Source organism: Mustela lutreola, chromosome 18 (assembly GCF_030435805.1).
Source record: "Mustela lutreola isolate mMusLut2 chromosome 18, mMusLut2.pri, whole genome shotgun sequence".
Taxonomy (NCBI): Eukaryota; Metazoa; Chordata; class Mammalia; order Carnivora; family Mustelidae; genus Mustela; species Mustela lutreola.
In genome coordinates, this window is record NC_081307.1 from 37,733,708 (window position 1) to 37,877,886 (window position 144,179).

The following is a 144,179-nucleotide window of genomic DNA, read 5'->3' on the forward strand; positions in this document are numbered from 1 at the left end:
GATCATGAAGCTATTTTCCTGATTGTTTTTTTTTTTCCTTCCAGAAACTTCAGACTACTCTTGCTTTCAGTTACATGGTCCATCTCAAGTTAAATTTTGTTGATTTTCTAAATAATGATTTAAGTGATCCAACACCATTCATTGAGAATACCATACTTTCTGAACTGAATTAAAGGCATAAACTGAATTTATAAAATCATGTTAACTGATGTGAGAAGATCTCTTTCTGGACCTTTTTAGTCTATCTTCTGGCCTGTTTGTTGATAGCCATTACTCTTAAATTCTGGATCTTTACAGAAAGCCTTATTATCTTAATAAGTTCTGTAGGTTTCACCTTAAGGATATTCATAGCTATTTTCGGATCTTTGTACTTCCATATAGATTTGATTTGATTTTTTAAAGATTGTATTTATTTATTCGAGAGAGAGTGCATGCGAGCATGAGCCAGGGAAGGAGCAGATGTTGACGGACAAGCAGACTCCCCACTGAGTATGGAGCCTGACTCAGGACCTCACCCTCGGAGCCTGAGATCATGAAATCAAGAGTTGGCAGCTTAACTAAATGAGCCACCCAGGCACCCCACTTCTATGTACATTTAAATTTCTCAGAATCCTTGTTGTAATTTCAATGCCATTGCATCAAATTCATAGATAAATTTGGAAGAATTTGCATGTATCAAGTTTTGGGATCTACGAGCACTACTTAGCTCTCACGATTTAGGTGTTCTTTAATCTTTTTGAAGAATATCTTACAATTTAGGGGTACCTGGGTGGCTCAGTAGGTTAAGCATCTTCCTTTGGCTCCGGTCATGATCTCAGGGTCCTGGGATCAAGACCCACATGGGGTTCCTTGCTCAGTGGGGTGCCTGCTTCTGCCTCTCTCTCTGCCCCTTCCCCCCTCCACGTGCTCATGCTCTCTCTCTCTCTCTAAAAAAATAATATCTACAATCTATAGTGTGTTAGTCTTGCACATGCTTTAGTTGATTTATTTCATAAACTGTCTTTTGTATTGCATTCCCTATCTTGCTAGTATATAAAAATATAATTGATTATTTTTGTACTGACTTTGTTTCCAGGGACCACTTTAAGATAAAATCACTTTCATTATGATTTCAGCTGGGAACTCCTGTACAGTGTTGGGTTGAGATGCTGGTAGTGCTCATCCATGTTTTATACTTAGCCATAGGGAAAAGCGTGCAAAAACGTCATTGTTAGATACGGTGCTAACAAGCTCTATGTGAGATTGAGAATATTCCCTTTTATTCCTCATTTGCTGAGAATTTAATCAAGAAAATTTTTTTTTTAATTTTTTAAAAATATTTGTTTATTCTAGAGGAGGGAGGGGCAGAGGGACAGTGAGACAAGCAGACTTCCCACTGACCAGGGAGCCGACGCCAGGCTCAACCCCAGAACACTGAAATCATGACCTGAGTGAAAAATCAAACATTAAAGCGAAAAATCAACTTAACCAACTGAGCCACCCAGGTACCCCAAGAAATATATTTTGTTAAATTTTATGAAATTGTTTTTTGTATATATTGAAATGACCATTTTACCTTCATTCTGATAATGTAATAAATTATATTCATTTATTTTCAAATATTAAATATTTTTAATTATTTAATTAAATTATTAAATAATCTCTATACTTTTGGAGTGACTCCCATTACTCAAAGCTATTTCCCCATTATTACGTATGTAAATGTATTCCATTTGTTGACATTCTGCTTAGAATTCTCATATCTGTGTGCGTGGGAAATACTGATCGCTAAATTTTTTAATTTGAATGTCCTTCTAAGGTTTTGGTATAACAGTTTCCTGGTCTTATAAAGTGTGTTTGAAAATATTCCCTGTCTTTACTCTCTTCTGCAGTTTTCATGCAAGATAGCTATTCTCTCAAAAATTTTTGAGAATTCACCAATTCTCAGGGAGAAACTACAAAAGAAGTAGTTTTTAAGGGATACCTCATTCAAAGTTGTCCCTCTCTGGGGATGTGTCTCTGTTCCTGTTTACAAATACTTTTTCTATGTCTGCTACTACCAGGTGTGCTCATAGACACTGTGGGTTCAGTCTGGACAATGGCTGTAGGAAGAATATACCATTTTTGTTCCCATTTTGCAGATGAGGGAACTGAGCTTCAATTTCTCTCTGGTCTCAAATAAGCAGAGAGAGGGACTAAATGTGCAGGCAAGGTGTCAGACTCCAAATTCACGATGCTTTCCATTTTATATATAACCTCTTACTTCCCTCCCGAATAACTACTGTTTTAAGATTTTTCTCATACTGTTGACAAAGTATCCTAGATGATTTAGGTGCATATTCTAAATCCACTGAGAGTTTAGAGGAAATTTGTTAAGAAATACAGCGAGTGATAGTGCTATTTTAATTTCATGACCCCCTTTACCCTGACATCTGTGTGGTCAAGTGTTTTGTCATTATCACTATGACGTTCAAGGTTGACTTAGCTTTTTCATGCAGTCTATATGGATTTCTGGGTTTTTGTAAGTCATTTTTAAAATTTATTTGATATTCTGTTCAGTTTGAGGTTAGATTTAGCATGAAGTTGTCTAGAAAATGTTTCCATATTTTTTTAAGTTTTTTCATTAAAGGAGAAAGTACTATAAGGAAAAGTATTCTGAGGGAGGAGTAGAAGAAAAAGCTAGAGTGTATGTAATGCTTAATTTTTTAATGCGATAAACTACTGTTAAAACATTTTTTATTAACACATAATGTATTATTTGCTTCAGAGGTACAGGGCTGTGAATTATCAGTCTTTACACAATTCACAGCAATCACCATAGCACATACCCTTGTTAAGACTAAACAAACACATGCTCTTTCTCTCTCCCTCTCCTCTTCCAGTTCTATAGTCTAAAAATTGAAATTAGTTGTGAAGAGAAAGATAATTGACAGCTAAAGACATTCATACAGAAATTCAGTTAGATACTCCTCATGCTTTTAATTTATAAGAGAGTGAGTTTGATTGAATTTTTTGTTGGTAACAGAAGGAGAGTTAAAGTGTCACTGGGACACACATTTCTCAAAGATATTTTATGTTACCTCAGTACATGAATTAAAGGCAGCATTGGATTAACATATTGCCCCTTCTTTGGACACCCGGAGAGTGAGTTTTCAGTTCTTTAAAAGATAAATGGATCCTGGGTAAAGTTAGTAACAGATTTTTTATTCATTTAACCTTGGTACAGCACAAAGTGTTGAATAGAATATAAATAACATAGAAAGTTCTGGGCTTATTTCCAACAAAATTTTGGCAATAATGGTCAATCACCATGAACACCCATTCTCCCCATCCCCAGGAAACCTGATTTTACCACAGGCTAATACGTACATATCTCTATTTTTGCAGTTGTAGCCATTGGAAAATTTCCAAAGAGGAAGGGAGATCAGACAAACATGCACTGACGAACACAATCAAGGTATTGTGCTAGTGAGTGTGATATATATCTTGGGGTTTTCCCATACTTTTATATGGGCAGTGATACCAAAATACCATGCATGCTATGTTAAACCCATTTTTGAATCACACTGTGTAGAATCATGGAGTGGGTGAGCCTTGGCTGTAGCAGGAAGCAGTAAATAATCCAATACCCCAAATGTCGCACACGGGCGCTCCCCTGAATGTTGCCTTACAAATGAGTACACAAGCAAGTCATGGCAGAAACCTGGCACACATAAACGACAAGAAAAGCTCTTGCCTGAGATTCCCCTTTTAGAAATTTGTGCACGAGTCTTCTACAGAATGCCATATATATCAGTCAGCAGGGGTGAGAATTTATATGGGAAGCAAGACAGATGGCGATGCCCAAAACAGTGTCCAACAATCGTGTGCTTCTGTATCCAGGCAGGCATTCTAAATCTTGGCACTAGAAGAAGCTGGCAAGGACTGCTACTTGGCCTACCGCTACTAAAGTCTGATACTCCTAAGCTAATGGCTGTTTCTTCAAATTGTGAGTAAATTAATGCTAATCAGGCAGTGAAATTTGGCTAGAAATATTTCTCTAATCCAGTATCCGAAGCCACTGCTGAATTGCAATACTTGTTTTTTGTGTGTCTTTTCACATATGTGCCATGCTCAGGATTTCTTCATTTGTCTGATTCAGCTCTGACATATAAAATACTTGGAAGCTGCCACTCACATCTTTAAAACAAGAAAACACCAAGCAAACTGAAAATCGATGACCATTCCTGGACACATAAGAGAACTGAGATTGCAAGGTAAAGCATTACTTTGGAGGCACAGGGGAATCCAGGAAGTTAGAGCTGAGGTCCAGTCACCCAAACCAGAAGCTTTTTTTTTTTTTTTTTTTTAAAGATTTTATTTATTTGAGAGCTTGGAGGCATGGAACAATGCGTAAATGGTAAATTTAATGACTTGTAGAGACGGATTGTGGCAGAAGCTCCCGGGGTTGGGGTCTTAGGAGCTGGCCCACACTTGTGTAGGTTTTATCTCTAGGGACCCTGCTAGGTCTCTGCAGAGAAGAGACAAGAGAAGCCTCTAACTGGCTCTGCAAGGAGGGCGGGGGAAACCTGAAACGCACCACGTGTTCGCCGGGACAAAGACTCAGTCTCTAGGGAATCGGGAAAAACATTTAAGAAGAGACAGTGCCTCTGCTCCAGCCCCGCTAAACGTCCTCCTTCAACAAAGAGGGCTGAGGAGAAAGAGAAACACGAGTGAAGGTCACAGCCCAGAGGCCCATTGTAAGACTTACATCCGGGGCGCCTGGGTGGCTCAGGCGGTTAGTTAAACATCTGCCTTAGCTCGGACCATGAGCCGCTCTTACTGCTCCCAGATCAGCAGGGAGTCTGCTTCTCCCTCTCCCACTGCCAGCCCCCCTCTCCACACTCCTCCATACTCTCCAGTAAATGAAGAATAAAATCTTTTATTTTGAAGATTTTATTTATATATTTGACACACAGAGAGAAATCACAAGTAGGCAGAGAGAGAGGGGGATGCAGGCTTCCGCTGAGCAAAGAACCCGATGCAGGACTCGATGCCAGGACCAAGACCATGACCAGAGCTGAAGGCAGAGGCTCAACCCACTGAGCTACCCAGGTGCCCTGAAAAATAAAATCTTTAAAAAAAATTAAGACTTAGATCTGATCCTAAGATTATAGAACTCTCCCATCCCTCCATCTCAAAAACTGTCCAGGAGGCATGCAGTGTAATGACAGCGGGTTACAGTGGAAAGAGCTGTACAACACGGATTCTCTCTGAGGAAAAGTATGTAGGGGCCCCCAAAGTTGACAGCATGGATAGCAACAAGAACTTTTTTTTTTTTTTTTAATTTTTTTTTTTTTATAAACATATATTTTTATCCCCAGGGGTACAGGTCTGTGAATCACCAGGTTTACACACTTCACAGCACTCACCAAATCACATACCCTCCCCAATGTCCATAATCCCACCCCCTTCTCCCAAACCCCCTCCCCCCGGCAACCCTCAGTTTGTTTTGTGAGATTAAGAGTCACTTATGGTTTGTCTCCCTCCCAATCCCATCTTGTTTCATTGATTCTTCTTCTACCCACTTAAGCCTCCATGTTGCATCACCACTTCCTCATATCAGGGAGATCATATGATAGTTGTCTTTCTCTGCTTGACTTATTTCGCTAAGCATGATACGCTCTAGTTCCATCCATGTTGAGCAACAAGAACTTTTGAGGAATTTGGTATCACTGGTGCCTGGCCCTACAGCAAATAGTAAACAAATCCCAGGTCCTAGCCAGAATGTCCAAAACTTCGTGATATAGGCTTGTTTACCTCAGTTCCGATCACCTGATGCATCATGTTCAGCTTTAAACAATAAATTACAGGACATACTGACATGAAAGACAATTTGAAGAGACAAAATAACATCAGAAGGACTTGGAGGTGGCACCTGAGTGGCTCAGGTGTTTAAACATTTGCTTTTAGCTCAGGTCATGATCTCAGATCATCTCGGGGTCATGGGATCCAGCCCCATGTTAGCTCTCTGCTCAGCAGAGGTCTGCGCCTTGCGTCTTCCTCTCACTCTACCTTTATCTTTTTCCTTTCTCTCCTTCTCTCTCTCTCAAATAAATAAAATCTTAAAAAAAAAAAAAAAGCAAACTTAGATATGACACAGATGTTGGAATTGTCAGATTGGTATTTAAAATACCCCTCATTAACATGTTAAGGATATGTAAGAGATACACAAAATTGGAATACCCAAAAGAGATAGTAGGAGAGAATGAAGCAGAGAAAAATAAATGAAGTAATCATGACTGGAAACTTTACAAATTAATGACAGACACAAAAAACAGAGTCAGGAAGCTCAGGAAACACAAAGCAGGAAAAATAAAAGGAATATACTAGGCATGTCATATGAGAAAAATGAAAATGAAAACACAAAACATCAAAGCCTATGGATTTAGCAAAAGCAGGTCCAAGGAGGCAGTGTATAGTGATGAACACCTACATTAAGAAAAAAGAAAAATTTCAAATAAGCAACTGAACATTGCATATTAAGGAAGAGTAAAAATAAGAAACTAAATCCAACATTACAGAGGAAAGAAAATAACAAAGATCAGAGTAGAAATAAATGAAATTGAGACCAGTAAACTAGGAAAAATTAAAACCAATAGCTGTTTTTGTTTTGAAAATATAAACAAAGCTGAGAAGCTGTTAGCAAGACTTAATAAGAAAAAAATAGAGAGAGGACTCAAATATATAAAATCAGAATGAAAGAGAAGCATTACAACTGATACCACAGAAATAAAAATGAAAATGCAGATAAGCAATTTTATGTCAACAAACAGAGCAACCTACAAATAATGGATAAATTCGTAGAAACATACAGCCTACCAACACTTACTTATGAATAAATATAAAATCTGAACAGCACAAAAATACGTAAGAAACTGAATCAGTAATAAACAAAGTTCCCACTCCAATGCCCTCCTTCATTTTCTCCTTCCTTCTCCTGATGTTCTCTGCGCTATTCCTTACGCTCTACAAATACGTGAAACCATGTGATAACTGACTTTCTCTGTTTGACTGATTTCTTAAGACAAACCATGAGAGACTATGGACTCTGAGAAACAGTTTTAGAGGGGAAGGGATGGGGAGATGGCTTAGCCTAGTGATGAGTATTCAGGAGGGCACATATTGCACGGAGCACTGGGTATATACACAAACAATGACTCATGGAACACTACATCAAAACTCATGATATAATGTATGGTGAGTAAAATACACACACACACACACACACACACACACACACACACACACACACATTCCCAAAGGAGCAACAAAAATATCAGGAGCAGATTAATTTATTGGTGAATTGTACCAGGTGTTTAAAGAAGAATTAATGCCAGTACTTCTCAATCTTAAAAAAAGAAAGAATATCAGGGAACACGCTCAAACTCATTTTTGAGGTCAGTATTACTCTGATACCAAAGCCAGAATATGGACAGTGCAAGAAAACTCTGGGCCAGTATCTTTGATGAATATAGATGCAAAAATTCTCAAAACAAACAAACAAACAAACAAAACTAGAAACAAAATTCAGCAGCATATTAAAAGCATCCACACCATGATCAAGTGGACTATATCCCTGGGATCTAAGGATGTTTCAACATATGTAAAGCAGTGAATGTGATAAACACATTTATAAAATGGAAGATAAGAATAATTTGGTTATCCCAATAGATGAAGAAAAACTATTTGGCAAAATACAACATCCTTTGATGGCAAAAACACTCAACAAATTTTAGTATAAAGGGAATACATCTCAACACAATAAAGCCATGTATGACAAGTCCACAGCTCTCATCATAGTCAATGATACAAATTTGAAAACTTTCCTTAAAGTCGGGAAAAAGACAGGAGTGCTCACTCTCACTCCTCCTAATCGACATAGTACTAGAAGTACTGCCCAGAACAATTAGTCAAGAAAAAGAAATAAAAGCCATCCAAAACAGAACTGAAGTAGTAAAATTATTATTCATCACAAATGATATAATCTTAGATATAGTAAGTGCTAGACTTTCATCAAAAACTGTTAGCATTGAAAAATGAATTCAGGAAAATGCAAGATGCAAAATTAACATACAGAAATTAGTTATGTTTCTAGACACTGACAATGTATAAAGAAAAATATATAAATAATCTCCTTTACAATAGTATCAAAATCGTTTTTAATTAGGAATGTATTTAACTAAAGATATGAAGATCTGTACATTGAAAACTATAATACTTTGGTGAAATAACTGGAAATAGACAAAAATAAATGGAAATATATTGCATGTTCAAGGGCTGGAAGAATTACTATAGTTAAAAAGTGCATTCTACTCAAAGCAGTCTGTAGATTCAATGCAATCCCTACCAAAATTCCAATAGTAATTTTTATGGAAATAGAAAAAGCAATCCTATAATTTCTGTAGAATCAGAAAAGACCCGGAAGAGTCACTGCAATATTTAGAAAAAAGAACAAAGTTGGAGACATCATATTTCCTGATTTCTTTTTTTTTTTTTTTAAATATTTCCTGATTTCAAACCACACTACAAACTGTAGTATTTAAAGTAGTTTGCTATTGACAAAAAAATAAATAAATAAAAGGACTGTGCTGAGAATAATATTGAGAGTTAAGAAATAATTCCATGTATATAGAGCTAAATAATATTCAACAGAAGAGCTAAGATTACTCAAAGAGGGAAGAATAGTCTCCTCAATAATTGTTGGGAAAATTTGGTAGTCACAAGAATTAAAAATTAAATACAAATAAATAAAATACAAAATTGAACTTCAACACAATTCACAAAAACTAACTCAAATTGGATTTAAAGATTGAATGTAAGTCCTGAAATCATGAAACTCCTAGGGAAAATAAACAAACAAATTAACAAAATAACAAAAAATAACAAACAAACAAAATAACAAAATAAACAAATAAAATTGAACCCCAACACAATTCACAAAAACTAACTCAAATTGGATTTTAATATTAAATATAAGGCCCGAAATCATGAAACTCCTAGGGAAAATAAAGGAAAAATCTCCTTGATGTTGATCTTGGCAAAGAGTTTTGGGATATGGAACCAAAAGTACAAGCAATGGAAGCAAAAATCAGCAAGTAAGATTACCTGAAGCTTAAAATTTTCTGCACAGCAAAACAAACAATCAACAATGAGAAAAGACAGCCTACATAATTGGGAAAAAAATGTTTACAGACCAACTATCTGATGAAATTAATATCCAAATATGTAAGGAACTCGTACAATCCAATAACAAAATAAATAATGATAACAATATGATTGAAAAATGGGCAGAGGACCAGAAAAGACATTTTTCCAAAGAAAATGTACACATGGCCAACAAATACATGATCAACATCAGTAATTTAGGAAAATAAAAATCAAAACCAGAATGAGATTTCACCTAACATGTTAAAATATGTCTTATGAAAAAAACAAGAAATTATAGTACTAAAAGCACGTATTCATAAAGAAGAAATATCTGTAAGCAATAACCTAATGTTCCACGTTGTTGAACTAGAGAAATAAAAGCAAATTAAGCCTAAGGAAAAAAAAGGATATAAATAATAATAATAATTATAGCAGAAATCAATGAAATTTAAAATAAAAAAAATGAAGAAAATCCTCAAAACCGAGGTCTTTTTTTTAAGATCAGTAAAATTGGTGAACCTTCAGCCAGCCTAACCAAGAATACAAGAGAGAAAACAGGAGCTATCAAATCTGAAATGAAGGAGGAGTCATTTTCCACTTATCCCATGGGTAGTAAATTATAATAATACTATTATTAATTCTATGTATGTAAATTTGATAAGTTTGATGAAACAGACCAGTTTACTGAAAGAGACAAACTTCCCAAACTCCCACCAAGAGAAATAGATCATTTGAATAGTCTTATATTTATTTAATAAAAGGAATCAATAATTATTAACTTTTGGAAAAAATAAAGCACAAGGCCCAGATGGTTTCATGGGCCAATTCTCCACATTTAGAAAGGATTTATATTAATGTTCTTTTTTTTAATATAAATTTTCCATTTCTCTTTCTGAAAATAGATGCAAAGGGAATACATTATTACCTAGTCTATAAGGCAAGCATTACTCTCATAACAAACCAGAAAAAGAAATTGTATCAAAGAAGCAAAGACCATGAATATGTACGTAAAAATCCTCAACAAAATATTAAAAAATTAATTCCAACAATATATAAGAAAATTATATACCATGCATGACCACTGGACATTTGTTTCATATATGTGAGTCTAGATAAGCATTTGAAAATCAATGAATTCCATCATGTCAACAGACTAAAGTAGAAGAGTCATATGATTATATCAATAGATGCAGAGAAGCATTTGACAAAATCCAACACCTTTTCATGGTAAAAATTCTCAGGAAAAGAGAGGAACTTCCTCAACTTGATATAATTAACATCTACAAAATACCTGTAGCTAATACACTTTATACTGAGAAATTGGACACGCTTCCTAAGATCAGAGAAATGTCAAGAATCTTATGTCTTACTGCTGGATTCAAGATCATATTAGAAATTATAGGCAGTATAATGAGACAAGAATAGGAAATAAAACATATTTAGATTGAGAAAGAAGAAATAAAACTATCCTTGTTTGCAGACGACATAACTCTCTCTGTAGAAAATCCCAAGGTACAAAGAGAAATAGCAAAAAAATTCTGGAACTAGTAAATGAATATAACAAGATCACAGGATACAAGGTTAATATACAAAAGTCAATTACTTTCTTAAATATCATCAGTAAACAATTGGAATTTGAAATTAATAAAACATGATTTAGAATAGCACCAAAAATAGAAGTTGCCCTTCAATGAGATAATGGTTGAATAAACTGTAGTATATCCTTATGATGGAAAATTATCCAGTGATGAAAAGAAATGAGCTCTCTGGCCATAAGAAGACATTGTGGATCCTTAAATGCATATTGCTAAGTGGGAGAGGCAGTATTTGAAAAGGCTACACATGAGAATAATTTGAGCATAATAATAATTGTAATATTGGATAAAATTTCAAGTATAAAATAAGTATCTATGAGTCTGAACTCTTATAAATTAAGGATTGAATAAATAAGCCAGTTCAGGAAAAGGGGTAGTTAGTTCTCACATGAAGATGAATTTCCAATAATTAAGGTATATATATTCTGCTCTCCAGGGGTGGAGCATAATCTCTCATTCCATAAATTTTAGATGCTTATAGTAATTTACTTCCAATGGGGACCATGGGGACAGTGGGGGAAAACAGAGTAACTTTACAGTAAAGAAATATGACTTATACCTCTTTAGTTAGGTGATCAAGTATGACATCAAAGGTGATGTCATGGTGATGTTATGTGCCCTTGACCTGATATGGCAAAGATGGCAACATACTCACATTTGAAGAACTTAGGAAAATATTTTATAGGAAAGTAAAGAACGGGTTGTTCCACAGGACTGGTAAGAAATAATGAATTCTAAAGATTTCCTGTATACAGGTTCATGTTTTATGAAATTATTCTATACTATATCTACTATATCTACTTATATTTAAAACAGAAAATTTTATTCTAATGCATAAGTATCCATCTTCAGGGAAGTAAACTGTTGTAATATATCTTATATATAATTTTATAATCACTGCATGGGGATATAGTTGACACGTCCACATTTTGAGCAATTACAGTATTATTTTTAAACTTATTTAATAAAACTGCCACAACTGGTAAGTGTATGACTAGTAACCCCATATTAATAACTTTGTATTACATTCTTTTCCTCCTTTTTTGTTTATTTTCTGGAATTTCGCCAGATGACCTCTATAAGCATTTAATTTAATAAAAGCTAGTACTGATTTAGGTATTGTCATTCATACTAATATGATTTGTTTAAATAGTACTTAGTTGAAAATAAAAGAACTATCCTATATTATAAGAGATGCAAGGACTTAGAATCAGACACATACGGAACTCACATGAGTGGTTTTTATCACAAAGCATCATGAGTCTTACTCATTTCCTTTGCTCATGTTGGGGAAAAATTTTTATTCAGCCCTTTAAGGTTCTTTTAGTGATTCTAAAAATTAAATTGGTATGAGCCAGATTAACAGGAGGTGAAAAAAATTGTGTGCTGACAGAGACCCAGTGATAAAATAAGACCCGAGGAAATAATGAAGGCAGGTAGCTTTTATACTTTTTAGTCAAAGAAGTAATAGATCTCTGAGGAATTGGTGGGACAAAGAAAACATAGGTTTCGGAGCTTCAATTAGTAAGGAATTCTAACCTGAATTTCGGGTAGGGTAGTAGAGTAGTAAAGGTAACAGACTTGTTCTTGTAGCCCTTTTCAGCTCTGAGTTCCCTATCTTTGTTGCTAAGAATGTCTCTTTTCCTCCTTATACGGGGTGGTTTATTGAATGCTTTCTGGAGACAAAGTGGAGTCTGAGTTCTCTATGTGCATTGGCTATTTCTTAAGTAACATTAACTTAAAATAATCATTATGCCCTACTGGCACATTTTGAGACACCCTGACCTTGGCTCCCACTTTCACATTGTTCATCTGCTTACAAAATATTTATTGTGCTACTTAACTTTCATAAATAACATCCACCCATCAAGGTTTTGTTCAATTTAATTTTTTCATATGAACATATGAAGAATATCCCTACTGCCATAGGCCATAGGGTTAACTAATATCTTTTAATTTTCACTGACATGGTCTTGGTCACTTATTTTGGAATTCAATCTATTTTACCATAACCAGTAATTTTTATATATATATATATATACACACACACACATACACACATGCATACATACTATATACATAATTAGAGTTCATCATTAAAGTTCATGACAAACTATATCACCAGCTTTCAGAACAGAGTTTAAACGTATTTTCCATAGAGAGAATGGTTTCAATAAACATTTTTTTAATGTTCTGATTATATGCAGTAACTATAAAGCTACAACCTCCAAGTATTGTACATTATCAGAATTTGGGGGGAAATAATTAGAACATTGATAAGATAAAGATGTCCTAAATTTGAATTAATATTTTAAATTAACATTTAATTTTAAATTAGTTCATATCATAATATTTTTTACAGAAGGAAAATGCTTGTGGTTTCATATTTTTTTTTAAAGGGTGTTATTTAGAAACACTTATTCAGAGTTATTTATTCAGATTCACAGTGTCATTCAAAAACCATTTTGACCATGCTCGGTTTCACTTACCAGATAAGAATTTATCATCCACCTACTTAAAGAAGAACACTGCTAAGCAATGTGGGAGATACAGAAATCACCCTTTCCTCCATTAGCTTATGAACTAATGTGATGAGGTAGGATAAGACTATCTGGGTGAACACTAGTCTATATAATACATACATATGCCTTAGATTTGAATAAGAAGTCTTTCCATTACTATGATAAAACCTACTAAATCATTTAATCTCATGATTTCCCCCTAAAAATTTCTGTGTCACAGAGAAAATAATTAATATGGTTTGATTATATGAACAATTACATTTTCTAAACAAAGGGCTATGCAAATGGTCAGAATTCAATTTTAGAGTCTGTTTTAGAATTCTGAAACTCTCCACAGGATTTCAAAGGAATGCACTACAGAGATTAGAGAGGAGAAGCAAAAGGTCTTTTATTCTTGGCTGTCAGTAGAGTACCAGGTCAGCAGAGAATATCATTCAAATAGTCAGAGGTCACCTTATCAAAATTTAATGAAAAAAAAAAAATGCAAGCCTGTCCATTTCAGAACTTTCTTTAACTCCGAAAATCCTGGATTATTTTTGTGAATTCATCAGAACTCACACCCATTATTCCAAGCAGTCTTCTAATGGAACATCTTTACCCCACCCTGTCATACCCAGTTAAGTTTTCCTACTTATAAAGAAGGATTTCAAGGTGAAGGAATCAAGGTCAAGGCAGTCATGATGTCTTGGTAATTTAATAAACTATGTGAATTAGGTGGCCTGATAGTCCACGATTACATTTGGAGGAAGAATTTCTAAAATACGGAGTTGTGCTTAAAATCATAATAAAATCTATGAAAGCATCACTAATAAAAACTAAACAATTAGGGTGCCTGGGTGGCTCAGTGGGTTAAAGCCTCTGCCTTCGGCCCAGGTCGTGATACCAGGGTGCTGGGATCGAGCCCCATGTCAGGCTCCTGCTCCGTGGGGAGCCTGCTTCCTGCTCTCTCTCTGCCTGCCTCTCTGTCTACTTGTGATCTCCATCTGTCAAATAAATAAATAAAATCTTAAAAAAAAAAAACCTACATAATCTATGTGTGTCTGTGTATGAATTACTGTCCTAAACATTATATATTTTGATTCTCTAATCATTAATATAACTCTGCCATATATATATATATACTATTAATATCTCTGCTTTTTGGAGGAAGACACCAAAAATGAGAAGAGTTACTTGTCCAAAGCCACAGAGCTAAATAAATGGACACCTCAGTTTTAATGTAGTTAGAGTATGGTGACGATGAAGTGATATGTAATATATTTTTCATTCCCCTAAATGCATAAAAAATATTTCTATATATATTTTTTTAATTTAAAAGTTTTGCTTTCTATGTTTAAGTTTTACTATACCTACATCAGTTTTAAATTATGGTGTAATAAAAGAATCCAGTATCTTTTTTTCCATGATGATAACCAGTTTTTCCAGGATCATTGTTAAGTAAGTGATTATTTTGCCACTGATGTACTATGTTACGACTTTCATATTTTCATTGATGATGGGTCTGTTTCTGTGATCCCTATTTTCCTCTATTGTCTTTGATAGTCTAAAAATATGCCATAATATGTCTGCAAGTGAATTTGCTTTTATTTTCCCTGATAGGGCCTTTTTGTTTCCTCTGTCTTTGGGTTCATATCTTGTAAAAAAAACATTCAGTTTTTTAGCATTTTCAATAGTAACTTTATTATTCATTTACCCCAGAATTTCTTTCCGACCTCACTTAGCCGTACAATAATCCTCATTTTATCATCCTTATCTCTTATTTATTGTCATGGTTTTTCTCTTCATTTCTCTTTATGCTAATTTCTGGATCCACCATTGAATTCACTATTTCCATTGGGCTGTGTTTAATTTGTCAATTAATTTATTCATCCAGTTTTAAATTAAAAATAGCACTTTTTAATATATGACATCAATTTGTCATTTACTTTACTCATCCAGTTTTACATTTAAAACAGCAGTTTTTAATATATGATATTAATTTGTCATTTAATTTACTCATCCAGTTTTTAAATATATGATATTATTAAGAGTAATGATTATTAAAACAGCAGTTTTTAATATATGATACTAATTTGTTTCTTTTCCTCTGTTAATGGTCACTTTTCAGAGTCCCATGCTTCCTACTCATTATTTTTAGTTCCCCTTTTTTATTTCTTTATATAGTGTCTTTATTTTTATTTTGTAGCTGTAACTGGTATCTTACACTTTAAGATCATGTCTTCAGAGTCCAAATTATTTGTTATTTCTGTCATTCATTGTATGTTAGTAATTTTTTTATTGGTCGATTATTTTTCTGCAGAAACTCTATTTGCCTAGTTTCTTTCAAAAGTCATATCTTAACTTGGATATTTCAAATCCATTTCTGCAAATCTGTAATGGGTTAATTTAATCCCATTTAATCTCATCAGTCCAGCATCAGCTTTGGTGCTTGTGGTTCCCTTTTTCACTGAGTGCTTGAGATTCTAGTACTCTTTTACTTACTGATTATAGTCCCCTATTTTTAGTTGGGTTTGTTTTTTGGTCTTGGGGACTGTGTTAGTTTCCCGTAGCTGTCATCATGAATTACCACAAACTGAACAACTTAACACAGTGGAAATTCAATCTCTCATAGAAGTTCAAAATCATTGTGTCAGCAGGGTTGCAATCTCAGAAGCCTCTCAGACAAAATTCCTTTGTGTCTCTTCTACTTTCTGGTGACTGTCTTCATTTTTTGTGACTGCATCTATCTAGCATTTGCCTCTATCTTCATGTGCCTTTCTCTTCCTCTATGACTTCTCTTCTGTTTCTTCTAATGACACTTATAATTGGATTTAAGGTCCTCCTGGGTAATTCAGAATGATCTCATTGTAAGCCCTAACTTAATTATATCTGCAATGACCCCTTTTCTAAATATGGTCACATACTCAGCTTTTAAGAGTTAGCATGTGGACATATCTTTTCTTTGGGAGGAGGGGGTCACCATTCAGTCCATACAGAGACTTCCCTTGTTTTCTGTGAAATATGTTCTGTCCTAGCTACATCTTGTTTTATGTTTTTAAGATTGCCTTTCCGAGTATATTGTTTATGTAGAGCCCTTTTCCTATATTACTTTTGAGAATATAGGGTTTGGAGTCTCTATAATTTCATGGTTCTGATTCCGATTTTGGATAAGACTATAGATACCGAAGTAGAGAGGAGATATATATGGATGGCTAGATAGAAAAATATAGATGTATTTATATATGGGGCACATCATTCATTCAATAAACATTTACTGTTTATTAAATGCTTACCTCATACAGGCTGTCCAACCAGCTGAGTATGTAATAATGGACATTAAGTCAAAGCTCCTGCATTAGGTGACATTCTGTGCTAGTGAGGTTTAAGTGGTATTATTGTTGTTGTTGTTGTCAGTTAACACTGAGTATTAAGCTCTTCACCAGGCTGCAACCCTCCTGCAATCATGTCAGTTAAGTACTGTTACTACCCAGTCAGTCAATATAGGAAAATATGTCATCATTACTCTTAAACATGATACTGTTCATAATGTAATGTCTTTGTTTTTAACATCTTCAGGCTGATAGCCAAGAGATTTATTGTTTACCACAATTTAATTTTTTTTATTTTTTTTTATTTTGTTAAAGATTTCATTTTTTTATTTGAGAGTGAGCACTCCTGCAAGCAGATAGAGGGGCATCGCCGAGGGAGAGGGACAAAGAGACTCTGCTCTTAGTGCAGACCACCACATGAAGCTAGGTCCCAAGACCCTGAGATCATGACCTGACCTGAAGTCAATAATCAGATGCTTAACCAACTGAGCCGTCCAGGTTGCCCAGATAGCCAAGAGATTTAAATTCTAATCTTCATTCTGCCACAAGCAAACTAGGCATTTTTGATCATATTGTTTAACTTTACGGGGCGTAAGATCTCACTTGTCACAAAGCAGACACTGCAAGGGATAGGGCATTTGAGATTAGGTGAAGTCGCATACCATGTCGATGTGGGGACCATGATTTCTCCTCCACTATCGGGTGTACATGTGTGTTTATGTTTAAACCTGTAACTTATCTGATGTGCCTTCTCAGTTTCTAGGTGCTGAATTTTAAGATTTTTGGATCTGAGGAAAGATTGTCTCAAGCCTCAGGAGAAGCATGTGTCATACAGGTAGACTTCCATTACAATAAGCTTAGTGGGACACAGAGATACCATCAGAGACACCTACTGAAATCTAAAGAGAGCCATTTTCCAATGTACCTTGGGTTTACACCGTTCAGGGAAACAAGACAAAGCAGGGAGTCGAACAGAGAGGAGGCACAGGTACACCAGGGTCAGTCTTACTCTATTCCTCTACAAATCTGAGATTTCCACCCTCACACACTGCAGTTGTCCTGTCAGGTCTGTGACTTCTAGGAATGAAAGCTCCAAATGGTAAAGCCTTTTAATCTAATTAATTTGATTTAATTCAGGTCACTTAACAGTTCCCCATCCTAAACTACTTCATCCCTTAGAATACTGTTTATAAATATGCCACACTGTTATCATCTTGACAGTGCAGTGGTGCAGTGTGACAACTTACCAGAAACTAAAGTACCACCCAGTATTTTACAAGGTAAATGTACTCACTGTACTTGATCCCTTGGCCCCATGAAGCTGTCAAATGCAAACCAAACCTGTGGCTGGAATCATGTGACAGTACCAGGTCATTATTGGGTGTCTTAGTGAGTTTGGGCTACATAACAAATGCCATAGACTGGATGGCTTAAACAACAGACATTTGCATCTCACAGTTCTGGAGTTGGGAAGTCTGAAATCAGGGAGTCAGCATAGTCAGGCTCTAGTAAGTGTCCTCGTCCTGGTTTTTTCACACGGTGGAGAGAGAGAGAAAGAAAGCAAGCATTCCCAAATCTCTTCTTAGAAGGGCACGGATTCCATCATGAAGTTACCATCCTCCTGACCCAAAGACTTGCCCAAAGCCTCATTTCCAAATACTAGGAATTAGGGGATTAGGGATTTAAGTATGAATTCTGGGGGACACAACCATTCAGCCCATCACAGTGATCCTCTGGGTAACCTGAAACTACAGTTAAAATAATTTATTTAAGATTGTCTTTTTTAAAACAATATTTTATTTATTCATTTGAGAGAGAGAGAGACAGAGCACAAGCAGGGGGAGCAGAAGGCAGAAGGAGAGGGAGAAGCAGGCTTCCTGTAGAGCAGGGAGCCTGACATGGGGCTTAATTCCAGGACCTAGAGATCATGACCTGAGCTGAAGGCAGACACTTAACCATCTGAGCCACCCAGGCGCCCCTATTTTAGATTATCTTTTAAATAAATATACAAATTTTCAAAATTATATAGACTACAGGTTGATAACCACTGATAAAAGTGCATGTAAATATAATTCCTACCCTTGGTCAATCAGTATAATTTCAGAAATGAATTGTGTTGTGAAGAATACTCATCATTGCTTTTTTTTTTTTTGGTAGTCATCACTGGGACTTCTCACTGGTGACCATTTGTCTCCTTCTGTCTGGCACATGAAGACTGAACCCCTTGTGTTGGATGAGCCTGTATAATAGATCTGGTGAGTCTCACATCAAACATGATGTTTTATGTGTAGGTCAAAATCCTCCAAAGCTTTCTGTTATTTCTCTATTGGCCTCAGGAGGCTTGCTTTGCATTATTCAGTTATCCAGTGTTGACTGAATACCAGCTCCTCATTCGGTCCTTTAATCAAATTACACACATACACATTCCTTCTAGGACTGTACTAAAATTATGCCATAAAATCTCTACTCTCTTTCCTTAAGGAGTTACAGTTCTAGATATATCAACAAGCATTTAAACGAAGATGATGTTGAATTACAAAGGGTGCATGACAGAGAATAGCATGGCAACCTTGTTTGATAACACTGTTGTGTTATTGAAATTTGCTAAGACAACAGAACTTAAGTATTTTCAAAATTTTAGAAAGGATACGTAGGTGAGGTAATGCATGTGTTAATTCAGGAGTGGGAATTCTTGCACAATGTATATGAAATAATATTGAGACTCTAAATAAATTGCTATTTTATTTGTCAGTTATACCTCAAGAAACCTTAACAGAAACAAAGTCAAGAGTTTACAGGTTTTAATTAGAGGGAAAAATTTTTAGAATAGAACATTTAATGAGCCTATAATGGGGGAAATATAGACATTTCTCTTATAAAACCTAATATAATTTCAAAATGCTGGGTTTTTTGTTATTTATAAAATTTACTTTCTATATGAAAAACATTCTGTGAGTTACAGTCATAGTTTATTACAAATATTAATGTTCATCCTCAATTATTTGTGTTTTATGTTTCCTATCTGACACTGCTTATTTTCTAATTTAAGAGAGTCTATTGTTTTTAACAAAGATACTTGTTTGTACGTAAAGGCAGAATGAAAAAGAAATTTGTCTCTTTAAATTCACCTCTAAAATAAATACTTAGTAGTTGTAATATTAAGGAATTTTCTAAACCTGATTGTTGTGGCTGGGATTTCCAGTACTATGTTAAATGTAAGTGGCAAGAGCGGGTGCCCTTCTCTTGTTCCTGATCTTGAAAAGCTTTCAACTTTTCTCAGTTAAATGTGATGTTAGCTGTGTGTTCCTCTCGTATATGGCCTTTATTATGTCGAAGTACATTCTTCTATACTCAGTTTGTTGAGACTTTTTATCATGAAATCATATTGATTTCTGTCAAATGATTTTTCTGCGTATGTGGAGATAATAATATTATTTTTGACCTTAATTTTTAATGTGATATATCACATTTATCGACTTGCGTATGTTGGACCATCTCTTTGCATCCAGGGATAATGCACACCTGATCCTTGTAAGGTACTGTGAATTTGGTTCTCAAATATTTTGTTAAGGATTTTTGCATCTGTGTTCATTAGAGCTATTGGCCTGTAGTTTTCATTGTGTGTGTACGTGGGTGTTCTCATATAGTTTTGGCATCAGGATAATAATGACCTCATAAAATTAGTTCGGGAATGTTATCTCCTTTCCCACTTTTAGGAAGAGTTTCAGAAGGATTGGTATTGTTTTGTCTTTAATGTTTGGTGGAATTCACCAATGAATCCATCTGTCCCTGAAATTTTCATTGGGAAGGTTTTGATTACAAATCAATCTCCTTAATTATAATTGGCCTGGTGTGTTTGTTCATGGTTCAGTCTTGGTAGGCTGTATGTTTCAAGGAATTTTTTTAAGTTCTTTTTATTTTAATTCCAGTATAATTAACACACAGCATTATATTAATTTCAGGTGTATTAGATAGTTTTTCAGTAATTTTGTACATTACTCAGTGCTCATCATGATAATTGTGCTCTTAATCCCCACCACCTATTTCACCCATTCCTATACCCACCACCCTTCTGGTAACCATCCATTTGTTCTCTACAGCTAAGAGTCTGTTTCTTATTTTGTCTCTCTGTATTTTTTTTCCTTTGCTCATTTGCTTTATTTCTTAAATTCCACATGAGTAAAATCATATGGTATTTCTCTTTTTCTGACGAGCTTATTTCACCGAGCATAATACTGTCTAACCCCATTCATGTTGTTGAAAATGGCAAAATTTCATTTTTTATGGCTGAATAATAGTCCATTGTATATACATAGCACATCTTTTGTATCCAATTCACCTAACAATGCTACCATAATTTGGCTATTGTAAATAATGCTTCCATAAATATAGGGGTGCATATCTCCTTTTAAACTAGTGTTTAATATTCTTTGGGTAAATACCCAGTAGTGGAATTACTGGATGGTAGGGTAGTTCTATTTTTAACTTTTTGATGAACCTCCACACTGTGTTCCATAGTGGCTGCACCAGTCTGCTTTCCCACCGACAGTGCAACAGGTCTCCTTTTTTCTCCACGTCCTTGCCAACACTCTTTGTTTCCTGTGGTTTTCATTTTAGCCATCCTGACAGGTGTGAGGTGATAGCTCCTTGTATTTCTTATTTGTATTTCCTTGATGATGGGTGATGTTGGACATCTCTTCATGTGCCTGTTGGTCATCTATACATCTTCTTTGGAAAGATGTCTGTTCATGTCTTCTGCCCATTTTTAAATTGGATCATTCATTTTTGTTTATTGAGTTTTACACTTCTATATATATATATTTTTTGAATACCTTTTTTGGTATTTTGGGGTATGTCATTTGCAAATATCTTCTGCCATTCTGTTGGTTGTCTTTTAATTTTGTTAGTTGTTTCCTTTACTGTGCAGAAGCTTTTTATTTTGATGTAATCCCAAAACTTTATTTTTGCTTTTTTTCCTCCCTTGCCTCAGGACACATCTAGAAAAATATTGCTACAGTCACTATGAAGGAAATTACTACCCATGTTCTTTCCTAGGAGTCTTTAGGATTTTCTCTTTCAATTATTTTGAGTTATCTAATTTGTCGGCAGATATTATTTCAGGTTATTTTCTTATGATCTTTGGTATTCCTCTGTTATCAGTTACAATATCTCCTCTTTCATTTCTGGTTTTCTTTGAGTCTTCTCTCTTTTTATCTTAGCTTGTCTATCTGAATGTTTCAATTTTATCTTTAAAATCTGGAGAATATTCAAAGGTGCTAAAGAATATGTATTCTGCTACCTTTGGATAGAATGTTCTATTTAGGACTTTTGGGTCCATTTGGTCTAAAGTACAATTCAATTCTAGTGTTTTCTTTATGATGTTTTGTCTAGATGATCTACCCATTTTTGAAATTGACGTATTGAAGTCCCCTAGTAATATTGTATTGTTGTCCACTTTCCCCTTCAGATCTTTTAATATTTGCTTTGTCTACTTAGGTGCTCTGATGTCAGGTGTATAAATATTTACAAATGTTACATCCTCTTGTTGAATTGGCTACTTTATCATCATATATGACCCTCTTTGTCTCCTATTACAGTTTTTGACTGGGGTGTTAGGTATGCAGTCCAACCCCTTGTTTCATGGGGAGAAGCTGGGAGTCAGAATTACCCCCTAATTTTATGGTGCTATGCTAGACGTGAAGTTTATGGTAACACTGTGTCTTACTTAGCCTTTCCTGCCTGCTCTTATGCGTATGTATACATACACATAAGAGTATGTATACATACACATGTATGTATATATATGTCTGTATGTATATGTGTACATATGTGTAGGAGTCACTCAGCTAGTTTCTAAGTTTCTCATAAAATAAACTAGTGAATTGCTTTGTGTGTAGCTATATGTACCAGAGTATAATGTAATTTATCTTTCAATCTGTTTTTAGGTATAATTTTTGGGAATTTCAAAGAAAATAGTACACAAAATAAGAATAACTTCCAAGAAGATTTTGCTCTGATTTTGAAAATTAACATATTGGTCATTCTTGACATCTTGCCATTAGCAATGGCATGGATGGGGTATGATGCTAAGTGAAATAAGTTAGTCAGAGAAAGACAAATACCATATGATTTCACTATATGTGGAACTTAAGAAACAAAATAAATGAGCAAGGGGGAAAAAGACATAAACCAAGAAACAGACTCTTATCTTTAGAGAACAAAGTGGTGGTGACCAGAGGGGGAGTGGGGGATGGGTTAAATAGGTGATGGCAATTAAGCGGTGCACTTGTGATGAGCTCCAGTTCAATTAAAATAAAAACTAAAATATGTATACACACACACACACACACACACACACACACACACTGATATATATAACAACATCCTTTCTCATAGTACATTATAAAGTATTTTATACAGTGGTGCTTTCTCTGTGCATAAATTTCAAAAGATAAATATTAACTAAAAAGGGTGCAATGCATCTACCCTAGTTTTAGGAGGCAGTCTAAACAGTGGTCACCTGAATGACAACAGAGCCGTTTGTTAATAGAGTTCCTTCAATTTTGGATGGATGAAAAAAAATTTTTTTTGGATGATTGAAACTGAAACCATATATATATATATATCCATATATATATATATATGTATATATATATACACACACACACACACACACACAGAGACCATGTGATTATGTACTTAACTCTCTATATTTAGACATTGCCAGAAGAATGTCAGACATTCCAAGTCCCCCAAACACTGGGAACCAAATAATGGGTCATTTATATATTGTTCTTTACACAGTTTTTAAGGACAGTTGTTATGTAAGGCATTTTAAATTTACTTTGTCCGTTCTTCATTGCAAAACAAACCAGTCGTTGTCTTTACTTATTACTTTATCATCTAAATTTAGATTTGTTAAAGTAAAATGTTGATGTTTGAACCTTGTGCACAATTTTTTGAAACTTTTATAGAAGAGAGAATTTTAACCAAAGGAATTAGGAAGATAATATCTAAAAGGCTCTTTATAACCAGCTTCTCTCTCCTGGCAACACCTTGGGCTGGCAGGGTTGAATGAAACCAGACTTCCTTGTTTGTTGATAGAAAAGGTCCCAGGCTCTCAGGCTGACTCCTAATGCATGCGTAGTTGGGCTTTGCCAGTTACTCAGAGAAACCAAAATGTACCCCACTTGATAAAGTGGAGTCAGCAAGCTGAGCTGCTGGTTGACAGGGAGGGAGGTCAGACAGGACGGCACTAGCTATGACTTCTTTCTCTTCACCCCTAGTAACTACTAAAGCTTGTTGTTGGGTAAAATCAGTGGTTTCCTGGAGTTATGGAATATCCCAGGACATTAAGAATAAGGGGATAGGAACATCAGGATGAGCTAACTTCCATTATAAACAATCTCCAAATTTTAATACAGTATATTTTGGACAGGTACTGAAGGCATTAGGAGCCAGGGCTATAAGGTATTTATGCAAAATCTGTCCACATTCCACATGTAAAACCTGTGGGTATAACTTATTAACGTGACCTCACTGATGTTCGATAGAGGCTGACTTTATGCTGAGGAGAGAGAGAATGAAACATGATAGCAGCATTTTCCATATTACAATTAGTAAAAGGAATTAACTAATAAATACATTTTACATGATATTTTCCTTAATTCCTAAAAAGAGTTCTGCATAGTACGACACAGCAAAACTGAGAACTTGGAAATAGACATGAATAGCTATGCCTCGCTGATTGTTGACCAAGATGTAGAAAGAATTCAGTGCAAGGAGAGCCTTTTCCAAATACGATACTAGAGCGATTGCACATTAATAGGCAAGATGTAAACCTCACCTTAAACCCTACACTTTATGAAAAGATTAATTCAAAATGAATCACAGGGGGCGCCTGGGTGGCTCAGTGGGTTAAGCTTCTGCCTTCAGCTTGGGTCATGATCTCAGGGTCCTGGGATCGAGCCCCGCATTGGGCTCTCTGCTCAGCAGGGAGCTTGCTTCTCTGCTTGCCTGTCTACTTGTGATCTGTCTGTCATAAATAAAACCTTTAAAAAAATTCAAATAAAGAAAATTCCTTTTCAAATCATAATATTTTTTCAAATCATAAAATTTTGCATTTCTGAGCATATTTAGCAGCTCTTTCTCTGAATAAAGTGCTTATGAACTTTATGATTGAACTGGATCAATATTATTATTTCTTCCAGAAATTAATTGGCCTGCATTTACTTTCTTCTTGTCCTTTGAATGAAACTGCTTCTGGTTTATCCCTTTTACTTAAATTTTTTACTTACATGTTTACTTATATTTCTCTCTGAAATAAGGGCAGGGAAATGAATTTTCCCAATATTAGAGAAAGGACACATTTACAATGTTATTTACATTTTGAGGGATAGCCATAAATGGAAGAAAATAAAAGAGTGCTGAGTCCTCGGATTGAAAAAAAAAAAATTGTAATAAAATTTGACTGTAACCAAATAAGATCACTTTTAAGAGAATCATATTGCTCAAGAGACCCACATCCAAGTCTCAAAAAAATGACTCTTCAGTGTGGCCAATAGAGTCTCAAACAATGACTCTCCAGTGTTCATGGGCAGTGAGCCTGCGGGGTCTGCGCAGACCCTTGTCCTCTGACGGTGAGAATCAGCCATAAGCAGACATCTTCCTTCTGATGCTGTACAAGTTCATTGGACCAGAGATAGCTGTGTGCCCCCCATCTTTCTCCTTCCCAAGGGGCTGTGTTTATCATGGTGACGTTCTTCTGTCCTATCACTGTGGATTGTGTGAGTGCAAGGGAGATTCCTTTTTCGTTAAGTTTTCTCTCCGACAAGAGCAATAGCAGGGGAATTTCATATGAGTAAAATGGTGTCATTCAGGGATCCTAGACTTTGACCTTGACGCTGTGACGTGGTGGGATTTAGATTCTCTCCCTGGGGAACAGGGTGAGTGCAGCTTATGTGAAGAGAGTGTACTGAGTCAGAGGTCGTGTTTAGAAGGACACAGACGGTTTTTGTTACTTTTTCCCATGAAAAAAATCAATTTCTCTTTCTTCTGGGTGTTTGATAGAATTGCATTCCTCAGCCTTCTTTGAAGTTAACGGAGGTAATGTCACATGTCAGCCAAAGAAATGGGAACAAAGGGGACTGAATCTTTCCTGGGCAGAAACTGTAAAGGCCGTGCACAGTTCACGCTCATACGTGCGTGTGTTCCCGGAGACGGACCCCGGCAGCTGAGCGGTGCCGACAGGTATCTCCCCCGGCCTGCATCAGCTGCGAACGGTGGAGGTCAGCAAGACCTCGCCTGTCCTGGTGAATTAACTCTAGGTACATGCAGATTGCACTCAAAGGAGACATAATGCAGTCCTTATTAACATAGATGGAAATATAGTTACATCAAACGCTAGGGAGCCCGAGAGACTGTTTTACATCAGGGAGCTGGCCCATGTGATTGTGGGGCCCTCAAGTCCACGTTCCGCAAGGCAGGCGGGCAGGCTGGAGACGCAGGGTAGAGCTGACGCTATAGTTCAGGTCTGCAAGCGGTCTGCAGGCAGAATCTCTTCCTTGGTGAGCCTCACTCTTTCCTCTGAAGACCTTCCCCTTACTGACTGAAGCCCACCCACAGTCAGGCAGATAGCCTGTACTTTCAAAGTCTACTGATTTTAATGTGAAGCACTTGTAACCAAATACCTCCACTGTAGGGCGCCTGGGTGGCTCTCTAGGTTAATCGTCACACTCTTTTTTTTTTTTTTTTTTTTTTAAATCATCAGACTCTTGATTTAGACTCAGGTCATATCTCAGGGTGGTGAGATTGAGCCCGACCTTGAGCTCTGTGCTAGGCATGGAGCCTGCTTAGGATTGTCTCTCTTTCTCTCCCTATCCCCCATGCCCTCACTCCCACTCACTCTCTCTCTTAAAAAAACTAACAAACAAAAAACAATACAAAGCAAAAAAGCTTCATAGCAATATCTTGACTGGTGTTTGACCAAATATCTGGGAATTAAAAGCTAGCCATGTTGGCACACACATTAATCATCAGAGGAGCACAGTGGGATGTATCTGGGAACGATTCAGTATTTCCTTCGCCTTCTTGCATTTTAATAAATATGTGAGGTACAGAGGTGTTCTCTCTGGGAGGTAAAATGCGTCTGTGTAGAAGGAACAAATTTTTGCAGATATGCTTCCTATCAGCTTCAGTGTGGGGGAGAGCATGAGAGAGAAGCTTAAGAAGATCCCTTCTCTGTCTCCTGAGGTAAGCGGCCCGTCCCATCAGACTAACCATGAGGAAGCATCTAGTGTCAGAATGCAGTCTCACGTTCTTCCTGTGTTAAGGCTGAATCCCTAGAGCGGACTACCTACCCAAACTGCAGTCTCGTCATCGGTGTGTGTCTGTGAGAAGACAGCTTGGTCTCTGGACTCCCAGTAGGTACGGACCTTCATAAGCACCTCTTCCTGAAGCCAAAGCCATACTCCTGAAGGAGGAAAAAACCAAAAACAAGTAAACTGAAATATGTTGTTTGTAAGTGGCTCTTCTTTTCTCATCTAAAAAGTCACAGAAGCCATGATCTTTTTTCTCTCTGCCCTTTTTGTTTAAGGCAGGGTCATCTTCACTGGAATCTACTGTAGATTTGAGATTCACTCCCTCTACCATTATTATGGGAAATATTGATAAACCCTCAGAAAAGTTAACCAGTTGGGCTTTTTGGCTGGAATTTTTTTAGTTTGAAATCCTGGTTATTTTATTCCTGTGTTTTTTATTTTGAAGATAATTCCCAGAAAAACTGATCCCGCTGAAGAAATATAAGTGAAAATTAGAACTATAATTCATTTAATCATCAATAAATGCATATAACCTTTTAAATCCAAATGATAGATGCATGTAATAAAAATATAATATAGTATTCTATTCTAGGTTATTCCTTAACCTAGAGGTGTTGATTTTGTGATAATAGCTCAAGTTACTTACTTCTGTACTGAAAAATCTAATGTTACAGAACTATTCATCCGGAAAATGACAGCCTCTCACCGTACCTCTCGTCATCCTGTTCAACTTTCTTTCTTCATTGTATCATTTCCTTGTTTTACGTGAACAATATCATCTTGATTATTTGTGAGGATGCTTACTAGAGTTCTTTTCTTTTCTTTCACTAGCTACCTCCGTTTGCTAAGTGTTGAGTTGTTCTGCTCACCTTGTCCTCTTCTGCTTTTGCTCTTTGCAGCACTGGGTTTTCTCCTGTGACTGCACATCTTGACTGTACCACTGGTTGGTTTCTCTAACCACAGCGGAGGTTCCCATATCACCAAGGCTGTGAAGTCACTGGCATACCTTAGATATTCACATTAGGATGTCTGCTGCAAGAATACAGTCACAAGTGCAAGGATTTGACCAAACTTGAGACAGAGTAATTCAGTAGGAGAGTAAGTGGACCGTGTAAGAGCACTAGTCAGGGAGCCTGGCTTGAGCCCTGGAGCCGCCATGTACGTGGGGGGTGAGGGTTGGGGGACAGGCGGCCTTCTTAACTTCTCCATGCGTCTGTTTCTGAACAAGGATAATACCTGCTAGAGGCTTTAGTCCATTTGGGCTGCTGTAACTGAACACCAAAGGCTGTTGGCTTATAAACAACACAGACTTACTTTCCACAGTCCTAGAGGCTGAAAGGTCTGCATCCAGACCCCAGCACGTGTGGTGTGTGGAGCGAGCACACTGCCTGGTTCATAGACACCTGTATTCTCTCTGTGACAGAATGGACGTGGGTGTTCTCTTATGTCCTGTTTATAAGGGGATGAATCCCCTTCATGGGGGCTCCCCTTTCAGGTGACCTATCACCGCCCAGAGACCCCCACCTCCTAACACCATCACTTTGGGGGTTGGGTTTCAACATAGTGGATTTTAGGGGGACACCCACACTCAGCCTGTGGCACAGATGTTTATTTCTTTCATTTTGCCAGGTTTGGCACTGAGTCTTTTCATTAGTCTTTGTGTAGTTTTTATTGTAATGGTGTTAAGTAAGAACTGTTAAAGATGGAGGAACTTGCAGTTAGATTCTAAAAAATTCTCCCAGGGATGTGAAGAAGAGGAGTCAGAATTTTGTGTGGCACAGAAGTTTGTCATTAACCACTAAGCTATACTGACTCTGTCCATGAGACTCCATTATGACGGCAGCAGTCCCCATGTTCCCAGCACCCAAGAATTCAGTTCTGGGTTGTTGTTGTTGTTGTTTTAATTTAATTTGATTTTTTTCATTGTTCCAAGATTCTTTGTTTATGCACCACACCCAGTGCTCCATGCAATATGTGCCTTTCTGAATACCCACCACCAGGCTCACCAACCCCCCTGCCCCTCCCCTCTGAAACCCTCAGAGTCCACAGTCTCTCATGGTTCATCTCCCCCTCTGATTTCCCGCAATTCACTTATCCTTTCTTTCTCCTAATGTCCTCCGTGTTATTCCTTATGCTTCACAAATAAGTGAAACCATGTGATAATTGACTTTCTCTGCTTGACTTATTTCACTCAGCATAATCTCCTCCAGTCCCATCCATGTTGATACAAAAGTTGGAGGCATAATACTGATGGAGGCATAATACTCCATAGTGTTTATGGACCACATCTTCCTTATCCATTTGTCTGTTGAAGGGCATCTTGGTTCTTCCACAATTTGGCGACTGTGGCCATTGCTCTTATGAACATTGGGGTACAGATGGCTGTTCTTTTCACTACATCTGTATCTTTGGGGGTAAATACCCAGTAGTGCAATGGCAGTGCCATAGGGAAGCTCTATTTTTAATTTTTTGAGGAATCTCCACACTGTTTTCCAAAGTGGCTGTACCAACTTGCATTCCCACCAACAGTGTAGGAGGGTTCCCCTTTCTCCACATCCTCTCCAACACATGTTGATTACTGTTTAGTTGATGTTGGCCATTCTAATTGGTGTGAGGTGGTATCAGTTCTGCTGAGGAGGTAAAACTTGCCCTCACCTCAGTCTTTGTGCATTTGTCCTTTATGTCTTAGCTTTCTTCCTGGCTATGCTGTCATTCATTTTCTTCGGTATGTGAACACATGGATATATCCCAGGGGAATGCTACTTGGGAGATGGACCAGTCCTCAAAATCCTGGCTCTTAAGTCCAAGAAAATCCTTCATCTGGGCTGTAAGGAGGATTCCTGATGTGATTCGGATGTTAGGAGTTTTGTAGGACAGTGAAACTGGTATGAAATATTGAATCCTACGCTTTTCAAAATCATCAGTTACTCGACAAGTAGAGTAAAACTTGATAAATATGAAAATGGATAATAAATTTTATTAACATCTCTAAAAATTTTGCAGTGGAAGAATCCTGGAAGACCATTACATAAACATTTCTATAGGTAGAATAACTTTTGAATATGGAGTAATATAAATGGTAATGCACAAAGTTAGCAAGTATGACATGATGGTTAAGTATACAATTGGGTAAAAATTTACCCCAAAATTTACCAAAAATTGTGGGTAAATTGGGGTTGTGTTAAGTGGTTATGGACAAAATTGGATGATCTGTCCCTGAGGATCAGTGGTGAAAGCAATCCCTTATGTTGTTTGCAAGGAAGTGGGTAGAGAAAATGTTCAAAGAACATAATATAGACAGATAATTCATGAAGTTAAAAAAAAGCATTAAAGTTCCTTTTTAATAATGTAAACAATCTTCAATAATATACCTTGAAGTAAATAGAAGGGAATCAGAGGCTCAGGTATTAGCATGGCAGAAAATCATAGCAAGAGACCTGCATTAGTCACTTATTTTCATGAGATTTTCTTTTATTTATTAATTTATTTTTATTTTTTTATAAACATATAATGTATTTTTATTCCCAGGGGTACAGGTTTGTGAATTGCCAGGTTTACACACTTCACAGCACTCACCATAGCACATACCCTCCCCAATGTTCATAACCCACAACCTTCAGTTTGTTTTGTGATATTAAGAGTCACTTATGGTTTGTCTCCCTCCCAATCCCATCTTACTTCATTTATTCTTTTCCTACCCCCAAACCCCCCATGTTGCATCTCCACTTCCTCATATCAGTGAGATCACATGATAATTGTCTTTCTCCGATTGATTTACTTCGCTCAGCATAATACCCTCTAGTTCCATGCACATTGTCGCAAATGGCAAGATTTCATTTCTTTTGATGGCTGCATAGTATTCCATTGTATGAATATATATATACCACATCTTCTTTATCCATTCATCTGTTGATGGACATCTAGGTTCTTTCCACAGGTTGGCTATTGTGGACATTGCTGCTATAAACATTCGGGTGCACGTGCCCCTTCAGATCACTACGTTTGTATCTTTAGGGTAAATACCCTGTAGTGCAATTGCTGGGTCATAGGGTAGCTCTATTTTTAACTTTTTGAGGAAAATCCATGCTGTTTTCCAGAGTGGTTGCACCAAGTGGCATTCCCACCAACAGTGTAGGAGGGTTCCCCTTTCTCCGCATCCTCGCCAGCGTCTGTCATTTTCTGACTTGTTAATTATAGCCATTCTGACTGGTGTGAGGTTGGATCTCATTGTGGTTTTGATTTGTATTTCCCTGATGCTGAGTGATGAGGAGCATTTTTTCATGTGTCTGTTTTCTGTTCATGTCCTTTGCCCATTTTCATGAGATTTTTTTTTTTAAAGATTTTATTTATTTATTTGACAGACAGAGATCACAAGTAGGCAGAGAGGCAGGCAGAGAGAGAGAGGAGGAAGCAGGCTCCCCGCTGAGCAGAGAGCCCGATGCGGGGCTCGATTCCAGGACCCTGAGATCATGACCTGAGCCAAAGGCAGCAGCTTAACCCACTGAGCCACCCAGGCGCCCCTTCATGAGATTTTCTTAATTCTACTTCACTGTTGCTGTAAAAGATGCCAGAACATGTATACATTACATTAGCTAATCATGGCAGGCATATGCCTGATCCTCTCTTCCTCTTTTTTTACACCTTGTTAATGAAGGTACTTGCTAGTTCACATGATTAATGGAATCTAAATCATTCTGGTGTTTTGATGGAAGGAATTCTGGGTCAAGATTAGTTTTAACATTTCAGAGTTGACTGTGAAAATGAAAGGATTTGTACTCAGAGAACTTACAGGAACTACCTATCCTCCAAAACTATCTACTGGCCACGTCTTCATGACCAGTGAACTTAAAGTGGGAGGAGGCTTGTTGCTAGGCCAGTTAAGTAAGGATGGTCTTGCAAGTGTTTTTGAATTAACCAGGTGTCTTTGCGAAGGGTATCCACAGCCAGGGTGGCACACGGGAGTAACAGGAGTCATTCCTGAAGATTTCCAGGAGATTAAATGTTTTGAAGACCGCTTTTTTTGACCCCCAAAATACCAAGGGATTAACAAAAAGTGAACGTTTATTTATAATAAAACATATTAAAATGATAGTAAGGTATCAAGAGAATCAAGATGATGAATCAAACAACGTACATGAAGCAGAAGTTGCCATACGGACACCATCAGAGTTCACAAGCTATGACAGAGACGACCTGACTAGCTCTACGTCTAACAGAAAAAGGGAATTTGTTGGTAAAAACACTCCCTTGAAAAATCTTTTCAAATATTTAAGGAAGAAGTAATACCAACTATACAAAATATTCCAGAAAACTGAAGAGAAGGGGAAATTAAGTGTATTCTATGAGGCTCCCATTACTCGAATATCAAAACCAAACATATTAACAGAAAAACAGAACAATATTCCTTATAAAATTTATACAAAAGTTTTAACAAATTTCCAGCATATCGAATACAGCAACACATAAAAAAGATAACATACAGTGAGTTGGGGGAATTTGTTCAATATTAGAAAAGTAATCAATTTACACTGAAACATACTAAGAGACAAAAATGAAAAACCATGATCACATATATGAAAAGCATATAAAAAATTCAACATTTACCCCTGCTAAAACTTTCAGAAGCGTAGTAATAAAGGGAAAATTTTTAAAACTGATAAAGAGCATAAATGAAAACATATCATTAATGTCAAAAGACAGAGTGAGGGGCTCCTGGGTGGCTTAGTGGGTTAAGCCTCTGCCTTCAGCTTGGGTCATGATCCCGGGGTCCTGGGATCAAGCCCTGCATCGGGCTCTCTGCTCAGCAGGGAGCCTGCTTCCTCTTTTCTCTGCCTACTTTTGATCTCTGTCTGTCAAATAAATAAATAAAATCTTTAAAAAAAAAAAAAAGAGTGATTTTCCCTTGATATCAGGACAGAGACAGGAATGTACACTCTCATGACATTAATTCAAAATCATGTTAATGTTCTAATGACTTCAATGAAGCATGAGATATAAATAAAATAAAAAAGGAAGTAAGGATGATTCACAAGCTAGACTACATGGAAAACCCCATGGATTCTATCAAAGCACTAGAAGAATAAAGTACTGAGCTGAACCAATTTTCAGAATACAGTATCAACATACAACTATTCAGTTGTATTTCTATATGTGAGCAATGAACAAATGGAATTTGAAATTAAAATTATAATATGGTGTTAAAATATGAAGCACTTTGTGATAAAACATGTAAAGTTTATGCAAAACTCTACAATAAAAGCTAAAAAATATTATTGAGAGTAATTAGGAAGGACATATGGAGAAATACATCATTTTTATGGATCGGAAAATTTAATACAGAATGTCAATTTTTTGCAAACTGATCTATAGATAGATGTAATGAGATTTCAGACAAAGGTGCAGCAGAATTTTCTTGTCGAAAATAACATATGAGTTTTAAAATTTAAATGGAAATATAAATAAATGTCAAATGACTTTGAAAAAAGAGGACAAATTTGGGAACATTAAACTATCTGATTTTAAGACTTATTATAGAGTTATGATGGTAAAGAGAAGGTGTGGCGTTAGCATTAATAGAGGCAGATGCATCGTTGGAACAAAAGAGTGATTCCAGATAAATAGTCGCAATGTATGATTGATTGATTTTTAACAAAAATGCAGTTGCAATTCAGTGAAAAAGAAGATAGTCTTTGTAAAATGAAAAGACAAAAACAAGCAAATAAACTTTATTCATCATGCCGTATACAAATTAAGTGTCAGCACAGCGAACCTAACTTACCAGATCTCCCAAAGAAAATAGAGAAAACCTTTGTGACTACAGGCTAAGCAAAGATTTTGTAGATGCAACGCCCAAAGAATGACCCATAAAACAACAAATTGATAAATTGGAGTTTATCAGAATTAAAACTTCACCCCGAAGAAGACACTTCGGGGTGTCTTCGGGGTTGAGGGAGAGTAGCAAGCCAAGAACTAGGAGAAAATATTTGCAAATTAGAAATCTGACAAAGGATTTTGTATGCAGAAAACACTTCAATGATGATCAAGACTCAATAAGAAGAAAAATAACCCTATAGATAAATGGGCAAAAAACACTAGAGCAGACAGTTCGCCAAAGAAGATATACACATAGCAATTTAGTAGTTGAAAGATACTTAACTCATTACTCATTTTAGGTAAATGCAGATGAAAACCACAATGAGAGGCCACTATCCACTCTTTAGAATGACTAAAGGGGAAAAAAATATTGTCTATACCTAGTCTGGGCAAGGATGTGTTGGAATTTGAACTTTCAAAGAAAAAAACGGGTGAAAATAATACTTATTAGAAAATAGTTCAACAGAGGGCGCCTGGGTGGCTCAGTGGGTTAAGCCGCTGCCTTCGGCTCAGGTCATGATCTCAGGGTCCTGGGATCGAGTCCCGCATCGGGCTCCCTGCTGGGAGCCTGCTTCCTCCTCTCTCTCTCTCTCTGCTTGCCTCTCTGCCTACTTGTGATCTCTGTCAAATAAATAAATAAAATCTTTTAAAAAAAAAAAAAAAGAAAAGAAAATAGTTCAACATTTTTTTTAAAAAGCTAAACATACACTGACTGTATATGCATTTATTCCCGTCATAGTTATTTGCCCAAACAATATGAAAGTTTATGTTCATATAAAGACTTGTCAGTGAACATGCATGTCATCATTATTTTTATTACCCCAAAGCTGGAAACAACCCACCTGTTCATCAAAAGGTGGATGTAGGGACACCTGGGGGGCTCAGTTAGTTAAGCATCTGCCTTCTGCTTGGGTCATGATCCCAGGGTCCTGGGATGGAGCCCCACGTCGGACTCCCTGCTCAGCGGGAAGTCTGCCTCTCCCTCTCCCTCTGCCCCTCCCCTGCTTGTGCTCTCTCTCTCTTGTTCTTTCTCTCATTCTCTCTTTCTCACCTTCTCTCAGATAAATAAATAAAAATCTTAAAGAAGGTGAATCTATACACTAATGGTGATGTAATTATACAATAGAATACTACTAAGGGATGAAAAAGAAGCCAACTGTTGCTATAGCAACATGGATATATGTCAAAATAGTTGTGCTGTATAAAAGAAGCCATTTTCTAGGCTTCTAGGAAGCTCCAACTGGTCAGTAGCCCCAGAGAGCAGCTCCGTGGTTGCTTATGAAGATGGTCATGGGTCAGCAGAGATGGGAGGCGGAGTCTACAGAGGGTCTGAGGGAAGTTCTTGAGATGGTAGGTATATTCATTTTTTGGTTGTGGTGATGTGTGCGTATATAAAAACATATACATTTCAAACATGGACCATTTATTTTAGGACAACTACACTTTAATAAAGCAATTAAAATAATCCGGAAAACATGTAAATTTAAAGAAATTGACATTTCCATGAACACCACACAAACACATTAGCAATATCTACATAGATTTACAATCTCTTTGAAATTTTCATATTGCCCTGATTTTGTTTCATTTTCTATAGAAAAAAAGAGAGAGGTAATTTACTCTCTACTATTTTTTTAAAGACTTACTTATTTGAGAAAGAACGTACATAAGGTGCATGAGCTGGGAGAACACAGGGAGAGAGAGAGAGCGAGAATCCACTAAGCGTGGAGCCCAGTTTGGGGCTCAATCCCATAACCCCGAGATCATGACCTTAGCCAACACCAAGAGTTGGGCACTCGACCACCTTAGCCACCCAGGCGCCTCTAATCTCTAGTGTATATTGGTCAAAATTTGTAACGGACTCTTGGATTCATAAAACATACAGCTTTTCTCTCAGTATACTGTACTTCAACTGCAGTGTTCTCAAGCCTTTCAGGGCTAACAAGTTGTATGTCATATAATTGCCATCAAAACATAGAGTGATCGTACGTATTGTAGCATTTCTCTACTGCCATAATGCTACTTACAGCATGACAAATACATACCAAACTCAGTGGTTTAGCGAAGAATTACTTTTTCTCCTGGGTCTGTGGCTTGACTAGCATTTGGCTGGTCTAGTCTGGCTCAGCTACATGGCTGACCAACGTTGCTTCTTACTAGAGTTCTGTGGGTCCTCTGGTGGTCCTAATCCATGATTTTCTCATTGTCTTAACACTGGGAGCAAGGCAGGACATATTTTGCTCATGGCAACAGCAGGGGAGAGACGGGCAAGCAGAACTGCATTCGGTCTCTAAATGCCCAGGCCAGAATTGGCACATTGACATTTTTACTGCATTCCTTTGTATGAGCAAAGAGCCAAGGTAAGTGTAATGTCCCAATAATGAGATCGTAACCAATATGGAGATGACGAGCAATGCAAAGGAACAGAGCTAATTGTTCAGTCCATCACATGCGTTTATAATTTATGTACTGAACCACTACGGATATCCCTGATAGGAGGTGACTTCTGTTTTGATTAGAACTGTGTTTTCTGCCTATGATTTTATACGTCTGATGGTTGGAAGAATTTTGCAAGTCTAACTGCTAGATACATACATTTCAAACTTTGTTTTTTGTATGCTATGCATATATTTACAATACCAAGTTTGGTTACAGGGACTCCACTCTTGGCCCTGAAAATTTGTCATAGTGTTGTATTGGTTGACAACATGGCCTAAAAAAAATGCTGCTGGAAACCATTTATAAGTTGGAAGAGTTGTTCACAGAAGTAACTGCAGACCACATCATCACATTTCCCTTGTACTGGAAAGCAGAAGCCTGTGTAGCCACTGCTGTAGCCCCAGTACAGGGGAAATCGAGGCCAAGAACATCCAGGAGTGAAAATCGAAAGCTGTTGTCATGGATTGTGATTTTACAAAATTTAGCAAAAATATATGATGATCTGGATCCCAGAGGTACATGGTTTCCAACAAAACGGGTGCACAGATTTAAGTGGATTCCCTCCAGGGCATTATGTGATGGTACATGGTCAGTGGGTTAGAACACTATCCAACCCGCAGAGGGAGGCAACCTACTCTTGGGGGGCTCGCCCTGGCCCTCTCACTTGGCTCCAGAAGGCCAAGGATCTTTGATTCCTTGATCCATTCAGCAGAGCCTTACTGCTGCCCATTCTGTGCCGGGAGCAGAGGACAGCGAGAGGAAGACCTCACAGGTCTTTGGAAACGGCTGAGCAGATGAGGGTCTCTTAACCTTAAGCAGCATTGGTTTCACAATCCGTCAGCCCAAACTTTCTATCCGTTCTTGTCTACTCAAGCTGCATGCTTCTTGAGCTCGTTTTACAGGCAATTCGGTGGGAAGTCTGATAAATGTAGCTTCTGTATTTCGAACTCAGCAGGGTCAATTTAATTCAGACATTCACTAATAAGTACGGGATGCAAAACACACTGGGTAGACAGGTGGTGCTGAGCGGGTCACAGATTTTGCCCACAGAGTATTGACATCCTGGACAGCAGGGGTGGTCTGCTCCCAGTTAGAAGACTCATCAAGTCATATACATTAGTAGGTACAGATTTTTGTATTTAAAAGAGACAGGGTTGGGGTGCCTGGGTGGCTCAGTGGGTTAAGCCTCTGCCTTTGGCTCAGGTCATGATCTCAGGGTCCTGGGATCAAGTCCCGCATCGGGCTCTCTACTCAGCAAGGAGCCTGCGTCCCCCGCTCTCTCTCTGCCTGCCTCTCTGCCTACTGGTGATCTCTGTCAAATAAATAAATAAAATATTTTTAAAAAATAAAAGAGGGTTAAAAAGAATATGTTGTTACAGTGTAGCAAAATGTTGGAAACTAGAGAAACAGAGGCAGGGAATTTCTGCGTGCTTGGCGATATGCAAGGTACCCAGTCTCCCCCATTTTATCTCTGTCTTTATGGTAGTCTTGGGAGCTAAGAACTTAAAGATCTCAGGGAGAGACTAACTTTACCATATGTGATTGCAGTAATACCAACTTTGGGATGGTATAGGTCAGTTACAAGTAAAAAGTCCAGTTATGTCATTCCTTAGAAATAAAGAGCCAAGTCTTCCGTAGGCCTCCGCTCTCGGGAGTGTCCTGCCCTCCACGTAAAGGTGAGATCTCAGCCGCCTGAGCTTCTTGCTTTAGCGCGGGCACAGCTCGCTCCCTGTGCTTGGAGAAATACAGAAGAGGTCACGCCCTCTTTAGTTCATTTTCCATCAGTTTTCAAGTTGCAATCATTCCTCCTTAGTCCACTAGAAGATATGTCTTTTATCTATTTTTTATAGAAAAATAAGAAAGCAAAACTCATGTCTAAAAAATTCTTTGAGCGGCAGGTTTGATGGTGACACCTGTTGTCAATTTTGGCCAGATTTTCTGTGAAAACGGGTGCACAGATTTAAGTGGATTCCCTCCAGGGCATTATGTGATGGTCCCAGGGTGTTGCTCTCGCCTCTTCTCAGTGAGAGGCAACAATCAGGACATGAGGAGGCGAGAGACTTCATTCAGGTCCCTCGGTGGGATTTTCCGTAGCGCCTCCCAGCTTCTGATACAAAGAATCAAGAATCCTGGGGATGATGTGATTTACCCAAAGTCGAACCTGATGCATGTGACAGGCCAAAATCCAATGTAGGCTGAACTGTCTCAGACCACTAAAAACAAGAAAATACTTCTACCTGGGAGAATTTGGGAGATGATTTTGAGAAGATGCATTTAAGTGGGACCTTGAAGAAAAAAATGAGTCATTTTAAGAGGGAGAGGTGATAGGAAAAGATGGTTTATGAACTGAGGCAGGGACCTGTAGGGTCTGCTTCAAGAGGGAGTAACGGAGTCCACTGTTAGCGAATAAGATGATTGGGGGGAAATCATGTGAGAGAAAAAGTATGACAAGGTACAGTCATAGCGGGCCTCACCCACCAGCATAAATTATTTAGGTTTTATACTGCACACAGTGAAGCTTCGGTGTAGGAACTTTTACCAGAAGTCTGCCTTCACTTTATTTGGGTAGATGGGAAGGTTCTTGTGTGCCAAGGTCCCCTCCAGATTCAAAGACGCGGAGACAGATGCAGCAGTCAGCCGAAGACGACACACAACGATCAAGCCAGAGGGAGGGAATCAGTGTGAACACACACAGTTCAGACAGACGTGAGAAAGAAGGACAGCACGATTAAGATGTGACCGAAAAAAAATGACAAACCGTTCTCACGAGAGACGGGAAGTCAGTGTGGTAAGCGCCTCCCTGGGAGCAGCGATGCCAGAGTGTAGAATACAGACCGTGGCCTCCACAGTTACCTGTCTGTCGGTGGAGCCTCTTCGTCTACCCCGGAGCCGGAGCCTCTGCTGCCTTTCCTGCTTCATCTCCTTGCCTTGTTCGGCTTATCCGTAAAACAGATCATAAAGATCGTGTTCCTCTTGGAGTTATTATACGATAATTTAAATAAAACGTTTACTCCACTGTGAACAGTACCTGGACATACATATGTGTTCTTTAAAAGCTTGTTGGAGGGGCGCTTGGGTGGCTTATTAGTTCATTAAGCGTCTCCCTTCAGCTCAGGTCATGATCCCAGGGTCGTGGGATCGAGTCCCGCCTCATCCTACCTGCTCAGTGAGGAGTCTGCTTCTCCCTCTCCCACTCCCCATGCTTGTGTTCCCTCTCTCACTTTCTCTGTTAAGTAAATAAATAAAATCTTTAAGAGAATTTTTTAAAAAGCTTGTTAGAAAAGAAACTTGCCGATAGTATGCCCTCTCCCTACTCCTCTGAATGAACCTCATTGCTGTCCCTCAGCACAAAGAAACTATTTAATCTCTGAAACAAGTTTGTCCTGTGACCGTAACATTCTGTGCAGTGTCCGTTCGAGTATTGTGACCATTGTGAGAATTGCCATCAAGTCAGTCTCAGTCCCTTTGTTCCTCACCGAAGTTACAGCATTATTTTTACATGCTAAGAAAATGACAAGGGTTTTGTGGTGGGAGAGAAGCTATTTACTGAGCATATACTAAGTCCAGAGAATTTGAATATTAATTTAATTCTCACTATTGGAGCAGAAAGATAATGATTTTATATAACTAAACAGATTAGTGATCTGAGGCATGAAAGAGTTAAGTTACCTCTCCAAAGCCATCTGTGTGGTAAGTTAGAGCCTTGGAAAGAAGCTTAGAACCCAGATCTGTCTGGTTCCGCCTGACCCATTTGCTGGCGGAGCTGGTTGGAGCTGTGTCTGTGTTCACGGCCTTTCATGGACATTCAGCTTCTCACCCACTAATCTGCTGATCCTAAAAGAGATATATGATGTTGTGGAGTTTTTTAAAATATTATTTTTCTGTCTTCTTGGAGGGTTTTGTTTTGTTTTTGTTTTTTGAAGTTTTGTTTTTGTTTTTGTTTGTGTTCGTGTTTGTGTTTGGCCAAATTAACTAGCCTGAAATGACAGGAGAAGCAGGAACAGCTTTTTTATCCAGACAACTTTGTTTTTCCCCCTTCGGTGGAGAGGCATATAGTTTGAAGAGGGAAAAAGAAGGCAGATAGCCTTTCCAGAATGGACAGCACATTACGTTAGACCTTCCTGTGTAAATTCACCAACAAACTCTTCCATCATTCTCCGACTTTAATCACTGAAGGCCTGCATTGAAAATCGGACTCAAGAGTGGGCTCAGTTTGTTGAAGGAGTCCCCAGCACAGCAGCCTCGAGGAATTCAGGAATTTTGTCAAGTAGCAAAGTTGCTTCTGAGCCTGGTTTCAGAGACAAACCAGAAGGCTGGCATGAAGCCTGCTTGTCGCCAAGGCAACTGGCCAGTTCCCCGCCTGCTCTGGAAACCGGACTTCACAGTGTAAAACTTTGCGGCGTTTTGTCTACAATGAGATGAGAAAGGTCGGGTCCTTATCTTCTACCTGGCATTTTGTTTGGATTTCAGTCAGTGTTCTCAAGCCAATTATGAAGTTGCATCAAGCATCCCTGGAACTAGGTTCTTGGTCGCAAATTGTGTTTATAGGCAGAATGGCGTCTGGGAAAGTAAACACTGTGTTCTGAGCCATGAATCTTAAACAATTGCAAGACATCGTACCATTTATAGAAATTATGAAAAATATTTGGAGACTTGAAGGTTAGTCTGTCCCTAAGTGAACTCTGATGACAGGACACCCTTTCTTTGCAAAACCATAAGAGTAAGGAAAAAAGAAGAAAGATGTAACTGCAGCCACACAGAGAGTGTAGAATCTGTGTTTCTTTACTCATAGATCTGTTGGAAAAGTAAAATCTTCCATTTCCCCTCTATATCTTCATTTTTTTTTTTAAGATTTTATTTACTTGACAGAGATCACAAGCAGGCAAAGGGGCAGGCAGAGAGAGAGAGAAGCGGGCTTCCCGCCAAGTAGGGAGCCCGATGCGGGGCTCGATCCCAGGACTCTGGGATCATGACCTGAGCCGAAGGCAGACACTTAACCTACTGAGCCACCCAGGCGCCCCTGTCTTCAGTTTTTTAAAAAACTTCTTTCTTGGTCGATGATAAAGATCAATTATTGGTCTTAATAAGAGGCTGTGTTTCCAATGCTTCATGTTCACCCTTAGTAACTAGGACACCGACAGGAAGTAGGAAAGGCCCAGTTCTCTTGGAGACAAGGTAGCTTTCACCGTGAGTGTCATCTTCCTTTCATTCTCTTACCTCTCTTACTGGGCTTCAGTTAAGTGTCACAGGACTCCAGTGAATAAAAAGCAAACGAACATCTGAAATAGAATGCTTATCCAGAATTCCTTGGGATGAAAATTTCTTTTTTTGAAAAAGATTTTATTTATTTATTTGAGCGAGAGAGCAAGAGAGAGAGCATGAGAGAGGGGCAGGCAGAGGGAGATGGAGACTCCTTGCTGAATGGGGAGCCTGATGCAGAATGCATGGCTGGACCCTGGGACCCCAGGATCATGACCTGAGCCAAAGGGAGACGCTTAACTGACTGAGCCCCCCAGGCGCCCCAGAGATAAAAATTTCTGAATGGGAATACAAGAGCCACAGTGTGGCTGAGAAGAGTGCACGTGCCCATGCTCATGAAGCTCCTAGATTAGTTCCAGATCGGTAATGTGTGCAGTAAGTAGCTGTCACAGCTGAGGACTCCCACTGCCGCCGGCACCAGGCCCTTCTTCTCATCTCCATCCCCATCCAGTCGTGGTGGGGGGACTTTTCAAAATGCCTTACGTACCAGGGCAGGAGACAGAGACAAAACCTGAGGAATAGTGGTCACATCACGATGTCATCCCTGTGACCCAGTATTACAAATGCAGAAAGCACAGCCTAAAATATATAGTATATAAATTTATATATTTCTATTTTCAGAAAATATATATATATCCCCACCCCACCCCGTTGTGGTCACTCCATTCATTTTCACACAGGGAAAGGCCCCTTCCAGCATTACAAAGTCTCCAGGGAGCATGGCAAGCCAGGAACACTACTGAGCCTAGTTATGGGCACCAAGGGGTCTGGGAGACCCACATATTCTGAAGATTCCATACTCAGGAAGCAGATTTTTACAGAAGAACCCTTGTATGTTCTTTCCCAGCAATGTCCTGCAAAGGAAAGGGCTCACGCAGGTCCCCTTTCTGGGAGTCTTTGATGATGCTTTCGGCCAGCTGTGACAAGTGACTGATGTGTGTGCCAGAGAAAATGCCATTTCACTTACAGTGGGCAGGTTCCTAGATTTCCCCAGCTGACCTGCACATAAGAAAAGTATGAAAACTGCTCCAACTGCCATCGTTGCGAAAATTGATGCAATGGAGAATTTGATTATACTCTGCCCCATTTCGCTTGTGAGATTCCCAGTTAATTTTTTAGACTGCAGAATGGATACTAAAAGCCAAAGAGCGAGCCATGAACTGTCTCGGTCTTTCTTCCAGCTCCAGTGTCCCTGCACCTGCACACAAGCAAGCCTGGTTTTGTTGCTGATGAGAGAGTGGCTCAGACTCACTGCATTGTGTTCACTTGTCATCTTCCAAACTGCCAGAGGACTTGTTGGTCTACACATTTTGCAGGAACAGAATCTAATTTATTGTAGGCTCCCATTTAAAAAAAAAAAAAAAAAAAAAAAAAAACTAAACTAAAATGAAATCCTGAAATCTGGGGGTCATGAGTAAATGAAATTTGCATTTCTTCATAGGGCATGATCCAATTAGAATGTGATTTCAGAAAACATGTATTTGAAATACATGCATCAAAATATTAAAAACAGCCCAATGTATGTTTTCAGACTCTGTTATTAAAAAGTTAATCATAATTCTTGGCCACTGCAGCACCTTAGGCAATCAGCTATAAAGTCTTAGTTGTAGGGAAAATAGACTTGGAGATCTTTAAAATGTTGCCTTGATGAAAAAGATCTTCATATTTGTTGTTTGTGGTGGGCTTCATGCACTTAAAAAAAAAAATCTAGTGGTGTGTGTCCGCTTTTTGTCTTATGAAAAGGGATAAAGAGAGTAAAGGTAACGATTAGCCAGTGACTTTTACTCACATAGTCGTCAGTTCCGTTCGTAAGCAGACCCGTGTCTGCCAGGTATGAGATTCTGCTGACTCTGCTGGTGGACAAGGAGCAGGATACACACCTGTGCCCCTGAGAAGCTCACAGTTGGAGAGAAAAAGCAGGAATGCGCACCTGTAATGAAACATAATCAAGTTTGATAAGAAGGATTAGGAATCCTGTGTTATCCTATCACATGGCAAAGACTGATTGATTCTCTGTAGTGGTTTCAGACCACTTTCTGGAAGGCCTTCGAAGAATGGAGAGGATCTCAAAGCTTTTGAGTGGGAAGGTCAGGAGGAGGCAGGCACAGCTGCCTGGGAGCAGGGTGTTGGCAATGGCAGGTAGGCCGCGTGCTCAGGTGGCTGGGAGCACTCTGGGGGAGCACTCTCGAAGACCAGCAGGTTGGTCGCGAGGAAGTGAGGTCAATACAGAGAAGAGTAGAAGGGAAGTAGAAGCGTGTCACAGATGCCAGTCCTTGGGCTGGCCTTGCAAGTAGGTGACTCTGATCTCTGTGGAAGGGGTCTGGTGGGGCTCTGTGACTGGGACTGCACCAAACTACTCTGGATAAAGACAGCGGAAGCTGAACTAAGGTACCAGGAAGACAGTGAGTGGAGAGCGTGGAATCAGGACCTTGTTCCGGGACGGCTGAGTGAGAGTCACCGGGCATTTGGACATGAACTATGAGGTCAAGGGAAGAAAGGTACTGAGTTTCGAATCTGAATGGTGGGACAGGGTGACCATCCCCAGAAGCCAGAATGATGCGTGAGTGGGTTGGGGCCTGGACCGGTAGAAGTCAAAGGAATTCACATTTATGTTTAGGATTATCTGATACCCTTAACACATTCTGAAATGTAGAAGACAAAGGAAGGCAAGAAAGAGAATTGCAGCTGTTCTCTGGGTTTGTGACAGGAGGGAACACGGGTGGAAACAGGATCAGGTACCTGAGGGGTTACCTCTTTTGAGGCCTAATTGCCTGGTGAGTCTCAGAGCTCTGGCCCCGCAGAAAGCCTGTTGCCCTTAATCCTAACCCTAACCTGTCGGGCCGATGCCACCTTCCCAGTGAAACCTGGGACACTTAATTACAAATGAGCGCTGGCACAGACACCAGCATAAGTTAATTGTACTCGCAAAGAGAGCAGTGGTGGAAATTATCCCTGGAATGTCTGCAGCTCTTAGCGGATATTTCGGGAAGCACACCAGCGCCGGAGTTAGAACAACTTAAGAGAAACAAAAAGAGATTCCTTTGTCTGCTGCAGAAAGGACGCTGAGGGAGAGCTTCAGAAACGACTGGGTGTGCCGACAAAAAGACGCTGCATATCGTATGTCACTGGGGAAATGCAGCTCAAACAGCAGGGAGATACCATGATGCAGCCGTTAGAATGGCCAGATCTGGAGCATTGGGACCACCACAGCTGAGGAGGGGCCCACCCAGTCGGGGCTCTCCCCCATCCCTGGCAGCAATACAGGTTGGTACAACCACCTTGGAAGGGTGTTGGGTGATTTCCCACAAAACAAAACATCCTCTTACCACAGGCTCCAGCCATGATGTTCCTCAGTATTTATCCAAAGGGACCGAATATACTCGTGTCCACACAAAAACCTGCCCGTGATGTTTATACTAGCTTTATTCATAATTGCCCAAACTTGGAAGTAACCAAGCTGCCCTTCAGCAGATGAATGGATGACCTGTGGCTCACCCCGACAACTGAATATTACTCAGCACTAAAGTGAACTGAGCCGTGAAAAGACTTGGAGGAAGCTTAAGTCCATGTTGCTTAGTGAAAGAGGCTAATCTGAAAAGGCTACATCCTGTACGAGTCCGTTGAATGGCACTCTGCAGAAGACAGAACGAGGAAGATGGAAAAGATCAGCGATTGCCAGGAGTTCGGAGGAGGGAGGGTTCATGCGAGAAACGCAGGGGAGTTGGGGAACAATGCAACTCTAATCTGTGATATGTCCATATCTACCTACCTATCTGTCAACCCATCACGGGAGACGGATCGGTAATGATAGGTCGATAGATGTATCACATATTGTTGTATAAATACATAGCATGTATGTGTGGCTGTGTGTGTATATAAATATATACATATATGCATTATGTACCATATATTCTCATGTTCACTTTGGGGTGGAGACTTGACCTGAGAATGAGGAAGAATTGAGTCCCTGATGTCAGGAGGTTATCGTGGGACGAAGAGAACGGGCTGTGGGCACGCTCTCGGAGCTGGTACAACCTGTATGCGGTCTTAGGCTCGTTCTGTCAGGAAAAGAATTCAGGGCCTTGTTTGTTCATAGGTTGCAACCGTAGCAGTTGACCTTGAGTCCAGACTTCTGCAGAGACGACTAGTATTTTGTAGCAGGGCCTGGTAAGGCTGTGGGAAGCTCTGTAGGCAAGGCATCAGGCCAACACTTCCAAGGGGTTTTATTGGCTCCATAAAATTGATCAGACTTTCTTTCCTTTTTTTTTTTTTTTTTTTAAGATTTTACTTATTTATTTGACAGAGACAGAGCATACAAGTAGGAGAGCAGTAGTAGGAAAGGGAGAAGTAGGCTCCCCGCTGAGCAGGAAGCCTGATACTGGTCTTGATCCCGGCCCAGGACCTGAGCTCAAGGTAGCTGTCTCACCGACTGAGCCACCCAGGTGCCCCTGATCTTTCTTGAAGCTGTCTACCCATGTGTCTCATAAAGATGACATTCTAGGGCATATTTATTTTTTATAACATATGTGGGAGACAGATATGCATATAGGGATCTATCTCTGTCCTCACTGTAATGGTGGATACATGTCTTTACATACTTGTCAAACCCATAGACTGTACAACACACGAAATGAAGCTGATTAATCTGTGTACTTTAGTTAATATTAATGTATTAGTGTTGGCTAATGTTAGATGTTAAAAAGGGGACACTGGACTTGGGGATCAGGGGATATATGGCAACACTCTATTTTACACTTAATTTTTCCGTAAAATTAAAACTGCCCCCCTGTAAAGCTTATTAGTTAAAAAAAAAAACAAAGCATTGAGTTGCAAGGTTTCATAAAGTGTCTTTATTTTTTTCTATCAATGCTTCTCTGGGATTTGACCTCCTTGGGGTATACATGGATTAAACTATTGCCAGGTAAAATCTAGCAAAATGTGGTTCTCTATATCATGCGTAAGACACTAATTCATTTGAAATGCATGCTATTTTTATTTTAATTATCACATTTCAAGGCTCATTAGTGTATTATATCAAAATACCTGTGATCTATTGTCAAATTTTTATAATTAGGTTTTAGATTACACAGTGTTTCTAAATTTAAAATCAGCCTTTTTTTTTTTTTTTTTTGGTTATTTCTGAAAAGGCATCGTGCTGATTGTCTACTTCCTTCTATTTTTACAGCTGTTCCCTGTTACTTGTTAGCTTTCCAGTTTTCTATGCTGTGAATCTCCTACATATGTCATTTGCTTTCTTTTAAATTAGAATTACATGTACTCTCACACATTTTCAATATTTCCATTGATATTGTAGATACGAATTCTTTAACATTTTTGGATGTTCCAAATGTCCTCTCCGCATCTGTCATCAATCTGTTTAACTTGTTAACATGATTACATCAACATAAAAATTTCTAATTTTGAGGTATTCCTATCTAAAACCACTCAGACATTCCAATTTCTCCACGGCCACCTTTACATGGGTGCCTTTTCCATGGCGGTTCTCCACACGTCACCTGTTCACTTCTGTGTGTGGTATGGATACCAAACCACCGGAAGTGCTTTTGCTCAGATTGTCAGTCCAAATCAAAGAGCTCTTTTGGGCTTAGTCAGCACTGGGTCACCTTAGAAAGGACACAGACAGGGAGCAAAACCGAGTGTAGAAGGAGCATCGCACAGGACACAGACACTGAGACAGAGATTCAGCATGTCCTTAGTCATCCCCTCTGAAGACGGTGGAGAGGTTGGCAGGAAGCTGATACGATGCAGAAAACATATCAGCGCAACAAAGCTGTGACATTCAGGTTCCTTCTACTTAAATGTCTTGGTAGCAAGAGAGTCAGGCTGAGTGAGCAGCTCCCTGTCCGTCAGTCATGCCATAAAGCATCCAGACTGCATAGTCCAGCCAACTGACGACACTCCTGGGACAGGCTTTCATACAGAGCTGACCACAGGACTCTCGTGTTGGTGCTTCAAGGTTAATACTGTGTAGCGACCACTTTCTTTAGGCTGGAGAAGGGACCCACGTCAAACTCTTAAAACTTTTTATTTTCATGTGGAGACTCAGTATTATTCTTTTTCACACAATGAACCATTTTTTCCCAACACAATCCGTTAACTATCCATCATTTCTTCACGCTGTCTTGGGCTGTCTTTATGAGACACAGTTTCCTTTGTATTTATGACAATGTGAGTGTTTTATTTTGTATAATCTGCTTAAGTGGTTTTTTTTTCTTCTGTGCTCATTTGGCACTGTTTTTAATACTCTCACTGTGAATAATACTTTCCTTTCATGATGTTTTTCTGACTCATTATTGCTGATCATCTTGTACCTGACAAATTTGCAGAACTCTAATTTGTTTTAAACATTTGTCTGATGATTCTATTGTATTTTCTTTAACAATGAGCATATTGACTGTACATGATACCACTTGTTGACTCCCCTCTGTTCTAGTCTGGGACCCCCAGAAAGCAGCATCTCATAAAATGGCTTATGTGCTACCAACTTATTAGCAAGTACAATTCCAGGAACACAATCAAGGGTCTGGGAAAGGGAAGCAGAGGAGGGAGAGCCGATATGACATATGCTGTCAAACTAGCTGCCACTAAGCACTGATCATTGGTTTTGTTTACCAAGAAGTCCATTTTAGTTGTTTTGTAGGACAGTATGTCCTGAGGGGAAAAAGGAGAAGAATGAACCCATTGGCTCTCTCCTCCAATTAAGCAAAGCGTTACAGTGCAATGACTACAAGCTTCATGTCCCAGCATACACTGTGAAGCAGAGGGGACGCAGCTTGGGGAAGCAGCACGGCCCTCTCCAGTTGTGTCCAAGTGGAAATTGATTATATCATGGACTAGTCAGTCCCTATCAGTGGTGGAAGAAGCCATACTTAAGGAGCCCAATAAAAGGTGACGTGGTCTGTAGAATGTGTCTGCTAGAGTCTCGGACCCCTCTCAGACGCACTCTGTCACTCCACTGTTGCTTGCCCTCTTCATCTTAGTATGATACAGGTCTCCATTAATGTGAGAAGAGACGCCGTGACTTGTTTCCTGAGAGGAGATCTGGCACTGTCCCTTCAAGATGGCGGCCAGATGTAGACTCCACAAAGATTTCCGGAAAGATGGGGGGTGGGGCAAGCTGCAGTCTTTGCTGCTGTGAATTTGCTGACAATTATACCTGGTGTCCATCCCCTCTCCTTCAGTATTCATTTCAGATTTCACTCACCTTCGGCCAGTATTTTGGCTGATCTTAGTGGTTTGAATGGTGCGGTAACCCAAACTTCATTCTGAAGAGAAATGGGTATGTTGTGTTTTTTGTTTGTTTGTTTGTTTTTCCCAAGTCATATTTATGCACACATACTTTCTTATACACTAGGAAAGCAGAAGAGTGATCCTAGGGTGAATCTTCAGATCCATTAGTCCTACTCTGAAACAGGCCTTAGCTAAACCTCCATTTCTCATGCCACCTCTAAATGCATCTTGTCTATCCAGAGAATCAAAATGGTTTTAGTTGCCTCCTGGTAACAGCACCAGCTCAGGCTCCATTTCTGCTAGCTGCAAAATACCTGGATATCCTGACCTTCATCTTTTGGTGCATTACTTTGGAAAATAGTCATAGAACTTGTTGGGAAAAGTTGAAGAAGCATTTATGACATTTTTCACGTTGTTGAAAGCTCTTGGTTTGTGAACTGATTTTGATCTAGAAAGTTGGTGATGAACCACAATATTCCATTTGTCAACTGATACCAGCCTTCAGCCTTCAGGTTACCAGATTGTGTAAATAATAGCGCAGAAAAGTTACACGCACATGCATGCGTGCGCGCGTGCACACACACACACACATATACACACCACACCACATATATATCGCTAACTGGTTGTTCTCTCTTCACCATGAGAACACCATGATAAAGTAACCATTGTGGGCACTCCATCCTTACTGTCCACTGTAGTAATGACATCTGCCTTGTCTCAAAAGGGATCGGGAATCGCTGTGTCATTCTGCAACCCTACCATCCTCACTGGTACACAGCAGCACATCTTACCCTCAACCGTGGCCTACAGAGAATATGATGTTTTCTCAAATATCTTTGTGTTTCTCTCAGAAGTACGTTTCTTATGTTCATAGTAAAAGGTGTGTCCTTGGACCATTTCAGGGAACATTATTAGAAGGAGTTTCTCACATTCTACAGAGTGAATCTCATTCCACATTATCACCTCACTGAGATGTCTGACATTTCCCTCAGTACTGTGCCTAGAAAGTTCTGGCATCATCAACTTATTCAGAGGTCAAGTTTTTGCATGTCAAAGAAGTGGCTCAAGGAGCCAGTTAAGCTATTAGGACCACATCCTGGTGTCCTTGAGAGCACACTGAAACTCTGACTTAGCTGTGGACTCCACATCAGTAACCCCTGCTTGGTACCTCCAGTTCAGCGCCTTTAATGCCCAGCCTTATGACACATGTGTTCCCCTGTTCTCTTCAGTGTCATTTAACCAGTTTCTGCAATTTCTGTGGCCATATAGCTTTTTCCTCCCAAAACAGAAACTATAGTTATCCTGTCAGGAGGAGATGTGTCCTGCTTCTGGTTTTAACCTGGAAGCAGCGAGAAGCCAGGTGGCAAAGCCCAAGGAAAGCCTGCATCGTTGTGGCACACCCCTACCTCAGTGAAGTCACTGCATTTTTCTCTTGTCAGAGTGAGGCTACTTTTCTCTGGAAAAATCAGAGATTGCTTCTACCAATCAAAACTTTCAGGAGAGGGGCCCCTGGGGATTCCGTCCGATAAGCATCCGACTCTTGGTTTTGACTCGGGTCACGATCTCAGGGTCCTGGGATGGAGCCCTGCGCAGGTTCTGGGCTCGGGGCAGAGTCTGCTTGTCTCCCTCCTCCTGCCCCACTTCCCTGCCCTGCTTCTCTGCCCCACGCCCACCACATCCCGCCCCACTCATGCTCTCAACCTGTGCTCTCTCACTCTCTCTCAAAAAAAAAAGAAAAAGAAAAAAATCTTTAAAAACAAACAAACAAAGCCTTCCATGAGAATCTCAGGACTCAGGCTCTCTAGACTCCCCAGCCCAAATATCCCTCTCCTCACCGTCAGGTTTGTGGTCTTCCGTACCAGGGTTCCAGTTCTGACCCTGGAGAGTATTGGCACTGGGCGGGGTCTTCTCTACCATCTTATCACACACATCTGCAGTTGGATCCTGGCTGCGAGGTCCCACGTATTCTGCTCTGCACCCACAGAGACGACACTGTCTTTAAAAACAATCTCTTGAAAAGTCCCTCAGCATCCATGGTGTACTTTGAGTTGAAAGCTGACCACCCTAACTTAAGTTTCTTTCACCAGAGATCCCAAATGGAGTTATTATAAACCCCCCGCCCCCATCCATGCTAGTTCCCGCGCTCCCCGACCTGCTCCTGCCGTGGCCACCGTGGTCACCGGCGCTTCCCCTGCACCTGCCCCTCTTCACGACTAACCACAGACAACAGCCTTGATCAGAACACCGTGGAGGGTCCCTAGTTCTCACTGCCAGGTGGACACCGGGGTTTGGTTTGTATGAAACCTGAGGCTGTGCGATGACCGAGCTGCACTGCACAATCCCCGTGTGACAGTCTGCGTTCCAGGGCCATTAGCTTTTGTCTCTCAGAAAGAATCTTGGACTAAGGCATATGTGCTTTTTCACTAGGGAAAGTAATCTCAGGGAGAAGAACTAAGGTCAAGGGCATGCCAGGGGAAAGAATGGAGAGCCAGTGAATTAGCTGCTGCTAATTGTAGCTCTTTGCTTGATTTACCGCAGCCTCCCCCAAATCGTGAAATGAACTGCATTTCTAGAGAGTCTGTCTAGAGGAAGGAAAAGAGTAGAGTTCGTTTTGGTTCCTACTTCTCTTGAGCCAGTGGTTGGCCCACGGGGCATAGGTCAGTCCCTTTCCTGAAGCTCACAACCGCAGTGCGAGTAGGGCCCCGTCCTGTGTCGCGCTGCGGCGTGACAGCAGACCGCAGGGCAGGACACCAGAGGATGGCGCTTGGGCAAGGAGGAGGTAGCCCTGCGAGCGAGTTGGCGTGGGATTCAGGTGGTGCTGGTCCCGCCGTAGTGGCCGCCACATCAGCCGGGCGCCGCTGGCAGGGCGCGAACGTCTGTGCCTCTTGGTCGATTGGACTCTTTCTCTCTTTTTTCCTTCTTTGCTCTACTTGCGCAGCCAACCACTGCAGCAGTACGTTGAGTGACCATAGTGCCTTGCTCCGAGTAGTGAAGGAAGCACAGCCAGTCGTTCCTATTGTAAATGACGTTGGCTGTAAGATTTTTGCACATGCTTTTTTTTTCCTCCGTGTAAGACAGTTTCCATTTTATAAAATCTTCAGCTAGTGCATATTAATTTAGATTTTTTGATTTATCAAAAATTTTATGCATGTATTCAATGACATTTTTGTATAGTTGATTGAAGTGAATTAAATTATAGAATTTTTCTGATGTTATGAGAGTCTTGCACTTCCGGAATGTACTCAGGTCCATTGGGTTGTTTTCTATTTTTTAACACATTGCTGGATTTAGTGAGATGTTAGACTTTTGGATTTTATTCCTTATCTGGCTTTGTAATCGAGGTTATATTAATCTTACAAAATGAGCCGCATTCATTTTAGTCTATAGTGAGGAAATAAACCTTTCACCAGGCAGAAGGTTTTTTCTTGATTGAGGTTTTCCGAGAACTCTCAGGCAAAGCCTTATAGGAGCGGAACGTCTGGTGGAGTGGTTTAATTCCGTTTGAACATCTTCACCTGCAGTGGGTCCTTTGAAGGTTTTTTCTTTGATTCCTCAATCTTGGCCTTTGGTTTTTCTTTTTTCAAAAACTGGTTTTGTTTCGTTGTGACCACCTGGGCCCCGAGTGTGGCAGGAGTCCACCTTGCGTCGTCCCTGTCCGCTGCCTCACACCGCCATCCTGCTGGGACCCCTTGATCACCGCTGGGCTGCCCCCTTCTCCAATAAACCCTTTCACCATCCAGAAGAAAACAGCAGCAACAAACAAACGGAATGAGGGTTACAAAATCAAGACGTGGGGTGCCCGGATGGCGCGGTCTCTTAAGCACCTCGGCTCTTGCTCTTGGCTCAGGTGTGATCTCAGGGTCACGAGACACATGCTGATTCCGTCTCCCTCTCACACCATACCCTGCTCTCTCTCTCTTTCAAATAAATCAATAAATCTTTTTTGTGTTTTTTTTTAAATCAAGGAATGGTTTTGTTATCGAAGAAGATTCCTAACAAGCACATCACTTACAGAAAATGCTTGTTGAGGAGCGCCTGGGTAGCTCAGTGGGTTAAAGCCTCTGCCTTCAGCTCAGGTCATGATCCCAGGGTCCAGGGCTTAGCAGGGAGCCTGCTTCCTCCTCTCTCTCTCTGCCTGCCTCTCTGCCTGCTTGTGACTTCTTGCTCTGTGTGTCAAATAAATAAAATCTTTAAAAAAAAAGAAAAGAAAAGAAAAGAAAATGCTTGTTGATATTTTCCATCTGCCCCATGGCTCGTACTGATTGATATCACTTGTCCACATAAAATCCAGATACTGAGTCAGGAGCAGAGGCATCTACTTCAAAAGTATGTCATTATTTTTCAAAGTCGTGGCTAAAGTGGTGGTTTGACATGTTGAGCAGAAGAAAGGCTATGCAAGGAGCCCTCCGCGGATAGATCATCAGTTTTCATTTAGATCAAATGATTCTTCTTGTTGATTAATTCATCTTCGTCCCAGTTCAGAGTGTGCATCAGGGGTGAGGGGTGCGTACAGGAAAGGCCAAGGACTAGATGTTAGCACTGACAGAACTTCACAAACACCGCAGCAGGGGACACATGAAAAGCAGCATTCATCAAACTAAAATATCATGCTAAGTCCAACAGCAGGTTGTGGTTTTTTTTTTTTTTTTTTAACAAATTTATGGCAGAAAAGTAAAGCTCTTAAAAATTCTTTATGTGGAAAGTGAAAGAGCAGAGATTATTGTGAATGCTACAATGAAAAGGTTGCATTTTAACCTCAGAGAAGAACATCTGTTGTTTTTGAAACATGAAAAATCTACAAAGACTGTTTTGGGGAAGGAAAACATCATAGTAAAACTGTCTTGCTGAATTAAGGACGTTATGTAATACAAATGTATTTGGGGTTAATTGTGGTTGAAATAGTTCATAATGTCACTTAGCATTAAAAAACAACAAGAAAAATCCATAACCTTCAAAATTCACAAATACAATTTTATATATATAATTAGCACATATATATAATTAGCATATGTATACATATGCAAAATATGTGTGTGTGTGTATATATATATATATGTATATAAGTTCTCTAATTATATATATATAGAGAGAGAGAACTTATTTAACCAAAAAAATGGTCAGCATTATACTAGCGTACAGAAGCTGGTTTAAAAAGTAGGTTTTAAAGGCTCTAACATTTCTAAAATATAATCAGTCACAGGCAACAAAGACGAAAAGTATTTAACAATAGCTGTTTTCAAAAGTAATTTTTGATAATGCTGGTATTAAATATAAAATCAGCTCATCTGTATATATTGTTCTTGTTTTTTGCCTGTGATCAATTATGTTTTAGAAATATGTGAACCTTTAAAACCTACCTTATAAATCAGCTTCTGGGGGCACAAGGGGCCCAGTTGGTTAATCATCTGTTTATTGATTTCGGCTCAGATCATGACATCAAGAGTGTTGAGAATGAACCCCGCGTCGGGCTGCATGCTCAGCTCAAGGTCCTCTTGGGATTCTCTGTCTTCCTCTCTCTGCTCTCCTGCTCTAAATAAAATAAAATAAGTAAATAAATAAAATCTTTTTTTTAATTTAAAATTTTTTTAAAAATCAGCTTCTGTATCCTAGAACGATATTGAACATTTTTTTGTAAATAAATTCAATAAATATTGGTTGCAATTCATTAAAAAACCAGTTGAAGATGTTTAAATAAATGAAACACCAAACTTCAGCTTCTGACACTTTTGGAAGCTGACATTTATTTAAAACAAAGCAAACAGCGAGGAGACCCCAAACACCTAGAATGTTTAATTGTGACATCCTGTAATTACTCTGTGGGATAGCTTAATTCGTTTGGTGATGGCTTTAATTTTAGTTGTGTATATGTTATGTCCTATACTGTAATAGAAGGAAAATGTCAAGGCCTGTGTAAATAGAGAAAAACCAATCAGACATGTTTTACCTTATAAAATAAGCATTTGTCAGTGGGAAGTATCATGAATATAGACAAAAGATGAACTATTGGTAAAACTCCTGTTTCTTAAATATTTACAAATTATTCTATCACATATATTAGAACTGAGACTATACTTCATTTAGAATAATTTGCTAAGGTTAACATGTCCTTAATGCATTGTAAAAACAGTGTTTTCTCATTTAAAAATACAAAACTATCAATTAAAGTTGTTGATAATTTCAAATTTATTAATCATGAAATGAAACTTTAGAGAAGACTGAAGACAATTTTATTTAAAAATATGTGTGTGTGTGTGTATATATATATATATATATATATATGTATTTGTATGTATGTATCTTTAAGGATTTTTGTAGTACGTATTTTTATTTTGCACCTTTTCAATGACAACTATGGCTATGAATCTTGCTTTATTTTTTAGTTAATAAATGCAGGGGATATTTCTGTGTTTGTGAATGGAGGGGTTCCTCATTAATTTCCTTTTATAACTGCATGGAATTTAGTGTGTGATGTATCATGGATTAACAATGTCTGTGATGGATTTATGGATACCTCCACTGTTTTACTATTCTGCACAGCACTCTGAAATGTTACCATCAACCCATATCCTTTGTATCATATGTGTTATTGCTATAGGGTAAATTCTCAGGGATTTCTGGATCAAAGAGTGAAAGATATGTGAGAAGGTCTTTTTTTCCCCCCCATTTAAGAGATAAAAATGAAATCTCGCTATAGTTTCAATGTTTATTTCTTTTATTGTGATTGACATTGAATATATATATATATATATATATATATATATATATATATATATATTTACATTCAAGAGCTGTTAGTATTTAATTGTGAACTTTCTGGCATTCCTTTGACTATTTTTCTCTTAATTTCTAGGATATACACAAACGTATATTTGTGTATATACACACACACACACACACACACACACACACACACTCACACATGAATCTATGCATGTTAGGCTTTAGACATGAGCTTCAATTTTTTCCCCAAGATGTGTGTTTTTCTTTTGACTTGGTTATTGGTTTGTTTGACTGTTCCTTCATCTCAAGGAAGCATCGTTTTATTTTTGTTTATCTTTTATTGAGGCACAATTCATAAATAGCATTATGCTAGTTTCAGACTTATAATCATTCAAATTTGTGTGTGCTGTGAAAGAATCACCACAGCAAGTCTGGTTACCATCTGTCACAGTACACGGTTACATTTTTGTTTTGTTCTATTTGTTTTACCTTACGGTGAGAACTTTTAACATTTACTCTCTTGGCAACTTCCAAATATGAAAGACAGTACTTTTGACTATAGTCACAATGCTGTACTTATAGGCTCATAACTTAACTTACTTTATATCTGCAACTTGTACCCCTTGACCCTACTTATCATGTCTCCCTAAGTCCCCTCCACTCTGGCAGCTACCAGTCTGTTCCCTGTACTTATGAGTTTTGCTTTCTTTTGTTTGTTCATTCGTTTTGTTTAAGTCCACATGTAAGTGATATCATATGGTATTATTCTTCTTCAGCGTGAATTATTTCACTTAGCATAATACCCTCCATGTCTATCAACATTTTGCAAGTGGTAAGATTCTGTTATTTTTAATGGCTTAGTAGTATTCCTCTGTGTGTGTGTGTGTGTGTGTGTGTACCTCACATCTTCTTATCCATTAGTCTATTGATGGACATTTAGGTTGGGTCCATATACTGGCTATTGTAAAAAATGATACAGTGAACATAAAGATGCATATACCTTTTCAAATTTTTGTAGGTTTTTTTTTTTTTTCAGATAACCACACAGAAATTGAATTTTTAGACTGTATCATAGTTCTATTTTTAGGTTTTTTGTTTTGTTTTGTTTTAAGAATTTTGTACTGTTTTTTTACAATCCCATCAGCATTGCACCAGCGTTCCCCTTCCCCACGTCATTGCCAACACGCTCCACTTCTTGTCGTTTTGATGTTAGCCATTCTGACTCGTGTAAGATGGTATCTCATTGTGGTTTTAATTTGCATTTTCTGGTTGAGGGATGTTAAGCGTCTTCTCAGGCACCTGTTGGTGATCTGAGTATGTTCTTTGGGAGGTTGTCTATTTAGACCCTTGGCCCACTTTTTAAATTGGATTATTTGGAGTTTTATTAATATTGATTTGCGTGAGTTTTTTATAAGTTTTGAATATTAACCTCTTATCAGATATATGATTTAATATTTTCTCCCAGTCACTAGGTTGCTTTTCATTGTGTTGATGGTTTCCTTTACTAGGGAGAAGCCTTTTAACTTGATGTAGTCTCACATGTTTATTTTTGCTTTAGTTGCCTTTGCTTTGGAATCAGATCCAGAAATTTATTACCAAAAACAATGTCAAGGAGCTACCACCTAGTTTTATTTTTTCCTCGGGGTTTAATGGCAGCATGCTTCCATCTTTAGTCCAGTGCGAGTTAGCACTTTGTGTGTAGTGTGAGATAGTGATCTAGTGTTACTCTTTTACATGCGGCCCGAGAGTTTTGTCAGCACCCTCTGTTAAAGTGAACGTCTTTTCCCCATGTTCTATTCTTGCTTCCTTTGTCGTAAATTAATTGACCATATATATGTGGTTTATTTCTGGGCCCTCTGTTCTGTTCTCTTGATCTAGGTGTCTGGTTTTATACCAGTTATACACTGTTCTGATTACTATAGTTTTGTAGTATAGTTTCAAGTCAGGGAGTATGATACCGCTAGATTTGTTCTTCTTTTTCAAGATTGCCTTGGCTATTTGGGGTATTTTTGGTTCCATACAGTTTTTAGGGTTGGCTATTCTGATCCTGTGAAAAATTCCATCAGAATTTTAATCAGAATTTTATTGGATCTGTAGATTGCTTTGAATATAGACATTTTAACACTGTAAGTCTTCTAATCCATGAGCACAGAATGTCTTTTCATTTATTTGTGTATTCAGTTTATTCTGTGAATATCTTATAGTTTTCCAAGTACACTTCATTTACGTCCTTGCTTTAGTTTATTCCTAAGTATATTATTGTTTTGGATGCAATTGTAAATGGGATTGTGTTCTTAAATTCTCGTTTCGATATTTCATCGTTAACATTAAGAAAGATAACTGGCTTCTATGTACTGATTTTGTACCTTAAAACTTTTAAATTCTGGTAGAATGAGAGAGTGGAATGGTGGCTGCCATGGGCTGAGGGCTGGAGAAAATGGGAAGATGTTGGTCAAAATGTACACACTTCTGGCTATGACATAAGTAAGTTTGGGGAACCTAATGTACACCATGATGAGTATTGTTAAGAATACTGTGTCAAACACTGGAAACTTGCGATGAAAGTAGAGTTTTAATATTCTCACCATAATACCACCACCAACAAACATTATGTGAGGTGAAGAGTATGTTAGCTAATCTCACTGTGGTAAGCATTTTGAAATATATACATTTAAAAGCATTCATATGTACACCTTAAATCTGCACAACGTCACATGTCAGTTACATCTCAATAAAGCTAGAAAAAATTAATAAAATCGTTTCTAATGTAAATGTGATGAAACACATTTTCCTCTAAGCATTGCTTTAACTGCATTTTACAAATTTAATATATTGTATTTTTATTTTTTATTTCATTTGAAATATTTTCTAATTGCCTTTTGGCTTTTCTACCCATAAGATTTTTTATAAATAGGCAAACAAATGAACCTCATTCATATTTCACACCATTTGAAGAATAAACATGGTCGAAGGTAAATATAAGATGTAAAAACATAAAATTTCTAGAAGAAAATATAAGAGATCAGAGAAGAAATAAAAATATTCATGGAAACAAATGAAAATCAAAGTACAACTGTCCAGAATCTCTGGGATGCAGCAAATGCAGTCCTAAGAGGGAAGTCTCTAGCAATACAGGCCTACCTCAAGAAGCAAGGAAAATCTCAAATAAATAACCTAATGTTACACCTAAATGACCTAGAAAAAGGACAAAAAGCAAAACCTAAAGCCAGAAGAACAAAGGAAATACTAAAGATTAGAGCATAAATAAATGATATAGAAACTTAAAAAACAATAGAACAGGCCCATGAAACCGGGAGCTGGTTCTTTGAAAAAATATCAATAAAATTGATAAAACCTTTAGCCATATTTAGCAAAAAGAAAAGAGAAAGGATTTAAATAAATAAAATCACAGATGAGAGAGGAGAAATCCCAGTGAACACCACAGAAAGGGGAAAAAGATATTTGCATCCTTGGGTTAAGCAAGGATTTTTCCCTCACGAGAAAAATTATAAATTTGATGATACTGAATTTACAAACCTATCCTTTGAAAGTCACTATTAAGAAAATAAAAAGAGAAACCACAGATTAAAATGAATTTTTTACAACACATATTGATAAAGGACTTGTACCCAGTACATAAAAATCTGTCACAACTCAATTCTATGAAAATAAACCAATGAATAGAAGAGAATAACAAAATTTGAAAAGACTCCACACACACACAAAAAGATATACAGATGTCAAATAATTATGTGAATAATGTTCAATATCATTATCTATTAGGGAAATGCAAAATAAAGTACAATGAAGTATCACTATAGGTATTGTATTAGAATTGCTTTAAAATTACAATACAAGTGAGGTATATGCAGTGACTGGAATGTTCATACCTCTCTGGAAGGGATAAGAAATGGTAGAATCACTCTAGAACACAGTTTGGCCTTCCCTTATGAGGTGAGAAATACATGTAATATATGATCAATGTTCTGTTTGTTACCAGACTTCTCACATACGATCCCTAACAGATTTCCTTCACGTACATACAAGCCCTTTATCAAATACATCTTAGAAAAACAGTGCATTACAATGTGGTAACGTTGGGTTCTCCCTAGTGGTGTGTCAGCAGGAAAATAAAGGCATTACCACATAATGGAGTAATTTCAATTTTATTATTGTTCATTCTTTTACTTTTAACCTGGAGTAATTTCAATTTTATTATTGTTCATTCTTTTACTTTTAACCTATTTGTATCTTTTTATGGAAAGTTTATTTCTTCAAAATTAGTTAAGGGGTTTTTTATACAATATTTTTTATGTAAAATCTGACAATCTCTGGATGTTTAGATCATTTATATTTAATATATTTATTCATAGTCATGTGTTCACTTTACCACCATGTTATTGTTTTTTTCTGTGCTTATCAAGTGTTTACTTTTTCCTTTTCCTTTTTGTAAAATGAACATATTCAACTTCATTTTTTTCTCCTTTTGTCTACTTAAGTGTAATTGTTTCATTTTGTTGTTCTCTTTGTAATGGCTGCTCTAGGATTTACAGGGACTTCTTTAACCAATCACAGTTTGTCTTCACATAACATTACACCATGTTACATATATTGTAAGAAGCTTCCGTTTCTCCACTCCTGTGCCTTGAGCTTTTGTCATCATTCCATTTTTTAACATATATTTGAAACCCTATAATACATTGATCATATTCTGCATTAAATTGGCAGTTATTTTTTAAAGATTTTAGAAGTGAGAAGGAAGAGTTTTGTATTTAACCACATCCATAACAAGTATGATGTTCTGCATCATGAAAACTCCCATGACTTGAGTTTTTTCTTTATGCCTAAAGGTTATGCTTTAATAATATTGCAGTATAGGGGCACCTGAGTAGCTCAGTCATTAAACCTCTGCCTTTGAGTTAGGTCATGATCCCAGAGCACTAGGACATAGCCCTACATCAGGCTCCTGCCCACACTCCCTGCTTATGTTCCCTCTCTTGCTGTCTGTCAAATAAATAAATAATCTTAAAAAAAATTTCAGTATATATGATGGTGATAAGCTCTCTTAGTTTCATTTTGTCTAAAAATGTGTTTCTCTTAACCTTATTTATTTATTTATTTATTTATTTTTTATATCTTAACTTTATTTTTTTTTTTTTAAGATTTTATTTATTTATTTCACAGAAATCACAAGTAGGCAGAGACGCAGGCAGAAAGAGAGGGGGAAGCAGGCTCTCTGCTGAGCAGAGACCCTGATGCAGGACTCGATGCCCGGACCCTGGGATCATGACCTGAGCCAAAGGCAGCGGCTTAACCCACTGAGCCACCCAGGCGCCCATCTTAACTTTATTTTTAAAATATATTTTCATTGGGTATAGAATTTTTAGTTGGCAGTTTGTGTTTCAGCTCTGAAGATGTTGCTACATTGTTTTCTGTCCTGCAGAATCTCTCATGTGAAGTTAGTAATAATTCTTACCATTTTTGGTCTAAAAGTAAGGTGTATTTTTAGCCATCTCATTCTGCTTTATACAATTTCATCTTTATCATTGTTCTTTAGTAGTTTCATTGTAATATATCATTCATAGTCTTATTTTCTATGTGTGTGTTTGGTGATTGTTGAAATTCTTGCATCTGTAGATTTATACTATTCATCAAATAAATAAGTTTTTCTTTCATTATTTTTTAAAAATATATTTTTTTAATCTGGATCTTAAATACCATTTATTTTTAACTGCTTGATATTTTCCCCTGGGTCACTGATGCTCTGTTCATTTTTGATGAATCTTTTTTTTTTTTTTACTTTCTCTTCTCTCTCTAATTTTTGAGTTTCTATTGCTATTTCTTCACCTTCCTAATACTTCACTCTGTGTTTCTAAGAGGTTATTAATTATACCCAAATTATTTTTTATTTTAGATATTAAATTTTTATCCCTTTGAAGTTCCACTTAAATTTTTTAAAAATATTTATGTTTTTCTTCATTATACTCATTTTTTCTACATTTTTGTACAGACAGAACATATTTACAGTAGCTGCATTAGCTACCATATCTACTATTTTTGTCATCTTTGTAAGTTATGTGCCTATTTTTATTATTACTGATTTATCTCTTGGCTATGGGTCATATATTTCTGTTTCCTCACATGTCCAGTGATATTTTATTGGGTTAAAGATACTGTGATTTTACATAGTTGGATGCTGAGTTTTGTTCTATTCCTTTAATAATGTTGATTTTTGTTCTAGAATTCTGTTAAGCCACTTAGAATGAGTTTTACCCATGCAGTGCTTGCTTTTTATCTTCATTAGGACCAGACCAGAGCACTCTTCAGTCTAAAGCTAATGCTACCCACTATCATTAAGGGAGAACTCTAGCAAATTCTTTGTGTATCTCAGTGTCTCTATATCCCATCTGGTGGGAAGCAAACGTTTTGTAGCCGTTTGTGGGCTCTGTGAGTTGTTCGACCTACTTCTTTCCATGGTTCTTTCCCTAGTATCACTGAGTTTCACCTCATACATGAAAATTCAGGGGATTTTTCTGCAGATCTAAGGTTCTCTTCCTGTCTACCTTCCCCTCTGGTGCTTGGACCTTTAAAATCTAGCAGCCTCACCCTCAGTGAATTCTGGTCTCTGTCTCCTAAACCCAGAGAATGTTCGGCTGTGTTCATTTCTTTTCCCCTCTGGCTCAGAAAACTGTCTCCCAGCCTTCAGGTGTAGCTGCATTGGACTTAGCTTGTTGGTTCCTTTCTCTCAAAAATCACAACACTTTGTTGCCTGTCACTCAGTTTATGAAAATAACAATTTCATATATTCTGTGTAGTTTACTAGTAGTGTACTGTGTAAAAGCAACTTCCACAGTAGTTGATTATTCATGGAACAAGTCCATGATTATGTATTTTACTTTTCCATATATTATAGACCCCAATTACATGTTTTATGCATTCAGTATGCACTTAGAATTTAGATGGGATTTTTAGAGACTTTATTTTTAAAAGTAATTGACAAAATTGAGAAACTATTTATTTGTTTTAGTAGACTTTATTTTTAGAACAGTTTTCAGTTCTCGGCAAAACTGAGCAGAAGAAACAGATTTTCCACATGTATATGAGACATAGGCTCCCAGCACCATCCCATGCATAGCCTCTCCCCTTATCAATATAATCCATAGGAAATTGTTCCAATTTGTAACCAATTTGTTATAACTGATTGGTTTACATGAACACATAATTATCACCCACAGTCCAGTTTACCTTAGGATTCACTCTTGCTGTCATACCTTCTGTGGGTTTGGATAACTACATAATGAAATGTGCCCATCATCATAGTATCATACAGAGTACTTTCACTTTCTGGAAATCCCCTGTGCTCTGCCTGTTCATCCCTTCCCATCCTCCCAACCTGAATCTTGGCAAGAACTGGTCTTAGCTCCATAAGTTTGCCTTTTGCAGAGTTTCATATAGGATATAGCCTTTCATATTGGTTTCATTCGTTTAGTAACACCTATTTAAAGTCTCTCTGTGTCTTTTCAGATCTTGATAGCTCATTTCTTTTTAGTGTTGAGTAATATTCAGTTGTCTTGATGTCCTACAGTTCATTTATCCATTCACCTGGTGCAGAACGTCTCAGCTGCTTCCATGTTTCAGCAACATCCAGATGCAGGGGTTTGCATGGATGTCAGTTTTGAACACCTTTGAGTAAATGCCAAAGAGTGTGATTGATGGATTGTGTTGTAAGACTATGTTTAGTTTTGTGAGAAGCTTCCAAACTGTATTTCAAAGTGGCTATAAGATTTTATATACCCCCCCAAAAAAGATTTTATATTCCCACCAGCACTAAGTTAGAGTCTCTGTTGCTCCACATCCTTGCCGGAATTTGGTGTTGTCCAAGTTCTCTACTTTAGCCATTCTGTTAAGTGTGTAGTGGTATCTCATTGTTGTTTTAATTTGCATTTCCTTAATGAAAATTTAAGTGGCATATCTTTCCATGTGCTTATTTTCCATCTATATTGCCTTTGGTGAGGTGTCTGTTCAAGTTTTTGGCCCATTTCTAATGTTTGTTTTCCTCTTATAGAGTTTACGAGTTCTTTTTATGTATTTGATAACAGTCGTTTATAAGGCTTTTCTTTTGCCATATTTTCTCCCAATCAGGCTTGCCTCCTTAAGATAAACTTAATTTTTTATGAAAACAAAGATGATTGGAAATTTCACTTGCTATTTATGTATAATGAATGTTCTAAAAATTCACCATAGGGATAATTTACTTTCATGTTTATATGTTTTTTAAAATTTTATTTTATTTATTTTTTTGTCTTTTATTTTTTATTTTTTTATTTTTTTAATTCATTTATTTTTTATTTTCAGCATAACAGTATTCATTATTTTTTTCACCACACCCAGTGCTCCATGCAATCCGTGCCCTCTATAATACCCACCACCTGGTACCCCGACCTCCCACCCCCCGCCCCTTCAAAACCCTCAGATTGATTTTCAGAGTCCATAGTCTCTCATGGTTCACCTCCCCTTCCAATTTCCCCCAACTCCCTTCTCCTCTCTTTCTCCCCATGTCCTCCATGCTATTTGTTATGCTCCACAAATAAGTGAAATCATATGATAATTGACTCTCTCTGCTTGACTTATTTCACTCAGCATACTCTCTTCCAGTCCCATCCATGTTGCTACAAAAGTTGGGTATTTGTCCTTTCTGATGGAGGCATCATATTCCATAGTGTATATGGACCACATCTTGCTTATCCATTTGTCCATTGAAGGACATCTTTGGTTCTTTTCATAGTTTGACAACCGTGGCCATTGCTGCTATAAACATTGGGGTACAGATGGCCCTTCTTTTCACTACATCTGGATCTTTGTGGTAAATACCCAGTATTGCAATTGCAGGGTCATAGGGAAGTTCTATTTTTAATTTCTTGAGGAATCTCCACACTGTTCTCCAAAGAGGCTGCACCAACTTGCATTCCCACCAACAGTGGAAGAGGGTTCCCCTTTCTCCACATCCCCTCCAATACATGTTGTTTCCTGTCTTGCTAATTTTGGCCATTCTAACTGGCGTAAGGTGATATATCAATGTGGTTTTAATTTGAATCTCCCTGATGGGTAGTGATGATGAACATTTTTTCATGTGTCTGATAGCCATTTATATGTCTTCATTGGAGAAGTGTCTGTCCATATCTTCTGCCCATTTTTTTGATATGATTGTGTTTCATGTGTGTTGAGTTTGAGGAGTTCATTATAGATCCTGGATATCAACCTTTTGTCTGTATTGTCATTTGCAAATATCTTCTCTCATTAGCCAACATGTAAACATCATTAGTTTCAGATGTAGTGTTCAGTAATTTATCAGTTGCCTATAACATCTAGTGCTCATCACATCACGTGTCCTCCATAATGCCCATCACCCATTACCCCATCCCCCCGTTCTCCTCCCCACCAGCAACCCTCAGTTTGTTTCTTTTAGTTAACAGTCTCTCATGGGTTGTATCCCTCTCTGATTTCTGATTTCTGATTTCAGTTTTCCCTTCCGTCCACTACAGTCCTCTGCACTATTCCTTATATTCCATTGCTTAAATGAATAAAACCATACGATAACTGTCTTTTTTTGATTGACTTATTTACTTAACATAATATCCTCCAGTCCCATCTACATGGATATAAATAATAAATACTCAGTAAATGTAAATAATAAATATAAATGTAAATAATAAATACTGAGTAGTGTTCCATTGCATGTATGAACAACATCTTTTTTATCTATTCATCTGTCAGTGGACATGTTTGTTGCATTTTGGTGCCTGTTGCACTGAAAGGAAACACAAACATGTCACACCTTTATTGTTAATTCTTCTTGATTTTATGTACTTAAGATTATTTAGATTTGTGTGTTCTATTCCAAATTTCCCTTTTACACAGGGAATATATTATCAGAAAAGATTAATTTACAAAGCTTTTTCTCTGAAGACAGTGACAGAATTGTGAAATGTGAGACCACAAAGCCATTACAATAAGAGGATAACACAGGAACAACATGTGGAGAGTTCCCTTCTCACTGCAGACACCTTGGAAAAGAAAACAAACATTACAAATGAAACTGAGATATCTTCTGTTTGTCTATGTCCTACACTCTGCACCATAAATTCCCACAGTGTAGAAAAATATTTTCAGAAATTCCATGTTTACTGTTCCAAGAGTAAAGTGCTTAGGACAATGCTGGGCATACAGTAAATGCTCAGTAAATGTTCTGGATATTTTACTACATATTTACTCAAAATATTGCTCAATATTGTATTGCAAGTATTTAAGTTTTATTTTTCTTTGCAACTTGCTTTTTCTTACTCCATATTATGTGTTTGAATAACCAAAGCTGTCAAAGTAATTTATAGTTTCCAACTTATAACTGGTGCTATTACTACTTTCTATAAAATACCCACTTCTTTATAGATTTTCCTGTTGAGGGACCTTGCATTATATCTTATTTCTGCTATTAGAAACAAATTGCCATGAAATTTCCTATACATTCTTATACTTGTGCAAGTTCATAAGAGTTACTCTTAATAATATAACTTGTAAGTGGAATTTCATGGCTGTGGCATATAATCATCTTCAACTTTATTCAATATTATCAAATTTCACTTCAAAATGTCAGTCATAATTCAAGTTCACACCAGTCGAGTATGAAAGTTCCTGTTGCTCTCTATCCTTGCCAATGCGTTTTCAGGTTTTTTTTTTTATTCTAAAGGTATGAGAAGAGTACCTGGGACACAGAGAAGGAGGTGATTATCTCTGTAGGTGCATGTTTCCAAGGAGGCTGTGAATAAAGCAGCAGTGATGACGGCCTGAGCGAAGGCAGGGATGCTGGGCCTGACGAGGAGGAGTTAGGACACTCATATGCAATTGAAAGTTGTTAGTAAAAGCAGAAAGACGGAGAGTCAGTCATTTTTTTTTTAAGTGAAAATATAAGAAAATAGAAGTAAAAATATGACTTAAGGCAGTGTAGGTGAGTGGCAGGGCGGCCAGTCCGCATGGAGGTGGAGAACAGGAGCAGATACACCCTTTGCTTGGCGTGAAGTTTGTTTGTGAAATAAATGTGTATTATGCGTGAAAACCATGCGGCCCAACATGTGCAGGTGTTTGCGTGCCATTCGTTTCTCTTCGTCCTACAAAAATAGAACATGAGTGTCCTAGGCACACCCACATTTCTAGAATTAATGTGTTTTAAACTTAGATCTCTCCTTCGTTTGGCTAGGGAGAATATTTCAGAGAGAAGAAAGAAAAGCAATCGGGTTATGATTCTTGCTGTTCCTTCTATAGATAGCACTTAAAACTTCAAACCTATGCTTCAAGAGTTTTCCCTACGAAGCACATGATTCATTTAGGAAAATAAATAGAACAGTGATCTTGCTACACTAATTATGTGAGTTCTCACTATAATTACCATAAAATTATAAGTTACAGTAATTTTCGGTACTCCACCAGGGAAAATGAAGTTACTATGAATTATAATGGCAAATTGGATAGTATCTTACAACAATATGAGACAGTGTAAGTAATTTGGGTCGCTGTAATATGTGTTATGTCCCCGAATGTATCCTTTTCATTATCCGATTAAATAAAAACCATATATCCGTGCTTGAATTTAGCCTTACTCCCACCCAGTGTATAATAGATGACGAGGCTCAGAGAATCACAGAAGTAATAGTAGATGAAGAGTTCCTCTCCTTGAAGAGGGCAAAGTCTATACATGGGGAATGGGGTGAGGGGGTTGGGTTGGTTCAGCTTGCTGGTGTGCATTGCAGGAGGGACGCATGTGACATGTAGCTGGGCTTCCATTAACTGCAGCCATGGCCACTCTTTTTTTATTTTTTTAAGAAGACTGAAATCATGCCAAGTAGATTTTCCAATCTCAGTGGTACAAAACAAACCATCAACCATAAAAAAAAAAAAAAAAAACCAAACTGGAAAATCTACAATGTAAATATTAAATATTTAATAGTAATGTAAATATTAAAAAGACACACTACTGCACAAGCAATGGGCCAAATTAATCAAACAGCAAATCAAAATATGTCTCAAAACAAAAGAAAAAAAAAAGCACATTATTCCAAAACCTATAGGATGCAGCAAAAGCAGATGTTAGAGTAAAATCTATGCTGTAAATGCTTATATTAAGAAATAAAGTTCAAATTAAAAAATCACACCATGAGGAACTCAAAAAATAAGCAACTTAGCTGTAATTTAGTAGAGGAAGGAAATAACAAAGAAAAAATCAGAAATAAATAAAACAGAGACCAGAATCAACAGCAATGTAACATTGAAAGTAATGACCAGTTTTTCTAAAGAAATAAATAAATGAACAAACTGGCAATGCTTTAATTACATTAACTAAGGGGAAAAAAGGAAAAAAGCCCCAAAAACCAAGATGAGAAATGCAAGAGACAACAATACAACAGATAATCACATAAATACAGTGCGATGACACTCACATACCAGCAAATCAGGTAACTTAGAAAAACACAGATAATCCCTAAAAATGCACGTTACCAAGATTGAGTCATGGATCTTGGATCCGACAAGTAGGGAATCTTCTTAGACCAATGAGAAGAATGAAAGTTGAAGTTTGATTCTGCCAAGTTGTAGAATCAGCAGCCACAGAAGAAGCATAGTTTGAGGAGAGATTTGTGGCAAAATAGAAAAAATAATAGTGGCTTGTTATTTTGTTTTGTTTTGTTTTCAGAGAGGCTCAAGTTCGAATACAGGATCTACCATTTTCTCTTGAGTTGTTTTTTTGTTTGTTTGTTTTTGTTTTATTTATTTATTTATTTGACAGAGAAAGAGAGGTCACAAGTAGGTAGAAGAGCAGGTAGAGAGGGGAGGAAGCAGGCTCCCTGTTGAGCAGAGAGCCCAAGGCTGGGCTCGATCCCAGGACCCTGGGTTCATGACCTGAGCTGAAGGCAGATACTTGACGACTGAGCCACCCAGACACCCCTTCTCTTGAGTTTTGAATTATTTATTGATAATGTGGGTGTGGTAGTCGCATTTCACAGAGCTACTAGAGAAATTAAATCGTAACATATGAAGTGTCAGAGAGTTTATTACACAGTCAGTTTTTAATAAGAAATAGCCCCTCATTTCTCAGGGCACCCCAAAATGTAGCATTTTCCTCCTTAACAAAATCACAGGCAGGGATGTATCGATTATCACACACACACAACTTCTCTGCACGTCAATGGGGTGGTTTTTGATAAAACCATCAGCGGCTCTCAGTGGTGCCGTGAGGAGCCAACAATGGGAATGGGAAGTACTGTGCGTGCTGCAACGTGGGTAGGTTATTTTCAGACACAGCGTTGCCCTCAGTCCCCATCAGAAATGATTCTTCACTTGGGTAGAAAGAGGTTCAAAATGTAACACTGGGTTCAAATTGTATGACAGTGTTACAACTCTTAAGACAAAACTAGATTCTGAACTTCGAACCTCCAGAACTTTTGTTGTATGGGACACTTCTCCTCCATGACTTCAGTGTAGCACCGAATAGTTTCATCATTAGCTAGAAGGACACTGTTTTTATTTCTCCCCATGAAATAGGATTTTGGAAACCTGGGAGTGATTAGTTGACAAATTAACACAGCAGATAAAATAATATATCCAGAAAAATGGATGCTCCCCTTTCAGAGTATGGTGGGATTACCAGGAAGATTGGGGACTGTGTTTCCCAGACCCTGGTATCTAGTTGTCACGTGACTCTGGCAGCCACCTCTACCAGAGTCTCTAAAATATCCCTGGTGCACTAGCATTTTAATAAGAAATACATTTCAAACTTACTTCCATGTTACGAGATAATTCATGATTCATGAGAATAATTCATGAGAATGTTCTATAGGACATGATGACTATAATTCATTACTGCTCTGTGGTATATTTGGAAATTGTTAAGAGATCCTAAGTGTTCTCACAAGGAAAAAAAGCTTTTGCTTTTAAAAATCTATCTGAGATAATGAATGCTAACTAAACTTATTTTGCAGTATATGAAAGTGAAAGCATTATACTGACTACTATTGAACTTGGTGCCGTATGCCAATTACATCTTTTTTTTTTAATTTTTTATAAACATATAACATATTTTTATCCCCAGGGGTACAGGTCTGTGAATCGCCAGGTTTCCACAGTTCACAGCACTCACCATAGCACATACCCTCCCCAGTGTCCATAACCCCACCCCCCTTCTCGCAACCCCCTCCCCCCAGCAACCCTCAGTTTGTTTTGCCAATTACATCTTAATGAAAGTGGACAAAAGTGGGGAAAAAAAAGAGAAATGTTTCCATTATCTTTCAAATCTGATTTGAGTTTCATTTTTTTTATATTAGCTAGTGTTTCTCCAGCTAGTATAGGTGAGTTCTATTCGGACTAAAGATCCTAAGCTGATTAATATACCTACTATAGGGGATGCCTCGTTGTTTATAAATTATGGGTACTTGGTGACTTTTGATTTGAACAAGATTATTCATTGCACAGGGTCATTTTAATCCCAGTGCAATGGCACCTGAATCTCTGGCACATTATTTTAGTGCACATCATTTTATTAGTCAGTGGTCCATACCAGCCCTGCATTCTGGTTATATTTCCATGTGAAAGGAAATATGGCATGGTCTGAAGAACCTGGTGAGAGGAACAGGAAGAGCCATGTCCAGTGCCCGGCGTTGAAACTCTCCAACCATAACGTCTTACTGTGTCGTTCCGACTGGACCTCAGGTGTGTGTCCTTATCCTTGGGCAGGAATGAAGTATGGAGAAGTTGATACAAGTACTCACTTCTCACAGTTTTCAGATATCATTGCCAGTACGACACTGTGGTTTATAGTCTTGGGACCACTCTGTAAACAGACTTGAAATAGATACACACACCTGCAGTTGTTATTACAACCACAGAACCTGTGAGCGCAGATGATAACAGCTTTGTGAAACATGTCGCATAATTACATCATACTAATATTTTAGTTCCACGTTAGTTGCTTGCTATTATTAAGGCTTCTGATCTTCTCTTCTATGGGATAGAAGATTCATGTTCATTAGTCCTCCTGAATTTGTTTTGAAACAAGAGGAATTTAAAAAAAAAAATTATTTGGAGTCATCATTAAGTCGTCTTACTATGCAAGTGATCATAAATAATTGTGTAGAGTGGAAAAAAAAAAAGGAGCCAGTTCCTCTATAAATCCAATTAAGATGTCCCCTTAAGCATTAGTACGCATGTCCCAAGCACCAGATCACTCTCCAAGCTGAACAGCCAATCTGTGGATACTATCATCATGGGTCAGCTAATGACATAAATACTGTCCTCTCCTGGGTGGGTTCTGAATGGTTTTGCAAGGTGTTTGGTCAGTGGGAAGCATGAGGCCAGTGGCGTGACCATACGCTGTGGGTCAGATCAGGCAGAGATCGTCAGTAGTACACAAATACTCATTTCTGGGGGTCAATGCTTAAAAGATCTGAGGCTCAAAATTGCGCCTGCAGAAAGTTCACTCTCAGAAGCTATGAGTCCTACAGAGCTTCCACCTGATCTCCCAGTGCCCTAACCAAAGATGTAGTGAGTTCGCAATATGTATTTTTTACATGTGACATTATGTGCATTTTCTTTCATCCACAATGGAAGATCCAGTGACGATGAAACCTAGCAAAAAGGCCTTGGCTCTTTGCAAACCTGCCTTCCTAAAGCTAATCAGGTGTAGATCCCGGATTTTCTCAAATATCTTGTGGGCAGGGGGAATCTGTGCTGAGGGTAAAGCCAATCTGGGGGTGATAGATTCAGTTTCCACTTCTGCTTCGTTTTCTCACCCACAAAAGACAAGTATTAATTAATAGTAGGGGATCTTAACATGCCACTCCCAGTAATAGATCATCCAAGCAGAAAATCAACAAAGAAACAAGAGCATTGAATGATGCATTGGACCAGATGGCTCTTATAGATGTGTACAGAACATTCCACCCTAAAACAACAGAATACCCATTCTTCTCGAGCGCACATGGAACCTTCTCCAGAACAGACCACATACTGGGTCACAAATCAGGGCTCAACCGATACCAGAAGTTTGAGATTATTCCCTGCATATTCTTAGACCACAATGCTTTGAAACTGGAGCTCAACCACAAGAAAAAGTTTGGAAGGAACACGAACACTTGGAAGCTAAAGACCACCTTGCTTAAGAATGCTTGGATCAACCTGGAAATCAAAGAACTTAAATAATTCATGGAAACCAATGAGGATGAAGACACCTCAGTCCCAAACCTATGGGATACAGCAAAGGCGGTCCTAAGGGGGAAATACATAGCCATCCAGGTCTCCCTCAAAAAAAAAAAAAAAAAAAAAAAAAATCCAGAATACATCCACTCTCTTTATACCTTAAATAACTGGAGAATCAACAACAAATTAAGCCAGCCCCACACAGAATCAGCGTGAAGTCAAAATTGTGAAATGGATAGAATATAAAGTTAGAAGTCATTTTCCCCAAATATCCCCTAGCTCTAAAATTCTATATCACTATAAGGACTTACCAAATTCATTCAGTTATGTAATTACTTAAAGTAACCTGGATGTATCTGTGTATCTACCCCTGCATCACTGAAAATCTTGATAATTTGTTTTTAGAACCCAAATTTTATCTTGTGTATTGAACAGTTTAAAGATTAACCATTGCATGAGGTTTCTAAGACAAATAGGATTTGATTGGACTCAGTTCTGTCATCTGTAAACTTAAGACTGCAACAATTACTATAGAATATAGATTAAATTAGATTATAAAAGTAACAGTCCTCCTGAAACCAATATTGCACTACATGTTAACTAACTAGAATTTATTTAAATTTTTTATTTGAATTCAATGAGCCAACATGTAGTGCAACATTAGTTTCAGATGTAGATGTTAATAATTCATCAGCTGCATATAACACCCAGTGCTCATTACATCACGAACTAACTAGAATTTAAATAAAATTTGAAAAAGCAAAAGTAAAAGTATTTTAAGAAAAACAAACTAAAAAGTTTGTTGTTAATTGCTTATATATGTGTGTATATGTAATTATACATATTACTTAATAAAAGTACATATATATTTATATGAAAGTACCTGTGGCTGTAGTAGCTAAGCTAAAATATTTCTATTTATGGCAGCAGGAAAAAAGCAAAAGCAGCCCCCCCCCACCCAGAAGTAACAGTGATTCCGCAGGTAGCATTGCAAACTTCCAGTACACATTCCAAAGTTTTTAAACCACATGTTAAATCTTGCGTTTTGAAATGACAGCTCTTCCCGTGTGGCAAAGCCCTCTCTATGGAAATGACTTTCGTGAAGCCTCATCTCAGCAAATGCTGTAATTTTCTCCCAGCTGGCCATTTCCGATCCCCTTCGTGTGCACTTTTCTTTGATGGAAAAGTTCCCCTCTGTGGTACAGCCTCAGAGATTTAGAAGTTCAGCTCCTGAACAATTGTTCCTCAGAAATATTCAAAATGCATTTTAAGATGATGGAATGTCTGTCTCTTTCTTCCATCTCCTCGTACAAGACAATGAGACAGCCAAGAGGTTACCAGGGGCCCGGGCGCTTTCATCATCAGCGTGGCTGCTGTTGGCAGTGAGCTTGGGGCTGGCGTGGCGAGCGGATGATTTGGTTAATGAGCACATGCTCCTGTTAGAGCGCCTGCCGTTGGACAGAGCAAACCTGTTTGCATCCTAATTGCTCTCCTTGGTGGCTTAGGCTTTCTCCCGTCGTCTTTCTTCTAATAGGATTTCAAACTCCAGCAGCCCTGCGTGTAAGATCCCCCACACAAAGCCATACTGAGCCATAGTGCTTTCTTGGAGGTAACTTGATGGGTAGCGAGGAAAGGGCACGAGCGCGTGAGAAGACCTGTGCTCTCACCCCAGGGCAGCCACAGGCGAGAGGCATAATGTCGAACAAATCACTTTGCCTCTGAACTTCTATTTCCCTATTAGCAAAATGAAGATTTTGAACGAGATAGTTCTGAGATCCTTGTTAGCTTTCAAATCAAAGTAACTTTTTCTTTTAATGCAAAGCCTTTAGAAAATTAGAATCTGTCCATTCTCAACCCTGACTACAAAACTTGCCCTGCTATATACGTTTTTAGATTCTAGTCTATGAAACTTCTGCATGATTAGATAAATATAAACCCAAATCTGTAATAGGCAGTTTCAGTGAGTTAAAAATATCCTTAGGATCATGCTACTACAGTTTCGACTTCCTTTCTCTTTCTTTTCTTAGACTTCAGCAGTTTTAACAAAGCAGACATCTTTTAAACTGGTGACGGGAAAATAGACACTCAAACACAATGTGTGGAAGGAATGACTGTGGCTGATTCATCCTCATGTACACAAAGCTTAGTACTGAGTACGAGGACTCAGCCCTAAGTGAGGGCCCCGAAGCTGAGTGAGCTACAGAGTCGGGTGGTTGAGGACCGCATTATTGTCGCACAAAAATGATGACTACAACAGAAAAAGACCAAAAAAACAGTGTATCTGAAAATTTTGTAAATGATGATAACATTTTTACAAAGAAGGAGGGTAAGACTTATTTGGCTAATGATGCTGAGAATAATGACCAACTGTTTGGGGAAGCAGGCAATTAGAATCTTTCGTCAGACCAGCCACCATACTTAAAGGTAAATGGGTCTGGGAATGTGAAAAATGAAGCCGTAAGGACTAGAAGCAGTTAAGGAGTATTTATCCACACGAGGGATGAGAAAAAGGCTTCTAAGGACCACAAGATCGATAGATTGGTAAATGTTAAATCTGCTCTGTCAAAAGTCAGCATGAGGGGCGTCTGGGTGGCTCAGTGGGTTAAGCTGCTGCCTTCGGCTCAGGTCATGATCTCAGGGTCCTGGGATCGAGTCCGGCATCGGGCTCTCTGCTCGGCAGGGAGCCTGCTTCCTCCTCTCTCTCTCTGCCTGCCTCTCTGCCTACTTGTGATCTCTGTCTGTCAAATAAATAAATAAAATCTTTAAAAAATAAAAAAATAGGGGCGCCTGGGTGGCTCAGTGGGTTAGGCCGCTGCCTTCGGCTCGGGTCATGATCTCAGAGTCCTGGGATCGAGTCCCGCATCGGGCTCTCTGCTCAGCGGAGAGCCTGCTTTCCTCTCTCTCTCTGCCTGCCTCTCCATCTATTTGTGATTCCTCTCTGTCAAATAAATAAATAAAATCTTTTAAAAAAAAATAAAATAAAATAAAAAAATAAAAAAATAAAAAGAGTCAGCATGAAACAATGAACCAAGACCAGCTGATGTCCATTCATGTTGTGGGTGTCAGACGTAATGCTTTCTATCACTGATTAGTATTACCCTGGAAGAGTAATCAGAACGCTATGGATAAAGTTACTGGGCGCATTTTAGAACAAGGTGTGTGTGTGTGTGTGTGTGTGTGTGTGTGTTTCTATGTTTTCTTTCTCTTGTGTGAATACCTAGAAGTTGACTTTCTGGGTTATATGTTAGGTGTATCTTTTTTTATTTGTAAGAGCGTATCCAGCCTTTTTCAGAACAGAATACCATTGTACACTCCCAGCAACAAGAAGAGAACACCATCGATACCATCGTACACCCCACCAACAATGCTTCAGTGTCCTCTTAGCTCTATGTCCTTGTTAACGTCTTGTGCCAGAAATCTGGTCTTTCTTATTACGTATTCTAGTGGTGTGTTTTTCACTGTGGTTTTAGTAGGAGTTTCTCAGATTACTAATGATGCAGAGAACATATGTGTTTATGGGCATTTGTGTGCTTGCCTTATGGACAATGTCAGTTTAAATATTTCACAAATTTATTCTATTTGTTCTTGTGCGTTTTTTAAATACTGCTCTGTTCAGGACTTTATGTCTATCTCAGGTACCAACCCTTTGTCAAATACATATTTTATAATGATTTAATTATTTTCTCCAACTCGGGGACTTGCTTATTTATTTTCTTAATAGTGCCTTTTGATAAATATAAGTTTTGCATTTTTAAAAATATATGTAAAGTCTAATTTAGCATTTATTATTATTATTATTAATTCCTACAATTTGTCTAGGAAAACTTGGCTGGCTAGCAAATTATGAATGTTTACTGCTATATTATTTCTCTAAAGCTTCATTATTTTATCTTTTATGTTAGGTTTTTGATCCACTTTGAGTTAATTTGTGTGTAAAATTAAGGGCCAAGTTTCTTTCTTCTTCTTCTTCTTCTTCTTTTTTTTTTTTTTTTTTTTTTTGGTGGGTATCCAGGTAATCCAGCATCATTTGTTAAAAAGATTTCCTTTCTCTGAAAGGTTATATTTGGCATTTTTGTCAAAAACTGCATGTATAGGTCTATTTCTGCGTGCTTGATCCTAGTCCATAAATCTATTTGTTACTTCCTATGCCAACTTCCCTCTGTTTTAGTTTTTGTAGTTCTAGAGTAAATCTTGAAGTTAGATAGTATGAGACCTCTAGCTATGTTTCATTCATTTTTTTTTTCAAGCTTGCCTTGAGTTTTGGTTTTGGTTCTAAGTCCCTGTGTGTGTGTGTATCTTAATATATATGCATATATTTTTTTAAAGATTTTTTTAGTTTATTTGTTGGACAGACAGAGATCACAAGTAGGCAGAGAGGCAAGCACAGAGAGGAGGAAGCAGGCTCCCTGCTGAGCAGAGAGCCTGATGCAGGGCTTGATCCCAGGACCCTGGGATCATGACCTGAGCTGAAGGCAGAGGCTTAACCCATTGAGCCACCCAGGCGCCCCTTTATATATATTTTAGATCATCTTTCAGTGTCTATAATAAAATCCCCCTGGGATTTGGCAATGCTTACGTATACTGCCTTTTCTGAATTTCCTTTTCTCTACTCCCTCACATTTGCTCCTTACAGTCACCTCAAGAAAAAACCATGTACATCTATCTCCTTGTCTCGGGCTCTGTTGTGCGCAAATGAAGGTGTTCTTCATTAGTCCTACCTTCACTGGTCTTACGTCATACTTCGTGTGCACTTTCTCTAGCTTAGTAGTTTTAACAAATCATAAACATACTTTTGAAAAAAAAAGATTTTATTTATTTATTTGGAGAGAGAGAGAGCACAGGAAGAGGGGAGAGGGGCAGAGCGTAGGAGGGAGAAGCAGACTCCCACTGAGCAGGGAGCCCAACACGGGGCTCATTCCCAGGACCCTGAGATCATGACCTGAGCTGAAGGCAAATGCTTAACCAGTGACCATAAACTTATTTTTAAAAAGACTTACTAAAGTCTTTACCAGAAGTGTAGATTGGGTTAGAAGTCACAAGTCATTGGAATATACCATTGCTAACTACTATATATATCTCCATGAAAAATTTACTATGATATATTTCTACATTTTGAAAAATGAACATATTTCTATGTGTTCTACCTACTCACAAATGTTTTATACAAACTTTGTATTAAAGTAAGATGGTCTGTGTAACATGATTTTAAATCGTGATTCGTTAGTACAAATATAACGGACGATAGATATAAGAAGTCATTGATAATAATTTGTTTTCTATATATTACCTATAACAAGTGAGTATTTTTACTGTGCTATTAGATTTATTACCACATGGGTTTTTTTTAACTTGAAAAATGAGTATCCTATAATACGACAGGGTCCCTTCCAATGTCAGAAATATTGCCCCTCCCCTACCTAAGATCTTCATGTGATCTAAGGTACTATCGCTTCTACAGTCATAATAAGACATGTCCATAAAAGCAGGAGATACATATATTTTCACTGTTTTCCTAAACTGAAATTTGAAACAGTATTGTGAAGATTATACATGAGTGTGAAGTGTTGAGTGATTTGCAGCGATTCATTTCGGATTCAGGGTCTGTGACTTTCTTCCCTCTGTGGACTCCATATTGCTGTCTAACAGATCAGCCTCGTGCATGGAGGATGTTGGGCACATGAATTTTCTTTTCATCCAGCTTAAATGTCTGCGGCAGTTCCTCTGCCTGAGTGCCCCCCTGCTGTGCATACCCAGCCGGCAAACATCTCCACATAATCTTTCTACAAAGCCTCCAGAAGATAAGAAATGAATGGTCCCGGTCCTTTTCCGTCTTCCCATTAATTCATGTTTCTCTGCTTGATTTTCTTGAATGGTAGACTTCCCAAGCCAAAGGAATGGCCAAAGAGAAGTCTTTCTATTCTAGTCTAGAAGGAAGGAACACCACAATGTTTGTCACCCTGTCTTTTATCTATAACTCATCTCTTCTTAAATTGGCATTTCTGCAAAATGGGGGATTCGTGATGTATTCTCTGGTGGTCCTAGAGGGCTCGCCGTCATCCTCCTGCTTGTCCAGCTGCTGGCTGAAGAGGCCCAACGTATGCCGTTGATTTACTATGATCGATTTTCACAGATGTTATTTGGAGTTTGGTCTGACCGGGTGAAGCAGGGTAATTTATCATTAAGTAACCTGAGATCTTTATCCCAGGGAAAATTAGCAGAAAAAGCAATGTTAATAATGGGAGGGAAAGAGGATCTTTCTATATAGTAATTTTCCATCCTTGCTGCCAAAACAGCAGCCCCTGGTCATCCAAAGGAGTGAGTCTGTTTCTCCCTCTGCCGTAATCAGGCAGTGCCACGGAACAGAATGGTGCTCAGGTTTCTGGGAAGAGCAATGTGCCGAGGTCATGCAGAGCCGAATTAAGGAAGCAGCTTGACCTGAGGACGGCTGAAACTCAGCTGTCCTGATAAATGCAGATACACAGGTCCCACTGCTACTTGAGGCTGTTGGCTTACATCTATCTTACTTTCAACATTGTGAATAGGCAGGACTATTTTATTGTTAATTTAGCAATTAAAAACCCAACATAGGGGAAAAAATGGTAGCTTCCGGTTGTCACACAGTCTCCTTATAAACACTGCTGATAAAGTCGTGAGAAGTCTCATTTTTCCATATTTCCTTAATGTCAAAAACAATTGGGGATGCAAAGAAGGAAGGGTTAATATTCAAGCTCCTTCCGCTTTGCAGGCCCGAGGGGAACCTGTTCTCTACATCACGTTATTTAACCCCATTGTAATTTGGAAGTGGTATTCGTGGCAAGGTCTCAAAAGAAATTAGCTTGAAATCTTAGTCTTTCACCAACTCCTTCTCCCATAGGGGTTGCATCCACTTACTCCTTTGTGTGTTGAATTTTTTTAAAAAAGTAACAAAAACTTAAAATTTCATTGTCTGTATTGTTAAGAAGAACATATTTAAAAGGTCAGCCAGAATGGCAGGGATATTAATCACGTGTGTGGCGAGGAGGACCGTGTCCCCCTTCCCCGGTGTTCCTACGACCTCCCCCGTGGTTCCAGGAGCTGCTGTTGCCAAGGCCGGCGCGGGAAGAGCGGTCCAGAGGCTGAAGCTCTCCCCGAGTAGGTGAAGCGAGGGAAGATGGATTCTTCTGTCCAAAGGATTGCTTATTCTCTTCAGATTTATAGTGTCTGCAGAACAAGAGCGCTGTCCCTCGTCATGGCTCCGGCCGTCATTCATTTATCAGGGCAGGCAGCGCCTGTGCGGTGTCCACCGGGCAGCGGCTGGGCTCGCGGGCCACGGGTCGTCCCCCTCTCTCTGCTCAGGCTGTCCGCCTCCTTTGCAAGCCGGCCTCTCCCGCTTCCCAGCCTGCGCACTCCGCCTGTTTGACCACTGCCCTGCGGTTCCAGAAGGGAACGACTGGCCCAGACACAAGACGCAAAGATTGAGCGTGCACAGTTGAGAAGGTCATTCTGAACCCGGGAGACAGACATACACGTTCACTTGCTTGACCTAATGAGAAGGATCTTCCTTTCCACCAAGGTGCGAGCTGATGGGATGTGGGCGCGGGGCTGCCGAGGGCCGGCGGGGGAGAACCTGCCAGGAGTCACTACACCAAGGCAGGAAGACGAGGACACGAAACAAAGATGGAGAGGAAGCTGCCTCTCCTCCAGCATTTTGCTCTGCTTTTTTCCTTTGCTCCTTTTCCTTCAGCCAATGCGAGGAAGGTGTCTGTATCTTGGAACTGAGAGAATTCTGACGAAGAAGCAACCAGTGCATTTATGGACGAGATGAGGAGGGATACTGGAGACTAAAGTAAGTGAATCCAGAGAGATGGAGCTGTCTTATGACTGACGGACTCACGCGTCGCAACATCGATGGTCACATGGGCCAACCTGGGCAGGGTAAGTTCAGCGAATCACATTGAGAGGAATTGATGAACCCGTTCTCCACCATCTCCGGGAACAGAGACTGTGCGCAATTGACTTCAAATGTGTGATACTTGGGCCTTTGGTACACTGCATTTGTCAGACTTTCATGACTACTAGATAGTATTTTTCTCACTTTCAAAAGATCAAAACTCGTGGGCAGGGATGAGGGGCACTGGGTGGCCGAGTCAGTTAAGCGTCTGACTCCTGGTTTCAGCTCAGGCCATGATCTCAGGGTTTTGGGATCCAGCCAGGGCTCCGCGTTCAGTGGGGAGTCTGCTTGAGATTCTCTCCCCTCTTCTCCCTCTGCCCCTCCCCAACACCTGCTCATGCACTCTCTCTCTCTTTCTCAAATAAATAAATAAAAATCTTTAAAAAAAAAAAAAAAAGATAAAAACTTGGGTGCAGAAAAGCTGCTATTATGTACTCCCCAAATCACAAACAAGTAGTGGGAACATAGACAGGATTTGAAGCTACATCTGCCTGACCTGTTTGTTTGGACATGTTTGTTGACTCTCAGTTTATTTGTTGAAAGATTTACTTATTTATATGTGTGTGAGAGAGAGAGAGAGCACATGCATGTGCATAGAGGAGGGGGAGCAGAGCAGAGGAAGAAACTCAAGCAGACACCTCACTGAGCACAGAGTCCATCATAGGGCTTGATTCCGTGATCCTGGAGCCAAAACCAAGAGTCGAACTGTTAACCAGCTGAGCCACCCAGGGTCCCTACTCTCAATTTATTAATAACACTAGTGATGCTAGTTATTTTACTAACTCTAGTAGTTGTATTTTTCTGAGATAATAGACAGGCATGATCAAAAGGACCTCACCCACCAACCAGCACCTAAAAATCTTAAAAATCATATTGCCTAAATCTTTATTCCTGGACTTTTCTCTGAATTCAGATTTTCTTAAATCTTAAAAATCATATTGCCTAAATCTTTATTCCTGGACTTTTCTCTGAATTCAGATTTTCTTAATTGCTGTGCTTCTAGGCAGAATACTTAATATGTCTAAATATATTATTCAGAATACTTTTTCACATTCAAAAGGAATTTTTGCCTGTATTAAGTTATCTAATCATATTGATTAAAGAATCTATGTTTTAGATTCCTGTTGATCAAATCTACATTTTAGAATCTTATTGATTAAGTCCCTTTGCTTTATGTAGGACTCTTTTTATTTACAAATGTTTTTCAGATACACTGTTTAATGTGAACATCACAGGTCCCTGTGTGAGGAACATGAAGATCCCATTTACTTATTAACTGATTTTTAATTTTTTTTTTTATTCAAGTAGAGTTGATGCACAGTGTTCCATTCATTTCGGGTGCACAGACAGTGACTCAGCATCTCTGCGTCTGCTGCGTGGGCATGTATGTGTACGGGAGCACACATGTAGAGATGATGTCCTGTGGTACCATCTGTCACCGTACGACCCTACTACCGCATGTTCTCCATGTTTCTATGTCCGATTCTGCTCTTGGTCTGCTCATTTGTTTGGGTTTTAGATTCCACGTGTGAGTGACAACTGGGACTTGGAAGGTCATGTAGTTTGGGAGTGGAAGAGCTGAGTGCTTGAAATGCTGAACTTGACCAGGACAGGGAGCATTGAAAGATGACTCTGGGAAAGCATGTGACTGATTCATTTGCTGCCCATGAGGAAAAGGAAATGCACTTTACAGAAAAAAAAATTGTAATTAGCTGTAACATGACTAAACAGGCTCTGTTATGAAGCAGAAATATTTATAGACTATTAAGTCTATAAGGACTATAGACTTAATAGTCTATAGACTATTAAGTCTATTAAGTAAAAGGAGAGCTCATAAATTCACAAAGATTATAAAAGCAGCTTCCAAGTTGTACTCTGGGATCGACATACTCTGAACCGAAACTAGTAGATTAACTGTTATAGAGAAAGAGAAACCCAAGACAGGTGGAGGATTCCTGAGAGCGCACTTACTCCAGTTAATTTACTGGACAGGGAGTCAGCCATTTGCAAATTAGGTTGTTGAATTATTGTCAGTGACTTCCGAGGAACCGCGATCGGTGAGTCTGTGAGAACGCAGGTGAAGGAACACCCTGTGCTTCCTTCAAAGTGCATTCTCCCAGAATGAGCCATATTGGACTCACAGATTTTGTTTTCCCTTACAGAGGGCATAAGCAAAGTATCCATATAACGGGGTTGTTAAAATTAAGCATGCGTCAAAATCTCGTGGTGGGCTGGTTGCACGCAAGACAAGCAGACTGTTGGGCTTCCGTTCAGGAGGGTCCGAAGGGCTGGATGTGTTTCACACACTGTGAGGTGCTGCTGCTGCGCTCTTCCAGCAGCCACACATCGAGACCCCCTGGGTGAGTCGTGGTGCCCTGCACTCACGTGACCGTTGGACGTGGTTTTCTCCGCAGCCATCTGGAGAAGCCTGGATGTGCCGTAAGGACACTGTCGGGCCGCATTGTTTCTGTCGTCTCCAGGCCCACCTGATGCAACTACTTCTTCCAACTGAGCTTATGTTACCTGTGCTGTCGGTGACCAGAGGAAGCCTTGGGGCACCCTAGCTCTTTGCAAATTGCCCAGTTGAGTCATGCATGTACCCTTTTCTCTAACTTCAGATAAACGGAATCCACTCTAAATAGTTTAGGTAGAAAATAAACTTCCCAATGATTCCCAAGTCAATGACAGAATTGTTAGGACGGCCAAAGATTTATACTTAATGGTAAAATGGCAGGGATAATGCTCAAAACCTTAACACCAAACTGGCCTATTGCGGTGTCCTGCTGGTGTGACTGAACTTGCAAACCATCCTCATTCCGAAAGCCATATGGCATTATTAGCCTGCCTTTGAAATGTTTAGAGTGTCCACAGCTGCCATTCCTTCTGGAGAGGAGAATCTCCCCACGGAGCCTTTTTCCTAAAGTTGCTCACGTCTTTACTGAGGTCTGTGGGTCCACGTAACCCTGGATCACAAACCTGTATCCTAACCAAAAGTGAACTAAGAAATACATGTTTTCCTCTACCTTGGAAAGGTAGAATGTGAGGGGCCTATCCAAATTTATGGAGATGTTCCAAAAATGTCAGATGACCTTCTCAGTAGTTGTTCTGGTTTATGGTATGTACGAATAGTGCCAGACCCAATGTGTTAAGACGACAATGAGACATCTTTCATGTTTCTGTGGCTAAGCTGGGACGAGCTGGGTGGTTCGTGCTTGAAATCTGTCGTGCATTTATACTCAGAAGTGGTTGGGGCTGTGTCCGTCTGAAGGTTGGACGAGGCTGGGTGTGTAAGAAGTCACTCACTTTGGTGTCTGCTGGAGCTGCCTCTCTGCTGAGAGGTCATCTGAGAATGTCATCATCATGATGGCTGATTGTAGGAGAACACAAGTGAAGAGGAAGTATGAGGCAGGGTTAAGAAGAAATGTCCAGATAGTCCAGAGGACTATCCCTGTATTTGGCACAGGACCACTTCCATCATTCTCTTTGGATCACAGGACCTGCCCGGATTCAAAAGGCAGAGAGCGGCCAGTATTATATTCCAGAAGAGCATGAAGGGCTTGAGTTGTGGTCCTGGCCATCTTTGGAATACACAGTCTGCCAGGGTGCTGCTTGAAAGTGGACAGACGGGGCATTTTTCCAGCTAATTCAAAAAGCAAACAATGCCCACCCCCACGTGTGTGTGCACACACACACCCCACACACGCGCAGCTCAGTATGCGATCAGGTATGTCCCAGTGCCGTTTTCAGGTACTGAGGTAATTGTCTTTACAGCCTACTTCTACACATGCAAGACAAATTGAAGGTCTCTCACCGTGATGGAAACAGCATGGAGATGAGATTCGGGCCTTCCCTCCCGGTCACAGGTGAAGAGTCAGGTTCATCAACACAGATTTCCATACCGATGCTGTCTAATGATGTACATCATTTCTGCCTTTGCTTTTTGTCCTAAGTCAATTTTGCCGGGGCGGTAGGGGGGAATGTTTATACCGCAAACATGGGGTTACGCTGGACCATCAGATTGCTACTCTTGGTTTTGTTTGTTTGTTTGTTTTTAAATTTTATTTAATCAATAGAGAGAGAGGGATCACAGGTAGGCAGAGAGGCAGACAGAGAGGGAGAAGCAGGCTCCCCTCTGAGCAGAGAGCCCGATGCAGGGCTCCATCCCAAGACCCTGAGATCATGACCTGAGCTGAAGGCAGAGGCTTAACTGAGCCACCCAGGTGCCCTGGTAATCTTGTTTTGAGGTCAAACCCTACAAATTGAATATCCTCATGAATTAGTAGTTTGCTATAAATAATAAGTTTCATGTTAGGATTCATCTTTAAAAACTAAGGCATCCGTGCATCCTGTGACTTTGTTGCTCAAACACGGAGCTAGTTTCATCTTCGACAGACAACTGTGTATAACGTCATGATCACATTTTCCTTGCTGACCGGCTCTTAGATCAGAGAATACTGATTCTCATTATTCCATCCACCTCTGGAAAATACAGTAAAAGTGGGGACTGTCCCTGGCTGTCCCCCTGGAGAATCTTTATAGACACAGCTTTGCTGTGGAGTTGCTGTCAAGCTGAACGAATTCCAGACAACACTCAAAGGTTCTTCACACTTGATGACCCGAGGCCTTCCTGGACATCCACTAAGGTTATTTACAAGTCCTCACTGAGATCACTTAGAACTCTTCCAAAACCCAAGAGCTTCTTCGACTCTTTGGAAACTGCTTTCAAATTCCAACAGTCGCCAAGAAGTTATTTCTTTTGAATACTTGTCAAATAATTTAGTGCAATCATGAAAACGGATACAGGTGGGTATATTGAGTTGTACTGAATGAAAACTGTCTTACATATGGAATTACATTAAATATTGTAAATGCTGAGACTTTTCATTTTGCTGTCTGTCCCCTCACGATATGGTATCATTTTGATGTGAACAAAAGGCTCCACTACTCTTAAAGTAATAATTTAAAAGTATGATGGAGTTGTAGGATTTGATTAGAGGGAGAAGATTGTGAGTCTCACCTTCCTGTGTGCAAACATTTACTTAAGTCCTCTACTTTCAAAATGAAAGTACCACCCTCAGTTGGTCCTGAAACATTAAACCCTAGGGTTCCTAGAACCTGCCTTGTCCATGAGATAATTATCTGTTCTTCTGCCAAAAGAGAGGACAAGCTGGCATGATGAGCTAGAAGGGGAGGGCCAGCTAACTGCTTTCCAAACTTTCACCAGATCTTTCTGTTTATAGCCCAGCCTTCTTACCAACTTCCAGGGAATAGGAGTTCTTCCACAAAAATACGATGACTTCAATGTCATTTAGCTTTTTAGGATCTACTGAATAAGTTATTAATCTACCATATCCTTTCCATAGTACTGTTTTTCTTACTGTAGCTCCTCTCAAATTGCATGTTTTTGTTGAATTATTTTCCTTTCAAAATAGCTGCTTACTGTATTTTAGGGAGATTTAAGAAATAAAAATACAAAAACATTTTTTAGGGTAGAGAGAGTGCTCCATGGGGTACTGTAGTGATGGGCACATGTCATTATTCATTAATCCAAGTCCTTATTATAATGGACAACACAAGAGTGACCCTGGTATAAACTTACTGACTCTAGCTGATAATCAGGTATTACCGTGGGTTCATTGGTCATAACAAATGTACCATAGGGTGAGGGATCCTGACAGCGGGAGAGGCTGCTCAGGTGAGGGGCAGGGAGTATGTGGGACTGTATCTGCCTCTCAGTCCTGCTTTGAACCTAAAATTATTCTAAAAATTAAGTCTTAGAAAATACAAGATCCTATGATCAATTCTCCACTGTAATCTTTTTGTGTGGTTTTATACTTTTGCCTGCCCTTGACATAATTCAGAATATTCAATCTAGCAGACTGAATGACTGCCAAGGTGCATGATAAAATATTTATTTGGTATAAAAAAAAATCAAATCAACATATCATGTTCATATAAGTAAGATGTGCTGAGTCAATATATTTAAATCATAAAACTAATTTTTTGCCTATTTCCAATTACAGATTTTTAAAATTTTCCAAAATATAAATATGCACATTACATGCAAAGTAGTTATTAAAAATTAAGTAGTGAAGGCGTGCCTGGGTAGCTCAGTTGGTTAAGCATCCCACTCTTGGTTTCAGCTCAGCTGAAACCTGATCTCAGGATCTCAGGATCATGAAACCGAGCCGCAGGTGGGGCTCAGAGCTCAGCGCAGAGTCTGCTTGAGATCATTTCCCTCTCCTTCCCCCCCTCTGCTCATGTTCTCTCTCTCTCAAGTAAATAAATTTTTAAAAAAACTTAAGTAGGGGTTGTTTTGTAGAGAAGAAAATAGATGACTCCAGAAATCCTTTAAAGAAGGCAGAACCATGATTCAGGGAGTTGACTTTTGGCTGCATGAGACGTGATAAAACATTTGGAGAAAGCTTGAAAACTGAACGGTAGCAATCCCATGAAGTAAACAGTAAGGATTGTTTTTCCTTGAGAAGAGAAAAAAAATAAAATGATGAAAGAAATGATTACATCTTGCTTTGTGAAAGACATAAATATGTGGTCAAAATTTGGGACACTGTGGAGTTACAACAGATGCCATGATGGCAATATGGAAAGAGCACATGTATTGACTCTATCGGAACGTGAGTGATGCTCTCCACGATACAGGATGTATGATGTTGGCCAAATCATACTCTCCCTGTATGCTTCCTGGGCTTGGCTGATTATCTGCAGACTCCTTTGAGTTATGCCATGAAGACTGAAAGGATTAATTGAATTTGTCTTGGACTTACTCAAAACAGTCATAGGTTAGATCCTGTCCGTAAGCTACCCGCTCCTCCATCAGAGGAACCAGCATACCTACTAGATGCTGAATATCAACAATCAGTAATTCTTCATCGAATGTCCATACACTCTTCTCTTATTCAGTTTTCCAATAGCAGAATGTATAGTAGAGCCTCAGGAGGGACTGCGTTCCCCACACGCCGCTTCCTAACTTTGATGAGGTCGCTGGCTTTAGTAGTTTTCCCTTCTGGACACCTGCCCTGCCTGAGCGCCATATTTAGTCAGTTCTTGGACTCTGCAGTACACACTGAAAATCTCAACTCCGTCCTTCGTTCTTCATCTTCGCTTTCCGCGCCCATGGCCAGCTTCTCACCCTTGATTCTGTTCTGCCGAAGTACACGTATAGGAACGGTTAGACTCGGAGCCCCCAGTCTTGCTTTCTACATAACCATGAGAAGATCTACCAAAAAAATGTATCTGTATCACTGTCAAAGTTATATAAGTAAAAAACAATGATTTCTTTTTAAATTTAAAGGCCATGTGCCTTCGCATGACACAGCAGGACCTGGGCCATCCGGCCACTGATCCCCTTTACATTAACCAATGATACATACTTTTCTGCCTGATCGTAAAGGACCCACCATTGGGTTCCCTCTTGCTGGAATGCCAGCTCGTGTGTCTTTGGTCTGTCCATCACCTACTCATCTTGTTTTTGAAGACTTGGCCCTGGCACCATTTTCAGAAATGTTTCCCTTACTGCCCATTCCTCAGTCTGAGTTGGGTTCTGTCCTATTCTCTACTCCCAACTAAACCCTGAATATCACTCTAACAACACGTTAATATAGTTTATCACCACATGTTATGTCCAGCTCAATGACCAATCTCAGGCCTTCTGCAAGCAGGGACCATGTGCAGTTTTTGCTACAGCATTCACAGCCCCTAGCGTAAGCAATTACTAAGTACTCACTGAATAAATACACGATTTTGTCCTCTCCCAGATCATTTGGAAGAAACTTTACATTCTTTTTTTTTTTTTTAAGATTTTATTTATTTATTTGACAGAGAGAAATCACAAGTAGATGGAGAGGCAGGCAGAGAGAGAGAGAGAGAGAGGGAAGCAGGCTCCCCGCCGAGCAGAGAGCCCGATGAGGGACTTGATCCCAGGACCCTGAGATCATGACCTGAGCCGAAGGCAGTGGTTTAACCCACTGAGCCACCCAGGCGCCCAAACTTTACATTCTTAAAATGATATTTAGTACCCTTTGTAAGTAGTCTAGAAAATAATCGACAGAGAAATGTTACATCAAAAAAAGTAACTTTGGGTTTCTGTCCACCGACTTGCTAAATTTCAGTTTTATACCCACATGCAGCATGCAAAAGTGCATTAAGCAGAAGTAGTTATCAAGGAAAAAAATCTTCATGACACTTGGAAAACAGGCTTCATTCTGGACTGCCACCATAGGTGTAAGGACCACAGCAATGGGGTTTTGCAGCATGGATGGGAACTTGGGCTCTACTCTGAATGCAAGGAAAGGCAGGGGTGTATAGCCAAGGAGCAGGCTGTGGTCAGTGCTTGGAAAATTACTAAAAGGAAATATCATAGATAAGATGGATTCTGCATAAATTGACTTAGCAGGAACCTTGCCAAACTTGGTCTCTTGAGGACAGGCCAAAGGATGGTATCTCATCAAAACAGGCTCAGGGAGGCTGTACAGAGTAGTTAAGGAGAGGGTCAGTATCCACGGCAATTAATACAGATGCCATTAGCACATTCTCATTTATTATATCAGTGAACAAAAAAATAAGAGCTAACTTATTTGCCCATGGAAGTTGTAGTACAGAATATATATAAACTTCAAATTGGTTCATCTCTTTTCAACACCATAAAAATGATTTCTCCTAATACCGGTATAATACAGAGACTATGCTGGAGGGAGATTTTAACAAAATCAGATGTAGAGGTGCCTGACATGTTCAGTCAGAGCATCCCATGACTCTTGATCTCAGGGTTGTGAGTTCAAGTCCTACATTGGGTGTAGAGGGTACTTAAAAAATAAAATTTTAAAATATAAATTAATTATAAATAAATTAAAGATCAGATATGATTATCATTTGGCAAAGCCTATAACTCCCAGTCTCCTGGGTTCCCTGAGGTCCTTTTACCCATCTCTGAGATGAATGGAATGTAATCAGGAAAAGATTTTTGTTTGATAAAGAGTTAGAAAAATTAATTATACAAACATCAAACATAAATTCATAAGTAGAAATGGCATTATTTGAATATATATACCCATAGCCCTTTTCCTTTGTAGAGTGGAATCACTACACAATTTCTGAATAAGCCACAAGCAATCAGCCATTGGCCATATTTTAAGTGTAACAACCAAATCATAAGTTATTCAAATAAAATGCCTTTGCAAATCATTTGTTTAAAATAGTGTGAGTTTGAGTTTTTTTTAGCACTCACCAAAGCACATACCCTCCCCAATGTCCATAACCCCACCCCCCTTCTCCCAACCCCCCTCCCCCCAGCAACCCTCAGTTTGTTTTGTGAGATTAAGAGTCACTTATGGTTTGTCTCCCTCCCAATCCCATCTTGTTTCATTGATTCTTCTCCTACCCACTTAAGCCCCCATGTTGCATCACCACTTCCTCATATCAGGGAGATCATATGACAGTTGTCTTTCTCCGCTTGACTTATTTCGCTAAGCATGATACGCTCTAGTTCCATCCATGTTGTCGCAAATGGCAAGATTTCATTTCTTTTGATGGCTGCATAGTATTCCATTGTGTATATATACCACATCTTCTTGATCCATTCATCTGTTGATGGACATCTAGGTTCTTTCCATAGTTTGGCTATTGTGGACATTGCTGCTATAAACATTCGGGTGCACGTGCCCCTTCGGATCACTACGTTTGTATCTTTAGAGTAAATACCCAGTAGTGCAATTGCTGGGTCATAGGGCAATTCTATTTTCAACATTTTGAGGAACCTCCAGAGTGGTTTCCAGAGTGGTTGCACCAGCTTGCATTCCCACCAACAGTGTAGGATTTCTCTGCATCCTCGCCAGCATCTGTCATTTCCTGACTTGTTGATTTTAGCCATTCTGATATCTCATTGTGGTTTTGATTTGTATTTCCCTGATGCCAAGTGATATGGAGCACTTTTTCATGTGTCTGTTGGCCATCTGGATGTCTTCTTTGCAGAAATGTCTGTTCTTGTCCTCTGCCCATTTCTTGATTGGATTATTTGTTCTTTGGGTGTTGAGTTTGCTAAGTTCTTTATAGATTCTGGACACTAGTCCTTTATCTGATATGTCGTTTGCAAATATCTTCTCCCATTCTGTCAGTTGTCTTTTGATTTTGTTAACTGTTTCCTTTGCTGTGAAAAAGCTTTTGATCTTGATGAAATCCCAATAGTTCATTTTTGCCCTTGCTTCCCTTGCCTTTGGCGATGTTCCTAGGAAGATGTTGCTGCGGCTGAGGTCGAAGAGGTTGCTGCCTGTGTTCTCCTCAAGGATTTTGATGGATTCCTTTCTCACATTGAGGTCCTTCATCCATTTTGAGTCTATTTTTGTGTGTGGTGTAAGGAAATGGTCCAATTTCATTTTTCTGCATGTCGCTGTCCAATTTTCCCAACACCATTTATTGAAGAGGCTGTCTTTTTTCCATTGGACATTCTTTCCTGCTTTGTCAAAGATTAGTTGACTGTAGAGTTGAGGGTCTATTTCTGGGCTCTGTATTCTGTTCCATTGATCGATGTGTCTGTTTTTGTGCCAGTACCATGCTGTCTTGATAATGACAGCTTTGTAATAGAGCTTGAAGTCCGGAATTGTGATGCCACCAATGTTGGCTTTCTTTTTCAATATCCCTTTGGCTATTCGAGGTCTTTTCTGGTTCCATATAAATTTTAGGATTATTTGTTCCATTTCTTCGAAAAAGATGGATGGTACTTTGATAGGAATTGCATTAAATATGTAGATTGCTTTAGGTAGCATAGACATTTTCACAATATTTATTCTTCCAATCCAGGAGCATGGAACATTTTTCCATTTCTTTGTGTCTTCCTCAATTTCTTTCATGAGTACTTTATAGTTTTCTGAGTATAGATTCTTAGCCTCTTTGGTTAGGTTTATATATATTCCTTTGGTTAGGTTTATTCCTCTTTGGTTAGGTTTATTCCTTTATCTTATATAAGATACCATAATAGATATCTTATGGTTTGGGGTGCAATTGTAAATGGGATTGACTCCTTAATTTCTCTTTCTTCTGTCTTGTTGTTGGTGTAGAGAAATGCAACTGATTTCTGTGCATTGATTTTATATCCTGACACTTTACTGTATTCCTGTACAAGTTCTAGCAGTTTTGGAGTGGAGTCTTTTGGGTTTTCCACATATAGTATCATATCATCTGCAAAGAGTGATAGTTTGACTTCTTCTTTGCCGATTTGGATGCCTTTAATTTCCTTTTGTTGTCTGATTGCTGAGGCTAGGACTTCTAGTACTGTGTTGAATAGCATTGGTGATAATGGACATCCCTGACATGTTCCTGACCTTAGCGGAAAAGCTTTCAGTTTTTCTCCATTGAGAATGATATTTGCGGTGGGTTTTTCATAGATGGCTTTGATGATATTGAGGTATGTGCCCTCTATCCCTACACTTTGAAGAGTTTTGATCAGGAAGGGATGCTGTACTTTGTCAAATGCTTTTTCAGCATCTATTGAGAGTATCATATGGTTCTTGTTCTTTCTTTTATTGATGTGTTGTATCACATTGACTGATTTGCGCATGTTGAACCAACCTTGCAGCCCTGGAATAAATCCCACTTGGTCATGGTGAATAATCCTTTTAATGTACTGTTGAATCCTATTGGCTAGTATTTTGGTAGAAGTGTGTGTGAGTTTTAACAGAGATCTATCCACGTTCTTGTTAAAACTACTTACAGTTCTGTTTTCATAATTCATTTGCTTAAGCATGATGTGAATAAAGGAAAAGTGGGAGGAATCTGTCTCACAGGCAACAGGTGATATGTCTTCTGTCCATCCCTGAATCTCAATGGAAACCAAACAAAACAGAAGAAAGTTTGGCAAGAGACGAGCAATAACCCCACTTCATTTTGCCCCCGCCGCCCCCGCCTGTAAGTGCTCAGCTGGGACATTTGTTTCATCCTGCATCCATGAAACTATTTCACAGTTGTGTGAACATACCGATACAATTGATCCAGATGACACAATAACTTGAGAATCAGTGAGCAGAACTCCAAATTCAAAAAGTAACAGGACATGCAAAATTGAAACTCACAGGCTATTTTTTTGGTAATTGCATTTCATTCAGTTTTGGCCATTAAAAGAAATATGCAAAAAAAAAAAAAAGAGCTGTTTCCAGTCGCAGTTTTAGGAAATGACCAGGATAACATGAATCAGAAATACACTTCACCATGTACATTCAGAGGCATCCATGTCACCAATACATATGACTTTAAAAACCCTCCTTTATTTTAAGAAAAAGAAATCCCTGCAGATCTACAGTGTGAAGCCTGTCAAAGCACAGGATTGTAGAGGAAAAACAATAGCTTCTCAATGTTTTACGTCTGTTAAGAACTATCTTAGGAGATATCACTAGATCGTTAATGCCGCTTTTCTAGAGATAGTGTTAAGTTTTCTGAATAACACTGTTATCTTGACACATAAAATGTAACAATCCTTTTCTAACATTTGAGCTGCTTGTGCCTAGGGATCGTGTCCAAAGGTGAGCAAAGAGGTCTTGCATTCAGAGGTTGGTGGTCCCCTTCTTTTCACCAGAAGTTTCCAGAAAGTCTGCACTCAGCAGTGACAGTTTAAACTGCTACCTGGAGACTCTTGCTCTCCACCGAGATAATGAAGAGTTAGTGACACATTCTACCAGAGATCTCCATATAACAATGCAGAATTTCCACCAGAAAAACCTGAGAGTAACTCTTTCTGGTTGTTTGTTTTGTTACTACTCCTTTCCATCTTTATCTGCCACCCTTATCTCCAATCCACACCCCCTTCTGCTTTCCACCTTAAATGGTAAGTAAACCTGTAGAGCACTAGGAATTATATGCAACAAATGAATCATTGAATATTATATCAAAAACTAATGATATACTATATGTTGGCTAATTGAATTTAAAAAATGAAATAAAACACATAGAATGGTTGTTGGAATATTACTATACAAGTTCCATTCACTTCTAAATGGACCATTTAGACAGATTCCAGATTTTAAGAGTTGTTCACACGTCATTTGTATGCTTTAAATAAAATCTCTGGGACATATAGAAGTAACACTCTTCCTGGGAATTGGGCTTCTATACAAGTCCCTGGAGAACATGAAATGTTGTTTAGATATCTAACTAACAGTAACCATCAAAGGGAAATGAAAAGGTCATTTTAGCTCATGTCCCCTCTTTCTTAGAAGCTATGTAATAGAAAAATAAATTCTTTTCTTTTTGAAACAAACCTAATTTTTCCAGACCTTTCATCATTTTAATCCAGCTGGAAGCATCCAGAAATGTTTAAAAAAAAAAAAAAGAAAGAAAGAAACACTAAGATATTTCTTTGACTCTCCCATGAAACTTTTACACAGGATTCAGTGTGACGAGGAAACACCACACATAAAAAGGGGAATCCTATCATTCTTTAGGTCATGGAAATGAGGCAAGGTGGTTGGTTAACAGGAGTTTATGCATAGACCTGCTAGCATGGGATACACCAATGGCTAGAGAAGCCACGAGAAATTTTGCAATAATTAGAGTAATATGTAAATATGAACTGTCTTTGTTCATGTTACTCTGACACTGAAGTTGTGGAATTTTGTAATTCAGGGTTCCACTACTGGTGACCACCACAAGTCTGTATGTGGACTTTCAGATGTTCAAAATCATTCAGAGTGTTTGGTTTTGTGAATGTTTTTATTGCTTTGTTTATTTTTTTTTAAATATCCTGTATTTTATATACTCTATCATAACCCATTCTTTGCAAATGTCTGGCACATAATAGTTACTCAGTGAATATTTGTTGATAAATTAATAAATGTTATTGAGAGAAGCAGATTGGATCACTTTCTGGAAAATGTTGAGACATATAGGTACAATTCACAAAGCATTACAATTCTTCACTTGGTTCTTGGCAAAGAAGGAACCTTGCCAAGAGCAAAGACATCATTTTTCAAGTTTAGTGTTTAAATTAGACTTTTAAAAGCTCATAAGACAGACCATCAACATATAAAACTTCAGAAAAGTGAAGCCTCAAGTCTGGAATTTAAATAACAAGAGAAGAGTTTGGTAAAGTGATTGTAGACATTTTTACTTTATTTCATAGCATTGGTAAGATGAAAAAAAGACCAGTTTTCTCACATTTTTCAAGAGGTTCATATAAACCATTGGTCCCAGTGTAGGGTGAAGAGGTATGCAGAGATCTGAGAGAAGAAGGAAGGAAAGTATGAACAGTAATGTGCGATCTGGGTTCCCACACCTTGCTCTTTGTTGGAAGTCCCCAGTGAGATTCAGGGGGATTACAGATCCCAAGTAAGTTTTGTGGGTTCACCATCAGGAGAATCTTGCCTCCTCTTTCAGACTGGAATCTTTCAAAGGATCTCCATGCAGTAGGATAGATGAGGCAGTGCGACCTGCTTAGAGGACAAACCTGAGAAAGCCCAGTACATGTTCCATCTCAATATTCTTTCTCCAACTTTCCAGCGTGAATGAAACTGAGCCAGTGAAGTTCCGAGAGCCTCATGGGAGACAGAGAAGGTGCCTAAGAATTGAGAGTTAGTGTTCTGGCCAGGGAGTTCTTATAACAGAGACTGAGGAGACTCTACAGTCAGGAGTGTAGGAGCACAGTGCAAGAAGAGATGCAAAATGCCCTGAGGATTTGAGGACCAGTCACACCATGGAGAGTCAAGGAGTGAGACAGTGGGGTGTGGCTCTGTGCAGTGGCCCTGTTGGCAAGACCACAAGTTACAAGAGCTGTAGACCTAGAGCCCACGGGAAGATACACAGGAGTCTGGGAAGCATCAGAAGACAGAAAAGACCAGGTCAAGACAAGGCAAGGATGATAAGAGCTGAACTCTCAATTCCCCCTCATAAAAACTAGATCACATTCAGAAAGAGGATGAGACAGAGGATGGAAATTATCATTAATTCCCTGAGTTTGAGTCTTGAATTTGGCAAAATCTTTTTCGTGTACAACTATTGTAATCCTTATGTGGCTGAATTCCCTTTAAAGGGCAAAAATAAGGTTTCAGTCTTTGGTGGAAATGTGGTTTTCGAGGAGACCTGGGATTCGTTTATCAGGTAGTCCACATCATCCCGTTGTTGCTCGGCGGTAAGGTGATGAATTTCAAACCTGCACGACAAGGTGGAAAGAGGACACTTGCATTTGAGCGATTATCTAAGCGCACTTGTGTTCTGTCCTGGAAACGATGGATGATAAAGTGATGGGTTACCTTCAAGAAGATTATAGTCTAGTGGGAGAAACTTATATATGAAAAGATTAAAAGCGGGAAAAATTCCTTAAGGATAGGTTGAGAAAGTCTCACATATGTGATAGCAGTGGCCCTTGATTGGAAATCAGATGCCGTGAATCCCATTCCTACCCCAACACTAAGCACTAACTAAAGGGTCCTTGGTATGGAAATAACATGGGTTCTTAAAATCTGAGGATACGTGGCAGAGTTGGAATTCAGTGATTATAATGCTACTGAAAAATCACTGAGCCCTGAGGCACCAGTTTCTTTTTTTTTTTTTTTTAATTTTTTAAATTCTTTTTCAGTGTAACAGTATTCATTGTTTTTGCACCACACCCAGTGCTCCATACAATCCGTGCCCTCTCCAATACCCACCACCTGGTTCTCCCAACCTCCCACCCCCCGCCCCTTCAAAACCCTCAGATTGTTTCTCAGAGTCCATAGTCTCTCATGGTTCACCTCCCCTTCCAATTTCCCCCAACTCCCTTCTCCTCTCCATCTCCCCTTGTCCTCCATGCTATTTGTTATGCTCCACAAATAAGGGAAACCATATGATAATTGACTCTCTGTGCTTGACTTATTTCACTCAGCATAATCTCCTCCAGTCCTGTCCATGTTGCTACAAAAGTTGGGTATTCGTCCTTTCTGATGGAGGCATCATACTCCATAGTGTATATGGACCACATCTTCCTTATCCATTCGTCTGTTGAAGGGCATCTTGGTTCTTTCCACAGTTTCGCGACTGTGGCCATTGCTGCTATGAACATTGGGGTACAGATGGCCCTTCTTTTCACTACATCTGTATCTTTGGGGTAAATACCCAGTACTGAGGCATCAATTTCTGTAAAATGAAATCACCATCACATATCTCAAGGGTGAAATGTAGTAATGTTTATCGAGTATTTTGTCAACTATTGGTGTCTGTATCAGTAACTTATTTGGATCCTGATCTGCTTCACTTTAGCCACGTTTTAAAGTATTTTAACATGAGAAAATCACAATAATAGAATAAAAGAAAGCTTATCTAACCACAAGGCCTTTGAATGTTATTGTAATTTTTCTTATTATGTTAGGGAAATATATCATGTCCCTACAGACTAATGCATGCATCTCAGTACTCGGCTGTTATTACATGTCATGGAACTGAGCCATCAGATGTGTGAGGGACCATCACTGTGATGTCACTGTAAGTCTCTGTTATGACCCATTATGCTGTCCCAAGGATACCACATACCAATACCAACTCTAATTTATAGCTGAAGAGAACACACCAGTCTCCTTTGCTAATACTATTGCAAATTATTTTTTTAACCAATTATGGAGGGATTAAAAATGAGTGGTCATGAGAAAATCTTTGTTAGTAAGGTCTATTTGGAAGCTTCTGGTACTTGGACTCCAAGATCTATTATCTTCTGCTATGGACATTTAATAAATATCAGTTCCTCTCACTCCCCTCTGATAGAATATCATCTCAGTCTGAACAGGATAGGTGCCTAGTAGATGATCCTATGAGGCAGGTAAATCAAGGCTACATTTTATAGCACTTCTAAATTAAAGCCTAAGCACTAACCCCAAGATTGGACTTTACTGGTATATGAAGACAAAGGACTTTATATTATCTTGAACATAGAATCATCTCTTATGAAAGAAACACTAGCCAACTTCATATTTAAGATGCTGGGTAGAGGAATTGGACTGACCTTTTCAAAACAGGACTGAAGTTTGTCCTAAAATGTAGCTATGGAAAAAAATATACTAAGATAATTAATAATTACTAGTGGAAGTTGGAGGGATTGGAAGAAGTATGAATTGTTTTACTAAAAAAAAAAAAAAAATACAATTCCTCAAGAACCTGCAAGTGAAAACATTAATGGGGAAATTCATGGTATAAAATCACTTTTTACTGGTCATTAAATAAAATTCCGAAATTTTTAGATTGATTCAAATTGTGCTTCAGACTCATATGTTCTTGCTAAAATCTTTGACTGTTTCCCACTGTTTGGTAACCATGAAAATACTCTTAACAATGTCTGCTTTGGCTCATAGTTACATTTTTAGCCCTAGACTGGTGTCTTTCTCTGCATTCTGCACTAGTGTCAATAACTATTTACCACATTAGTTAAATTGAATTAGAACTTGTTCTAGACATTGGGAGTAGAGATGTGATTCAAACAGATAAAATGACTCGAAAAAAATGAGAACAAAACCACATCCAACTACTCACCCTGCAGACAAGGAAACCAAGACCTTACCAGACAGGGAATTAGCTAATGTCTCAGAAACAATTAGCCACTGAGAAAGACTAGAATGTGATACTCTCACTTCTAATTCATTGCTTATTTTTGACAAGAAATCATCTCAGGAGGGAAATTAATTCCTATTGGCTGCCTGACTTGTGTCAAAATGGACCCCCCTACCATGAAGACACAGCTAGTAGTTTTATTTATAAAATAGTTTTACCCTTTAAAATTCCTGTTGATGTGAAACAGTCTGGTATAAATTTCCTATTTGAAAACCTTACCAGTCCTGTATATATTGCTTAATTGGGTAAGGACTAAGAGTTTATGGCAACATAAATCTAAAAAATTGTGGAATGTTCCACAAAATTTACTCACAGTGCATGGTGTTAGTTTCTTCTTATCTCTCTTCTACACTGAGGCAAATTTACAGGGCATTTATGAAAGAAGACAGCATATTTATGTATTTTTAAATTGTATTAGAATTTCCTTGTAATGATACATTCTAACATTGATGAAGAATCAGAGATCTTTAAAATATACTTTGGACTGTGTGTAATACTCTTCATTGCGATTAGGTACAAGTTATGTGGAACTTATGAGCCACATCTTTATTTCTGTTTATTATACTCTAAAACATTTCCTAAAAGTACTAACAGAGACTTAGTATACAATATGCTTTACCTTACCATTATGGAGACTAATTAGAAAAGTGCTTGATGGTTCATGTAAACACACTTTAGAATAAATAAGTGTAGGGAAAGATTCTTGTGGGGTTTTTTTGTTTGTGTGTTCTGTTTTATTTTGTTTTGTTGTCTGGGCTTCTGAACATTTTCAATCCCTGGGGAGTCTGCTATTAAAGTACTTTCTAAAAAGAATATTTTTTTAAAGATTTTATTTATTTATTTGACAGAGAGAGAGAGATCACAAGTAGGCAGAGAGGCAGGCAGAGAGAGAGGGGGAAGCAGGCTCCCTGCCGAGCAGAGAGCCCAATGTGGGGCTCGATGCCAGAACCCCAAGATCATGACCTAAGCTGAAGGTAGAGACTTAACCCCCTGAGCCACCCAAGGTGCCCCTAGAAAAGAATACTTAATGGAATTTTTTATTTGCTCTTTTTCCCTATAAGAGTTCAGGCTCCTGTGGACTGTGACTTTGACCACCTGTCAGTGAAATGTACAGATCAGACTGAGATTGAAAATTCCTAGGAAAGCAGGGGAACGAGATCACAGAGGAGGACAAAAGGGAGGTTTAGGCATTATAAGCACTGAATGAACATTGCATTGGAAACCAAATCACCTAGAACCCTGGTTTACCTTTGGGAACATACTGATCTTTATTACGGTTGAGACTGCCTGAGAATGATCACGCAAGCATCTTGAAGCCAAAGACATCAGGGATTCGAGACAGCATTTTGACATTTCAACAAGAGCTCTCCAACAATCCCTACCCATGCCACACTGGTTCTCCTGATGGAGGCGACCGTTGCTTCACGTTTCCCGACATTAGAAGAACGGAATGTGATTTCGCAAAAAAGAGACTTCAGAAATTAAGATGTCCAACTGTTTCTATTTTGTGACTCCCTGGGAATGATGACTTCTCAAGGGACGTTTATTAACAGTTGCCATTTTGTTCATTACAAAATATTTGAAGGAAGGCATGTACGGAAATATCCTCAGACTGGGCTTTTCTCTTCACTGGGAGGGCAGGTTGCCCCAGGAGACCTCGGTGAGCACGTTGGCCATCACGGCTAGCTGAGATGCAGCAGAACAGCAAGCCCGTGTGGTAACTACAGTACGTTTCACAGTGGAAGGATGAGTGTGATCTTCATGAAGGCATAAGAGGATGCTTTTTTTTTTTTTTTTTTTTTTTTTTTTTTTTAAGATTTGATTTATTTATTTGACAGAGCACAAGCACACGGAGGAGGTGAAGGAAAGGGAGAAACAGGCTCCCCTCTGAGCCGGGACCCTGGTGTGGGACTCGATCCCAGGACCCTGGGTTCCTGATCTGAGCGGAAGGCAGACGCCTAACTGACTGAAACACCCAGGAGCCCCAGAATGAAAGGATCCTTAAGAAATATATTCTGTAAGTGCTTCATAAAAAGAGAAATGTGTGTAAAGATCCGGAGTTGCTCACAACCCAAGATCCTGTGGAAGAGAAAGGCTTATAAACGTGGTGAGTGGGTTAAAGGGGTTCATTTGAGCATATACCCCAAATTCAAAGAACTCACACCACAGCGAAATCCCCAGAGTGATGATGGTTGTGTCAGGGATGACTTTAGTGTTTGTATCTTTATGAACAACTTTATTGAGAGTCATTGGACACTCTGCAAAAAGAGAAAGCTTATAAATATTTTTATTGGGGAAAAAAAGGTTTTGTTAGGAGAACAACTTTCTGCTTTCACAGTGTTCAGAAAGTGAGAGACTTCATAAACACAACAGACGGATATCTTCTCCTATTTTCCTGTTACTCATAATGTATATCCTTAATTACATAAAAATACATATAACTTAGTTATACAGAAAGACATGACTACATGGCCTAAAGATAAAAATCATAACATTTGGACATATACCTCCCGGAAAATTTAACACATGTAGTTACATATTTATTTTGATGGTGTTCTGTTATGTACATACTTTTGCAAAAATGTCAGTTCCTTCTGCAGTAGCTTTAGTAGATTTCTTATATTATGAGTGAATTTACTACAGCATGGTTGACCTTCATTATAATTTACATTTCACTATTAAATAAGAAAAAAAACTGTGGTGAGCATTTCTGTTTGTGCTCATATTTAAGTTATATCCTGTTGACCAATGGTTTATGTATTTATGCCTATGAAAACTACTTAATAGTTCAGCAGGGAAGCATTTGAGGGTATATCTGCAGTGTCTTACCTGATTCCTGCTGGTAACTAACAGCACGTGTTTTTGTTTTGTTTTTGGTTTGGTTTTGTTTTGTTTTTGTTTTTGTTTTCCTGTATTAACTTCTAAGTTCTCCTTTAAGGGACACGCCCGAGTGAATGAAAACCTTGGTGTCATTAGCACAGACTTGCCAACTGTGAAGATTCTCAGTCCTATGTGCTTTATTTTTATCTTCTCTATTAAGGAATTGGGATTTTCCTCATCTCCATCTTGAAAATCACATTAAGAAGAAAGATGCGCCTACGAACCTTGACAGACACATACTAGGTCAGATTTAAGCGAAAGTAGATTTTTTTCTTCTAAAGATTTTATTTGTTTATTTATTTGAGAGAGGGAGAGGATGAGAGAGTGAGTAGGAGAGGAGGAGAGGGGGAAGGCGAGAGGGAGAAGCAGACCCCTTGCTGAGCAGGGAGCCCGGCAGGGCACTCGATCCCGGGACTCCAGGATCATGACCTGAGCTGAAGGCAGTCACTCAGCCAACTGAACCACCAGGTGCCCCAAGTAGATTTTTTTAAAGTCATACAATGAGAGGACAGTAGAAATCATGTTTATTTCATACACTTCGCTAATGAAAACAACTGCTCTTTGATAACTACAATTCATCAGGTGTTTTTATCCCAATTCGCTAATTAGATTATTAGAATGATGCTAAGTTGATAACTGTTTTTACAAGTTTCTCCTTTCTACCCGAGGCTCAGAGAAACTGAACAACGTACCACAGATATCATAGCTAGTGAGTGGCAAGATCGATCTTGAAATTATGTTCTTCCTTACCCCAAAGCCTACCCCGATACCTAATCTGCCCGGTTGGTAAATTTGCTGACAGGACACTTTAAATCTTTAGGATCGCTAAAGGAAATCATTTCTGTTGAGTTCACTGCCTCAAGTTGTCTCTTAAAAAGGGAAAGGTGATTATTCGTTTTTCTTTGTGTTTTCCTGAAGTTGTGAATTTCTGAAACAGAAACTAGCCTTCCCCAATGGCTAACTAAATAGTACTTTTTACTTTCACTGGTGAATCACTTTAAATATTAGCAAACTACTTGTATATATCCAATAAAGGAAAACATCACATTCATCCATTGCTCACAGGGACACAGCTGTGTATAACTGCTGTGTCCTCTGTCTTTTTCTCACCTTCACCACCGTCCATGACATCCAACACCTGCTGGTTCCCTTTAATATGACGTGGCATAAGATAAAGACAGGGTTAATTTAATTAAGTGACGTTCTCAGTGTTGCCAGGGTCCCCTTAGACCCTCAGTGTCTTCCCAGGGCACCATACTGCAAGCTTCTGCTTCGTAGCAACTCCTCCAATCCACTATGGTTGTGTTTCTTTGCTGGGTTCCCCAGCATGGATACTGATATTGGAGAGTTCAAGGCTTGCTAGCTCGTTATCTGCCACATGTGTCTCTCTTACATCTCATGCTATTTGGCACAGTTGTGGCTGAACAGATCCCTTGCAAAATCCATATGTAGAAGTCTTATCTCCGGGATCTGAGAATATGATGGTGTGTGGAGACCGGGCCTTTAAAGAAGTGACTTAACTTAAAATGAGGTTATTAGGGTGGGCCCCTAGTGCAACATATACACAGAAGAGACCACATGAGGCCACAGCAAGGAGGCCACATCTGTAAGCCACGGAGAAGGGCCTCAGGAGAAACATCACCTGCAGAAACCTGGATCTTGGACTTCCAGCCTTCAGGACGACAAGGAAAGGAATTCCTGTTGTTTGAGTCATCCAGACCATGGTGCTCTGTGAAGGCAGCACCAGGACACTGATGCATGCCCTGTACACAAGAAAAAGAAAACAAAACATTGACTTTTTGGATGCAACTCCTCTGTTGTCCAGTTTGCAAAGACTTTCACTGATTCTCTGTCTGATAAAGAAGAACGTGCTCTTGGGATGAACACCAAGAAGGAGTCAGAGACACAGAACCAGGCAGAGAAAGATGAGCTTGTGGTCACAATGAAGACTGCCAGTTTGATTGGGATGAGTCCGTGGGTGCAAGACAGCACACCTTGAGCAGAGTGGTCCCTTTTGCCCAGAAACCACTGCAAGCATCCCAGCTGCATTTCTACCCTGGCCCTTGCAATTATACCAGCTACATCTTGAAATTTCCTTCATAGCGTAGCCTCTTACCTCCTCCAGGAATCAACATTTTTCCATGTTTTTCTCTGGTGGAGGTGAGTGGAGATGAGTAGATCCTGTAGGAATGCATGTTGTCTTGTAAGGCAGAGGCCTCTATGTTATCTTTAAAGATGGAGAGTTTGGAGGGTGGCCACTAAACTCTCACAGGTGCAGGTGAGAGACAGTTCTCTAGGCTTGGAAAGTTCAGGGGGATTTGGAGTTTTGGGGTTCTCTAGAGCATCAACTCCAATGCCTCCATCCTACGTATCAGGATGCTGTTCCTTCCGCTCCCTTCCTTTCCAGGGCTTTGCTAGCGCAGCATTGCCAAGTGAGAAATCAGCTATCCAGGGCTTTCTTGCCCTCACCATGAGACCCGTGTCCTGACCCTTCTGGTTGCAGGAGACAGGGGTTCTGTTTGTGTGCTGGCAGAGAGGCCCAAAGGACTGTCAGACATTGGTGATTCATCACCCTTTCTGTTCTCCAGTACATCCATAGCATTTAGCAAGAATCATCTCGCCCCTTTATTCTTTCTGTTAAGACTCCCTGCTCGGCTCTCAAGTGCATTATCCCTCACTGCTCCCCCATCCCAGTTCATCCATGGCAGTGTAACAACCGGCATGGGGGCAGCATGGGGGAGGAGAGGTTACCCCAGTCTCCTTAGTACGAATGATGGGCCAAACAATTGGCAAGACATGTGGTCTCATCTCCATCTATTGGGGCTGCTGTAACAAAATTCCACAGCCTGGCTACCTTATAAACAACCAAATATTTCGTACTCAGGGTTCTGCAGGTTGAAGTCCAAGATGCGAGTTCCTGTATGGTTGGAGAAGGACCCTCTTTCTGATTCACAGTCGGTGCCTTCTTTCTATGTCTTCACGTAGCAGCCAGAGATGAGGAGCTCAGCAGGTCCCTTTTACCAGGCACAGTACCGTTCATGATGGCAAAATATTATAAAATATTATAATATTCCTAATAAGGAACAAAGACAATAAATATCAACCTATTTTTATCACCTTCGGTGTTAAGAATTTCAACAAATGGATTCGGGGAGGAAACAAATATTCAGACCGAAGAAGTGACACAGTTTAAAAATGTCATTATAAAGTCTTCTTCAGATTACTATCAGCAACACTGTCTAAGGTGACCTTCTCCGGGAATCAGTATGAGATAGGGTACTCACACCCCTGAACACTGGGTACTGACCTGGAGGCAGGAAAGTCACCAAGGAACACTCTAGTGATACGTGTGAGAGGATCAAGGAAGCAGGATTAGTCAGAGAACGAGGGTCAGGTGCCATGCACATGTAGCAGGGCCCAGCTAAGCCTGGGGTGGGGCGCGGGGGGCGGTGGGGGGACTCTTGAGCTGGGATGGCGCTTGGATTTGCCCGGCGTTGATGGAGGCGTATACGAAGTTGCTGGCTCCAGGCTGCTCTCAGGGAAAAAACACAAACTTGAGTAAAGAGGCTCTCTTTGGAGGAGGGTAGGGACTCGGCCAGTTGCATGCAGGACGCAGCTGTGAGCCTGCAAACACCTTCCCACCCGCTGCCGAGGAGGAATGCTTCTGCCTGGAACGGAGCATCGGGGCAGCGTGCCGTGGCACTTAGAGTCCCGACGAAGCTAGCAGAGAGAAAAATAAGCCCTTGAGGAACACGCCATGTGAGGCTGAGGTCCTGTCTGCTCTGTCACCCACGAGCAAGTACACACGGAGCCCTCTGGTCCCAGACGCAAAAGCAATCTAAGTATTTCATGCAGCCAGATCGTCCCGTGTCTCAGTGCGGGAACAGAGGGTTTCCCTCAGAGCTCCGAGGCCATGGTGTTCTGCCACGGTGCTCTGAAATTCTGTTGCTATTAATATTAAGAATTACAAGCTTGTTTGTAAATGTTGGAACACAGAAATAGCATCACCGTCCACGGTTGCGAGCTCCCGTGTTCATCTGCGACAGTCCCCTCTCGCTGCCCTCCTACCCACCCACAGACCAGGATCACCTGCCTTTTGCATTGTTGCTCTAGGTTCTCTTCCATTTTGTACCTCGAGTTTTTTCTTTTCACTTTGCTTTTTAAAGTTCACCTGTACCGAAATATGACTTCTGCACCACAAGTTGCATGGATTAAAAGGACACAGTTAATGGGTTTAAGAGATTTGGGCACACCAGATATCATCACCAGCGTTCCCCTCAACCCCAAAGGTTCCTTGAGCCCTTGGGCTGGTTGTTCCTCTCCGCACCTCACCCCAGGCAACCAGGGAGCTGCTGCCTGTCATTACCAGTTACTTTGTGTTTCTCTAGTATTTTATGTAAAGGGATCCTGTCGTAGATACTCGAGTGGCTTCATTGATTAAGCAGATTCTGAGATTGGACAATGCCGTTTCCACGTATTAGCAATTCATTCTTTTTACTACTAAGTGGCATTTTTTGTATGGATACACCACATTTTTCTGTGCGTTCACAGATTGGCACATATTGTCTTTGTTCCCAGGTTGGGCTTCTCGTGAACAATCACTTCTGCACAAGTATTTTGTAGGCATATGTTTTTATTTCTCTTGGGTAAATGCATAAAAATTAATTGTGAGGACAAATAGTAAGTACATGTTTAACTTCTAAAGAAACCACTGAACTATCAGACCTGTTGTAGTTTAAATTCTTATCAGTAGTGTATATTCTGCATTCTTGTAAAACCTTGATATTGTTGGTCTTTTTAACATGCGACATTCTAATGGATGTCAAGAGGTATTTATTGGAGGTTGCAATCTGCATTTTTCAGATAACATAATGAACATGTGTGATATGATTATTTGCCATTCATATATCTTCTCTGATACAGTGTTCAAATTTTTGCCCATTTATTTTAATTTCCTCTTTTCATAAAATTGAATTGTAAGAGTTCCATATAAAGGTTTTTTTTGTCACATAATATGTATTTTGAAAATGTATCCCGTAATATGGTTTGACTTTTGTTTTCTTCATGGTGATTTATAGAAGAACATTTTTAATTTTGGTAAACCGAAAGGTTTTTTTACTAGTTCATGCATTTTTTTTAACCACATTTGAAAAATCTTTGCCAGAGTTGCAAAGATTTTTCTCCTATATTTTCCTCCAGAGGATTTATAGATGTTTATATTTAAGTCTAGAAACAATTTTGCCTTGATTTGATCTCCCACCATTTTTTCGAAAAGACTTTTCTTTCCTTGATGAAAATTACCCAATGCTGTGAATTTATTTCTTCAATCAGTAATCTGTTTCATTGATCTGCGTCTTTCTGTAAGTCAGGGCACCACTTTCTGGAATCTTCACAAGTCTTCAAATCAGGGTATTTAAATTCTCTAAATTTGTTCTTTTTTTAAAAAAATTTGCTTTCTCTATTTTAGGTCATTTGAATTTTTGTATAAATTTAGGAATAAACTTGCCAATTTCTGTACAAGCCTGTTGCTGTTTTTCACTGTGATTGCCTTGAATCTGCCGATTAATTTGTAGACAAGTGACAACCAATCAGTACTGAGGCTTGCCGACCCAGCCCATCATCTCTGTGTATAAAAATTCTGTTGATTTCGGGAGAGGTCTTGTACTTAGCCTGTTACATTTATTCTAAAATGTGTAACGTTGTGTGATGCTAATATAAATGAAATGATATCTTGTTTTCTGATTGTTTATGGCTCGAATACTCATATTTTTTATTTCACACTTGTGACCTTACTCAACTTTCTTACTTGTTCCAGCAGGTCTCTGCAAATCGCTTACATACACTGTGTAACTAGGTTTGGCGTCTGCAAGCACAGACATTTATTTCAGATATATCTGCCTTTCGTATGGAAACAAAGCAAAACATTATCTTCACGTACATGGTGCGCTGAGGATTTAACAAAGGTTAACAAGTCAGAAGCTCACCAACTCCAGAGCATGCTTTTCTAATCAAGAAATGGTCAGGATGCCCTAATAAGATACTACTTCCTCCTTTAAAAGTGACAGCCAGTCCCAGGACATAAAATCTTCTCTTATCTTTATATCCCCTTCCTAGCTTTTCTGCAAGTTAGCACCTTTTTCTAGAGCAATGTTACTTTTCTTCTTTTCCGCTAGAATATGTTACTATTATGGCAGCGGCCCTGAGCTTCCGCAAGGCAGAGCACCCTCCCTGGTCCCCAGGCACTGAGCAGCGGGTGAGGAGAAACTCTGCCAGGTCCCCGTACCGGCCTGCATGTCCGCACAGTGCCACTGTGGAATGTGGGGACATCACGTCCAGGGAATCAGGAGCACCCAAATGCTACTAAGAATTGTTGGATGGGGACCGTGGGCACGTGTCTTCTTTTTCCTTCCTTCCTGGTTCTCTCTCTCTCTCTCTTTCTCCTTCCTTCCTTTCTCCCTCCCCCCCCCCCCCGTCCCATGTCCTTCAAATCAGCCATAATAAAGAATGCACTATTTTTAAACCATGAAATCAAAACTTTGTCTATAAGAAGAAGCTTATGAGACAGTTTACAGTTGTTGTTTTTCCAACATCGTTATTTTGTAAAGCTGAGAAATGCAAGGCTTTGGAGATTCCTTTTTGAACTGCACTTTTAAAAAAGAGAAAACCTCTACTTTTCAGTTATGCTACTTGGTATCATTGTATCTCTCTTTTATTACCCAATTAGGACCATCTTTATAGTCATCAAAAACTCATCAGCAGAAACCTTAGATTATTTATACTGAAGGGTTTTCAAACAGTAAATAAATTAATGTGTATGATTTGGAGGTTTGTTTGCATATAAAATTTCTGGCAAAGTTTTTATTAATATTAAACTAAAATGAAGAAAAATCATATCCAATGCTGTTTCATTAGTAGTGCTTTCTGATTTTAATTTTATCTAAATATTTTGGGGCATCTGAGTGGCTTGTATGGTCAGGTGTCTGCCTTCAGCTCAGGTCATGATCCCAGGGTCCTGGGATTGAACCCTGGGTCAGGCTTCTTGCTCAGTGGGGAACCTGATTCTCCCTCTCCCTTTGCCTGCTACTCAGCCTGCTTGTGTAATCCCTCTCTCTCTCTCTGTCAAATAAATAAATAAAACTTCTTAAAAATTAAAAAGAAAATAAAAATAAGTTATATCTAAATATTTAATGTATTTGTATTATGCTTAGTATATTATTTTCATATAATTGTTGTAGTGTTTATATTATCAATATTTAATGTTATATCTATTTACATATGTTGAAATAAGCAAAATTTATGCAATTGTTTATTTTAAACATAACAGTAGAAACTTGTAATAAAATTTCTACCTGGAATTCCTATATTGCATACATGTTATTTGGTCTAAGAAATTAAATACTTTCATGGATTCCCAAAAGTCAATTCATTGCAAAAATTAATTGTAAAAGATAGAATTATTTTTGCGTTCTATCTTATCATATAAAAACCTTCTGATAGTTTTCATGTTTAGAATTACATTGATGAAGATCGGTTTATTTGGGATATGAGAGAGGTAGAATGGCTTTCTGGAACTCATGAAAATATACGTGACTTCTTTACAGAAGACTTATAGTTCTCTGCCATGCGTAGACTAATGGTTTCTTTTGTTCCTTTTACTTGGTTGTAAGTCCTTTAAAATCTGATTCGTTAAACCCTTCTTCTGTGTGGGCAACACTTTTAAGGAGACACATTGACTGCTGGTTTCGGATGGTTTGCACATCATCCTGGCCAACTGGGCGTGAGTAGAAGCAGGCAGTGAGGGGTAAATGTGGCTTTATGGCAGAGTGTTTAAGTAAGACACCTCTGGGTTTTTAGCTCACTGCCAGCGTGAGTCAACCACTTTAACTAAATTTCACCAAACTCAGAGTTCGGTAGTTGTTGAGTCTAGGTGCCAGAATCAGCACTTAAAAGAACCGCAACGAAATTGAGGTCTGGACACACCGAGGTGATGATGATGTATGATCCGGTGGTAAAATGAACTAGAAATGTTTGTTATTGGAATCGATGCCTTAAAGGGGATTAGCAGCTTCCATTAAATGATGAGTGTTAAAATGTGGAATTAGTGCAAACGGCAGACCTGAGATGGATCTACAAAACCCACATAAATAATGGACTAAGCCTTGTGCAGTGGGTTCTCTCCCTGGGTACCCTGCGGGCCACTGTGAAGCTAGTGTCGCAGGTCTCTTAGCTGTGGTGGATGATCTGATTTTCCTCTTCTGCCTAGATGTACGTGACCTCGCTCTACCAGAGAAGAGATTGGGGCACCTGCTGGCCCGGAACCTACTGGGATGAAAACTGCACTAAAACATCCAAGAGTCTGTAAGTTTTACTCTTGGTTTTTTTTTTTTTTTTTTTTAAATTCCCGCATAGGTGACAGTATTATGTCAGTTTCAGGTGTGTAATACAGTGACTCAGAGTTTCCGTAACCAGCCAGTGCTCACCTGGCCGGGCGCCCTCCTTCCTCCCCTCCTGGAGCCATGGGTTTGGTCAGTCATGTAACTTTCAGAGGACATGATGAGGAAGCATGAATTCACTTCCCCTCTGGAAAATACAAAGATTATTTATTTATTTATGATGTACTTACAATTTATCCTATAATTACAAAAATACATGACACAGAAAACAAAGTCTCATTTTTTTAATTGTCAGTCACCAGAGTTTCCTTGAAAATGAAAAGCAGTGACACAAAGTGAATCACACCTTTAAAAATACCATTCAAGTAAAACCCAAAGAAGAGATTGTGCTGCGTTTTTAATGACAGGAAGTGAGGTTCAGGACAACCTTTAGCAGCTCACAGAACTCTTCCTCTTCCCTCTTCAAGGCAGAGTTGGTGAGTTGGTTGACTGTACATTGGTGCTGGTGGCAGGCACATCATTCAAGAAGAGAAAAATACTTAAAATGTTAAAGACCACCATTATGATTATAATTTTATAATCATATAATGATTATCGGGGCGCCTGGGTGGCTCAGTTGGTTGGACGACTGCCTTCGGCTCAGATCATGATCCTGGAGTCCCGGGATCGAGTCCCACATCGGGCTCCCAGCTCCATGGGGAGTCTGCTTCTCCCTCTGACCTTCTCCTCGCTCATGTTCTCTCTCACTGTTTCTCTCTCTCAAATAAATAAATAATCTTTAAAAAAAAATCATAATGATTATCAATTTATTAATTTAGGGTCATGCAGGGACAGATAGTGGATCAGGATTTACAAAATTCATTCAGTTCCGTGAATGAAGACCTCAGTCCTTTATGATTTCTCTTCCCGGAAATTCTACTTCCTTCCACTCCTTATTTTGTATTTTTTTTAAGCAATGGTCACAATTCTCACACAGGTATATTTATTCCCAAGGAATTAAGTAAGAATGAAGATGCTTCATAAATGTTCTCCACATAAATACAACATCCTCAGTAGGTTTCTCAAACTATTTTAAGAAAATATTATTTTCTTGCTTTTGTCCAGATTATGTGAGAGTGACTTCAGCAGGACACTGGAATAGGAAGCCTTCAACTGATTCCCCTTACCCCCACAGACACACGGGTTTAGCAGCAACACACACAAACCAGTTCTCTTTGTGAGAAATCCAGGATCCAGTTGAAAGATTCCGCATCCTGGGCAAGTGTGAACAGCCATTACCACCGACCATGGTATAGGAAACTGAGAAAGGAACTCTAGTGCCCAGCTGAGCCCTGAGGAGTCACAGAGCGGCACTGACTTAGTGCTGCAGATTTTCTAGCTTTTTCCCAAGAGAAGCTTCTGTCTTGCCTACCCTGGAGAGCTGACCCTCATTCCTGCAAGAGCCTATCCAGAGCCAGGTGGTGGTTTGAACTAGCATGCAGGTGTAGGGGAGGAAAGCTTTTCCCTTCTTCTCTTCTATACTTCCTTGGCTGGCATAATAATTAAATTAGCATCACATTAACAGGAAAAAATCACATTTTATTTCATGCGGACAAGAGTTCATAGAAATATGAGACTCAGGGAAGTAACCAGGCAGGCAGCTTTCATGCATTTTAGACAAGGAGACAATAAATTTGTAGAGAGTTGACAAGACAAAGGGGTTTAGGCTTGGGGTAGTAAATTAATGAAGCAGGAACAAGATTTGTTTGCACAGCCTTCTCCGCCCTAAATTCCCCATCTCGGGTGATAGGATGTCTCTCTTCCTCCTGGTACCCAGGGTACCCTTCCCATAGGGAATGTATGTCCTGCTGCAGAACGACAAAAGAGGCCAGAGTGTTCTTCTTGCACTTCACTACTTTAGTTCAAAATCATCATCAATATAAGGAGCGCCTGGGTGGCTCCGTCAGTTAAATGTCTGCTTTCAGCTCAGGTCATGATGTTAGGGTCCTGGGATGGAGCCCCAAGTCAGGCTGCCTGCTCAGCGGGGGAGTCTGCTTCTCCCTCTACCTCTGCCTGCCATTCTGCCGCCTCGTGCTCTCTCTGTCTCTCTGTCAAATAAATTAATAAACAAATTACTCAATTAATTAAATCTTAAAAAAAAAAAAAAACAAGAAACCCCAAATAATCAATATGCAGAGTGGCATATTTTGGGGTGGCACATGGTCCCCACGTCCCACACGCCAGTCCCCATCTCAGCGCACAGTGAGGAGGGGGTGAACCGCAGCCCCCAGCGTCTTCTTGAGGACGGAAGGAGTTGTACCACACGCCCAGTGTCCCAGCTTTTCTGGGGTTGCCCAGAAGGCTAGCTTCTCGCGTCTGTCTGAGCGCGGGCAGGACGGAGCCCAGCGCACCCCGCTGCCCGCAGGTCGGGGCCAGGGCGGCCGTACGCCGAGCACGCGGCTGGTCTCCACAGCGCCTCCTCCTGGTCCAGCGAAGAGTAAACAGGTGAGAAATCTCACACCTGTGCCTAGTCCCGGAGGGGAATCCATTAGACACGGCCCCCAGCAATCCAGCTTTCAGGGGGCTCCAGACGACCCAGCTGCGGGCACTCACAGGAGCCAGCGGAGTGCAGCCCCTGGATCCCGTCGAAGGAAGGCCTGCCGTCCGTGTCAGCACGGCTGAGCCTGCAGCTTCGTGAAATGAGGCCCGGACAAGACAAACACCGCCGGCTCCACCGAGATGCCGTGTCTGCAACAGCCAAGCGCATCGAAACGGACGGTAGAATGGGTTGCGGGCGCTGAGGAGAGGACGGAGGAGTTGCTGTCCAATGGGTGTCGGAGTCACGTCAGAGAGTCAGCTCCAGGTCCCGGCCGCGCGGCGCACCGCTGACCGCTCACAGGGGCTACTGCGCACTTAAAACCTGCGAGGAAGGCGGATTTCATGCCACAGGTTCTTGCCACGTTGGAACAGAATAGAATAAAACAAGTGATGCATCCCTGAACTTCAGCTCTGAAACTGATATTACTATATGTTAAATTTATTGAGCTTAAATAAAAATGAATTTAAAAACACTAAAAAAGAGTAAGATAAAAGAAAATGAAAAAAATGATAGTATAAATAAGTAAAATAAACCAAACTCTGGGTGCCTGGTTGGCTCCATCCTTAAGCGTCTGCCTTCGGTCATGACCCCAGGGTCCTGGGATCCAGCCCCGCATCAGGCTCCCTGCTCAGTGGGGAGCCTGCTTCCCCCTCTCCCATTCCCCCTGCTTGTGTTCTCTCTCTCCCTGTGTCTCTCTCTGTCCAATAAATAAATAAAAATATTTTAAAAATTAAAAAACTTTTTTTTAATTTTTAAAAAGTTAAACTGATACTATGCTAATAAGTGTCAAACTGGCAATTTGATTCATTTGTTCAAATGTAAAAAGTAAATTATAGTGTAAATCACTTTCAGTTCGTAAAATTGTTCATCATATGGGGTCTTTTCCCCAGTGTCCTTAGTAACAACATTAGACTCTGTAACGGAGCCTGGGGTGGAAATTACACCGAATGTATCATCGCCTCAACGGGGAACGTTGCAAAACCAGCACTGCTTCATTTTGCTAAAATATATATATATACACATATATATGTGTATATATATATATACACACACACATATACGTACATATATATGTATATATATTTTGCTAATTAAACTGGGAATGTACTCTTAAGAACAGATCTCTCGTGAAGTATAAGGCTATTCAGATATTTTCTGTAGGTTTTGTAGAGTGAACAGTCTAAGGGTTGTGAAATAAGAAGTTCATGTTCAATCTGATATTTTTGGACTTCAGTCTCAGCCCGTGATCCATCCTAGCTTTGAGGACATTACTTAGAGTCTATTTTTTCTTGGTTTACTTACTCAGATGACCAGAATATATCTCTATATGTATTTGGTTTTCTCCCAGGATTCCTGGCTCACAGCTCCCCAGACCTTTGGAATTCTCTGAGAGGTAAGAGCAACGGGAGCTCCTCTTGTTCTAATATTTGTCTCTTTGTCTCCAGTTCCTGAAATCCTTCAGGGCCCTAAAGGTGAGTGATTGTCTTGGTATTTGTAACAAGCCCCTTTCCAGCACAGTGGGGGAAGGGGGAGGGAGGACGCCTGTGTCAATGACGTGATACTGGAAAATACCAAGCATGGACGGTTGGTCAGGTTAACAAACAGGTGGGTAGAAGATGGAAGACTGGAACCGATTCCTGGGAAAGGGAGAGTGAGTGCCGCAGAATCGGTTAGCAATGGCCGGTGGTTTCATCTCTCCTGCCCATGTGATGAAGTGTCCATAAATGTCCAAATAGAATGGGGTTCAGAAAGCTTCCAGGTTGAGAAGCCAGGACTCTTCCATGTGCTACTGTACCAGGTCGAAAGCTCCACCGGGAGAGAAGCTCTTTGCTGGGGCCTCATCCTTCCTTCTTCTGCATCTGGCTGTTGATTCCTATCTTCTAATATCCTATGTGATAAGCCAGTAATCTGTGCAAGCCACTCTAGCAAATTAATTGAACCTAAGGAAGGGTTGTGGGGATTTTTGATTTACAGCCTGTCAGTCAGAGTACAGGTGATCACGTGGGATTGTATTGGTGCCTGAAGTAGAGGCAGGCTTATGGGACTGAGCCCTTGACCTGTGGGATCTGATTCTGTCTCCACATCGTGTCAGAATTTAGGTGAATTCTCAGACACCCAAACTACTTGTTGGTGTGCGGTAGGCTCCACCACGCACACACTGTAATTGTGTCCTGGAACCCAAAGGACCAAAGGTTTCAGCTGCCTACTTTCACTGCTCTGATTCCTTATCTTCTTCTGCCGAAGAAGTCGTGGAGAAACACCAGTCTCAGTGGGCTCTAACTTCGAATCTCCCAAAGACGTTGTGGACTAACACCAGTCTCACTGGGCTCTAACTTCTGCCGAAGACGTCATGGAGAAACACCAGTCTCAGTGGGCCCTAACTTCGAATCTCCCGAAGACGTCGTGGAGAAACACCAGTCTCACTGGGCTCTAACTTCTGCTGAAGACATTGTGGAGAAACACCAGTCTCAGTGGGCCCTAACTTCAAATCTCCCGAAGACGTCGTGGAGAAACACCAGTCTCAGTGGAATCTAACTTCGAATCTCCCGAAGACATCGTGGAGAAACACCAGTCTCAGTGGGCCCTAACTTCGAATCTCCCGAAGACATCGTGGAGAAACACCAGTCTCAGTGGAATCTAACTTCTACCGACGTCGTGGAGAAACACCAGTCTCAGTGGGCTCTAACTTCTACCGACGTCGTGGAGAAACACCAGTCTCAGTGGGCTCTAACTTCTACCGACGTCGTGGAGAAACACCAGTCTCAGTGGGCTCTAACTTCGAATCTCCTCCCACCCGCATAAGAGCCTTTCAAGAGAGACTTTTTCTTGCACACTCTACCACTAAAACCTTGAACTTGTCAACCTCCACTGAGGACTGAAAAGTTACCAGGTCATCCTATGGTTCCTTAATCACCTCTCCCTCTATTCTATATAGTGGCAAACAAAAACTCTCCGCTCTCCTGAAAACTCTGACCCTCACCCCTTCCCACCAATCGCAAAGAGGTCATAAATCAGAAAACAATATTGACATATTTTAAATTCTTCCAACTTCCTGCTCAGGAAGTTGGTATATTTATATACTTATAATATTTATATTTATATAAATAAATATATATTTATATTTTATATATAAATATGTATATTATATTAAATAAATACTATATTTATTTTTTAAAGACTTAATTATTTATTTATTGGGGGGCAGGGGGATAGAGACAGAGAGAGAAAGAATCTCAAGCAGACTCCCCACTGAGCTTGGGAGCCAGACACAGGGCTCGATCCCAGGACCCTGAGATAATGACCTGAGCTGAAATCAAGAGTCATTCACTCAATGGGCTGAGCCACCCAGGCATCCCCAGGAGTCTATATTTAATTTTTCCTTTTCCATTCTGAGAGTTCTGCCTCCCATGTTGTGAAAGCATGACCCAGAGCTTAGAGCATAAGCTGTTTACTTCTGGGTTAAATCATTCATGTGTACATTGTGATGATTAGTCAAGAATTTTGAAATAGATTGCAGAGCATGATCCACGCCACTGCTTCCTGAAGTGGACGTCCAGTGAGATATCTGACACTTGATGGAATGCTGGTGGTGCAGGTGAAACAAAAATTCGGTTGACTGGCTTCCACATCAGTGATTTTCTCACTAGGTCTCATGGCCTCACAAAACTCTAATGTCTTTACACTGAAGAAAAGATCTTTGAAAAGAAATGTTAGACTTATCAGTTAATGAGGAAGTTGTTGGGTTACCAAAGTCAGAGGAAAGATTCTAGGTTCATCCAAAGCACATCATGTCAATGAGAGCAGATAATGAACTTCCTGAAAATGAATGAGGCCATACTTTTGAATAAACCAATAGTAACAGTCAAATCTATGTCTGTAAATATAACCATGCTGCCAGTGGCATTCTGTTTTTTCATGTGTTTGTAATCTTTATCAATTTTTCTCTTACAAACCTGATAATTAGGTTTATATGTCTCTAATTAATATTGATTATGCTGTCAAGTAAAGCACATGTGCTCCTAAGACAGACATGGAGGGACCAAATGGGCATCTAGACTTCCACAATTTGCTTTTAACAGCTTTCATTTTCTTTATATTTTGGATTTCTATATATGAACTATATGGATAATTTTAAGTGCTTTATTCAAATATTCATTTTCCATATCATGAAATTAATGTTTCAAGAGACGATTTGATCTAAGTCATGCCTTTGATTTCTTAAATTCCATCTTATTTAAAAATGGGAATAAGTAAGAAAATCTAGACAGTATGATAAAATACACACACAGAAATGAGAAATTTTGTTCCCAGACATAAATGACAAGAATGATTGACTTAGTTCCTCATGGTTCCTAATGAAAAATTCCAAGCAAACATTTTCACCCTTCACTTTCTTAGGTACCTACATTCCCTATAACAAATTCTCCTTATACTGCAGCAAAGAATCTAATTTTTTGTTTGGCAAACATTATTAACTAAAGCTATATGCAGTATTCATATTATGAAACCTAAATTATTAGAGGTTGAGTACAAGGGATTCTTACAGCACCAAAGAGAAAGAGGAAATAGAATCCATTACATTGTCCTTATAAGGAAAACATTGTTCAAAATAAACACAACCACTCTTTAATAATTATAGGAAGCTAGTATGTCCCCTGGGTCTTCATAGGATAAGTTGCATATAATATGATGAAAATTAGCTTCAGGAACATCCTTATAATAAACATAATAGTGAGATTCACAAGGTTATATTTTTAAATTTCTTAATAGAAACCAATCACATAATATCAAAGGAGTATTTAATAAAGTCTATTCAGTATGGGTGGTTTGAGTACACATTCTTGATAGGACAAATATTGATGTTGTGAGAACCAAGTCACTTAATTCTTAGTTCAGTGGTTTTGTTTTCTTTTCATCTATAATGGAAGCCACAAATACATATATATACACATGTACACACGTGTGTGAGAGAGAGAGAAATAGTGTCTTCCACATGATGCTTACATGTCAGTGATATGTTCTGGATTGGTAAATCAAAACATACACAAACACACACACACACACTGCTGACTATTTCTGATATGTGGGAAGAAATGTCACTCTTTTTGCATGATCTGAAATGCACTGACATTTTTCAAGTATTTCTGTTTTTAATTTTTTGAGGAACATCCCTACCATTTTCCATAATGGCTGCACTGATATACATTCACACCAGTAGTGTGTATAAGTGTTCTCAATTCTCCACATCCTCATCAACACTTCTTTTGTTTCTTTTACAATTATCATCCTAACAGGTATGAGGTGGTATTTTATTGTGGTTTTGATTTGCATTTCCTTGATGATGAGTGACATTGACCATCTTTTCATAACTTGTTGGCTATTTGTCTCCTTTTGAGAAATGACTGTACAGAATCTTTGTCCAAGTTTTAATCAGATTGTTTATGGGTTTCTTTTTTTTTTTTAAGTTGAGTCGTAGGAGTTCCTCCTATATTTTGGAAATTTTCCTTTATCAGATAAAGGTTTTACAAATATTTTCTTACATTCCATAGGTTGTCTTTTCACTGTTGATTATTTTCCTTCCTGGACAGAAACTTTTTAATTTGATGTAATTTACTTGTCTGTTTTTGCTTTTACTTTTGGTATCACATCCAAGAAATAATAGCCTACACCAGTCATGGAGCTTTTCCCCTGTTTTCTTCTAAGAGTTTTGCAGTTTCAGGTCTTACATGTGGTTCCTCAGCCCATTTGGAGTTGATTTTGGTGTAAGTTAGATAAGAGTCCACTTTTATTATTTTGAATATGAATGTCCAGTTTCCCAGTAATCCCACTTCTGGGTATATATTCAAAATAATTGAAATCAGGTTTACAAAGAAGTTTCTGGGCTCCCATGTTTATGGGAACATTGTTTATACTAGCCAAAGTATGAAATACACAAAAATATATAAATGTTCATCAAAGGATAAATGAATAAATAGAATGTGAGATATATATAGACAATGGAATTTTTTTTACAATGGAGTAGTTTTCTTCTTATAAAAAGGTAATCTTGCCATTTATGGCAACAAGGGTAAACCTAGAGAATGCTTCGCTAAGTGAAAGAAGCCAGTCACAGAAGGACCAACACTGCATCATTCCACATGTAGGAAGTATCTAAAAATGTCAAACTCATAAAGCAGAAACTAGAATGGTGGTTTCCAGGGGCCAGAGGAAGGTAGAAAGAAGGGCTGCTGTTACCTGGTTGTAAAGTGTCCTCACACACGGTGAACAAGTTCTAGAGAGTAGCGTACAACACTGTGCCTGTAATTAACCACGCTCTAGTGTGCACTTAGAATTTGTTAAGAGGCTAGAACTCATGTTAAGTGTTCTCACTACAATTAAAAATAGATAAGGAAATAAATGCATTGGCAAATGGAGGTGAAGCTATTATTTAGAAATACGGAAATTTAGAGAACTCTGAAAGCCGTTGGTATGCATTTTCACGCATTGTTGATAACTTTCAACCCCTTACTTTGACTGATCCGCAGTGACCAACATCGGAACTATAGGTTCCAATCAATGGAAATGCCTGTTCTGAAAAAGCATACTTTGGCCTATTAGTTTTATTAAAAAATTAAATAACAAATCTCAATAAATGTTGAGAAAGTGTTACTACAGTGTGCATGTTGTACCTTCAAGCAGCCAATAAAATGAACCATTTCTCAATGATTCCATAATGTCTGGGATTATCACAAGCATTTATCTCTCTTCATCAGCTTTCCCTTTTCTCGGTCAGTCTTCTTCCCATCATTGTCTCTATCACCAGCACAGCTCTGGTTGTACTGGGGGAAATGCTGAGGTTTGGTTCCACTATTTCCACACCTTCTATCATAGGATGTGAAGTCATAGAAAGATAGATCATCTCAATTTCTGCATTTTGAAGGTAAGGAAATAGCAAGGTAAAAATCACATATCTAAGTCATGAAATTAGCAGATGACAGAGCGGAGCACAGAACCTGGCCATGTCACCTAGTTCCCACAGTGGCTCACACAGTTCTCCAGTACAAAGACTGATCCCTTCAAAATCGATAGTGATCTCCACAGTCACTGTTTGGAATTCTTGAACTTTTAAAAAATTTCTGTTTCTATTCACTCATTTTCTCAGGCTTTGATGCATTTTATCTACTATAGTTAAGCAGTATTAACTTATTTATGCTGACATGCCTTGATTCAGCCTCTTATCTCCAGTTTCCGTGAACCAGTCTTCTTCATCATAGTCTCTGACGAGGTTCCAGATGTGTTCTTTCATCTGGGGATGAACTCAGAATCAGAAAGTTCTCCTCTGTAATGACTAGTTCTCTGTGACATTCACTTGCTGATCCTAGCTGTCTGCCTTTCTGCACTATAAAGTTGGTGTTTGGACTCATACATCCAAGCATATTTGACCTGTTTGCTGTCAGCCCTCAATTCCTGTTTGAGTTTTCTCTGTATGCTGGCTGTGTCTGCCTCTGTTCCTGATAAGTTCCCAAGACACATAGGTATCGAGCGTCTACTCTGTGTCCCACCAGAGGAAATAAACAAACACAATGGAAGAAAACTATGGATCTTTTGAAAAATTCTTTAGGGACTCCTGGGTGGCTCAGTCAGTTAATCATCTGCCTTCAGCTCAGGTCATGATTCCCGGGTCCTGGGATTGAATCCCACATCAGTCCCTCTGCTCAGCAGGGAGTCTGCTTCTCCCTCTCCTTCTGCCTGCCATTCCCCCTGCTTATGTTTGCCTGTTCTCTCTCTCTCTCTCTCTCTTAAATAAAATCTTAGAAAAAAATCCTTTAACATAGGAAAAGGGGCAAATTTAAATGGACAATTATGCAGAAAATTTATTAGTATTGTTATAGGTTATAAAGGAATACAGAGAACTGTGAAGAAATAAGCCAGGGAGATGTAAACTAGTGTGGAGAACATTCGAGGCATTTTCTTTTCACGCCTGTATCCCAGCAGGGACGAGCGGATACTCAGCAAACCCTCATCTACGCCTTCACCTACATCCGCTAGATCTGTCTCACCATGAGACTCCCAGAGTATGACACCGAGCTTCACACTGTGACGTACTGATAATGGAGTAGGGCATGACTACCACATTAACCACGACACATGCTATCTTCCCCCTTTTATTTGTTCTTTTAGAATTTTTTTTTGTTTAATGTTGGATTTACCTTTGAAAAAAATCCAGTGTTATCCTAAAATAAGTCAAGCATACTAATTATGCTTAAAGCTCCTGTATCATGTGAAAGTACAAAAGTGAACATATTAAAATCTCAGAGATGGAAAATGAATCAAAGTCAAATTTGGATAAACATCTGGAGCTTCCACTCTATCATGTATTTCTCTCTATGCGTGTATTTATATTTTAAGCTTAAACTTTAAATTTTTAACTTTAAACTTTAAGCCATGTACATGAGTCATGAATATATGTCACACAACGTACAATTTATAGATCAGGTGTTTTGGCATCCAGCAGATTATCTGCTATCGCATGGCGATCTCTCTGTAAAGATTCAGAAGCATGTCTTCTCAGGAGTGCCACCTGTTCCTGTCTTATTCCCAGCCTTCTTTCCCAGTACTTGTCTATCAGGTATCTACCTGCAACTGCCTTTAACACCTTCTGTGTGTCTCTGCTCCCCGCGGCAGGCTGGTAAGAGCTCTTGGTGCCCTGATACCACTTTTGTTATGGTTCAACTCTTTTCCCAGAGAACAAGGAGTTCAAGAGGTCTGATGTGGCCTGAGCACAGAAGTAGAGCAGGATAGGCTGTCTTTTTGATTTGTTGGTCCATTGAGACTGATATCCAGGGATAACAGTGGGTTTCAAAGTAGGGAAAGCGGTAGTAGTAAAGATGCAAAGTATAGAAGCTAGACTTCCCAGCTCTCCTGCAGAGGAGGCAGAAGGAAGCCAATACTGGGGCCATGTTTCCTCCCAACAGTGGAAGCTGCATCTAAAGAGTAGCTCCAGTGGGTAGATAGGAAAGTGCAGAATCCCCAAGGTGCCGGCTAGCTCAGTTTGGCTTGCTTCCTTAATGATTCTGTTGCTGAAAAGGAACCTAGCTAGGGTGGTTCTCACACTCTTATGGCGTCAGCAACTTCTGTGCAAATTACTCCTAAAAATACTTGGAATGGCAAGTAACTCATCACCAGAACCCTTGCTTTAGGTTGTCTTCCATTTTCAAATTGTTGATGTGGCCCACATTTTCTAGAAAATCTGGATTTAAATACTGGAAACCAATTTGAAATAAAAAGAAAAATAATACAAAGAGAAAGGCTGACAGAGGGGAAGCTCTCAAAAAGACATCAAGAAAACATAGAAATGAAGATCCAGAAAAGCCATCTTAAGAAACATGGAAACATGGTGACCAGAGAAGCTTCAGGTCTACACAGGGTGGGCCTGGGGCCACTCAGAACTTCAGGTTCCACATCCCTCCTCACACATGTTTCGGTGTCTTTCTTCAACTGTAGGCAATTTAGTGGGAAACATGGTCTTTAGAAGGTCCTGGTCCATAAGCTTCACATCCATTGAGGCTCATAGTTCCAGGGAAAGAATCTGATGGGCCAGAGTTGGATTAGATGCCCATTCTTGGGCAAATCACTGTAGCCAGAGGAGCAAAATATCGGAGTGGCAGCACTGTCTGGGGTCAGCGGGGATCACTCTCCTGAGAGATTATTACTCTGAGAAGACATGTCCTGAGGGCCCATTATAGTCTGTTACTCTATTGTCCAGCATTTGCCTTGACTTCAGTGTGGCACATTTTCCCTCACAGAGATCGAAGAAGTTAATTTTGTGGAAGCCTTGAGTATTTACACAATAAATGTCTTATTTTGAGATAGACTGTTTCAGAGTTTGGGAATGTTTTTCCCCAATATGAACACCTTAGGATAAATGTGCTTGATCCATCTCTCAAGGCACAGGGCCTTAAGACAATTCAGCAAGTCAACAACACAAGGCTTCAACTAGTTGATTAGATCATACAGCAATCTTCTTAAATAATGGAGGAAATTGAGTTTGTTAAGGAAAAGACAGAAGAAAACGTTCCAGTGGGGCAAGCTCTACTTAGCGGGGATGAATAATCCAGGTGTTTCTCGAGGAGGAGGCCCAACCCATCATGGGAGCAGACTCAAATTCCATTCTACCATGTCATTAGTTAATTGTATCTGTTTCTTTTAGTGAGTCATGGTTTAGCAGGTCATTGCTGACTCTGACCCATGAAGGGACTCTAGGAAGTCATTTCATATAGGGCTCTGGAACAAACATGGGACATGTATTATCAGAAGGAACCATGTGAAAAACAGCCCTGGAATCTTCAGAGCGGAAAGAGATGTGCTCATTCTCCATGCCTAGGGTGCGTGGTCTAGGGATTTCTCCACTCCTGGACCCACGCTCTGGAGACATCTCCTAAAAAAGGTGGCTTCTGGTTTGCTGGACCAGAAAAGAACAGGTCTGACTGTGGTTTGTCAGTTCTCTTATGCTCCCAAATGCATGGGAAACATCCTTCTGTCCTCAACGCATTGGCCAGGACTCATCACGTGACTAGCCTGACTCTTAGGAGACTAGGAAATTTGGGACAACAAAGAAATTAATTGAGGAGCAGAGTTGTCCCTGTCACAGAATAATAGAATGCTGCTTTATTGTTATTATTTGTTTTGGTTTTGTAATATCTTTATAAAATCCCCTTATCAGAAAATATCTGGGTCAGAAATCTTATCTTTTTATGAGGGACTCGAGGGCATAGGGATCCTGCAGAAAATATGAATGCTTACTGATTCACCAACTGTCCATTTCTCAAGTTACAAAGGTATAGAGAACATGCTTATTATAAAGTATTTATAGCAATGCCTTTAGCTCTGAAAATGTCACCTTCTACAAGTACCCCACACCCCAATGTGTCTTCTGTGAGAACAAGCTTAACTATAATCACTTCTTGGCGAAGTCCCTTGATTTTTAACTCCTTTTAACTGAACGTATATACGAGATCTGCTGTAGGGGCAATGTGTTGTACCAACTTGGAGGTGATACATAACCTAAGTTCCTTCTAATAGGAGTGCGCTGACATTTGGGCAATCCCACAACACGCATGCATGACGGCTCATTGCATGATTAACTCCAAAGCATCTAAAAGTTCTTTCCTAAAATGGAATAATGTCACGAGAGAATCTGTAATTTCAAACAGAAGCTATACAGTGGCTGTGGTTTAATATTTAAAGTTCAGCTGGTTATGCATTCATATAAACATGGTCTCAGTTATAGCTTTGTAGATAGGAAAGTAAGATTAGAGTGAGAGTGAAACAGTTTATGTTAACACAAGACAATGTAATTCTAAGGAATACATTTTATACTTTGGAATGCATCCTCTGCTTTTTCATCATTAAAAATGTATTAACCATTTATATAGAAATTATGATTCCACTAATTTTTCTCTCAATTATTGAGCCTAATGTTTATGTAACATGGATTCAAAGAACCAAAATATAATTTGAAGAGATGTATTCTTTACATTTGTGAAGTTGAGTTTTTCACATTTTTTATAACACAGCACATGCTAAATTATCAGCACAAAGGAGGCAACAATGAAAAGTCTTTCAAGAGTCTTCACAAAACCACAATTTATAAACAGGATTTTTTTTCTTCATCCTCATCACACTATTAGTATTTCAGGAAAAATGGTGAATAATTAATGTAATCGTGCACATTCTTACCTTTTGACTTTCACTGGCTGTGCTTCTAATGTTTTCTTATTAAACATATTAGTTTTAGGGTGAAACACACAAACACACACACACAAACACACATACACATGATTATCATGTCAAAACAACAAAATATTCACTTCAAGGAGTTTTATCAGATGGTGGATTTTATCAAATGCTTTCTTTGCTCCCGAGGAGATAATTTTAACCTTTTTATAGGTTACTGTGAATTATTTTAACGTGTTACAAATATTGTGATATTGTTTCTATTCTGAATATTTTAGTATTTCATTTTAAAATTTACATTATGTATTACAAGTGCTACTGGTCTAGAATTTTGGCCTCAGATGTTGTGTCAACATTATGACGCTACAGACAAAAACTTTCTCTTCTTCCTTCTCTAATCCATGCTCTGAAATAAATTAAAGAGCTTTGGAATGACCTCTTTTGAAGAGCTAAAATCACCTATGACGTGGACTTAAACTTAATAGGTTTTTTTTGGGAGGGGAGGAGAACGTAGATTTTTTTAAGCAGTCTCAATTTGTTCCACAGTAATAGTACCTTAGACATTAGTAGTTTTCTTGGGAACATAAAATATTAATTTACATTTTTTGAAAAATCATCATTTTCATCCAGGTTTTCAAATTCTTAAACAGAAATTGAAAAAACTGCAAGCTTTTATTTTCTTCTATTTGTGTTTTTGCTTTTCTTATATTCACATTTAAAAAATTATGTCTACTTTGCAGAAATGTCTGTTCATGTCCTCTGCCCATTTCTTGATTGGATTATTTGTTCTTTGGGTGTTGAGTTTGCTAAGTTCTTTATAGATTTTGGACACTAGTCCTTTATCTGATATGTCGTTTGCAAATATCTTCTCCCATTCTGTCAGTTGTCTTTTGATTTTGTTAACTGTTTCCTTTGCTGTGAAAAAGCTTTTGATCTTGATGAAATCCCAATAGTTCATTTTTGCCCTTGCTTCCCTTGCCTTTGGCGATGTTCCTAGGAAGATGTTGCTGCGGCTGAGGTCAAAGAGGTTGCTGCCTGTGTTCTCCTCAAGGATTTTGATGGATTCCTTTCTCACATTGAGGTCCTTCATCCATTTTGAGTCTATTTTTGTGTGTGGTGTAAGCATATGATCTCCCTGATATGAGGAAGTGGTGATGCAGCATGGGGGCTTAAGTGGGTAGGAGAAGAATCAATGAAACAAGATGGGATTGGGAGGGAGACAAACCATAAGTGACTCTTAATCTCACAAAACAAACTGAGGGTTGCTGGGGGAGGGGGGTTGGGAGAAGGGGGGATGGGGTTATGGACATTGGGGAGGGTATGTGGTTTGGTGAGTGCTGATTCACAGACCTGTACCCCTGGGGATAAAAATACATGTTTATAAAAAATTTAAAAAATTATTTAAAAAAATTATGTCCAATTCTATATGAATATTCATTTTCCCCCTCTGTTTTTTTTTTTACTAAGTGAATTAGTGGTTTTCCCTAGTGGCCAGTTTGCGCTCCCACCAGCAGTTCACGGGGGTTCTCTTTCTCTATAACCAACACTTGCTATTTCTCATCTTATCGATGGCGGTCCTTGTACAGGCATCAGGTGATTAGTGACCATCTCTCCAGTCTCTATCACTCCACGGACAATCTATAACTTAAAATTATCACATACTAATGGATATTTGTTACAAAATAGCTTCAAAACATCAAAGCTCTCTTTGTTTCTTAATTGAAGGTGCAGAAAATCCAAGATTTTGAGGTTTCTTGTTTATGTTCTTAAAGGTTGCAAGTTTATATTACCTTGAGAACAAAGCGTCTCAATTTGGAAACCTAGCAGAATCAGACATTAAGCTGTGTAGAATGTGTGAAATAGATCTTTTTTTTTCCATTTGGAGATATGGTTCTCTGAATGAATTATAAAGTATGGTTGTGGCGCTATCTCATTGCAGTTTTTTTTTTTTTTTAAGATTTTTTTTTTTTTATTTGACAGAGAGAAATCACAAGTAGATAGAGAGGCAGGCAGAGAGAGAGAGAGAGAGAGAGGGAAGCAGGCTTCCTGCTGAGCAGAGAGCCCGATGTGGGACTCGATCCCAGGACTCTGAGATCATGACCTGAGCCGAAGGCAGCGGCTTAACCCACTGAGCCACCCAGGCGCCCCTCATTGCAGTTTTGATACAGATTTCCCTGATGATGAGTGATACTGACCATCTTTTTTATATGTCTGATTGTCATCTGTATGTCTTCTTTGGAAAAATGTTTATTCAGATCCTGTGCCCATTTTTGAATTTGATTGTTTGTGTCATTTTTTTGAGGGGGTGTTGTGTTGTATAAATTCTTTATGTATTTTGGATACTAACCCATTATCAGTTATGTAATTTGCAAATATCATCTCCCATTCAGTAGGTTGCATTTTTGTTTTGTTAATGGCTTTATTTGCTACACAAGAGTTTTTTATTTTGATAAATTCCCACAAGCCATCGCTTTACACTGTCAGAATGGCTAAAGTAAAAAAGATAAGAAATAAAAATTTTAGGGGGGAGGAGTCAAGATGGCGGAGAAGTAGCAAGCTGAGACTGCTTCAGCTAGCCGGAGATCAGCTAGAAAGCTTATCTAAAGATTGCAAACACCTGAAAATCCATCGGCAGATCGAAGAGAAGAAGAACAGCAATTCTGGAAACAGAAAAACAACCACTTTCTGAAAGGTAGGACCGGCGGAGAAGTGAATCCAAAGCGACGGGAAGATAGACCCCGGGGGGAGGGGCCGGCTCCCGGCAAGCAGCGGAGCAACCGCGCACAAAATCAGGACTTTTAAAAGTCTGTTCCGCTGAGGGACATCGCTCCAGAGGCTAAACCGGGGCGAAGCCCACGCGGGGTCAGCGTGGCCTCAGGTCCCGCAGGGTCACAGAAGGATCGGGGGTGTCTGAGTGTCCCAGAGCTTGCGGGTATTGGAACGGGAAAGCCGGCTACAGAGACAGAGCTGACCGTAAGCTCGCAGCTCCGTGTTACCTTGAACCGGTCGCAGGCTCGGTGAGCTCGGAGCGCGGCCGGAGGTCAGGCAGACGGGAGTGACTGGGCGCTGTTCTCTGAGGGCGCACTGAGGAGTGGGGCCCTGGGCTCTCGGCTCCTCCGGGCCGGAGACCAGGAGGCCGCCATTTGTATTCCCGTCCTCCGGAACTCTACGGAAAGCGCTCAGGTAACAAAAGCTGCTCCTGAAAGCAAACCCGAGCGGATTACTCACCCCGGCCCCGGGTAAGGGCGGTGTAATTCCGCCTGGGGCAAAGACACTTGAGAATCACTACACCAGGCCCCTCCCCAAGAATATCAACAAGAAATCCAGCCGAGACCAAGTTCACCTACCAAGGAGTGCGGTTTCAATACCAAGGAGAGCAGCAGAATTCCAGAGGAGGAGAAAGCCAAACACGGAACTCATGGGTTTTTTCCTGTGATTTTTTTTAGTCTTGCAGTTAATTTAATTTTTTCTTTTTCATTTTTTTTTTTCTCGCCTTCGGGTAAAATTTTTTTTTAACTGTTACCTTTTTCTTTTTTAACGATTTTTTACTAGTTTATCTAATATATATATTTTTTCTTTCTTACATTTTTCTTAGGTGTTTTCTTTTTTTAAAAATTCTTTTCTTTTCTTTTCTTTTTTTTTTCTTTTCTTTTTGTTTTTTTTTTTTTCTTTCTTCCTTTTTGAACCTCTTTTTATCCCCTTTCTCCCCACTCACGATTTTGGATCTCTTCTAATTTGGTTAAAGCATATTTTCCTGGGGTTGTTGCCACCCTTTTAGTATTTTACTTGCCCCTTCATTTACTCTTATCTGGACAAAATGACAAGACGTAAAAATTCACCACAAAAAAAAGAACAAGAGGCAGTACCGAAGGCTAGGGACCTAATCAATACAGACATCGGTAATATGTCAGATCTAGAGTTCAGAATGACAATTCTCAAGGTTCTAGCCGGGCTCGAAAAAGGCATGGAAGATATTAGAGAAACCCTCTCGAGAGATATAAAAGCCCTTTCTGGAGAAATAAAAGAACTAAAATCTAACCAAGGTGAAATCAAAAAAGCTATTAATGAGGTGCAATCAAAAATGGAGGCTCTAACTGCTAGGATAAATGAGGCAGAAGAAAGAATTAGTGATATAGAAGACCAAATGACAGAGAATAAAGAAGCTGAGCAAAAGAGGGACAAACAGCTACTGGACCACGAGGGGAGAATTCGAGAGATAAGTGACACCATAAGACGAAACAACATTAGAATAATTGGGATTCCAGAAGAAGAAGAAAGTGAGAGGGGAGCAGAAGGTATACTGGAGAGAATTATTGGGGAGAATTTCCCCAATATGGCAAAGGGAACGAGCATCAAAATTCAGGAGGTTCAGAGAACGCCCCTCAAAATCAATAAGAATAGGCCCACACCCCGTCACCTAATAGTAAAATTTACAAGTCTCAATGACAAAGAGAAAATCCTGAAAGCAGCCCGGGAAAAGAAGTCTGTAACATACAATGGTAAAAATATTAGATTGGCAACTGACTTATCCACAGAGACCTGGCAGGCCAGAAAGAGCTGGCATGATATTTTCAGAGCACTAAACGAGAAAAACATGCAGCCAAGAATACTATATCCAGCTAGGCTATCATTGAAAATAGAAGGAGAGATTAAAAGCTTCCAGGACAAACAACAACTGAAAGAATTTGCAAATACCAAACCAGCTCTACAGGAAATATTGAAAGGGGTCCTCTAAGCAAAGAGAGAGCCTACAAGTGGTAGATCAGAAAGGAACAGAGACCATATACAGTAACAGTCACCTTACAGGCAATACAATGGCACTAAATTCATATCTCTCAATAGTTACCCTGAATGTGAATGGGCTAAATGCCCCTGTCAAAAGACACAGGGTATCAGAATGGATAAAAAAACAAAACCCATCTATATGTTGCCTCCAAGAAACACATTTTAAGCCCGAAGACACCTCCAGATTTAAAGTGAGGGGGTGGAAAAGAATTTACCATGCTAATGGACATCAGAAGAAAGCAGGAGTGGCAATCCTTATATCAGATCAATTAGATTTTAAGCCAAAGACTATAATAAGAGATGAGGAAGGACACTATATCATACTCAAAGGGTCTGTCCAACAAGAAGATTTAACAATTTTAAATATCTATGCCCCCAATGTGGGAGCAGCCAACTATATAAACCAATTAATAACAAAATCAAAGAAACACATCAACAATAATACAATAATAGTAGGGGACTTTAACACTCCCCTCACTGAAATGGACAGGTCATCCAAGCAAAAGATCAGCAAGGAAATAAAGGCCTTAAACGACACACTGGACCAGATGGACATCACAGATATATTCAGAACATTTCATCCCAAAGCAACAGAATACACATTCTTCTCTAGTGCACATGGAACATTCTCCAGAATAGATCACATCCTCGGTCCTAAATCAGGACTCAACCGGTATCAAAAGATTGGGATCATTCCCTGCATATTTTCAGACCACAATGCTCTAAAGCTAGAACTCAACCACAAAAGGAAGTTTGGAAAGAACCCAAATACATGGAGACTAAACAGTATCCTTCTAAAGAATGAATGGGTCAACCGGGAAATTAAAGAAGAATTGAAAAAAATCATGGAAACAAATGATAATGAAAATACAACGGTTCAAAATCTGTGGGACACAACAAAGGCAGTCCTGAGAGGAAAATATATAGCGGTACAAGCCTTTCTCAAGAAACAAGAAAGGTCTCAGGTACACAACCTAACCCTACACCTAAAGGAGCTGGAGAAAGAACAAGAAAGAAACCCTAAGCCCAGCAGGAGAAGAGAAATCATAAAGATCAGAGCAGAAATCAATGAAATAGAAACCAAAAAAACAATAGAACAAATCAACGAAACTAGGAGCTGGTTCTTTGAAAGAATTAATAAAATTGATAAACCCCTGGCCCGACTTATCAAAAAGAAAAGAGAAAGGACCCAAATAAATAAAATCATGAATGAAAGAGGAGAGATCACAACTAACACCAAATAAATACAAACTATTATAAGAACATACTATGAGCAACTCTACGGCAATAAATTTGACAATCTGGAAGAAATGGATGCATTCCTAGAAACATATAAACTACCACAACTGAACCAGGAAGAAATAGAAAGCCTGAACAGACCCATAACCAGTAAGGAGATTGAAACAGTCATTAAAAATCTCTAAACAAACAAAAGCTCAGGGCCAGACGGCTTCCCGGGGGAATTCTACCAAACATTTAAAGAAGAACTAATTCCTATTCTCCTGAAACTGTTCCAAAAAATAGAAATGGAAGGAAAACTTCCAAACTCATTTTATGAGGCCAGCATCACCTTGATCCCAAAACCAGACAAGGATCCCACCAAAAAAGAGAGCTATAGACCGATATCCTTGATGAACACAGATGCGAAAATACTCAACAAAATACTAGCCAATAGGATTCAACAGTACATTAAAAAGATTATTCACCACGACCAAGTGGGATTTATTCCAGGGCTGCAAGGTTGGTTCAACATCCGCAAATCAGTCAATGTGATACAACACATCAATAAAAGAAAGAACAAGAACCATATGATTCTCTCAATAGATGCTGAAAAAGCATTTGACAAAGTACAACATCCCTTCCTGATCAAAACTCTTCAAAGTGTAGGGATAGAGGGCACATACCTCAATATCATCAAAGCCATCTATGAAAAACCCACCGCAAATATCATTCTCAATGGAGAAAAACTGAAAGCTTTTCCGCTAAGGTCAGGAACACGGCAGGGATGTCCATTATCACCACTGCTATTCAACATCGTACTAGAGGTCCTAGCCTCAGCAATCAGACAACAAAAGGAAATTAAAGGCATCCAAATCGGCAAAGAAGAAGTCAAATTATCACTCTTCGCAGATGATATGATACTATATGTGGAAAACCCAAAAGACTCCACTCCAAAACTGCTAGAACTTATACAGGAATTCAGTAAAGTGTCAGGATATAAAATCAATGCACAGAAATCATTTGCATTTCTCTACACCAACAGCAAGACAGAAGAAAGAGATATTAAGGAGTCAATCCCATTTACAATTGCATCCAAAACCATAAGATACCTAGGAATAAGCCTAACCAAAGAGACACAGAATCTATACTCAGAAAACTATAAAGTACTCATGAAAGAAATTGAGGAAGACACAAAGAAATGGAAAAATGTTCCATGCTCCTGGATTGGAAGAATAAATATTGTGAAAATGTCTATGCTACCTAAAGCAATCTACACATTTAATGCAATTCCTATCAAAATACCATCCATCTTTTTCAAAGAAATGGAACAAATAATGCTAAAATTTATATGGAACCAGAAAAGACCTCGAATAGCCAAAGGGATATTGAAAAAGAAAGCCAACGTTGGTGGCATCACAATTCCGGACTTCAAGCTCTATTACAAAGCTGTCATCATGAAGACAGCATGGTACTGGCACAAAAACAGACACATAGATGAATGGAACAGAATAGAGAGCCCAGAAATAGACCCTCAAATCTATGGTCAACTAATCTTCGACAAAGCAGGAAAGAATGTCCAATGGAAAAAAGACAGCCTTTTCAATAAATGGTGCTGGGAAAATTGGACAGCCACATGCAGAAAAATGAAATTGGATCATTTCCTTACACCACACACAAAAATAGACTCAAAATGGATGAAGGACCTCAATGTACGAAAGGAATCCATCAAAATCCTTGAGGAGAACACGGGCAGCAACCTCTTCGACCTCTGCCGCAGCAACATCTTCCTAGGAACAACGCAAAAGGCAAGGGAAGCAAGGGAAAAAATGAACTACTGGGATTTCATCAAGATCAAAAGCTTTTTCACAGCAAAGGAAACAGTTAACAAAATCAAAAGACAGCTGACAGAATGGGAGAAGATATTTGCAAACGACATATCAGATAAAGGACTAGTGTCCAGAATCTATAAAGAACTTAGCAAACTCAACACCCAAAGAACAAATAATCCAATCAAGAAATGGGCAGAGGACATGAACAGACATTTCTGCAAAGAAGACATCCAGATGGCCAACAGACACATGAAAAAGTGCTCCATATCACTCGGCATCAGGGAAATACAAATCAAAACCACAATGAGATATCACCTCACACCAGTCAGAATGGCTAAAATCAACAAGCCAGGAAATGACAGATGCTGGCGAGGATGCGGAGAAAGGGGAACCCTCCTACACTGTTGGTGGGAATGCAAGCTGGTGCAGCCACTCTGGAAAACAGCATGGAGGTTCCTCAAAATGTTGAAAATAGAACTGCCCTATGACCCAGCAATTGCACTATTGGGTATTTACCCTAAAGATACAAATGTAGTGATCCAAAGGGGCACGTGCACCCGAATGTTTATAGCAGCAATGTCCACAATAGCCAAACTATGGAAAGAACCTAGATGTCCATCAACAGATGAATGGATCAAGAAGATGTGGTATATATACACAATGGAATACTATGCAGCCATCAAAAGAAATGAAATCTTGCCATTTGCAACAACATGGATGGAACTAGAGCGTATCATGCTTAGCGAAATAAGTCAAGCAGAGAAAGACAACTATCATATGATCTCCCTGATATGAGGAAGTGGTGATGCAACATGGAGGCTTAAGTGGGTAGAAGAAGAATAAATGAAACAAGATGGGATTGGGAGGGAGACAAACCATAAGTGACTCTTAATCTCACAAAACAAACTGAGGGTTGCCGGGGGGAGGGGGTTTGGGAGAAGGGGTTGGGATTATGGACATTGGGGAGGGTATGTGATTTGGTGAGTGCTGTGAAGTGTGTAAACCTGGTGAATCACAGACCTGTACCCCTGGGGATAAAAATATATGTTTATAAAAAATAAAAAAATTATTAAAAAAAAAAAAAAGAAATAAAAATTTTAGTGAGGATGTGGAGAAAAAGGAACTTTTGTGCACTGTTGGTGGGAGTGTAAATTGATGTGACCATTATGGAAAATAGTATAGTTTTCTCAAAAAACTAAAAATATAGAAATATCACATGACTCAAAAAATTCCACTTTTTTTTTAAGTGTTCTTACCATGTTTTTTTTTAATTTTTTATTTTTTATAAACATATATTTTTATCCCCAGGGGTACAGGTCTGTGAATCGCCAGGTTTACACACTTCATAGCACTCACCAAAGCACATACCCTCCCCAATGTCCATAACCCCACCACCCTCTCCCAACCCTCCTCCCCCCAGCAACCCTCAGTTTGTTTTGTGAGATTAAGAGTCACTTATGGTTTGTCTCCCTCCCAATCCCATCTTGTTTCATTGATTCTTCTCCTACCCACTTAAGCCCCCATGTTGCATCACCACTTCCTCATATCAGGGAGATCATATGATAGTTGTCTTTCTCTGCTTGACTTATTTCGCTAAGCATGATACGCTCTAGTTCCATCCATGTTATCGCAAATAAAGATACAAACGTGGTGATCCAAAGGGGCACGTGCACCCGAATGTTTATAGCAGCAATGTCCACAATAGCCAAACTATGGAAAGAACCTAGATGTCCATCAACAGATGAATGGATCAAGAAGATGTGGTATATATACACAATGGAATACTATGTAGCCATCAAAAAAAATTCCACTTTTACTTAACCAAAGAAAACAAAAATACCAATTTGAAGATATAGGCACTCCTATGTTTATTTACAACAGCCAGATGTCGAAGCAGCCCACATGTCCATGGATAGATGAATGGGTAAGGGTAAAATACACACACACACACACACACACACACACACACACACACACTGGGATGTTATTCAGCCATAAAAAAGAATAAAATCTTGCCATATGGGACAGCGTGGATGGACACGGAGAGTACTATAGCAGGTGAAATAAGTCAGACAGAAAAAGACAAATACCATATGATTTCACTTATATGTGGAATCTAAGGAAAAAAAAATGAACAAACCCCAACAGAAAACAGACCCATCAATACAGAGAACAAATTTTTGGTTGTCAAAGGGGAGAGAGGTGGCAGATGGACAAAATGAGCAAGGAAGAGTGGGAGATACAGGCTTTTAGTTATGAAATGAGAAAGTCACAGGGATGGGGGATACAGCGTGGGGAATATAGTTCATTATGTTGCAGTGTGCTGTATGGGGAGGGATGGTAGCTATACATGTGGTGAATGGAGCATAATGTGTAGACTTACAGAATCTCTATGTTGTATTCCTGAGGCTAAAGTAATGCTGTCTGACAACAATGCTTCCATTAAAAAATTAAAAATATATAAATAAATATGAAGTAATGGCATCTTCTCTTTGGGGACTCGAAATATATGTATCGGGCATATTATGAAGTAAGTGATTCAGTATTAGACTGCTGTTCAACTCAAAATATAAATATCACCCTAACAACACTATTTGTAAACAATGCAACAAGAAGGAGAAGAAAACACCACTGGAGGAAAATGTGACCCATTATACACCCAATTAGCTATTTTTGCTAAAGAATCTGATCAGCAGTGACAGTCTTCCAGGCTATAAATAAGCACCAGGTTTTGTCTAATTAACACCACTCCTTAGTTATGTAGCACCTTCGAGTTTCTTCCTAGAGTTTATGTAAGTTCAAAAAAAAAGAAAGAAAGAAAGAAAGAAAGAGAAATGAAAAGAAAAAACATCTCTTACACAGGAAAGCCGGGGTTTAGAGGGGAGCGGATAATGCCAGAAAGATGACCAGGAATCTGTCCACATCCAGGATGTCTCTTGTGGGATTTGAACATTTACCATAATCCAATACTCAAGCCTCAGTCTGCAGACTCAGAAAAAGACCGTTTTTCAGGTTACCAGTAGCAGGTCTCTGTTTGGTGAGTATTTCAACTCCTTGTCCCAGCTTTATTCAGATGTAAATTCACATATTACATATGTCCTATGGCGTCAATTTTGCCATACACAGATGCTCTTGATGCCGACGCCACGATGAAGACAATGAACACATCCATCACTCTGTTTCCTCAAGCTTTTTGGTAATTCATCCCTACCCCTCCCCAGCCCCAGTCACTGAGTCGTTTCCGGTTCCTTTAAATTGGTTGACGTGCCCTGAGATTTTTATAAATGAAACCCCCCAGTATACTCTTTTTTTTGTATGCTTTTTTCTCCAAAAATAATTATGTTGGGATTCATTTACATGTGTTCGGTCTACTCGTTGCTGATTTGGCTCCATTCTGTGGTATACAATCAGTGCAACCATGCACTTGTTGAAAGGCCTTCTGTTTCTTTCCAGTGCTTGAGCACCACCAGTAAAGCAGCCACGACCATGAATGTCGAACTCACTGCACGTCCACGTCATGGCGCGATGTGCCATCTCATTTCCCTTGGCTACTCACCAAACCAGGGCATAGCTGAACAATACAGTATGTGTGCTTCATTTTTTAAGGAACTATAAAATTGTTTTTCAAAGTAGTTTTAAATTTTATATCCCCAAGCATTATATTAGAGATCCAATTCATGTGCATTTCCAAACATCTGTTCTAGCCACATTGTTTGTTTAAATTTTAGCCATTCTAATTGATGAATATTCTTTCTTAATTGTGTTTTCAACTGGTTGTCAAAAACCAATTGTCTCTATATGTTTAGGTCAATCTCTGGGTTCTCTGTGCTGTTTCCTTTTTTTATTATCCATCATAATGTCCATACCACACTGTCATAATTACTGAGGACTTAAAATAGGTCAGATAAAGTTATTACTTCATGTTTTGTGCTTTTTAAAATACATTTTGGATATATTTTAATTCCTATAAGAATTTTAGAATAATTTTGTCACTTTTTATAAAATTTTCAATTTTTTTCATTTCAACAAAAAATTTGATTAGGGTTGAATTGATAAATGTGAGTAGATCTGACATTAATAATACTGGATTTCCAACCTATGGAAATGGACTATTTTTCCATTTATTTAGGTCTTCATTACTTTATTCTCCACAATGTTTTATAGTTTTCAATGTATAGGTCCAACATGTATTTAGTCAGAATTTGTGTCAGACAGAGTGTAATGTAATCACCATGATGTCCACCTCCTGATATTCTTACATTTATATAAACTTCTTCCACTGAGAGTGGTTGGGACCTTAACTGGTTTCTAACCAATAAAATGTAGTTATTATTGACTTTTTCCATTTTTTTTTAATTTTCTGTATCTTTACTTCTACTCTCATCTTTCTTGTTTCCTTTTTTTTAATCTACTCAGTTCAATTTTTAAAATTCCGTTTCTTTTTCTTTTTTTTTTTTTAATCTATTTGACAGAGAGAGAGAGAGCGTGCAAAACCTGAGCCAAAGGCCAAAGGTGGTAACCTAACTTACTGAGCCACCCAGGTGCCCCTAATTCCTAGTTTCTTCAAGTGTTCACTGGGGTCGTTGATTTGAGAGCTTTCTTTACTTTTTTTCTTTCATTTTTTTTTTAAGATTTTATTTATTTATTTGACAGAGATCACAAGTAGGCAGAGAGGCTGGCAGAGAGAGAGAGGAGGAAGCAGGCTCCCCGCTGAGCAGAGAGCTTAATTCGGGACTAAATCCCAGGACCCTGGGATCATGACCTTAGCCGAAGGCAGAGGCTTTAACCTACTGAGCCACACAGACACTCCGAGCTTTCTTTTCTTATATAGATGATTCTATAGATGATTCCTGTCCCCAAGCCCCACTTTAGCAGCATTTCACAAATTTTCATATGCTGAATTTTTATTATAATTTAGTTAAAATATCTTTTAATTCCCCCTTCAATTCCCCTTTTGACCCATGAATTACTTAGAAACTTATTTAGTTTTTTTTTTATGGCAATTTTCCATAGATGCTATTTATTTCTCATTTAATTTAATTGTAGTCAGAGAACTTTCTTCATATGATTTGAATCCTTTTAAATAAATATATTGAGCCTTGGTTTATAGCCCAGAATGTGATTTCTCTTTAAACATGTTGTATGTGAACTTAAGAAGTATGCTCTTTCTGCTCTTTGGGCTGTCTTGTCAATATCAGTTAAGTCAGTCATGTTTTTCCAGTCTTCTAGATCCTCGCTTGTCTTGTTCTAGCAGTTATTGTGAGAGAGAGAGTGAAATCTCAATTAAGGATTTCGTTTAGCTTATTTCTCTTGGTCTGTCAGTTTTTACAACATGTATCTTGAAGCTCTATGTCTTAGTCTGTTTGGGCTGCTATAACAAAAATACCATAGCCTGGGTAGCTTATAAACAACAAGTTTATTTCTTACAGTTTGGGAGGGTGGGAAATCCAAGGTCCAGGTGCCAGCATAGCCATGTTCTGTGAAAGCCCTCTTCCTGGTTCACAGTTGATACCTTCTCACTCTGTCCTCATTTGATGGAAGGAGCCAGAGGTTTCTCTTTTATAAGACACAAATCTCATTCATAAGAGCTTCACCTTCATCTCTTAAGCACCTCCCAAAGGCCATCACCTTAACATGAAATTTGGGGGCACAAATATTCAGACCATAGCATTCTATTATTTAGGGCTACTTTTTCTTTTGGATGACTTAATCTTTTTAACATTATTATATGACCTCCTTTATTCCTAGTAATACTATTGTTTTCTAAAAACTGTGCTGTCTCATTAATATGGTTACCAGCTTTTATTAAAATTGATATTCTTATGATATATTTTTACATCCTTTTACTATTTTTTTTTTAATAATTAAGGTTTGTTGTAGGCAGTATGTAGCTGGATTTTGCTTACCCCCACCCTTCCTGCAATCTGAGAGTCTCTGCCTTTTAATTATGGTATTTAGATCACTTTCACTTAATGCGATTGTTGCTATGGTTCAGTTTAATATCATTATGCTATTTGTTTTGTATTTGTTCCTCTTTGCTTCCCTTTTTCTCATTTTCTGTCTTCTTTGAAATCACTAGCTCATTTTAAAAAAATACAGTTTATCTCTTTTGTTGGGTTATTAGGCATACACTCTCATATTTTAGTGGATCTTTTGGGGTTTTAGAATTCATCTTTATAAAATCACAGGCTACCTTCAGATGATGTTATGCCACCACAGTTACAGAATAAGAACTTTATAACAGTATGTTTTCACTTTTCCCAATATTTATGCTTCTGCTGTTATATAACTTAGGTTTACAATCCTCATAAACCCCACAGATCATGATCACTCTCTTTAAACAGTGAATTCTCTTTTAAAAATATATAAATAATATGAACATCTAATGTATTTAATCATAAAGTTATCCTTTCATGCTGTTTATTTCCTTGGGTAGATCCCTATTTCCCTGTGGTATCATTTTCTTGTGCTTGTAGGATATTTTTTAACATGTTTATTAGTGGAGCTTTACTGGTGTTTTCCAGCTTTCCTATGTCTAAAAAGTCTTTATTTTGCCTTCATGTGAAGTTGTTTTCAGGGAACAGAACTCTAAAGTGGTAGATGGTGTGAGCCTTACCTTAAGTGGCATCAGATGCTTTTGTGTTCCTAGAACTACTCTTGAGCTTTGCTGTGAAATGATGTTATGTTACTTGCAAATTGTTTCATCTTTTTAGGTGTTGCTTTTAAGATTTGTTGGGCAGTGATTAGTCTAAAACTAATTATACCTTATTACTGAGGCAAAACCCTCTGAGTACTCTTCTCAATATATACTCTTGAAGTTTTCTAATCTGCTGGTGGAAATAGTCACTATTTGTGACCCTTTCTGAATATGAACTGTGTTCCTGTGGTCCTCTTGGGAAAATTTCCCACTAGCCTCCAGGAGTTTCCTCTCTCCAACACACTGATCACTACTCTGCTGAAGACTTTAGGGGACCCCCTCTGTATATGTCTGCAGTATCCTCTCTGTACAGGCACCTCCTCATTGGTATTCCGTGCAGAGCCCTTAGCTGCCTTGAACTACCTCAGCTCAGGGCACCAGCATGGCCCCACCTGGGTGTCCCTTCCCTGACACGTGGGCTGGAAACTTCAAGCAGTAACTGGTATAAGCTCAGGGCTTGACTACTTGGTTTCTTCTCCTCCCAGGGATCATGGTTCTTGTTGCCTGAATCATAGCATGTGAAAATTATAATTTCTTATACTTTGTATTATGGTTATATCAGGTAGGATGTTATAAAAATATATCTCAGTGCAGATGAACATGAACCAAACTTACAGTTAGTAAGATAAAATTAATCCATGAGAATTGTTATGAATGAGGAAGTAATATATTCAATCTCTCCTATTTGAGCTTTGCTATAAGGCAACATTAGAAGGTCATTTGTTGATCATAGACTCAGAAGAAGTAAAGCCAAATTGGAACAATCAAGCTAGTGGCACGATGCCAAGACAGCATGACTCACCCATCTCCCATGAAAAAGCTCTTCAATCCATGGGCAAGTGTAGAATCCAAGAGCATAAACCTCTCCTTGCCCCTGGGCAGTGTCTGGGTGGAGACTGACAACTTTTCTATATGGTACTCTATCTGTGCCTTTATGGCTAACAAAGATGACTGATAAATACTCGTTCTAAAGTCATGTTCATAACTAGATACTGCATGTTCTTTTTCAAGTTGCCTTCAGGTCCTGTTGGGCTGAAGATCCTCAAGTAATTCACATATTCTTTAATTTTCTACATTAATCTCATTTTAACCTACAGAAACAACTTCCTTCACTTAATTTTCAAATTCTTATTAGATTCTCAGTGAGGCCCAAGAGCTGGCCATAGTATCTTAAATTTGTTCTTATATCCATGACTTCCCACTGGAAATACTTTACTGTATAGCAGCGTAGGTACGCAGATATATTTCTCTCCCCATTTTCCATTCACAACTATTCACCATTGAATACGCAGCACTGAGCTAGTGCTTAAATATTATGAGATAAAGGCATACATGTTTTCCTTCTTTTACACACTCATCTGAAGGCACACCTTTCAGAATCTCACTTATCTCCAAAATCAATATCCTTTATTCTTTACAGTTAACATTCTTTGTAACTGCAATGTAGTCACATTTCCTTAGAAGCATTACTAATTGTTTCCAGAATACTTTATACTAACCATGTGTGAATGTTACCTCATCCTGTATTTTAACCTTTTCACACTATTTATATAGAAATATTCTTTCTTGGGGCACCTGGATGGCTCATTTGGTTAAGCGCCCAACTCTTGGCTTTGTTTGGGTCATGATCTCAGGGTCTGTGTGCAACACGGAGTCTGCTTGAGATTTTCTCTCCCTCTCCCTCCTGCACTCTCTCTCTTTCTCTCTATCTCTATCCTCCCAAATAAATAATTTTTTTTAAAAGAAAGAGAGAGATGTTCTTTCTTTCCCCAAAACCCTAAAATGCCTTTAACTGCCACTTTGTATAAAATGTTCTCAATGATATTTACATGATTCTAGTTATTATCCTGCTGCCTCTAAAAATAATTTAGTCTTCCTCTTAATTCAATTTCATCATTTAAGGCTTCCCTGAATAATATGATTTAGTTTCTTTACTTAGGATATTGTTTGTGCTACCTTCTGTCCACTTTGGATTATGTCCTTAGAAGTTCACTTTTTTTTTTTTGCCATGCTCAGAAAGATATGATTTGAAGCTTCCTGATCCATTGCTTTTATCTCTTCTTCTCTAATCTAAAATACGACAGCACACTGAGACTTCACCCACCATATCTGCATTATGCTGCTGAATAGTCTTGAGTTTTCCTTGTCTCCTCACAGACTGTTGACAAAATGACCCATTTGAGGGAGCAAAGATCCCCTTGGGTGAATCTGAAGGACTTGTCAGCAGAACATACATGTCTAGCCCCTATCATTTGCAAATTTCACCCCCAAGCATTTGTCTACATTTCCTGTTAGTTCCCAACATTCTGGCATCATCCTCCTTCATACAAGTATGTCAAAATCCTTTTTCCATTGCCCGTCTTGGGTACAGTCTACTCATACCCTGTGGCCCAGCCCTCTTGTGACTACACCATTCATCCCTCCATTTTTTTCTCCTAGCTGAACACTGGCTTCGTTCCTGGTGGTCATGTGTCCTATTGCAGACCATAGTTTTAATCTTCACTTCTAGGGATGGCTACCTTCTGTAATTTTAGTGGTTGAGTGGAGATTCTAGCAAAGTTCTTTGAGACAGTAGACTAAGTGACAGGAATCCATTTTTCTGCCAGCTTTTCTGTAGAGTCTTACCCAGAAAATAGAGTCAGTGGTTGCTGGAGAGCAGAAATCAGACAGTAAAAATGGCAGAGCAAAGTTGGCAGACTGTGTATCTAAGCACTTTAAAGAACATCATCTCAGTCCTGGACTGTTCATGTGACACTCGCAGCAAAGCAAATAAATACTGTGTCTAGGCTACGGGGCTGGTGTTTGATAATCACAGTCAGGGTCCCTAGCCAGGTCCCTAGCTCTGAGTAGTTCTGACAAACTATCCCCTACAATGTAGAGTGATTATTTGAGTTTATAATATCTCTGAGATGGTAGAATCATAATTCAAACTTAGGTCTGACTCAGAAACCCGAACTTCAATATTTCACATATTGATGGTATATTATTATATTCTGTCGAGCTTTGTTTCATGTCTTAAACATGTGGCTTAGAATAACATAGCAGAAACAGCTTTACCCTGGCCTCAGTTGCATTTGATGTGCTTACCTTCATGAGTGAGTCCAGAGAGGCTCAAATAAACAGGGCAGATCTTTCTGGAAAGGTGGTCTTACCACACCTGGTTCCCACCCCTCACAGGCACGAATAGCTTGTTCCCCTTCTCTCGCTTGGTCAGAGTGCCGTAGTATAACCTTATGTGTGGGTCAGTATGTTTTACCCACCACTCACTTATAATGACTTTTAAAATAATAATCATTTGTCCAGTAGATTTTTTTCTTTACTCTAAAAATATATCACTCCTACTATATAAATGGTAAATAAATATATCATTTTCTGGCACCATCAGGCATAGCAGTGTATGTCATAACTGAAACCCCCTCACCTACTGTATATCTAGTACTAAGGCACAACCATACATAAAAGGATACAGATTCTACCCTACCTCATTCATGGGAAATTCCTAGCAGCATTAACTGAACCCGCACGATCCTTGCCCCTCCTATTATTTTACTGTATTTTCTTCTTACAGTACATTCTACATCCTCCATATGAAGCCTTTGTCGGTCTACCTCTCCTATGAGATTTTAGGTTCTAAGAAAGGACTTTGTCCACATCCATTTCTCTCTGTCCAGCATGTAGGAGAGTGACAGATTCATAATAAGCGATTACAGCAGACACGCTCATGAAATCAATCATTGCAAACATCTGGGGGACCACGTTTAACAAGACTCTTCTGGTGTAGACAGTGACCTCCATTTCACCAGTAACGAAACCGAGGTGGAAAAAAATGGATGGTCCTTGCCCCCTTTTGAACCAACAGATAAGCAGAACTGGAGAACTTGAACCCAAATCTCTGTCTGAAAAATCTATGCTGTTTGGATTGTATCGAGAGCAGAACTTCCCCAGAGCCTCACGGTCCACGTTCAACGATCTCTTTCCTTCCTCGCTGTTTATCGTGCCATTCCCACGCATTTAGTTGTGACATCTGGCTTTACACACTTTCTCTTTATCCTTTGCTTGGTTTTTCATCATTAGTACCTATCTCCCCCTCTTCCTCTCTTAATCCTGAGAGGGTTATCAGCGGCGCCTCCGGGAGCACCAGCCCCTCCCTCCCCACCCCCACCCCATGCAGTGCTGGGAGCATCTGCTTCCTTTCCTGACAAATGAACTAAATTTGTGTGGTTTGAGCTGAAACCTTACTCTCCCTTGGCATTCTCTCCTTCCTTTGACTATTTACAGGAGCTTTTCTCAATAGAGTTCTGGTTGGTTGGTTGGTTGGTTGGTTGGTGGTCTTGTTTCCTTTTGTATGTTTTCCGTTGTTCCTCTCCTTGCTCTGCTCTGCGCCTGGTTTTCATTATTGGACTTTACGGATGACACCAGTGTTTTTCTCTTCAAAAATGGGGGATTCATTCTGCGTCTTCAGAATTACTTCCCGTGGGCCATTTTATTAAACCACACCCTTCTCCACAGAATCAGAGGATTTATAATGAAAATAACACCGCCATTTCCATTCTGCAGCCCAGAGAGAATGACCGTTAGCTGTCTTGGGTTTTTGGTGGTTACTTTTGCAATTTAGGTGCATGTGTGGTTCCTTTGGCATCAGGTACAGCTGGTCCCTCCTCTTTGAGTTCTCAGATTATGGTTGTTTTCTTTCTTTCTTTCTTTCTTTCTTTCTTTCTTTCTTTCTTTCTTTTTTTTTTAAGATTATTTATTTATTTATTTATTTATTTGACAGACAGATCTCAAGTAGGCAGAGAGGCAGGCAGAGAGAGAAGGAAGCAGGCTCCCTGCTGAGCAGAGAGCCGGACGTGGGGCTCAATCCCAGGACCCTGGGATCATGACCTGAGCCGAAGGCAGAGGCTTTAACCCACTGAGCCACCCAGGTGCCCCTCCCATAGGTTTTTTTAAATTAAGTTTCCCATCTTGAGACTGTGTTCTTAGCTATAGTATGCTTCTGTGATCATAGACAGGCCTGGCTGGGCTTTCCCAATGTTGTAAGTCTGTCTTAGTCCATCTGCTTGTAAATGAAATTACATCCCCGGAGACTGTGTGAGTCATTACCAAGAACAGGTTCTTGTCATGATCTCACAACTTAAAAAAAAAATCCTTTGTCTCTGAAGGAAAGACAATGTCCTGTAAGTAACACGTGGGCCCTCAGAAAGGCACTCGGGATTGGGACCGAGGGGTGTGCTTTCTTAGGTGGTGAATATGTATCACCTAACCCCACTTCTTCACCTAAAACTCTTCCCGAAGCATGTGTCCATTTTCTCTTCAAAGAATAAGAATCAGAAGCGTCTCCTTACACCTAAGCTAAAGCGCCCCGTGGCCGGAGTGATCTGCGTTCCCTAACAGCCGCCGAGCATCCCTGAGCTCCGTCTGCCCGGCTTGTTCGTTTTCTCGCCGGACCTCACGGTGCTCTCCTTCCGTCTTGGGCCAGAGCCCTGTCTTCCCCGTAGTGTCCGTCCCGGCTCTTCCACGGCTCCCACCGCTGGAAATGCACCGTCCGCTCTCCCCTGCGCTCACACTAGCACTTAGCTCTGCTGTGTATCTCCTGCTACTCACCTGTCTCCCCGTCCCCCGACCGTGAGGTGATCACAGCGGCCACTGCTTGGACAGGACTGCCTTCGCCTCAACAGTTCCGTGTGCCCCCTTACTCCGCGAAGTGACTCTCTCTCTAGCTTGGCTGAAGACCAAGACTGGTCATCAGTCTTTCTTTTATTTTTGCTTTCTTGTTTTGTTTTTGTTTTCGTTTTTCTTTATCTATCTTTAGCTTGCCCGTTTCCTCCTCTTTTCGGTTTTCAGGCCCTCCTGCCCATCCTGTAAGCCAGATGGATCTGGCTCTATTACGTCATTTCAAAGAAACAGAAACTGGGCAGCCCGTTTTACATTTTGTTGCATGAGCTGCAGGATTACAGTCTAAAAACTAAGCAAGCTTCCCAACCAGCCATGGGGACCGTAAGAAAGTGATTTGTTTGAACACAGATCTCAAGATGGTACAGATGTCTTCCTTCTGTAAATCAGTATAATGGAATTGGTAAATGAGCAGACTTAGTAATAAATTCTACAGCCCTTGACAAACTTCTGTTTAATCCCCACAGCCCTAGTATCAGTCGGGTCAAGCAGTAATATTCCCAAATTAGCATTTCATTTACAAGAGAAAGCACATGCTAGAATTTTCCTCACAATTGCTTTCCCAGCCTGACCAGTTCTGCAGCCCAAGGTTATGGTAAGGCCCGACCACGTGAGAAAAGTCAGGGGAGCTATTCACTCTTACTGAGTTGTAGTATCTAGAAATCCGTCTTCAGGTGCGAGACATGAAGGACAAGGAAAAAATAAGAATTCTTTTTACATGTCACACCACTTTTTCTAATAGTTATGTTATTTTCAATCCTTTAGAGGTACTCAAACAGGTGTTTGAAGATAAAATAGGCATATATTCAATTAGACCAATTTTCCGAAATCTCCTTGTAATTCCTTTATTCTTGCTTCTTTTTTACTGTTTCTTCTGCTCTTTTGATGTATTGAAGACTGCTCTTCCAATTATAATTGCTAGTTCTGAGTTCACTTGTCACTTTTGGGTAACTGCCACATTGAATCAGCTGTTTCAAGGAGAGAGGTAATTCAGAGTAGCTCTGCGTTTTCTAAAGATTTATTTATTTATTTATTTGAGAGGGGGGAGAGAGTGTGCATGCATGTGTGAGGTAGAAAAGGAGCAGAGGGAGAGAGAGGCAGAGAAGCAGAATCCCTGCTCAGTACAGAGCCGCACATAGGGCTTGATCCCCAGACCCTGAGATCATGACCTGAGCAGATACCGAGAGTCAAAGCCACCCAGGCGCCGCTAGAACAGG

At 39.3% G+C, this 144,179-nt stretch overlaps 1 long non-coding RNA gene across 1 annotated transcript; it reads left to right on the plus strand.

Annotated features, from left to right (window-relative positions):
- The first annotated feature begins 17,349 nt into the window (after positions 1-17,349).
- On the plus strand, positions 17,350-108,423 carry LOC131820593 (uncharacterized). Its single transcript, XR_009349708.1, has 3 exons — positions 17,350-17,428; positions 18,751-18,848; positions 108,338-108,423. It is a non-coding gene; the product is annotated as an uncharacterized LOC131820593 (long non-coding RNA).
- Positions 108,424-144,179: the final 35,756 nt, after the last annotated feature.